Source organism: Bufo bufo, chromosome 6 (genome assembly GCF_905171765.1).
Source record: "Bufo bufo chromosome 6, aBufBuf1.1, whole genome shotgun sequence".
Lineage (NCBI taxonomy): Eukaryota > Metazoa > Chordata > Amphibia > Anura > Bufonidae > Bufo > Bufo bufo.
This window is the reverse complement of record NC_053394.1, coordinates 150184684-150328862: the sequence shown is the minus strand read 5'-3', so window position 1 is coordinate 150328862 and position 144179 is coordinate 150184684. Positions and strand designations below refer to the sequence as shown.

The 144179-nt window shown below is 45.0% G+C and overlaps 1 protein-coding gene across 2 annotated transcripts; it reads left to right on the top strand.

Annotated features, from left to right (window-relative positions):
* Positions 1-54830: 54830 nt before the first annotated feature.
* Positions 54831-142608, top strand: PTPN1 (protein tyrosine phosphatase non-receptor type 1). Of its 2 annotated transcripts, none has more exons than XM_040436060.1 (9): positions 54831-54966; positions 129603-129693; positions 131712-131812; positions 132181-132279; positions 133078-133218; positions 133550-133759; positions 136159-136320; positions 139293-139525; positions 141042-142608. In XM_040436060.1, exons 1-9 carry the CDS (start codon positions 54904-54906, stop codon positions 141241-141243), a joined length of 1302 nt encoding a protein of 433 aa, XP_040291994.1. In that variant the 5' UTR covers positions 54831-54903; the 3' UTR covers positions 141244-142608. The 2 variants fall into 2 exon arrangements, with proteins under 2 accessions (XP_040291994.1, XP_040291995.1); XM_040436061.1 differs by having other exon boundaries at positions 54906-55015.
* Positions 142609-144179: the final 1571 nt, after the last annotated feature.

Genomic DNA, 144179 nt, shown 5'->3' with positions numbered 1-144179 from the left:
ATTTAAATGTTTTGTCTTGAAATACATCACAATTTTTTAAATATTACATCTGTCATCTAATGGCACAAAAGAACGGTCTAAGATGTCATATTAAAAATAATATCAAATACGTGCACATTGGCTCAGAAATTAATTCATTCATTTGCAGTTAGACTCCAGTAATTAAGTGGTTAAATTAGCAGTCCAGGTTATTTTGGTTGTGTGGATACCTAATAAGTGTAATTTTTTGCTTTTACATAATGCATGTACAATAAAATGTATTTTATGTAATACACTGTATAGTCGCTTATTTTTGCAAGTTTTTTTTAAAGGGGTTCTGCAGTTTGTTTAAACTGATTATCTATCCTCTGGATAGATCATCAGCATCTGATCGGCGGGGGTCCGACACCCGGGACCCCCGCCGATCAGCTCCAGGAGCGCCGCGGTCTTCTCACTGTTTACCGCAGTCCCAGTGACGTTACAACTTGTATCAACTGGCCTGGGCGGGGCTAAGCTCCATTCAAGTGAACAGAGCTTAGCCGCGCACAAGCCAGTTGATACAAGTCGTGACGTCACTAGGCATGCGGTAAACAGTGCTGCCTTCTCAAACAGCTGATCGGCGGGGGTCCCGGGTGTCTGACCCCCGCCGATCAGATGCTGATGATCTATACAGAGGATAGATCATCAGTTTAAACTAACTGCAGAACCCCTTTAAATGTAATCTTCCTTAATAACTTTTCAACTTTTTTTAAATCTCATTAAGGAATCACTGTCTTACATAATGATTTTATGCTTAGAATGTATTAGCATACTGCTAAAAGCTAATACATTATACTCTGTGTCTTTATGCACAGGCTTTGGTTAAGGCAATACTAGTGTACCCTAACAGCAGGGTTACTGTATTTACAGTCCTGGGGTCCTTTCTAGGTCCCCAGGCCTAACTGTAGAGGGCTTACCCATCCTCCAGGACTCTCAGGATTACACAGCATTATAAATCATAATAATGCTGTGGGATCCTATCGGGGAGGCAGTACGGTACTTCTCACTGACACAAGCTGCGAGTTTATCCCATTCAACTCACTTGTGTTTGTCTGGCACTAGTTGTTTGTGGGTGGTCATTAAGGTGGTCATCGTGGTGCGGACCCTTTGAGTTCAATGGGTCTGCAATCTGCAAGATTTGGCCAAAGATAGAACATGTCTGTGTCTCCGCACCGCAAAAGATGGAACATGTCCTATCTTCGACTGCATCTTGCAGAACACGGACCCATTGAAGTTAATAGGTCTACAACACAATTCAGAGTGCAGACAGTGTCTGTGTTTTGTGGGTCCGCAGTTTACAGTCCACAAAATGGGCACGGCTGTGCCACGGTGGTGTGAATGCATCCTAACGTGGACCGATATATCAGGCAACTGATATATCACCTGAGGGGTTAACTGCCGCTGATTGCAGCTTCCTGTCATATAAGCTGGGCACCGCCTCCTGTATTTGTATTAGATGTTAATTATCATTGGTGGCGCAGTGTGCCCGCCCCTCCTCCTCCTGTCTCTCCTCATTGGCAGCGCGGCACAGGGGGAGGGACAGAGTGACTCCTTCTCCCCTATGCTGCTGAGGGAACATGAACGCGCTGACAGCAGCGCGCTCATGTTCTGTGATATCCCGCTGGATGCATTATCGGCATGGTTAGATGCCAATACCGATAACTTAAAAAATCATGAATATCGGCCGATAATATCGGTAACTCTGATAATCGGTCGATCCCTAGTCAATATATTTCATTTTTATTTATAAAATGTTTTATTTTATTTTTGTTACGGCGTTCAGACAATATGGATCATACAATATTTTTATAGAGCCGGTCGTTACGGACGCAGCAATACCCAATATGTCTGTTTTTATTTTTTTTTCTATTTTTATTTTTACAATTCTATATGTGTTTAATCATGGGAAAGGGGCTTTTTTTTTTTTTTTTTTACTTGACACAATTTTTATTTATTATGAAAAACACTTTTTTCACTTCTTTTTTTTTGTCCCACTCTGGGACTTCAACTTCTGGGGGTCTGATCCCCTCTGCAATGCATTACAATACACCCTGTATTTTAATGCATTGCATGTCAGCTGTCAGCACTGACAGCCTGCCTGTGAGACCCAGCCTAAGGGAATGGATCACACAGGCTTCCGTAGAAGGCAAGCTCTGATGCCTATGGAAGGCATCGAGCTGCCTTCTTAGCCATGAGGTCCCTGTCACTGCAGCGCAGGGGCCCGATGGGGACGTGGAGGGTACGGGTTAATATGCTGGCATCGGTGTTTTCATCGATGACGGCGTATGCAGCAGAGGACTGGCTGTCAGTGACTGCCAGTACGTGCCTCTAATCGGGCGAGTGCAGCTCCTGCACCCGTCCGATCAGCAAGCCGTAGCTGTGCGGCACTGGTCCTTAAGTTACAAATCCCAGTGCCGTACATGTACGGCGGGGGTCCTTTATGGGTTAAAGGCCTTTTTCAAACGGCATCATTGAAAAAGACGTCTATTTTTTCATCAAAGTTGTGTGAATATAGCCTTAGTGTGCCTTCACACATAAGCACTGAAATAAGCATGTGTGTATTATTAGGTTCATGTGGGCTGCACGGTGGCTCAGTGGTTAGCACTGGTGCGTTGCAGTGTTGGGGTGATAGATTTGAATCTGACCAAGGACCACATCTGCATGTAGTTTGTATGTTCTCCCAGTGTTTGTATTGTTTTCCTCCCACACTCTAAAATACTGATAGGGAACTTAAATTGTGAGCTCGATTGGAGACAGCAAGCAATGATAATGTCTATGAAGCACTGCGGATTATGTCAGCACTATAAAAGTAAGTAAAATAAATAAATTCTGGGGGGCATGGCCAGCAGCCAAGATGGCTAGACGTGTCTGAGTGGCCGGCACAGCACTGCGGGATAAATCCTGATCACTACCTGCATCTATCAAGGCAGAAGACCCCCTAAAAGTGCCCTGACACTAACGGACAGAGAGTGAGCCACAACGGAGACCGCCCGACTCACCCTGCAGAAAACCGGTAGGAGTGGTGCAAACACCGGCCACATATGTATGCGCCCGGATTGATCCCCGGCAAGAATCATATTTGGCGCTGTGTCACCGAGGCGGGCAGGGAGAGAAAGGAGCGCAGGCGATTAGGGCGCAGGAGATATAGTGCACCCGCCGATTTTCCCGCCGGGCAGCCATATTGCCAGTCACTGACCAGCACAAGGGAGAAGGAGGGAGTGCCTGAGCAGCGCAGCACCCAGGCACAGAGGAGACGCAGAATCCTGCGGGGTATAAAGTGAGAATACTGCCAGCACGTACCTTTGTAAGGACCCTGCAATCCTGAAAGAGGGACTAAAAGGCAGCCCAGAACAACCCCTGCACATCTCCCTGGCAGCTCATATTGCAACAAGAAGGCCTATAAAGAGGCAAAAGCGTGGGGAATAACTCCAATTCAAATACGTTAACCCACCAAATAACAGAATAATGAGGCCACAAAAGACACAAAGTGCTGCAGATAAGCTGAAAAAAATTGCCAGACATCCAGAAGAAACATCGCGGTCCCCTCTTCTGCAGCGTAATTTTTCACACTAGAGCTAGTTCCGCACCGGACAATGTATCCTCTGCCACGGTATCTGAAGAGGCTATAGAGGAACCCACCCTTAAACAAGTGACAGCACAGGTCCTGGAAGCCATCACTGCCTGCAAGACATTTCTAACGGGAAAACTAGATGAGGTAAAAATTGACCTAGGCCTCCTGCGGCAAGATATGCACAACCTGCGGGACAGAGTTCAACACACCGAAAAGCGTATATCCCGTATAGAGGATGCTACGGCCAATGTTCCCAGGTCCTTGTCTAAACTCAACACTAAGGCAGAACTCTGGAGACAAAAAGCGGACGATTTGGGAAACAGGTAAAGAATCAACATAAGAATTATCGGTTTACCCGAAAAAGCAGGGGGCTGTACACCAGACGAGTTCATAGAGAACTGGATTAAAGAGCTTTTACGGGTGCCAACTTCTCTGCGGCCTTCGCGGTGGAAAGAGCTCATAGAGTACCAGCAAGGCTGCCACCACCTGGAGCCTCACCTCGACCAATGCTCGCAAGGTTTCTCAATTACAAAGATAGAGATAAGATTTTGGCTCTATCCTGAAGACGCCAGGAAATCAAATACAACAACAAAGTCTCCATCTTCCCACTTTTTTCCATGGAACTGCAGAAACAGCGTGCCACCTTCATGGACATTAAGCGGCGGCTGAGAGAAGCCAACGTACCCTACTCCATGGGCTACCCAGCGAAACTAAGAATAAAAGACGGGAATTGAGCAGTCTTCTTTACCTCTCCTGGAGAAGTCAATGAGTGGCTAGCCCGACGGAGAAGATCACCAAGATGATGAAGTCCCTGAAACCATCTGCAGCGGACTGGCTAGGCTAAGTTGATATGCGTCAAACATTCTTATGTATAGCTTCTGGTCTAGGCCTATAGGTTTCATTTAAGGAGTTAGGGCCACATTCACTATAATTCTGTGCTTGGATAGAAAATTATAGCAGTTGTTGTAGCTGGCATGCCTCTGTCAAACTATCACCAAAGACAGAGGCATCCCGGTTTTACTGGCCCAGAGTCTGGAATGTGGGCAGCTACACCAGACACAACACCTAAATTACAAATATTACAATGTTAAGACAAAGTTTTCTTTGTCTAGTTGCTACTGTTAGCATGTTTATGGTTAACCAAACAAACTTGCTCAGAATTACTATAGCCATTGCAGTATGCTCAACTCCTGAGATTACCTACAGGCCCAAGATTCCATGGCTGAGTTGAAAATTCTTTCATGGAATGTCAGGGGATTAGGCACTCCACAAAAAAGGTCAATGGTGCATACTTTTATAAGAAATGCCAGCCCACATATATTGTGTCTTCAAGAGACACACCTCACACCTCTGGGGCTAAAGAAACCGTGGGCACAGTGGTCCGCACACTCCTATCACTCCTCCTCCTCCTCAAGGGGGGTGTTCCTATTAGTACATAAACAGCTAAGATGGGAAGCAAAAGAACTAGCAATTGATACGGAAGGCAGATATGTCTTTATACACGCTCTTATTGACAATGTACATTATGTGTTACTAGGCGTTTATAATCCTCCCCCTGGATCCATGCAGATTTTACATTTAGTGGTCACCTTTGCAGCTACGTATCCACACGCCAAAATAATATGCATGGTAGACTTAAATATGTTAGATTCCTCACTGGATCACCTTAATGATGTGGCAAGTCAACCCAATACAGGGAATCCCTCACAGCTCAGCAGATTCTTAAGAGTTTAGGTAGATCGATCTTTGGAGGTCTAGATACCCCAGGTCTACAGTATACTCATGTCACAGCAGCAGTCATAACTCCCTAACCAGGATAAACTATATACTAGGTGATGAATCAGCACTGTTACACTTGAGGTCCATAATATACTTGCCCCGGGGAATCTCAGATCACTCGCCAATACTTGGCACACTAATTCGCAGTGTCCCCTCAGTCATGTACAGAATGAACATACACCCATTCTGGCTGAGCCTCATGGGCTCATCAGATGGGATAGCATATCATATACAGGAGTTCCTTAAAACGCACAAAAGTGAATCCAATATTGGACTGGTGTGGGACACTCTAAAAGCATTTCTGCGTGGGGCAATGCATTCTAATGTTTCCTACATTAAAAGAGATACTAAAAGATCAGAGCTGGAGCTGGAGTCCCAGTGCACCACACTGGAACAACAATATATTGATCGCCCGACTGACGCCAACAGAAATTAATGGCTGCAGGCGGGACGACAATATCTAACAATACTTAAAGTTAAAGCGGACAGGAAACATGTTTTTTATGAAACAAGTAAATGTAAAAATACAAGAAAAAGAACTGGATCGCACATCCTCAATACTATGCTTTTATCTAACTGTTTCTCAGCATAATAAACATTGCTTCTCAGCGTAATTTATCATATACCTACCCCTATGCTGCATGCTGTACATGAGGCATTAGTATACAATTTGATCAAAAAGCATAGGCCCACTCAATGCGACAAGGTTGCCTCTTTGAATGGGACCCTATTCTAAATTTGGCGTAGCACTGCACGGCGACCGCCAACGCCGCAGCACCACCCCAGCAGGCAGCGGGACCCAGCAGTCAAACAGCGCTCCCGCTGTATGACAAAGCCACCATGGCACTGGGCCCCACCAACCCACCAGGACGGTACCAAATCAACAATGCAGTACTGCATATTGTGAACAGGTGTAGAACCGACCCCATCACATACTCTCACCATGTGAACAGGTATGGAACTCACCTTATCACATACTCTCAGGAACTCCAACTGAGAGGTAGGAATATGCAGTCTCCTGCTAATTAAATGCACCTGGGCCGAATAGGGAGGAGTGCTGATACCAGAAGGGAAAAGAGCATAGATTCTACAATACATGATTCTGTATCTGTCATCACCTGACTCGACTCTCAATAATGTGGTGAACCTGATAGATGAATTTGGGAATTACTCAGGCTTGAGAATTAATTGGGAGAAATCGGTGTACATGCCGCTGGGCAGGGCAGAATGGAGTGGACCCTCTCAACTTTCTCAGCTGAAAGTGGTAGACATTCCCGGGCACTGTCACTCAATAGACTTCCATTAATCCAACATATCTAGAATAAATTAAAAAACTGGAAACAGTTACCTATCTCTGTGGCAGGACGTAGTAACCTAGGGAAAATTACACTGCTCAAAAAAATAAAGGGAACACAAAAATAACACATCCTAGATCTGAATTAATTAAATATTCTTCTGAAATACTTTGTTCTTTACATAGTTGAATGTGCTGACAACAAAATCACACAAAAAAAAAATATGGAAATCAAATTTTTTAACCCATGGAGGTCTGGATTTGGAGTCACCCTCAAAATTAAAGTGGAAAAACACACTACAGGCTGATCCAACTTTGATGTAATGTCCTTAAAACAAGTCAAAATGAGGCTCAGTAGTGTGTGTGGCCTCCACGTGCCTGTATGACCTCCCTTCAACGCCTGTGCATGCTCCTGATGAGGTGGCGGACGGTCTCCTGAGGGATCTCCTCCCAGACCTGGACTAAAGCATCTGCCAACTCCTGGACAGTCTGTGGTGCAACGTGACGTTGGTGGATAGAGCGAGACGTGATGTCCCAGATGTGCTCAATTGGATTCAGGTCTGGGGAACGGGCGGGCCAGTCCATAGCATCAATGCCTTCGTCTTGCAGGAACTGCTGACACATGAGGTCTAGCATTGTCTTGCATTAGGAGGAACCCAGGGCCAACCGCACCAGCATATGGTCTCACAAGGGGTCTGAGGATCTCATCTCGGTACCTAATGCCAGTCAGGCTACCTCTGGCGAGCACATGGAGGGCTGTGCGGCCCTCCAAAGAAATGCCACCCCACACCATTACTGACCCAATGCCAAACCGGTCATGCTGGAGGATGTTGCAGGCAGCAGAATGTTCTCCACGGCGTCTCTAGACTCTGTCACGTCTGTCACATGTGCTCAGTGTGAACCTGCTTTCATCTGTGAAGAGCACAGGGCGTCAGTGGCGAATTTGCCAATCTTGGTGTTTTCTGGCAAATGCCAAACGTCCTGCACGGTGTTGGGCTGTAAGCCCAACCCCCACCTGTGGACGTCGGGCCCTCATATCACCCTCATGGAGTCTGTTTCTGACCGTTTGAGCAGACACATGCACATTTGTGGCCTGCTGGAGGTCATTTTGCAGGACTCTGGCAGTGCTCCTCCTGTTCCTCCTTGCACAAAGGCAGAGGTAGCGGTCCTGCTGCTGGGTTGTTGCCCTCCTACGGCCTCCTCCTCGTCTCCTGATGTACTGGCCTGTCTCCTGGTAGCGCCTCCATGCTCTGGACACTACGCTGATAGACACAGCAAACCTTCTTGCCACAGCTCGCATTGATGTGCCATCCTGGATAAGCTGCACTACCTGAGCCACTTGTGTGGGTTGTAGACTCCGTCTCATGCTACCACTAAAGTGAAAGCATCGGCAGCATTCGAAAGTGACCAAAACATCAGCCAGGAAGCATAGGAACTGAGAAGTGGTCAGGTCACCACCTGCAGAACCACTCCTTAATTGGGGGTGTCTTGCTAATTGCCTATAATTTCCACCTGTTGTCTATCCCATTTGCACAACAGCATGTGAAATTGATTGTCACTCAGTGTTACTTCCTAAGTGGACAGTTTGATTTCACAGAAGTGTGATTGACTTGGAGTTACATTGTGTTGTTTAAGTGTTCCCTTTATTTTTTTGAGCAGTGTATTATACTCCCAAAAGTACTTTATGCTGCTCAGCACTGAGATGCATATACCCAAATCAATTTTCAAAGAACTAGATGCCATAACTAGGATATTTATATGGGGTAGATCCCGAGCTAAACTCAGTCTAGATACGTTAAGGCATCTAAAAGTAGTGGGAGGTATGGCCTTACCAGATTATTTTATATATTACTTATCCGGCCAGATACGGCTCATTCATACCTGGTTCACAACAGAGCATCTTCCCATATCAGAATATTTCCTAAAAACCTACCTTAACCCCTTAAGGACTTAGGGCGTACCGGTACGCCCTATTTCCCGAATCCTTAAGGACTCAGGGCGTACCGGTACGTCCTAAGTTTAAATCGCAATTGCGGCACCGCGGGGATTAATCCGAACAGGATGCCGGCTGAAATCATTCATGTGACCCCCCCGTATTGGCGATTGCTGCAAACCGCAGGTCAATTCAGACCTGCGGTTTTCAGCTTTTACCTGCGGTGTCGGCGGTGCCATCGGGTCCCCATGAGGCTGTGGGGGGGACCCGATGGCATGGAAGGCAGCGCGATGTCTAAGGAAGGCATCGCGCTGCCTTCCGGTGACGAGCCTGTGAGATCCAGCCCCCTGGATCTCACAGGCAGGAAGCTGTATGAGTAATACACACAGTATTACTCATACAGCCAATGCATTCCAATACAGAAGTATTGGAATGCATTGTAAAGGAATATACCTCCAAAGTTCAAGTCCCAAAGTGGGACAAAAAAGAAAGTGAAAAAAAAAGTTGAAAAAATTAAGTTTTCCCCCCCAAAAAATTGTTTCAAGTAAAAATAAACAAACGTCATTTTCCCCAAATAAAGTTAAAAAAATTGGTAATAAATAGGGGGGGAAAAAAAGTATACATATTAGGTATCGCCGCGTCCGTATCGACCGGCTCTATAAATATATCACATGACCTAACCCCTCAGATGAACACGATAAAAAATAAAAACTGTGCTAAATAAACCATTTTTTTGTCACCTTACATCACAAAAAGTAAGTAAAAAAGTAACAGCAAGCGATCAAAAAGGCGTTTGCCCACCAAAATAGTACCAATCTAACCGTCACCTCATCCCACAAAAAATGAGCCCCTACCTGAGACAATTGCCCAAAAAATAAAAAAACTATGGCTCAGAATATGGAGACACTAAAACATCATTTTTCTTTGTTTGAAAAAAGCTGTTATAGTGTAAAACTTACATAAATAAAAAAAAGTATACATATTTGGTATCGCTACGTTCGTATCGACCGGCTCTATAAAAATATCACATGACCTAACCTCTCAGATGAACACCGTAAAAATTTTTAAATAAAAACTGTGCTAAATAAACAATTTTTTGTCACCTTACATCACAAAAAGTGTAATAGCAAGCGATCAAAAAGTCACAAGCACCCCAAAATAGTGCCAATAAAACCGTCATCTCATCCTGCAAAAATCATACCCTACCCAAGGTAATCGCCCAAAAACTGAAAAAATTATGGCTCTCAGACTGTGGAAACACTAAAACATGATTTTTTTTGCTTCAAAAATGAAATCATTGTGTAAAACTTACATAAATAAAAAAAAGTATATATAGATATCGCCGCGTCCGTATCGACCGTCTCTATAAAAATATCACATGACCTAACCCCTCAGATGAATGTTGTAAATAACAAAAAATAAAAACGGTGCCAAAACAGCTATTTCTTGTTATCTTGCCTCACAAAAAGTGTAATATAGAGCAACCAAAAATCATATGTACCCTAAACTAGTACCAACAATACTGCCACCCTATCCCGTAGTTTCTAAAATGGGGCCACTTTTTTGGAGTGTCTACTCTAGGGGTGCATCAGGGGGGCTTCAAATGGGACATGGTGTCAAAAAAAACTGTCCAGCAAAATCTGCCTTCCAAAAACCGTATGGCATTCCTTTCCTTCTGCGCCCTGCCGTGTGCCCGTACAGCGGTTTACGACCACATATGGGGTGTTTCTGTAAACTACAGAATCAGGGCCATAAATATTGAGTTTGGTTTGGCTGTTAACCCTTGCTTTGTAACTGGAAAAAAAATATTAAAATGGAAAATCTGCCAAAAAAGTGAAATTTTGAAATTGTATCTCTATTTTCCATTAATTCTTGTGGAACACCTAAAGGGTTAATGACGTTTGTAAAATCAGTTTTGAATACCTTGAAGGGTGTAGTTTCTTAGATGGGGTCACTTTTATGGAGTTTCTACTCTAGGGGTGCATCAGGGGGCTTCAAATGGGACATGGGTGTCCAAAAAAACAGTCCAGCAAAACCTGCCTTCCAAAAACCGTATGGCATTCCTTTCCTTCTGCGCCCTGCCGTGTGCCCGTACAGAGGTTTACGACCACATATGGGGTGTTTCTGTAAACTACAGAATCAGGGCCATAAATATTGAGTTTGGTTTGGCTGTTAACCCTTGCTTTGTAACCGGGAAAAAATTATTAAAATGGAAAATCTGCCAAAAAAGTGAAATTTTGAAATTGTATCTCTATTTTCCATTAATTCTTGTGGAACACCTAAAGGGTTAACAAAGTTTGTAAAATCAGTTTTGAATACCTTGAGGGGTGTAGTTGATAGAATGGGGTCATTTTTGGGTGGTTTCTATTATGTAAGCCTCGCAAAGTGACTTCAGACCTGAACTGGTCCCAAAAAATGGGGTTTTTGAAAATTTCTGAAAAATTTCAAGATTTGCTTCTAAACTTCTATGCCTTGTAACATCCCCAAAAAATAAATTATCATTCCCAAAATGATCCAAACATGAAGTAGACATATAGGGAATGTAAAGTAATAACTATTTTTGGAGGTATTACTATGTATTATAGAAGTAGAGGAATTCAAACGTGGAAATTTGCTATTTTTTTAAATTTGGTAAATTTTGTATTTTTTTTATAAATAAAAATGTTTTGTTTTTTTACTTCATTTTACCAGTGTCATGAAGTACAATATGTGAAGAAAAAACTATCTCAGAATGGCCTGGATAAGTCAAAGCGTTTTAAAGTTATCAGCACTTAAAGTGACACTGGTCAGATTTGCAAAAAATGGCCAAGTCCTTAAGGTGAAAGAGTCCTTAAGGGGTTAAATGTAATACCCTATGGGCAATATTAGAGGGGTCAATTCCAAAAGCCAATGCTGCCACTACACAGATTACCTCAGAAGGTTTGGAAAGAGGCTAAATCTCTAGCCAAATTTACTGAAGCAGTCTCGGACATACCTTTGTGGGATAACCAAGTCATACCAACTAATAAGGGAGTAATGGGAGTAAATGGAAATCGGCGGGAGCTAGGACCCTGGGCGATATCTGCGATCAAGGAATCATGATGACATTTGAGGCCCTGACTATAAAATATAATATACCACGTACTCACTTCTTCTCATACCTACAATATAGGGCTGCAGTACAGAGCAAATTTTCACACAACAGCACCAGAGTATCCAAATATCCACTCATAGGAGTCGTCAAAACCCAGGGCCCCAAAGGATTAGTATCACCAATTTATTTGCATTTAGTTCAAGCAAAGATCAGTGCAGAACCCCTTCCAGTAATTGACAAATGGAAAAAAAAGATACCCACACTTACAAATAAAAATATAACGGATTTATTAGAATCGCATTTACAAGCATCACCCGCAATAAATAATAAAATAATTCAACTTTATATCATTCATTAATCATATCTAACACCAACCAGGATGTACAGAATGGGTAGGGTGGCATCTACACCATGTCCGAGGTGTGGGGAACAGGAGGCTGACTTCTGGCACATGATCTGGAGCTGCAACCCGATTCTGGAGGGAGGTAACGGACCTTCTCTCCTCACTACTCCCAGTCGGGTACCTTATACTCCCGAGGCCTGCCTGTTAGGTATAATGTGTGATGATAATTGGGATCACCAATCAAGTGTATAGTGCTGAGATAGTACAGCCCCAACACACCGATCCTGACCATGTGGAAATTACAAATAAATCAGCTCTTACCCTACATAGTACTAATATATAAGCATCGCAACAAACCACAAAAATGGAGCAGCACAGACTATGTATTCGACCTCGAGGTTTCGACAAGCCATATCAACATCTCGAGGAGGCATGGCTTAATGGATATAGTGAGAAACCTGCAAACATCAAATCATTATATTTTATGGTTCAATCTTTGTTTATTGAAACAATTGTATAATAAAGTTTTACAACATATCTTGAAAAGTTTCACATTTTATCGTTGCTAATCAGTGAGATGAAGGATTGATGATGTAAAATCTTGACAATCAACAGGTTGGTGGACGTACACAGGAGACAAGACAGACACACTAGGTTTGTTTGGGGATGATGGGGAATGAAGGGGTATAAGAGTAGTGAAGGCATGGTAAGCCCAACTGAGGACCAAATGACTTGACCGATAGATTATAAAATCATGTGACCACTCCATTGGATAACCAATCTGAGAAATTAGAGGATGTGCGGAAGCTCCGCCAAGACTCCCAAATCATTATATTTAAAATGCCGAAATAAAGAATGGGTAGCATTGCATTGGCTGGTTAGAGGCATTGTTAAAACAGTTACTGTATTATTAATACTTTGTTTCCTGTACCATGTAATTTGGACCATAAAGGTCTTGGACCTTCCATGCATACTTTGAATTTGACAACATAAGGGTATGATGATGTTGTATTCCTATTTTTGTTAATAAAGACAGTTTAAAAAAATAAATAAATTCTGACGTGCACAGATTTTTAGAGTAGAAAAATTTAAACTCCATAGGAATATATGATGAATTATTTATGATGCATATTTTCACGCAAATGCATTCTGCTACATGTGAAGGCACCTTTCCAGGGAGCGGTATAGTAATAGTAGAACAGAGTAGGGAATATGGATTTCTTTAAAGCTTGGCTGACCTTTTGACTGAAAGAAGGTCTCATAGGTCTTGTAATGTAACTACTCCATACACCCATCTACAATGTCACTACAAATCTAATCACATTTTTGACACAATGATTTGTAGTTCTCATATGCAGCCACCAGGGGTAGACAAAAGACTTAAAATCCATCTGTCATTGGCTAGTCTACTTCAGTCACTGGCACACAATTAGGGTCCATTCACATGTCCGTATGAATGGTCCGGATCCGTTCCGCAATTATGTGGAACGGGTGCGGACCCATTCATTTTCAATGGGGCTGGAAAAGATGCAGACAGCTCACAGTGTGCTGTCCGCATCCGCATTTCCGGTCTGTGGCACCGAACTTCCAGTCCGCGGCTCCACAAAAAAAAATAGAGCAATCCTCTATACAGGGAGTGCAGAATTATTAGGCAAGTTGTATTTTTGAGGATTAATTTTATTATTGAACAACAACCATGTTCTCAATGAACCCAAAAAACTCATTAATATCAAAGCTGAATATTTTTGGAAGTAGTTTTTAGTTTTAGCTATTTTAGGGGGATATCTGTGTGTGCAGGTGACTATTACTGTGCATAATTATTAGGCAACTTAACAAAAAACAAATATATACCCATTTCAATTATTTATTTTTACCAGTGAAACCAATATAACATCTCAACATTCACAAATATACATTTCTGACATTCAAAAACAAAACAAAAACAAATCAGTGACCAATATAGCCACCTTTCTTTGCAAGGACACTCAAAAGCCTGCCATCCATGGATTCTGTCAGTGTTTTGATCTGTTCACCATCAACATTGCGTGCAGCAGCAACCACAGCCTCCCAGACACTGTTCAGAGAGGTGTACTGTTTTCCCTCCTTGTAAATCTCACATTTGATGATGGACCACAGGTTCTCAATGGGGTTCAGATCAGGTGAACAAGGAGGCCATGTCATTAGATTTTCTTCTTTTATACCCTTTCTTGCCAGCCACGCTGTGGAGTACTTGGACGCGTGTGATGGAGCATTGTCCTGCATGAAAATCATGTTTTTCTTGAAGGATGCAGACTTCTTCCTGTACCACTGCTTGAAGAAGGTGTCTTCCAGAAACTGGCAGTAGGACTGGGAGTTGAGCTTGACTCCATCCTCAACCCGAAAAGGTCCCACAAGCTCATCTTTGATTATACCAGCCCAAACCAGTACTCCACCTCCACCTTGCTGGCGTCTGAGTCGGACTGGAGCTCTCTGCCCTTTACCAATCCAGCCACGGGCCCATCCATCTGGCCCATCAAGACTCACTCTCATTTCATCAGTCCATAAAACCTTAGAAAAATCAGTCTTGAGATATTTCTTGGCCCAGTCTTGACGTTTCAGCTTGTGTGTCTTGTTCAGTGGTGGTCGTCTTTTTAGCCTTTCTTACCTTGGCCATGTCTCTGAGTATTGCACACCTTGTGCTTTTGGGCACTCCAGTGATGTTGCAGCTCTGAAATATGGCCAAACTGGTGGCAAGTGGCATCTTGGCAGCTGCACGCTTGACTTTTCTCAGTTCATGGGCAGTTATTTTGCGCCTTGGTTTTTCCACACGCTTCTTGCGACCCTGTTGACTATTTTTAATGAAACGCTTGATTGTTCGATGATCACGCTTCAGAAGCTTTGCAATTTTAAGAGTGCTGCATCCCTCTTCAAGATATCTCACTATTTTTGACTTTTCTGAGCCTGTCAAGTCCTTCTTTGGACCCATTTTGCCAAAGGAAAGGAAGTTGCCTAATAATTATGCACACCTAATATAGGGTGTTGATGTCATTAGACCACACCCCTTCTCATTACAGAGATGCACATCACCTAATATGCTTAATTGGTAGTAGGCTTTCGAGCCTATACAGCTTGGAGTAAGACAACATGCATAAAGAGGATGATGTGGTCAAAATACTCATTTGCCTAATAATTCTGCACGCAGTGTATAGTGCCGGCCATGTGCAGTGACAGTGTTTTGCCGTCTGCAATTTGTGGACCGCAAAACACTACGGACGTCTGAATGGACCCTTACTAAGGCCTGCTTCATATTTGCAGTAAACAATTCCGGACGGAAACAGCCTGCAGGATCCGTGAATACCGGGCGGTGTCGAGATTCCGCCCGGCACTACTCACTATAATGGGGACCGGAGGAGATCCGGCTGCAACCCAGCAAATAAGCCGAGAAGCAACCGGACGAAAGCTGCAGCGCACAGCTGTATTTGTCGAGCTGCTCCTCTGCATATTTGCTGGGTTGCGGCCAGATCTCTGTCTGTCCCCATTATAGTGAATAGGTCCGGACGGTGGGTAGCGCCCGCTATTCATAGATCCGGCAGTCTGTTCCCGGCCAGAACAGCCTGCTGGATTTGTTTACCACAAATGTGAAACAGGCCTTACTTAATTATACCTAGATCTTGTGATAAAATTTACTCAATTTGGTTTAGAAAAATCCATTGTACCTGGCTCACCAAAAATGCGTGGCTTAGCAACAAAATCTAGCACAAAATTCTATCACAAGTAAGCCCAAAAATAGGTGGTATAAAAATAGACAAAATGGTCTATTTATACACTAAATTTACCATCCAGCCTGAGCAACTGTGATCAGTTTGGCTCATCTGTAGACTGACTAAGTTTACACTATATCTACAGGATTAGTAAATCTATCCCATTTTTTAGTTCATAACAGAAAGTGAACCAGGCTTCATAATATGATTTTTAAAGGGGTGATCCATGAATTAACACTATCCTCTGGATAGGTCAATATCAGATCAGTGGTGGTCCGACTCCGACGATCAGATGTTAGAAGAGGCCCAGCGCTCCGTGAGCACCACAGCCTCCCCCTAGACCATGTGATGTCACCATACATCGGTCACGTGGCCTAGTTGGAGCTCAGCTCCATTGAAGTAAATGGGGCTGAACTGCAATACCAAGCACAGCCGCTATACTATGTACAGCGGTCGCTTTGATGATGATGGTATTGTGCTTCCTCTGCCGGCCTCTGATAGGTTTCAGGCCTAGTACCTGTGGTTTATGAGAGTGAACGGCAGGGCAGGGAGACATCAGCAGCATTCAACTGTATTGTTGTCCTGAGGACAGCAGTACAGATACATTTTGAGAGGTCCTAGCAATTAGCAAGGTAACAATGCTGGATGCTACAGCAGTCCAGCGTACCCTCTCACCCTTGGGGTATGCGTGCTGCAGGTTGAGAAGCACTGTCCTAATGGACACATTATTGCCAGATATCAGTCCTGGAGGGCATCTTTGGTTTGTAGTGGAACAAAAGGTAGGCAGCATAAAAGCCAGAGAATAATTAAATATTAACTTCTATAGAAGAATGTTGTGTGCAACAAATATAACCAAATGCTCCTGTGGTAGGAGCACAGCTGTCAATCAAAATTGATATATGGTGTTAAAGTCGTTGTCCAGTGTCCTCAGGATAGGTCATTGTAACGGACCGTTTCAGCAGACAAGGGGTTAAAATCAGTTTAGGCGATATGCCCCTTTCTGAGAGACAGGCCCAGCTACTGCAGAAACACCAAACCCCCGAACTGGATACAAAGTAGCACTCCAAACTGGAACCTCACGAATAGCTGCTAGCAGACGAACAGGAATCAGCTTACACTCCTGGCAATCAGTCTCCAACAGCATACAGCGGATCCCCCCAATAACGAGACAAGGCTCCGTGTTGAGGGTCAAGCAGTGGTCTGAGGTGCTGGCACACCCAGCCTGGTTTTTATTACAGTTGTTGCAAATACAGGTCCGCCCACAGGGGTTTGAAATACAGCCAATCAATATGTTACAACACATACAATTTAAGTACACGCCCCTAGGGGACCAGAAGGAAGACTTGTGACATAGGACAGATATGCAGCACTGTAGGATACACAGAGACAATACCTCCCCACAATGCATCATGGTTTCCTCCTCTCTGCCCTGGAGACACCCGAGGCGTAATCCAATTATCTCTCAAGGCAAAGAGAAGTCACCAATACACATGTGCAGACAATAGGACAGACATCACCCTTTAAACACACAATGGGACAATGGCACAATAGAAACACACCCAGCATTTTCCTCCCAAGCTGACAAGTTACACTTATTATAAATTGTTACAACTTTGTGAGTTTACATTGGCCATACATATAACTTACATCAATTTAAACAGTATAACTTGGGGACAAACCTATCCAAAATTCACTTGAATAGGTTCAGGGGTTTAAAAGTTAGTATATGGCCCATAATCCTGGGGCAAGAGGCCAGCAGCCAGGCCTCTCCAAAACCCAGTGGCGAGGTTGGTTTCGCCACACATCTCCCCCCCCCCCAGGGAAGACTAACCAGATACCTGACCTCACGCCGGTCGGTACCTGAGTTAGTCTGGCAGCCCACCCACAACCCAATACTGGACCTGTTGCATTTGGTAGCCTGTCTCTGTCCAGTGAGTCCACCAAGGTTATGTTGGAAGCTGGTACTCCCGGTCTCTGTGTTGCTCCCTGGCTTAGAGTCTGGTTGTTGGAGGGGGAGACCGACTGTCTCTACCCCCTGTGCTGTAGGTGCAGAGACCACGGTCCCATCTGCACTGTTGTGGGGGTTACTGTCTCCCCCTGGTGCATTAAGCTGCCGCTGGGGAGAGGGGGTAACGAGCTCCTCTCCCATACATACTTCCAGCCGCTGGGGAGGGCGACCGACCGTCTCCGCTCCCAATACAGTGTCCTGCTGCTGGGGAAAGGAGACTGGGCTCTCTATTCCCTGCTGGACACTCTGCCGCTGGGGAATGGAGACTGGGCTCCCAATTCCCAAAAAATCACTCTGCTGCTGGGGGGCAGGAACAACTACCTCTGCCCCCTGTAACTCAGCCTGCCGCTGGGGAATGGAGACTGGGCTCCCAATTCCCAAAGAATCACTCTGCTGCTGGGGGGCAGGAACAACTACCTCTGCCCCCTGTAACTCAGCCTTCCGCTGGGGAGGGAGGACGCTGCTCTCCTCTCCCTGCATTTCACACTGCCGCTGGGGAATGGAGACTGGGCTCCCAATTCCCTGCAATTCACACTGCCGCTGGGGAATGGAGACTGGGCTCCCGATTCTCTGCTGGACACTCTGCCGCTGGGGAGGGGAGACTGAGCTCTCTCTGTCCCGCAACTGTAACTTCCGGTGGAGGTCCACCCAACGTGGCAGCTGACCGTCACCTTCTGCCCGGTATAGTAGGGTCTTGAACACTAGACTCCTCACGAACTTCACGTATTTCTCAGCTGGATTTTGTCCAAAGAAGTTCAGCCGCAACCACATCATACGGTCAAATTCCTCCACAGAGTATCTGTACTCCACTGCTGGTTCCATCCTGGTGCTTTTAGGGTCGCTGTACTGAGACATGCGTTGCCCTTAAGTTGTAAAATCCAAAGAAATGGTGTCTCCTGTAGCTGTCCTTCTGGCTGTAGGAACAATCCCGCTGCTTGCCACCAATGTAATGGACCGTTTCAGCAGACAAGGGGTTAAAATCCGTTTAAGCGATATGCCCCTTTCTGAGAGACAGGCCCAGCTACCAAAACACCAATGTCCCGAACTGGATACAAAGTAGCACTCCAAACTGGAACCTCACGAATAGCTGCTAGCAGACGAACAGGAATCAGCTTACACTCCTGGCAATCAGTCTCCAACAGCATACAGCGGATCCCCCCAATAACGAGACAAGGCTCCGTGTTGAGGGTCAAGCAGTGGTCTGAGGTGCTGGCACACCCAGCCTGGTTTTTATTACAGTTGTTGCAAATACAGGTCCGCCCACAGGGGTTTGAAATACAGCCAATCAATATGTTACAACACATACAATGTAAGTACACGCCCCTAGGGGACCAGAAGGAAGACTTGTGACATAGGACAGATATGCAGCACTGTAGGATACACAGAGACAATACCTCCCCACAATGCATCTATCACGGTCGGCGTGACTATCACATACGTGACACAGAGGGAGGGAACAAGGAAGGCCCTGCCCAAGTGAGAGGGAAGGTGGTGACCCCTGACTCACCTAGCGGCTGGCACCTGGCTGCCCTGACGTCCCTAGACGGGTTCCTCACCCGTACGCCGATCACGTGCCTAAAGCCCTGGCTTTCCCTAAGCTGAGCCCTAGATAGTGAACAGGGCGGTGGGAACACTAGTCCGCACCACTAGCTCTAAAGGAAAACACCAAGGGAAGGACAGACAATAAAAACTCAACATATAATCCCAGGTGGGCGACAACCGGAGACAACAAGAAGCCCAACAGGGATCCGGAGGGTAGCACTCTGGAACGACAACCAGGATTCACAACTCCAGTGGGTCAGTATAGATGTCCAGGCAGGAAGCTCTATAACTGGCAACTAGAGAAGAGTGAGGGGAGAATATAAGGAGGTTGGGAGTGGCAGACAAGAAACAGCTGAGGAGGAGAAGCTACGGATCCCTGATTGAGACAAAAAGGATAGCAAGGCAAACACAGAAAACAATCACTAAGAAACAACGTGATCTTTAGATATAGAGCGCGCAGCCACCCGCTGCGACCTCCTGACCCCGGGTATAACAGGGTCAGACGTGGCTCTTGATACCCTCGTGACAGTACCCCCCCTTTCACGAGGGGCCTCCGGACACTCAGGACCAGGTCTCTCCGGATGAGAGGCATGGAAAGCCTGAATTAACCTGTTGGCGTAACCCCTCCAATGCACCAGATACTGAAGAGAGCGGCGGACCCGACGAGAATCAACAATTCTGGCTATTTGAAACTCCAGATTACCATCCACAATAACAGGAGGAGGTGGCAGCGGTGATGGTTCTAGAGGTGGAACATACTTCTTGAGTAACGATTTATGGAAGACGTTATGGATCTTAAAAGTCTGAGGTAGCTCCAGGCAAAAAGCCACAGGGTTAATGACGGCTACTATTTTATAAGGACCAATGAACCTAGGGCCCAGTTTCCAAGAGGGAACCTTCAACTTAATATTCCTAGTAGACAACCACACATAGTCATTCACCCCTAGGTCCGGACCTGGCGACCGTTTCTTATCGGCCATGCATTTATATTTACCACTCATCTTTTTCAAGTTAACTTGCACCTTCTGCCATACCGAAGAAAGAGATGAAGAAAACCTTTCCTCTTCTGGAACCCCAGAAGACCCCCCCTCTTTGAAAGTACAAAATTGGGGATGAAAACCGTATGCACCAAGGAATGGTGACTTGCCAGTGGACTCCTGATAATGATTATTTATGGCAAACTCAGCTAACGGTAAATATGATGACCACAACTCTTGGTTTTCAGACACAAAACACCTTAAATATGTTTCTAGGTTTTGGTTGGTACGCTCAGTCTGTCCATTCGACTGAGGATGGAAAGCTGAGGAAAAGGACAAGTGTACCCCCAAACGGGAACAAAAAGCTTTCCAAAACTTAGAAATAAACTGGGTTCCCCGATCCGAAACCACATCGGAAGGGACCCCGTGAAGCTTCACGATTTCACTGATAAACACCTGAGCAAGAGTTTTAGCATTAGGAAGTGCGGGTAGCGCAATAAAGTGTACCATTTTGCTAAACCTGTCTACTACTACCAAAATAACTGTTTTACCCGCAGACAACGGTAAGTCAGTGATGAAATCCATTGACAGATGTGTCCATGGCCTATTGGGGATAAAAAGAGGCAATAAAGACCCTGCTGGACGTGTATGAGAGACTTTCGCGCGTGCACAAGTAGAGCAAGTAGACACAAAATCCATTACATCCTGACGCAACCTTGGCCACCAAAAACGACAAGATAATAGCTCCAAGGTTGCTTTACTACCCGGGTGCCCAGCAAGTGCCGAATTATGATGTTCTTTTAATAATTCAAGACGCAGGTTTAACGGTACAAACAATTTCTCTGAGGGGCAAGAGGCCGGGGCGTCCCCCTGGGCCTCTAACACCTTTCCCTCTAGAACAGAGTGTACAGCAGAGACAACCACTCCTCTTTGTAAAATAGGTACCGGATCACTAGCATTACCCTCTCCAGGGAAACTACGAGATAACGCGTCTGCCTTGGTATTTTTTGCCCCAGGACGATAGGTGATTACAAAGTTAAATCTGGTAAAGAATAGCGACCACCTAGCTTGTCTAGGGGTGAGACGCTTAGCCGATTCTAGGTACAGAAGGTTTTTGTGATCCGTAATCACCGTGACGGGGTGGATTGCTCCCTCTAAGAAGTGATGCCACTCTTCAAGCGCCAGCTTAATCGCCAACAGTTCCCTATTTCCAACATCATAGTTCTTCTCTGCAGAAGATAATTTTTTGGAAAAGAAAGCGCAAGGGCGCCATTTGTCAGGAGACGGACCCTGAGACAATACAGCCCCCACTCCCACCTCTGACGCATCTACCTCAACAATAAAAGGCTGGGAGACATCAGGTTGAATTAGAACAGGTGCCTAGGTAAACCTCTCTTTTAGAGAGGAAAATGCATTTTTAGCGGCGTCAGACCATTTAGAAAAATCAGTCCCCTTCCTAGTCATGTCGGTAAGGGGTTTAACGATCACTGAATAATTTTTAATGAACTTTCTATAGAAATTTGCGAACCCAAAAACCGTTGTAGGGCTTTAAGGTTCTCAGGAAGATCCCAATCTAAAATTGCCTGGACCTTCCCAGGATCCATACGGAAACCTGAAGCAGATAATAGATATCCCAGGAACTGTATTTCCTGAACGGCGAAGACACATTTTTCAATTTTCGCATATAATTTATTCGTCCGTAGGACCTGCAGTACTTGCCTGACATGCACCTCATCTGTTTTCAGATCAGCCGAATAAATTAAGATATCATCTAGGTATATGACTACAAACCTGCCGATGAGATGACTAAAAATATCATTAACGAAATGTTGGAAGACAGCGGGGGCATTGGTCAGACCGAAAGGCATAACTAGATTTTCATAATGCCCCTCAGGGGTGTTAAAAGCTGTCTTCCACTCATCCCCTTCCCTGATACGAATCAGATTGTAGGCCCCCCTAAGATCAAGTTTGGAGAACCACCTAGCACCCGCAATCTGATTAAAAAGGTCAGGAATGAGAGGAAGAGGGTATGGGTCTCGGATGGTTATCTGGTTTAGCTCACGGAAATCTAGGCAAGGACGCAGGCCCCCATCTTTCTTTTTAACAAAGAAAAACCCTGCAGCCACGGGTGAAGAAGAGGGTCTGATGTGTCCCTTAGCCAGACTCTCGGAGATATAATCTTTCATGGCTTGTCTCTCGGGACCCGAAAGATTATACAACCTGGACTTGGGTAATTTTGCACCGGGAATCAGGTTAACCGGGCAATCATAAGGACGATGAGGTGGTAGCTTCTGACAACCCTTTTCAGAAAAAACGTCCTCAAAGTCCGAAATAAATGTAGGAAGGGAAGCTATGGAGGCGATTAAGCAATTGTTATTTAAGCAATTCTCTCTGCAATGCTCACTCCACTCCAATATCTCCCTGGCCTGCCAATCCACCACTGGATTGTGCGCTACCAACCAGGGAAGACCCAATACCACAGGAGAGGGAAGGCCCTCCAGAACGTAACATGAAAGACACTCATTATGGTGGTCCCCTACCCGAAGGTGTAAATTATGAACAACGTGGGTGAGGTTTCTCTGAGACAGAGGAGCCGAATCTATAGCGAATACGGGAATAGGTCTCTGCAGCGTACAGAGAGACAAACCCATAGTGCGGGCAAAATGGGCATCTATCAAATTTACCCCTGCTCCACTGTCTAGAAAAAAAGAAATAGACTCCGTCTTAACACCAAAAACAATAACCGCTGGTAACACAAATTGAGATGTTCGTATGGAGGAAACGTATACCCCCCGGCTGACATCCTCCGCACAGCCTGGGGTTAGTAGTTTTCCGACGGTCTTTTGTTTTTGAGAAAGGAGGGACAGAGATTAATGAAATGACCCTTCCCCCCACAGAAAAAACAAGCCCCCCCCCCTACGGCGAACCTCAGGAGGACGGACCTGACGAGAAGTTCCGCCTAGCTGCATAGGCTCATCTAAGTCAGTACAGACTAATTGTTGCTTGGGAGAGGTAACCAATTGCTCAGGAATTTTCGATCTCTCCCTAAGACGCCTATCTATTCTGATAGAGAGGGACATAACAGCATCAAGGGAAAGGGGGGTCTCATACAGCGCCAGTGCATCCTTAACCCTTTCAGATAACCCAGAGCAGAACTGACTCCTGAGAGCCGGGTCGTTCCACTGAGTATCCGTAGCCCACCTACGGAACTCTGAGCAATATTCCTCTGCTGACCGATCTCCCTGTAGGAGTCTCCGTAACTTCGACTCAGCCAGGGCGACTCAGTCAGGGTCATCATATATGAGACCCAAAGCCCCAAAAAATCCCTCCACTGACCGGAGAGCCTGGGAACCAGGGGGTAACGAGAACGCCCAGGATTGTGGGTCCCCCTGAAGCAGGGAAATGACAATCCCAACCCGCTGTTCTTCATTACCTGAGGAGTAAGGGCGCAACTTAAAGTATAATTTGCAGACCTCACGGAACGTCGCAAATTTGTCCCTTCCCCCAGAAAATCTGTCAGGAAGAACAACCTTGGGTTCTGTAACAACCTGGTTACCCATAGCAACCGCTGGGGGTGCGGTCTGCTGCATTTGCTGCTGTTGTTGGAGGACAGACGCCTTCAATCCTGCCACCTCCAAAGTCAGGCCTTGAAGCTGTTTTGCCAAGGCAGCAATAGGATCCATATTGGATTCTAAGTAGAGAAAAAAAAACAACAAAAAGAAATTTTTTATTTTTTTTTTCTCAAAAAGTAATGGCCAGTTATAATATCACGGTCGGCGTGACTATCACATACGTGACACAGAGGGAGGGAACAAGGAAGGCCCTGCCCAAGTGAGAGGGAAGGTGGTGACCCCTGACTCACCTAGCGGCTGGCACCTGGCTGCCCTGACGTCCCTAGACGGGTTCCTCACCCGTACGCCGATCACGTGCCTAAAGCCCTGGCTTTCCCTAAGCTGAGCCCTAGATAGTGAACAGGGCGGTGGGAACACTAGTCCGCACCACTAGCTCTAAAGGAAAACACCAAGGGAAGGACAGACAATAAAAACTCAACATATAATCCCAGGTGGGCGACAACCGGAGACAACAAGAAGCCCAACAGGGATCCGGAGGGTAGCACTCTGGAACGACAACCAGGATTCACAACTCCAGTGGGTCAGTATAGATGTCCAGGCAGGAAGCTCTATAACTGGCAACTAGAGAAGAGTGAGGGGAGAATATAAGGAGGTTGGGAGTGGCAGACAAGAAACAGCTGAGGAGGAGAAGCTACGGATCCCTGATTGAGACAAAAAGGATAGCAAGGCAAACACAGAAAACAATAACTAAGAAACAACGTGATCTTTAGATATAGAGCGCGCAGCCACCCGCTGCGACCTCCTGACCCCGGGTATAACGGAGTCAGACGTGGCTCTTGATACCCTCGTGACAGCATCATGGTTTCCGCCTCTCTGCCCTGGAGACACCCGAGGCGTAATCCAATTATCTCTCAAGGCAAAGAGAAGTCACCAATACACATGTGCAGACAATAGGACAGACATCACCCTTTAAACACACAATGGGACAATGGCACAATAGAAACACACCCAAGCTGACAAGTTACACTTATTATAAATTGTTACAACTTTGTGAGTTTACATTGGCCATACATATAACTTACATCAATTTAAACAGTATAACTTGGGGACAAACCTATCCAAAATTCACTTGAATGGGTTCAGGGGTTTAAAAATTAGTATATGGCCCATAATCCTGGGGCAAGAGGCCAGCAGCCAGGCCTCTCCAAAACCCAGTGGCGAGGTTGGTTTCGCCAGAGTCATCAATATCAGATGGGTGGGGGTCTGACACCCGGAACCCTGACGATCAGCTGTTAGAACAGCCCAGTGTGTTATGAGCGCCTCTTCCTAGGCCATGTGACATCACTGTACATCAGTCACATGGCCTAGTTGCAGCTCAGCCCCATTGAAGTTAATACCAAGCACAACCGCCATACTATGTACGGCACTGTGCTTGGAAAGCTGCCGTGCTGTGCTCACCAGACGACTGCAGTATCTCACTCAAAACAACTGATTGGCGTGGGTACCGGGAATCGAACCCCCGCCGATATTGATGACCTATCCTGTTCCTGTCCGCATCTGATCCACATTTTTTGTGGATCGGATGCTGACCCATTCATTTCAAAGGGGTCGCAAAGGATGTGCACAGCACACCGTGTGCTGTCTGCATCTGCACGTCTGTTCCGTGGCACCGCCCCAATTTTTTTTTGAACATGTCCTATTCTTGCAGACAAGGATAGGCAATTTCTACAGAAGTTAAAAAATAAATGGTAGCATGCACTCAGCTGGGATCTGTGATTTGCGTATCTGCAATTTGCGGACCGGAAAACACTTATGGCCATGTGCATGAGCCCTAAGGCTGGGGCAACACGGCGACATATGTCAAGCAGCATCAAATCTCAAAAGTTGAGCCACCAGAAACATTTATGTAACTTGTCTGCAATTTGCTGTTGGGCAACTATTTCAGAGCTGTGATTGGCTTAAGCCTCTTTCACACTTGCGTTGTTAATTCGGGTATTGACATCTGGCCGTGGATCTCAATACCGAAGTTAAACAGATCTGTTTTGATTTTGCACATCAGGATGCATCCGTTCTGTTAGGATGCAGTGGTGTGAAATCAAAACGGATCCGTCACTAAATACATTGAAAGTCAATGGGTGGCGGGTCTGTTTTTTTAGGCTCCTAAAAAAACGGATCTGTAACCATTGACTTACATTGTTTTTAGTGACAGATCCGTTTTTATGACCGGATACAAAACTGCAGCTTGCAGCGGTTTTGTGTCCGGTCACAAAACAGAATGTTGACGACATCCTCATGCATCCTGAAAGGATCTCTTCTGTCGGATCTCAATACCAGAAAATAACAATGCAAGTGTGAAAGTAGCCTTAAAGAAACAACCGAGTTGCAAAAAAGTCACAGGCAAGCTCCATAAGTTGCATGTTGCACTTGATTAGCATTGTGGTCTATGATGGCAAAGTCACATGTGACCTGCGACAGAAAATCTAACAATGTTGGACTTTCTGCTTTTGTTGTGTTGCAGTTCCGGCATGTTGCACTGCCACACCGTTGACAATATTAACAATCGTTAGATACAATTTCGTGCAACGTATGTTGCCGTGTAGTCCCAGCCTAAATCTGGACAGGACTCCTAGAAGAGACAGTGAGAGTCCTGCTTGCTCCACCCACTCAGGTTTCCTTATGAAAACTGCAGAAAAAACGCAGTATAGCTGCAATATGTAAATATACCAGATAGACGGTCATACACACAAAATAAAAGTCAGCTAAAAAGGCAGATTTGTACCAATTAAACTGTCGATTTACTATAATATGTGAGCTATCGTTCGTGACGGCCAATCACTTGTCACTTTCTGCAAGTGCCTTACACTTAACAAAAAAAGTATTTATTGCCCATCCTTGCTCCAATCATTTGTATGGGATTAACAGCACTATCTATGTCAGTCCCACAGAAATGAATAGAATGTTACCTGTGCACTACTGCTCCATGTAGAGAGGGAACTTGGGACCCTCCGTTCTCGGGATCCTGTGGATAGGTGATAAATATTTTTCATAGGATAACCCACTTTAAGTGCATCTCTACCACTATGTGTGAACATACTCTTAGTGTACAATGCATTCGTAAAGTTGTCAAAACCTTTCACTTTTTTCACATTTTGTTCTGTGGGTGCCTTGTGCTAAAATAAAATAAAAAAATCAGGTTTTCTCCATCATTCTGCACTCAACACCTCATAATGAGAAACTGAAAACAGACACACTACTGTCTATATAAGGCTTAACAGCTAACAATGCATATCAGAGCAACAACCAAGCCATGAGAAGGAAAGAACTGCCTGTACAGCTCAGATACAGGATTGTGTGGAGGCACAGATCTAGAGAAGGATACAAAAATTTCTGCTGCACTGAAGGCTCCCAAGAGCACAGTGGCCTCCATAAATCTTACATGGAAGCTGTTTGGAACAACCAGGACTCTTACTACAGCTGACTGACCCACTATACTAAGTAACCAGGGAGATGGGCCTTGGTAAGAGAGGGGACCAAGAACCTATTGGTCACACTGGCTGAGCTCCAAAGATCCTGTGTGCAGATGGGAGAAACTGAGAAGGTCACCCATCGCTGTAGCACTCTACTAATCTGGGCTTTATAACAGAGAGACCAGAAAGACGCATATTCTCAGTAAAAGACACATGAAAGCCTATCTGGAGTTTACAAAAAAAAAACACCTAAAGGACACCCAGACTGAGAGAAATAAGATTCTCTGGTCTGATAAAACCAATATTGAAAAGACTAAGCTTTTTGGCCACAATTCTAAATGTTATGTCTGGAGGAAACCAAGAACTGCTCATCACCTGCTCAATGCCATCCCCACAGTGAAGTATGGTGGTGGCAGCATCATACTCTTAGGGGTTTTTCAGCAGCTGGGACAGGGAGACTGGTCAGGTTAGAGGGAAAGTTGAATGGAGCAAAGTACAGAGATATTCTTAAATGCATTGTACACACAAAACAACAGAACAATATGCAGCCCTTCTTAGACCAAAATAGCAGATAACAGGGAACAGTAATATTCATCTCTTTGCATCCCAGCAGAGGCAAGAATGAAAACCTCAACTATGTTAATGTAGACATAAGAATGACAATATGGATGTGTACAAAACCACACTGGAAAAAACAAGGCAGGAATAAATGTACATGTGGCTTTTTTCCCAAAACAATGGCCATGGAGCTGCTTCTCTGTTTTCTGACTCTTAAGAAAGAGGAACAAGGGAATGTTCCTTAAATTACTTCTGTTTAAAACCACACTGTATTTAAACTCACAGAACGGCATGCTTCATCGCATATTTTATCTTTTCCATGAGAGAATATGGTGCCTCTTTGGTGGAACAATATAGAAAATACTGGGTGCTTAGGCTATGTTCACTTCTGTACTGGAGGTCTCATTAGTAGCCTCCATCGCATAGTCATATTTGACTCAAAAAATGGTACTGCATGCAGCACTATATTTGCAAGTCATAGTGACAGATCTCTCTGTGGATACCATTATATGTCAATGGGGTCTGTCATGTAACAAAACCTGTAGCGCATTGTGGACTTTTTATAAATGGAGTCGTATCAACAGCCTAAGGCCTCATGCACACGACCGCTGTGTGCATCTGTAGCCATTGTGCCGTTTTCCGTTTTTTTTTGCGGACCAATTGACTTTCAATGGGTCTGTGGAAAAATCGGAAAATGCACCGTTTTGCAGCCGCATCCGTGATCCGTGTTTCCTGTTCGTCAAAAAAATATGACCTGTCCTATTTTTTTGATGGACAACGGTTCACGAACCCATTCAAGTCAATGGGTCCGTGAAAGAACACGGATGCACACAAGATTGGCCTCCGCGTCTGTGATCCGTGGCCGTAGGTTACTTTCATACAGACAGATCCGAAGATCCGTCTGCATAAAAACTTTTTCAGAGCTTCGTGAAAACTCATATCCGACAGTATATTCTAACACAGAGGCGTTCCCATGGTGATGGGGACACTTCTAGTTAGAATATACTATGAACTGTGTACATGACTGCCCCCTGCTGCCATGCTGTCTGTGACCGGCCGGGAGCTCCTCCTACTGGTAAGTGACAGATCATCAAGCAATGCGCCGCACAGACCTGTCACTTACCAGTAGAAGGAGCTCCCGGCCGGTCACAGACAGCGCAGCAGGCAAGTATGATGCTTCTAATATTGCTAAGTAACCATGGCAACCAGGACTGCAGTAGCGTCCTGGTTGCCATGGTTACCGATCGGAGCCCCAGCGATTAAACTGGGACTCCGATCGGAACTCTCCGCTGCCACCAATGATCGGGGGGGGGGGGGGAGAGGGGAGGCCGCACACTGTGCCACCAATGAAAATAATACAATAGAGGGAATGAGGGGGGGTCGGGGGGGGGGGGCCGCACACTGTGCCACCAATGAAAATAATACAATAGAGGGAGGGAGGGGGGGCCGGCACCTGAGGGGTTAATTGTGCGGATCACAGCCCCCTGTAAGAGATTGGGGGCAGTCATGTACACAGTTCTTAGTATATTCTAACTTGAAGCGTCCCCATCACCATGGGAACGCCTCTGTGTTAGAATATACTGTCGGATCTGAGTTTCACGATCTAACTCCTATCCGACAGTATATTCTAACATAGAGGCGTTCCCATGGTGATGGGGACGCTTCAAGTTAAAATATACCATCGGATTGGAGAAAACTCTGATCCGATGGTATAATAGGGACTCCTGACTTTACATTGAAAGTCAATGGGGGACGGATCCGTTTGCAATTGCACCATATTGTGTCAACGTCAAACGGATCCGTCCCCATTGACTTGCATTGTAAGTCAGGACGGATCCGTTTGGGTCTGCACGGCCAGGCGGACACCAAAACGACTTTTTTTTCATGTCCGTGGATCCTCCAAAAATCAAGGAAGACCCATGGACGAAAAAACAGTCACAGATCACGGACCTACGGACCCCGTTTTTGCGGACCTTAAAAAAAAACGGTCGTGTGCATGAGGCCTAACAAAGTGAAGGATTTTTTCACTCTCCTTACAGAAGTAGAGGACAGGACCAGAAATTTCTGAAAGAATTCTATTGCATGCTTTGCACATGTTGCATAAATAAGACTAGCACTAGCCATGGTGTACCATTTCAGCACCATGTCTATGGTAGTTTTTATTAAAATGGTTGTCTACTCCTTTACTATTAATGGTCTATCTTCAGGATAGGCCATCAATAGGTGATCAGCAGGGGTCCGATAGTCCACACCCCTGCTGATTAGCTGTTTCAGAGTAGCTCCGGTGCTGGAACTACATAGCTCCGTCCCTTGCGCAGCGGATGGAGTTTGTAAATGCATTGCTGCTCCCAATCACTTCAATGGGAGCAGCACTGCATAACCAGATATGTCCACAACACAATAGAAGGAGCTATGTTGTTCCGGAGCTGACTTACGACACAAGAACTACTTTAGTTGAGCAGGGTACAAGGTGTTAGACCCCTGACGATCAGCTATTGATGGCCTATCCTGTAAAGGAGTGGACAACCCTTTTAATGTACTCCAAATTATGCAACAGTGATATGAGTGTAATATGTGATAAAGGGATCATGCACATGGCCACATTATAGCTCCAAAGAATATACAAATTATATGGAGCTGTAATACAACACCAATATAGGTATATTGGCCTCAATGTCCCTACATATGCCCCTGATTTTATACAAAGGATTATTGTATGAAGGATTTTGTATGAATCCAATACAAAAAAAAAAATCTGAACATAATACTTCATATAGATAAATCTAAATAGGCACACCTCCTACTGGAATGATATGTCAGAATACTTTATGCGATATCAAAACATCTACACAATTTATTATATACAAATTACAATAAAATAATGTATAAAAGTAGAACAAAAATAAAGATAAAAAAATATATAAAAATGTATAAAATTATGATCTTGAACAGATAGATAGCGATGGTAATTTACATGACACAATAATAATTCATCCTTATCCATTTTATTCCTAAAAAAAAATCTTCTCATATAAAAGTCCAGTGATGCCGCCAAAAAAACCACACTAGATGTTAAATTCCTAAGATATAATGTTTCCTGGTACTCAGACCTCATGATTCATACAAAAACTGATATCAATTGAGTTCATAATAAATAATCTGAATGCATGATTTGCTGGGTTAGAGATTGTTTGTAACAATGTTTCAAATGGATTAAAAAAAGCTAAGTGTCCGATCCATATATTTTAGGTGGTTAAAATTAAGTGGCAGTCTGTCACAGGAATAGAGCTTCAATATTTGTCAGGTATGTTTGTAACTGTTTGAAAGTAGCGATTATATTGAATGGCTGCGCAACACAGCGCTTACCTCAATAGTTGCTTGAAGGCAGAAGCACTCATAGCTGTGAAGTTTCGTGACAGAGCGCTTACGCTACTTTCACACTTGCGGCAGAGGAATCCGGCAAAACGTATGCCACCTGATTGCATTTTAAGACTGATCAGGATCCTGATCCGTCTTAAAAATGCATTGCAAGAATGGATCCGTCTGTCCGTTTGTCATACAGACAAATGGATCAGTTTCACATTTTAAACGTGCTGCGCATGCGCAGACCGGAAGGACGGATCCGTCCTTCCGGTATTTTGAATACGGTATTCAGGCAAGTCTTCAGTTTTTTTGGCCGGAGATAAAACCGTAGCAAGCCACTATATTAATATTAATTTTAAAGGGATTCTGTCACCAGTTTTTTACCCCCCCATTTAAAAATATGGTTATGTTCATGGAGCACTAGTGATTCCTAATGTGGTCTTATAACCGAAATCTGTAGGCTCATTTTGTCTTCTCTAACATCCCGCGTGCGCACAGGCCTCTGACAGGCTGGCGCCAGTGTTCAGGTCATCGGGAGGTTGAGCGAAGTGCCGGCGCATGCGCACTTCGCTCCATGAAGCCGAACTGAGAAGTCCGCACGTGCGCATCAGGCACAGGCCTGTGCGCACGCGCGGGATGTTAGAGAAGAAGGAGGGGGGAGTGAGGGAGAGCCGGAGGCGTAGCAAAGGATTCTGAGGCGGCGCTGATGACAGCAAAGGAGGAGCTGGGCACGAACGGCGGCGGGTGCGGGCGGCATCTGGAAGACATGAGCATCCCCTTGGGCACCTTTGTGAGATGAATGACAGGTTAGTTATAACGTTTTTTAGACAAAATGAGCCTACAGATTTCGGTTATAAGACCACATTAGGAATCGCTAGTGCTCCATGAACATAACCATATTTTTAAATGGGGGGGTAAAAAACTGGTGACAGAATCCCTTTAACCACCTAACATACATGGATCGGACACTTTTTTTGAATCCCTTTGAAACATTGTTACAAACAATCTCTAACCCTGCATTCATGCATTCAGATTAATTATTATGAACTCAATTGATATCAGTTTTTGTATGAATCATGGGTACCAGGAACTTTGAAACATCAATTATATCCTAGGAATTTAACATCTATTGTTTTTTTTGCGGCATCATTGGACTTTTAATTGAGTTTTTTTTAAGGAATGAAATGGATTACCATCGCTATCTATCTAAATTACCATCGCTATCTATCTGTTCAAGATCATTATTTTATACATTTTTTATATATTTTTGTTCTACTTTTATACATTATTTTATTGTGATTTGTATATAATAAATTGGGTAGATAATTTAATATCGCATAAAGTATTCTGACATATCATTCCAGTAGGAGGTGTGCCTATTTACATTTATCTATACTTTATTCCTTTGATGGTTTGGGTTCCCAAACAGATAGTGCACCTGCCATATCTCCTTTGTGTATAGTGTGAGCCACGCCAGTTGATTCCAATTCATAATACATCATATGCCATATGTACACAGGTATACTTCTAGCAGAGAATACCTGCCTTCATATAGCACCTGATGCAGTTTATACAGCAACACGTGATTCTGCAGTGATCATAAGGCCTAAAGACAACTAAAATCCACCTAAAGCCAAAGTCTGAGCTCTCCAGGCTGAACATCAGTAGCACTCCTCACAAGTGTGGAAGGTTATATCCATCTGCGCAGATCCTGGCATACACCGCAACCCTGCAGGAAAAAAATTGGTATTAGGCCACTTTTACACATCAGTAAATCACAGATGTGCTCTGCACGGACAGCAGATGCATTTATTGGTTTCAACCCCCTAATAGCTTTGCCTGAGCTCTGAGAAAAGGATCTAACAGTTGAGCCTAAGCAGAGCTCAGGCAGGAGGGGGAAAGAAAGAGCTGCTTTAACCCTTCATATCTCAGGCTCTGTAGGAGCTAGAGATATGGACCTGATTGATAGAAGAGAGGGAGATAGGTAACATAGTTAGAAATCCACGTTACCTTCCCCCTAGAGTCATGAGAGAGATTGCTTTTTCTCTGCTACTGCAGGTTGTCAGCTCCCCCAAGGCCCCCTCACCTCCCACAGGCTGGCTAAGATCAAAGCCAGCAGTAGAGGGAAAGACGCTTCATGTCTCGTGCTCTGTAGGTCTTGCTTGTATGCTGACAGTCTAAGCTTCAACCCATTACCAGAGCCATGTTTTTTTTATTTTTCCGTTCACATATTATGTCTTTTTTTACACCATTTTTATTTTTTATTTTTACGTTGTTCATCTGAGGGGTTAGATCATGTGATATTTTTATAGAGCAGGTTCTTACGGACACGGCAATACCTAATATGGGTACCTTTTTTTTTATTTATTAAGGTTTTACAAAATAATAGCATTTTTTAAACCAAAAAAACTTGTTTTAGTGTCTCCATAGTCTGAGAGCCATATTTTTTTTTATTTTTTGGGCCATTGTCTCATGTAGGGGCTCATTTTTTGCGGGATGAGACGACGGTTTGAATAATACTATTTTGGCGTACATGCAAATTTTTTGATCACTTTTATTACCTTTTTTTGGAAGTAAGGTGAGCAAAATTTGCGTTGTTTTTTGCGTTGTATATTCTAATAGCACCATTTACTTTTTGATAGAATGTAGTAGGAAGCTGGAAGAAAGTTCCAAATGGTGTAAAATTTGAAAAATAAACACAATTCCATCATGGTTTTATGTTTTTTTTTTATGGGACCTGTGACCTTTATTCTCTGGGTCAATGTGATTTCAGCAATATTACATTTGGAAAAAATGTACTTTTTCTTTTCATCGTCATATTCTGACCCCCATAACTTTTTTATAGTTTAGTTACGAAGCTGTGTGGGGACTCATTTTTGCAGGCCTATCTGTAATATTTATTTATAGCATTTTGGGGTGTGTATGACTTTTTCATTTATTATTTTCTACGGCTGTTTTAGGTGTAGAAAATGGTCTATATCTATGCCAGCAAGGGAACTGCCATAGATTTAGACAGGCGGTAGATACGCCAAAGTTATGTAGAGGCCAGATATTATTTTCCCTTATGACCATGTTATAAGGGAAAATAATACAGTGAATAGACTTTCATCCTAGCAACCATGCGTGAAAATCTCACCCCATCCACACTTGCTTGCGGATGCTTGCGATTTTCACGCAGCCCCATTCACTTCTATGGGGCCTGCGTTGCGTGAAAAACGCACAATATAGAGCATGCTGCGATTTTCACGCAACGCACAAGTGATGCGTGAAAATCACCACTCATGTGCACAGCACCATAGAAATGAATGGATCCGGATTCAGTGTGGGTGCAATGCGTTCAAACATTGCACCCACGTGGAAAACTCGCCCATGTGAAAGGGGCCTTAACCCCTTAAGTACTTAGGACGTACCGGTACACCCTGTTTCCCGAGTCCTTAAGGACCCAGGACGTACCAGTACGTCTCGTGTAGTTTTGATCACTGCCGCACGGCCGGCAGTGATCGGAACAGGGTGCATGTTGAAATCATTCAGCAGGCACCCTGTGACAATGCCTAGGGGGGTCCTGTGACCCCCCCTCCCCCGCATTGCCGATCGCTACAAACCGCAGGTCAATTCAGACCTGCGGTTTTTAGCGCTTATGCAAGTTTCTGATCGGACCGCAGGGATCAGAAACCTCAAAGTGCCCATATTTTTGAAAGTTACCCCCCCCCTGCAGCCCTCTGTGTTTTTGTGCCTGCGGGCGCAGCGGGGGGGAGGATTGCGGGCGGTGCGGGAGGCGTGCGGCAGTGTGGGGGGCGGTTGCGCGATCTTCCGCCCGCAACCCATTTATTTTCAGGATGGCCAAGCGGTTGAGTCAGAGTGTCAGCTCATTGCTGACACTCCGATTCAAATGGCTGACATCTGTGCAGATGTCCGCCGTTTTAACCCCTTCCATGCCGCGGTCCGTAGGGACCGCTGTATGGGAGAGGTGAAGAGGGAGGGAGCTCCCTCCCTCTCCCATCGGGAGCTGCTGTGCCTTTGCAGCCCCCGAACAGGATGGGGTGACAGAGGGAGGGAGCCCTCCTCTTCCACGTCTGCTCAGTTCTGGCAGACGGGGAAGGTTCCCATGGCAACAGGAAACCTTCTCAGGCATCCTGCTGTCCATGGTGCTGAACAGATCTGTGCTAAAGGCAGAGATCTGTTCAAAGTGTGAGTGAAATACAGTGCAGTACACTATATAGTGTACTGTACTGTATTATACAGACATCAGACCCACTGGAATTTCAAGAATCAAGTAGGTCTGGGTAAAAAAAATTGTTAAAAAAGTAAAAAAAAAGTAAAAATAAAAAAACACATTTATCCCTGATTAAAAAAATAATAATAATAATTCCCTACACATGTTATATATCACCGCATCCGTAACGACCCGATCTATAAAACGGTCATGTTACATTCCCCGCACGGTGAACACCATAAAAAATAAAAACTATGATGAAATTGAAATTTTGCTCACCTTACTTCCAAAAAAAGGTAATAAAAGTGATAAAAAAAGTCGTATGTACGCCAAAATAGTACCATTCAAACCGTCGTCTCATCCCGCAAAAAATTTGCCCCTACATGAGACAATGGCCCAAAAAATAAAAAAACTCTCAGACTATGGAGACACTAAAACAATTTTTTTTGGTTTAGAAAATGATATTATTGTGTAAAACCTTAATAAATAAAAAAAGGTACACATATTAGGTATTGCCGTGTCCGTAAGAACCTGCTCTATAAAAATATCACATGATCTAACCCCTCAGGTGAACAACGTAAAAAATAAAAATAGTGTAAAAAAAGCCATAATTTTGTCACCTTACTTCCAAAAAAAGGTAATAAAAGTGATCAAAAAAGTCGTATGTACCCCAAAATCATACCATTAAAACAGTCATCTCATCCTGCAAAAAATGAGACCCTAACTAAGACAATCGTCCAAAAAATAAAAAAAACTATGGCTCTCAGACTATGGAGACACTAAAATGATTTTCTTTGTTTCAAAAATGATATTATTGTGTAAAACTTTAATAAATTTAAAAAAGTAAACATATTAGGTATCCCTGCGTCCGTAACAACCTGCTCTATAAAAATAGTACATGATCTAATCTGTCAGATGAACGTTGTAAATAATAAAAAATAAAAACAGTGGCAAAACAGGTATTTTTTGGCAAATTTTTCATTTTAATCCATTTTTTCCCATAACAAAGCAAGGGTTAACAGCCAAAACAAAACTCAATATTTATTGCCCTGATTCTTTCGTTTACAGAAACACCCCATATGTGTTCGTAAACCTCTGTACGGGCACACAGCAGGGTGCAGAAGGAAAGGAATGCCATATGGATTTTGGAAGGCAGTTTTTGCTGGACTTGTTTTTTTACACCATGTCCCATTTGAAGCCCCCCTGATGCACCCCTAGAGTATAAACTCAAAAAAGTGACCCCATTTAAGAAACTACACCTCTCAAGGTATTCAAAACTGATTTTACAAACTTTGTTAACCCTTTAAGTGTTCCACAAGAGTCAATGGCAAATGGAGATGAAATTTCAGAATTTCTATTTTTTGTTACTTTGCTTCACAAAAAGTGTAATATAGAGCAACCAAAAATCATATGTACCCTAAAATAGTACCAATAAAAATGCCACCTTATCCCGTAGTTTCCAAAATGGGGTCACGTTTTTGGAGTTTCTACTCTAGGGGTGCATCAGGGGGCTTCAAATGGGACATGGTGTAAATAAACCAGTCCAGCGAAATCTGCCTTCCAAAAACCACACGGCGTTCCTTTCCCTCTACGCCCTGACGTGGGGCCGTAGAGTGGTGTACGACCACATATCGGGTGTTTCTGTAAACCGCAGAGTCAGGGCAATAAATATAGAGTTTTGTTTGGCTGTTAACCCTTGCTTTGTTAGTGGAAAAAATGGATTAAAATGGAAAATTTGGCAGAAAATTGTAATTCAGAAATTTTATCTCCATTTGCCATCAACTCTTGGGGAACACCTAAAGGGTTAATAATGTTTGTAAAATCAGTTTTGAATACCTTGAGGGGTGTAGTTTATAGAATGGGGTCACTTTTGGGTGGTTTCTATTATGTAAGCCTCACAAAGTGACTTCAGACCTGAACTGGTCCCTAAAAAGTGGGTTTTTGCATCTAAACTTCTAAGCCTTGTAACGTCCCCAAAAAATAAAATGGCATTCCCAAAATTATCCAAACATGAAGTAGACATATGGGGAATGTAAACTAATAGCTATTTTTGAAGGTATTACTATGTATTATAGAAGTAGAGAAATTGAGACTTGGAAATTTGCTAATTTTTCCAAAATTTTGGTAAATTTTGTATTTTTTTATAAATAAAAATGAATTTTTTTTACTCCATTTTACCAGTGTTATGAAGTACAATATGTGACAAAAAAAAACAATCTCAGAATAGCCTGGATAAGTAAAAGTGTTTTAAAGTTATCACCACATAAAGTGACACTGGTCAGATTTGCAAGAAATGGCCAAGTCCTTAAAGGGTTTCTATCACTTGGTATGACATAATTAGCTGTCAGACACTAGCGATCTGCTAGTGTCTGCTCTGGCCAACCATCCTACTATAATCACTTGTGGGGCAGCGGTTTTGCTAAAAAACTAACTTTTATAAATATGCTAATGAGCCTCTAGGTGCTATGTGGGCGTCATTAGCACCTAGAGGCTCCGTCTACCTTCATACACAGCCGCCGCCCAGCGCGTCCCTCCAGCCCGCCCATGTCCTCCTCCGTGTGACGCAGCGGCCGAATTCTCGCGCATGCGCCGTGCGCGGCTGTATTCGGCGCATTTGAGATGTCTGAGCTCGGAGCGGTCAGACATTCAATGCGCATGCGCGGATGTATTCGGCGCATGCGCATTGAATGTCTGACCGCTCCGAGCTCACATCTCAAATGCGCCGAATACAGCCGCGCACGGCGCATGCGCGAGAATTCGGCCGCTGCGTCACACGGAGGAGGACATGGGCGGGCTGGAGGGACGCGCTGGGCGGCGGCTGTGTATGAAGGTAGACGGAGCCTCTAGGTGCTAATGACGCCCACATAGCACCTAGAGGCTCATTAGCATATTTATAAAAGTTAGTTTTTTAGCAAAACCGCTGCCCCACAAGTGATTATAGTAGGATGGTTGGCCAGAGCAGACACTAGCAGATCGCTAGTGTCTGACAGCTAATTATGTCATGCCAAGTGATAGAAACCCTTTAAGGTGAAATAGGGCTGAGTCCTTAAAGGGAACCTGTCACCTGGATTTTGGGTATAGAGCTGAGGACATGGGTTGCTAGATGGCCGCTAGCACATCCGCAATACCCAGTCCCCATAGCTCTGTGTGCTTTTATTGTGTAAAAAAACCCCAATTTGATACATATGCAAATTAACATAAAAGAGTCATATCTTACTTGTGTGACCAGAGAAGAGTCATATTTTCTGGTTAATTTGCATATGTATCAAATAGTTTTTTTTACAAAATAAAAGCACACAGAGCTATGGGGACTGGGTATTGCGAATGTGCTAGCGGCCATCTAGCAACCCATGTCCTCAGCTCTATACCCAAAATCCTGGTGACAGGTTCCCTTTAAGGGGTTAAGGGGACATGATGCTGTGGAGGTCACTGTTAAAAGGGGGGGCGCTGTGGAGGTCTCTGTTAAAGAGGGAAGGAACGGTGGAGGTCACAATTAAGGGGACAGTCCGCTATGGAGTTCAGTGTTAATGGGCGGGGTGCTGTAGAGGTTACTGTTAAGGGGGCGGGGTGTTGTGGAAGTCAAATTTTAAGGAAACAGAGCTCTGTGGAGGTCACTGTTAAGGGGGAGGGTTATTGTGTAAATCACTGTTAAGGAGTCGGGGTACAGTAAAGGTCACTAATAAAGGGGCGGCTGCTGTGGAGGTCACTGTTAAAGCGGAGGGCGCTGTGAATGTTACTGTTAAGGAGGCAGGATGCTGTGGAGGTCAATTTTAAAGGGGCGGGCAATGTGGAGGTCACTGTTAAGGGAGGAGAATACTGGGGAGGCCACTATTAAAGGAGCAGCGGGGTACTGTGAGGTCACTGTTAAGGCAGCGGGGTACTGTGAGGTCACTGTTAAGGGAGCGGGGTACTGTGTCAGTCACTGTTAAAAGGGCAGTCGCTGTGGAGGTCTCTGTTAAGGGGGCCAGGAATGATGGAGGTCACAGTTAAGGGGACTGCAACCTATGGTCAGTGTAAGGCCTCTTTCACACAGGCGTCGCGTGTGAGGGCCGGGCACGATGCGGGTGCAAAGCGTTTTAATGCGTTTTGCACGCGCGTGAGCAAGATCGGCATGTTTGGTACCAACACCTGAATCCGGACTTCTTCACAGAAGATAGGTTAGGTGTTCTGTAGATTTTATTATTTTTCCCTTATAACATGGTTATAAGGGAAAATAATAGCATTCTAAATACAGAATGTTTAGTAAAATGTCCATTGAGGGGTTAAAAATAATAAACAAATTTAACTCACCCCATTCACTTGGTCGCGTAGCAGCGGATCTCCTCTTTTTTCTACTTTCTTCAGGACCTGGCTAAAGGACCTTTGATGACACTGCGCTCATCACATAGTTCAGGTGTCTCCTGGCAATGCCCTAGAAAAGGTGGACCTGGTGGAGCGCTACGAGGCTACGAAGACTGTTACAGGGGGTTATTTTGGGAGGGGGGCAGTCAAACCCCGTAAATCTCCATCCCAGACCTGGCGACTTGTACCAACCAAACCCACCCGGGGTGTGCCCTCTACAGACCTGGTTCCGATAGTCTGCTGGCTGTGTCAGGAGCCGGGCTATGTAAGAGCTGACTGTCCCCATCAGGTGGAACCCATGAATACTAACTATGGCTACCGTCAGTCGCTATGTGCCAAGAAGCTGTGTGCAGCAGGTACCCTAAAAACTCTAAACCACCTGTGCCAGGTGGAGGTAGGAGACACTTCATTGGAGGCTCTGCTGGACTCAGGGAGTCTGGTGTCCCTAGTAAGGGCTCCCCTGGTACGGTCAACAGAGTATACTGGCTGGAAAGTCGGGGTCATGTGCATCCATGGAGACTTAAAAGACTATCCCACCACCCTGGTGTCTCTAACCACAGGGGCTGGCAGATGGACTCACAAAGTGGCAGTTGTCCCAAATCTACACTACAAACTTATAATAGGGAGAGACTTCCCGGCACTGTGGCCTGCTATGAGAGTGACTGCTACCGATGAGATAGGGGTAACCCTAGCAGAGTGGCCCGGCTCAGAGGGAAGACCAGAACCCTGGGAACCTGATATCGAAGGGCCAGCGGTAGGGGTGACCGCCACTTCGGTGGAAGAGGGGAAGACAACCCCGCTAAGTGTGATGGTGGGAGAAGTGGAGGACTTGCAGCCGGGTCCTGAATTGGCAAACCTCAATGTCTACGGGGATAATTTTGGTACCGCAGAACGTCTGTACTTTTTTGAAGGGAAATGACATAGGCGTCTCCCAAAAGATAATAAGACAATGTACAAGAGGCATTATTGTGGAAAAAAAACATATCTCAGCTTTTATTTACATTTGAGCAAAAAATACAAGATGTTCCGCACTGTGGAAAATCTCAGAGGACGTGGTCGGAAGCCAAAAGTGACACCTGTCAGCGCATTGATAGTGACAGTGAGTACAGAGGCTGGCCATGTTATCAATAGGAGAGAGATTGTTTCACACACTAGTAAAATACTTTACACACAAAGCCAGTTATGTGCGCAGTTTAGGACACATGAGGGGACACATAGGGCCATGAGGGGAACCAGCATAAGATGCTATATATCTTATGCTGGCCCCCCTCATGGCCCTATGTGTCATAGCACACATCCCCTATAACAGCGTCCTCCACGGATCCACCCCATAACAGTGCCATCCACAGGTCCCCATAAGTGTCCTCCACAGATCCCCCATAACACTGTCCTCCACAGATCCCCCACATAACAGCGTCCTCCACAGATACCCCATAACAGCGTCCTCCACAGATCCCCCCATAACAGCGTCCTCCACAGATCCCCCCATAACATCGTCCTCCACAGATCCCCCATAACAGCGTCCTCCACAGATCCCCCATAACAGCGTCCTCCACAGATCCCCCATAACAGCGTCCTCCACAGATCCCCCATAACAGCGTCCTCCACAGATCCACCACATAACAGCGTCATACACAGATCCCCCACATAACAGCGTCATCCACAGACGCTGTTATGTGGGGGATCTGTGGATGATGCTGTTATGTGGGGGATCTGTGGAGGACGCTGTTTTATGGGGAATCTGTGGAGGACGCTGTCATGGGGGATCTGTGGAGGACACTGTTATGGGGGATCTGTGGAGGACACTGTTATGGGGGATCTGTAGAGGACACTGTTATGGGGGATCTGTGGAGGACACTGTTATGGGGGATCTGTGGAGGACACTGTTATGGGGGATCTGTGGAGGATACGGCTATGGGGGATCTGTGGAGGATACTGTTATGGGGGATCTGTGGAGAACACTGTTATGGGGGATCTGTGGAGGACACTGTTATGGTGGATCTGTGGAGGACACTTATGGGGGACCTGTGGAGGTCGCTGTTATGGGGTGGATCTGTGGATGGCACTGTTATAGGGGATGTGTGCTATGACACATAGGGCCATGAGGGGGGCCAGCATAAGACACACATATAGCATCTGATGCTGGTCCCCCTCATGGCCCTATGTGTCCCCTCATGTGTCCTAAACTGCGCACATAACTGGCTTTGTGTGTAAAGTATTTTACTACTGTCTGAAACAATCGCTTTCCTATTGATAAAATGGCCAGCCTCTGTACTCACTTTCACTATGAATGCACGGTAGCGAGCGGGCCGGCCGGCGCGTGACTGACGTCACTTAGTCACGCTCCTCTCACTTAATTCAGGAAGCAGGAGCGTGACTAAGTGTCACGAGGGTGTCAAGAGCCACGTCTGACTCCGTTATACCCAGGGTCAGGAAGTTGCAGCGGGTGGCTGCGCGCTCTATGTCTAAAGATAGTGCTGTTTCTTAATGGTAGCTTTCTGGGTTTGCCTTGCAATCCTTTTTGGCTCACTCAGGGATCCGTAGCTTCTTCTCCTCAGCTGTATCTTGTCCAGCAATCCCAACCTCCTTATATTCCCCTCTCCCACTTCTCTGGTTGCCAGATATAGAGCTTCTGCCTGGACTTCTATACTGACCCACTAGAGCTGAGTAGCTGTGATTCCTGGTTGTCGTTCTAGAGCGTTACCCTCCGGATCCCTGTTGGGCTTTTGTTGTCCGCTGTTGTCGCCCACCTGGGATTATATGTTTTGTCTGTCCTCTCCTTGGTGTTTTCCTTTAGTGTTAGTGGTGCGGACTAGTGTTCCCACCGCCCTATTCACCACGTAGGGCTCATGCCAGGGTTTAGGCACGTGATCGGCGTACGGGTGAGGAACCCGTCTAGGGACGTCAGGTGCCAGCCTCAAGGTGAGTTAGGGGTCACCACCTTTCCCTCTCCCTTGGACAGGGCCTTCCCATTTCCCTCCCTTTGTGTCACGTATGTGATCGGCACGCCGGTCATGACCCTAAGTGACGTCAGTCACGCGCCGGCCGGCCCGCTCGCTGCAGTGCATTCATAGTGAAAGTGAGTACAGAGGCTGGCCATTTTATCAATAGGAGAGAGCTTGTTTCAGACAGTAGTAAAATACTTTACACACAAATAGGCAGTTATGTGCGCGGGGCCCCTTCATATATAATCGCCGCATTTTCGGGTCAGCCAAATCGCCATATCGCATTTGGCGATTATCGAGATTCGATTAGTTTTTCGATATATCGTGCAGCTCTTACTTGAATCCAATTGAAAATCTGTGGAGGGAGCTAAAGTGTCACGGGGTTCCGAAGGTGCACTCGGTCCCCCATTGCCCGCAGAACTGTTGCTTAGCTTTTGGAATGAGGTTCTGTGTTTGACCTCATTCCCAGGGCGGCTTTACTAGCTGGGTGGCTCCCTGCTCCTAGTCTGCCTTGAGCGCCGAGCTGATCACTCGGTGCTCGACTGGTTGGTCTGTCGGTCATGTGACGCTGGCCACGTCACATGACCCTCACTCCCCACTATAAATACAGGCGGCCTGCTGGCTACAGGTTGCCTGTTAATTTCTAGGTTCCTGGCTATTTGTTGGACTACTGAATATTTACCTGATCCTGTTCCCTGACGATCCTCTGCCTGCTCCTCCTGTACTGCGCATACATCCTGGTATTGTGACCTCGGCTCCCACCTGACTACTCTCTTAGGACTCCTCTTGTACTTCGCTACTCTCCTGGTATTTGACCCCGGCTTCTCCTGACCATTCTTTGCTTAATCCGTTGTACTGCGTAGCTCTCTTGGTTCTGACCCGGTCCGTTCATGTTCCGTATTTTGTCTTGTCTGTCTTCCCTGCACATATCCTAAGTTAGGGACTGCCGTCCAGTTGTCCCCTGTCATCAGGACTCGTGAGGCAAGTAGGCAGGGCCAGGGGTGAGGGTGGAGCGCAGTGGTCACTACCCTTCCCCTGTGTGTGTGTGGACGTGACCGTTACATAAAGATCAGGGTGATGGCAAGAAGACCCTCCAACCTGAAAGATTTGGAGCTCATTGCTAAAGATGAATGGGCAAAAATACCTGTGGAGACATGCAAAAAGCTGGTCTGCAATTATAGGAAGCGTTTGATTGCTGTAATAGCCAATAAAGGCTTTTCTATTGACTATTGAGAAGGATATAAATAATTTTGGATTGGACACTTTTTGCTCAAATGTAAATAAAAGCTGAGAAATGTTTTTTTCCACAATAATGCCTCTTGTACATTGTCTTATTATCTTTTGGGAGACACCTATGTCATTTCCCATCAAGAAATTACTTGCTGGTTGAATAAAAGTAACTTAAAGTCAAAATTTGCCAGGGGTATGAATAGTTATGGGCAGCACTGTATGTGTGAGGTACAATCTCCTCAGTATATATACAGTACAGACCAAAAGTTTGGACACCCCTTCTCATTCAAAGAGTTTTCTTTATTTTCATGACTATGAAAATTGTAGATTCACACTGAAGGCATCAAAACTATGAATTAACACATGTGGAATTATATACATAACAAACAAGTGTGAAACAACTGAAAATATGTCATATTCTAGGTTCTTCAAAGTAGCCACCTTTTGCTTTGATTACTGCTTTGCACACTCTTGGCATTCTCTTGATGAGCTTCAAGAGGTAGTCCCCTGAAATGGTTTTCACTTCACAGGTGTGCCTTGTCAGGTTTAATAAGTGGGATTTCTTGCCTTATAAATGGGGTTGGGACCATCAGTTGCGTTGAGGAGAAGTCAGGTGGATACACAGCTGATAGTCCTACTGAATAGACTGTTAGAATTTGTATTATGGCAAGAAAAAAGCAGCTAAGTAAAGAAAAACGAGTGGCCATCATTACTTTAAGAAATGAAGGTCAGTCAGTCAGCCGAAAAATTGGGAAAACTTTAAAAGTAAGGGCTATTTGACCATGAAGGAGAGTGATGGGGTGCTGCGCCAGATGACCTGGCCTCCACAGTCACCGGACCTGAACCCAATCGAGATGGTTTGGGGTGAGCTGGACCGCAGAGTGAAGGCAAAAGGGCCAACAAGTGCTAAGCATCTCTGGGAACTCCTTCAAAACTGTTGGAAGACCATTTCAGGGGACTACCTCTTAAAGCTCATCAAGAGAATGCCAAAAGTGTGCGAAGCAGTAATCAAAGCAAAAGGTGGCTACTTTGAAGAACCTAGAATATGACATATTTTCAGTTGTTTCACACTTGTTTGTTATGTATATAATTCCACATGTGTTAATTTATAGTTTTGATGCCTTCATAGTCATGAAAATAAAGAAAACTCTTTGAATGAGAAGGTGTGTCCAAACTTTTGCTCTGTACTGTATGTGTGAGGTACAATCTCCTTAGAATATATACATATATGTGTGTGGTACAATCTCCTCTGTATATATACATATATGTGTGAGGTACATTCTCCTCTGGTATATATACATATATGTGTGTGAGGTACATTCTCCTCAGTATATATACATGTATGTGTGAGGTACAATCTCCTCAGAATATATACATATATGTGTGTGGTACAATCTCCTCTGTATACACTACGTGCAGAATTATTAGACAAATGAGTATTTTGACCACATCATCCTCTTTATGCATGTTGTCTTACTCCAAGTCTTACTGAAGCGTGATCATCGAACAATCAAGCGTTTCATTAAAAATAGTCAACAGGGTCGCAAGAAGCGTGTGGAAAAACCAAGGCGCAAAATAACTGCCCATGAACTGAGAAAAGTCAAGCGTGCAGCTGCCAAGATGCCACTTGCCACCAGTTTGGCCATATTTCAGAGCTGCAACATCACTGGAGTGCCCAAAAGCACAAGGTGTGCAATACTCAGAGACATGGCCAAGGTAAGAAAGGCTGAAAGACGACCACCACTGAACAAGACACACAAGCTGAAACGTCAAGACTGGGCCAAGAAATATCTCAAGACTGATTTTTCTAAGGTTTTATGGACTGATGAAATGAGAGTGAGTCTTGATGGGCCAGATGGATGGGCCCGTGGCTGGATTGGTAAAGGGCAGAGAGCTCCAGTCCGACTCAGACGCCAGCAAGGTGGAGGTGGAGTACTGGTTTGGGCTGGTATCATCAAAGATGAGATTGTGGGACCTTTTCGGGTTGAGGATGGAGTCAAGCTCAACTCCCAGTCCTACTGCCAGTTTCTGGAAGACACCTTCTTCATACAGTGGTACAGGAAGAAGTCTGCATCCTTCAAGAAAAACATGATTTTCATGCAGGACAATGCTCCATCACACGCGTCCAAGTACTCCACAGCGTGGCTGGCAAGAAAGGGTATAAAAGAAGAAAATCTAATGACATGGCCTCCTTGTTCACCTGATCTGAACCCCATTGAGAACCTGTGGTCCATCATCAAATGTGAGATTTACAAGGAGGGAAAACAGTACACCTCTCTGAACAGTGTCTGGGAGGCTGTGGTTGCTGCTGCACGCAATGTTGATGGTGAACAGATCAAAACACTGACAGAATCCATGGATGGCAGGCTTTTGAGTGTCCTTGCAAAGATAGGTGGCTATATTGGTCACTGATTTGTTTTTGTTTTGTTTTTGAATGTCAGAAATGTATATTTGTGAAAGTTGAGATGTTATATTGGTTTCACTGGTAAAAATAAATAATTGAAATGGGTATATATTTGTTTTTTGTTAAGTTGCCTAATAATTATGCACAGTAATAGTCACCTGCACACACAGATATCCCCCTAAAATAGCTAAAACTAAAAACAAACTAAAAACTACTTCCAAAAATATTCAGCTTTGATATTAATGAGTTTTTTGGGTTCATTGAGAACATGGTTGTTGTTCAATAATAAAATTAATCCTCAAAAATACAACTTGCCTAATAATTCTGCACTCCCTGTATATACATATATGTGTGTGAGGTACATTCTCCTCAGTATATATACATATATGTGTGAGGTACATTCTCCTCTGTACATATACATATATGTGTGAGGTACATTCTCCTCAGTATATATACATATATGTGTGAGGTACATTCTCCTCTGTACATATGCATATATGTGTGAGGTACAATCTCCTCTGTATATATACATATATGTGTGAGGTACAGTCTCCTCAGTATATATACATATATGTGTGAGGTACATTCTCCTCAGTATATATACATATACAGTACAGACCAAAAGTTTGGACACACCTTCTCATTCAAAGAGTTTTCTTTATTTTCATGACTATGAAGGCATCAAAACTATGAATTAACACATGTGGAATTATATACATAACAAACAAGTGTGAAACAACTGAAAATATGTCATATTCTAGGTTCTTCAAAGTAGCCACCTTTTGCTTTGATTACTGCTTTGCACACTCTTGGCATTCTCTTGGTGAGCTTCAAGAGGTAGTCCCCTGAAATGGTCTTCCAACAGTCTTGAAGGAGTTCCCAGAGATGCTTAGCACTTGTTGGCCCTTTTGCCTTCACTCTGCGGTCCAGCTCACCCCAAACCATCTCGACTGGGTTCAGGTCCGGTGACTGTGGAGGCCAGGTCATCTGGCACAGCACCCCATCACTCTCCTTCATGGTCAAATAGCCCTTACTTTCAAAGTTTTCCCAATTTTTCGGCTGACTGACTGACCTTCATTTCTTAAAGTAATGATGGCCACTCGTTTTTCTTTACTTAGCTGCTTTTTTCTTGCCATAATACAAATTCTAACAGTCTATTCAGTAGGACTATCAGCTGTGTATCCACCTGACTTCTCCTCAACGCAACTGATGGTCCCAACCCCATTTATAAGGCAAGAAATCACACTTATTAAACCTGACAGGGCACACCTGTGAAGTGAAAACCATTTTATGGGTCTACCTCTTGAAGCTCATCAAGAGAATGCCAAGAGTGTGCAAAGCAGTAATCAAAGCAAAAGGTGGCTACTTTGAAGAACCTAGAATATGACATATTTTCAGTTGTTTCACACTTGTTTGATATGTATATAATTCCACATGTGTTAATTCATAGTTTTGATGCCTTCAGTGTGAATCTACAATTTGCATAGTCATGAAAATAAAGAAAACTCTTTGAATGAGAAGGTGTGTCCAAACTTTTGGTCTGTACTGTATGTGTGAGGTACAATCTCCTCTGTATGTATACATATATGTGTGAGGTACAATCTCCTCAGTATATATACATATATGTGTGAGGTACATTCTCCTCTGGTATATATACATATATGTGTGTGAGGTACATTCTCCTCAGTATATATACATATATGTGTGAGGTACAGTCTCCTCAGAATATATACATATATGTGTGAGGTACAGTCTCCTCAGTATATATACATATATGTGGGAGGTACAGTCTCCTCAGTATATATACATATATGTGTGAGGTACAGTCTCCTCATTATATATACATATATGTGTGAGGTACATTCTCCTCAGTATATATACATATATGTGTGAGGTACATTCTCCTCTGTATGTATACATATATGTGTGAGGTACAATCTCCTCAGTATATATACATATATGTGTGAGGTAGGGTTGAGCGATATACCGGTATCACGATATACCGCGGTATTAAAAAAACGGCGATATGGCGATATCGCCGTTTCGTAAATACCGCAGTATTTCGTGACGTCATAGAAGCGGTCATGTACGCTGACCGCTTCTAAATCTGCGGCCGCCCGCCCCAGCATGAACCGATACGGGACATTTGCAGAGTACTTCTACTCGTGCAAATGCCCCCGATACCTGCTGGCCGCTTGCGGTGGCTCTCTCAGCAGTTCGGCCGGCGTGGGGGAGGGAAGGAATTCTGTGACTCGCATTTCCTGCACCCGACCTCTGATAGGACGCTGTGATCCGCGCAATTAACCCCTCAGGTGATCACAGCGTCCTCTCAGAGGTCGGGTGATGGGAATGTGGGCAGTGCCCCCCTCCTCCCTAGTATTAATCATTGGAGGCCACAGGGTCGTCGTCCTCCTCCTCCCCCCATCATTGGTGGCAGTTTGCAGTTCCGATCGGAGTCCCAGCAGTGTAATGCTGGGGCTCCGATCGGTTACCATGGTAGCCAGGACGCTACTGGAGCCCTGGCTGCCATGGTATGTTAGTGAGCAGCATTATACTCACGTGCGTCGTGGCTGCCAGGCGCTCCTTCTTCTGTCTGTGCGGCGCATTGCTAATGCTATAAGCCTTAGCAATGCGCCGCACAGACAGAAGAAGGAGCGCCTGGCAGCCACGACGCACGTGAGTATAATGCTGCTCACTAACATACCATGGCAGCCAGGGCTCCAGTAGCGTCCTGGCTACCATGGTAACCGATCGGAGCCCCAGCATTACACTGCTGGGACTCCGATCGGAACTGCAAACTGCCACCAATGATGGGGGGAGGAGGAGGACAACGACCCTGTGGCCTCCAATGATTAATACTGGGGAGGGAGAGAGGAGGGGGGGCCCACTGCCACCAATGATGGGGGGACGACCCTGTGGCCTCCAATGATTAATACTGGGGAGGGAGGGAGGAGGGGGGGCCCACTGCCACCAATGATGGGGGGACGACCCTGTGGCCTCCAATGATTAATACTGGGGAGGGAGGAGGGGGTGCCCACTGCCACCAATGATGGGGGGACGACCCTGTGGCTTCCAATGATTAATACTGGGGAACGAGGGGGGGCCCACTGCCACCAATGATGGGGGGGATGACCCTGTGGCCTCCAATGATTAATACTGGGGAGGGGGGGCGCACTGCCCACTGCCACCAATGATTAATACTGGGGGGGGGGGGGCGCACTGCCCACTGCCACCAATGATGGGGGGGGGGAGACCCAGTGGCGACTGCCAGCAATGATTAATACTGGGGGGAAGGGGCACTGACACCAATGATGGGGAGGGGGACCCTGTGGCCACTGCCACCAATGATTAATACTAGGGGGGGGGGGGGGGGTTACCAGAGGGGGCTGATAAGAGGGAGAGGCTGGGGGGGCTGATCAGAGGCTGGGGAACTGCCCGGTCTGCCCCCATACAGTGTAATGTCTCCTTGTGGCTGCCCCCATACAGTGTAACGTCTCCTTGTGGCTGCCCCCATACAGTGTAACGTCTCCTTGTGGCCCCAAGTGTTTTTTTCTTCTAAATGGGCATTTATCGCGATATATATCGTTATCGCGATAAATTTCTTAATATCGTTATCGTGGGAATATTTTTGATATCGTCCATCCCTAGTGTGAGGTACATTCTCCTCAGTATATATACATATGTGTGAGGTACAATCTCCTCTGTATGTATACATATATGTGTGAGGTACATTCTCCTCAGTATATATACATATATGTGTGAGGTACATTCTCCTCAGTATATATACATATATGTGTGAGGTACATTCTCCTCAGTATATATACATATATGTGTGAGGTACATTCTCCTCAGTATATATACATATATGTGTGAGGTACAGTCTCCTCAGTATATATACATATATGTGTGAGGTACAATCTCCTCAGTATATATACATATATGTGTGAGGTACAGTCTCCTCAGTATATATACATATATGTGTGAGGTACAGTCTCCTCAGTATATATACATATATGTGTGAGGTACAGTCTCCTCAGTATATATACACTGCTCAAAAGAATAAAGGGAACACAAAAATAACACATCCTAGATCTGAATTAATTAAATATTCTTCTGAAATACTTTGTTCTTTACATAGTTGAATGTGCTGACAACAAAATCACACAAAAATTAAAGAATGGAAATCAAATTTTTCAACCCATGGAGGTCTGGATTTGGAGTCACACTCAAAATTAAAGTGGAAAAACACACTACAGGCTGATCCAACTTTGATGTAATGTCCTTAAAACAAGTCAAAATGAGGCTCAGTAGTGTGTGTGGCCTCCACGTGCCTGTAGGACCTCCCTACAACGCCTGTGCATGCTCCTGATGAGGTGGCGGACGGTCTCCTGAGGGATCTCCTCCCAGACCTGGACTAAAGCATCTGCCAACTCCTGGACAGTCTGTGGTGCAACGTGACGTTGCTGGATAGAGCGAGACATGATGTCCCAGATGTGCTCAATTGGATTCAGGTCTGGGGAACGGGCGGGCCAGTCCATAGCATCAATGCCTTCGTCTTGCAGGAACTGCTGACACACTCCAGCCACATGAGGTCTAGCATTGTCTTGCATTAGGAGGTACCCAGGGCCAACCGCACCAGCATATGGTCTCACAAGGGGTCTGAGGATCTCATCTCGGTACCTAATGGCAGTCAGGCTACCTCTGGCGAGCACATGGAGGGCTGTGCGGCCCTCCAAAGAAATGCCACCCCACACCATTACTGACCCAATGCCAAACCGGTCATGCTGGAGGATGTTGCAGGCAGCAGAACGTTCTCCACGGCGTCTCCAGACTCTGTCACATGTGCTCAGTGTGAACCTGCTTTCATCTGTGAAGAGCACAGGGCGCCAATGGCGAATTTGCCAATCTTGGTGTTCTCTGGCAAATGCCAAACGTCCTGCACGGTGTTGGGCTGTAAGCACAACCCCCACCTGTGGACGTCGGGCCCTCATATCACCATCATGGAGTCTGTTTCTGACCGTTTGAGCAGACACATGCACATTTGTGGCCTGCTGGAGGTCATTTTGCAGGGCTCTGGCAGTGCTCCTCCTTGCACAAAGGCGGAGGTAGCGGTCCTGCTGCTGGGTTATTGCCCTCCTACGGCCTCCTCCACGTCTCCTGATGTACTGGCCTGTCTCCTGGTAGCGCCTCCATGCTCTGGACACTACGCTGACAGACACAGCAAACCTTCTTGCCACAGCTCGCATTGATGTGCCATCCTGGATAAGCTGCACTACCTGAGCCACTTGTGTGGGTTGTAGACTCCGTCTCCTGCTACCACTAGAGTGAAAGCACCGCCAGCATTCAAAAGTGACCAAAACATCAGCCAGGAAGCATAGGAACTGAGAAGTGGTCTGTGGTCACCACCTGCAGAACCACTCCTTTATTGGGGGTGTCTTGCTAATTGCCTATAATTTCCACCTGTTGTCTATCCCATTTGCACAACAGCATGTGAAATTGATTGTCACTCAGTGTTGCTTCCTAAGTGGACAGTTTGATTTCACAGAAGTGTGATTGACTTGGAGTTACATTGTGTGAGGTACAATCTCCTAAGTATATATACATATATGTGTGAGGTACAATCTCCTAAGTATATATACATATATGTGTGAGGTACATTCTCCTCAGTATATATACATATATGTGTGAGGTACAGTCTCCTCTGTACATATACATATATGTCTCAGGTACTCTTTTCTCAGAATACATATGTATATGAAGTAATTTTTCCTTAGTATATATACATATATGTGTGAGGTACATTCTCCTCAGTATATATACATATATGTGTGAGGTACAGTCTCCTCTGTACATATACATATATGTCTCAGGTACTCTTTTCTCAGAATACATATGTATATGAAGTAATTTTTCCTTAGTATATATACATATATGTGTGAGGTACATTCTCCTCAGTATATATACATATATGTGTGAGGTACATTCTCCTCAGTATATATACATATATGTGTGAGGTACATTCTCCTCAGTATATATACATATATGTGTGAGGTACATTCTCCTCAGTATATATACATATATGTGTGAGGTACAGTCTCCTCAGTATATATACATATATGTGTGAGGTACAATCTCCTCAGTATATATACATATATGTGTGAGGTACAGTCTCCTCAGTATATATACATATATGTGTGAGGTACAGTCTCCTCAGTATATATACACTGCTCAAAAGAATAAAGGGAACACAAAAATAACACATCCTAGATCTGAATTAATTAAATATTCTTCTGAAATACTTTGTTCTTTACATAGTTGAATGTGCTGACAACAAAATCACACAAAAATTAAAGAATGGAAATCAAATTTTTCAACCCATGGAGGTCTGGATTTGGAGTCACACTCAAAATTAAAGTGGAAAAACACACTACAGGCTGATCCAACTTTGATGTAATGTCCTTAAAACAAGTCAAAATGAGGCTCAGTAGTGTGTGTGGCCTCCACGTGCCTGTAGGACCTCCCTACAACGCCTGTGCATGCTCCTGATGAGGTGGCGGACGGTCTCCTGAGGGATCTCCTCCCAGACCTGGACTAAAGCATCTGCCAACTCCTGGACAGTCTGTGGTGCAACGTGACGTTGCTGGATAGAGCGAGACATGATGTCCCAGATGTGCTCAATTGGATTCAGGTCTGGGGAACGGGCGGGCCAGTCCATAGCATCAATGCCTTCGTCTTGCAGGAACTGCTGACACACTCCAGCCACATGAGGTCTAGCATTGTCTTGCATTAGGAGGTACCCAGGGCCAACCGCACCAGCATATGGTCTCACAAGGGGTCTGAGGATCTCATCTCGGTACCTAATGGCAGTCAGGCTACCTCTGGCGAGCACATGGAGGGCTGTGCGGCCCTCCAAAGAAATGCCACCCCACACCATTACTGACCCAATGCCAAACCGGTCATGCTGGAGGATGTTGCAGGCAGCAGAACGTTCTCCACGGCGTCTCCAGACTCTGTCACGTCTGTCACATGTGCTCAGTGTGAACCTGCTTTCATCTGTGAAGAGCACAGGGCGCCAGTGGCGAATTTGCCAATCTTGGTGTTCTCTGGCAAATGCCAAACGTCCTGCACGGTGTTGGGCTGTAAGCACAACCCCCACCTGTGGACGTCGGGCCCTCATATCACCATCATGGAGTCTGTTTCTGACCGTTTGAGCAGACACATGCACATTTGTGGCCTGCTGGAGGTCATTTTGCAGGGCTCTGGCAGTGCTCCTCCTTGCACAAAGGCGGAGGTAGCGGTCCTGCTGCTGGGTTATTGCCCTCCTACGGCCTCCTCCACGTCTCCTGATGTACTGGCCTGTCTCCTGGTAGCGCCTCCATGCTCTGGACACTACGCTGACAGACACAGCAAACCTTCTTGCCACAGCTCGCATTGATGTGCCATCCTGGATAAGCTGCACTACCTGAGCCACTTGTGTGGGTTGTAGACTCCGTCTCCTGCTACCACTAGAGTGAAAGCACCGCCAGCATTCAAAAGTGACCAAAACATCAGCCAGGAAGCATAGGAACTGAGAAGTGGTCTGTGGTCACCACCTGCAGAACCACTCCTTTATTGGGGGTGTCTTGCTAATTGCCTATAATTTCCACCTGTTGTCTATCCCATTTGCACAACAGCATGTGAAATTGATTGTCACTCAGTGTTGCTTCCTAAGTGGACAGTTTGATTTCACAGAAGTGTGATTGACTTGGAGTTACATTGTGTGAGGTACAATCTCCTAAGTATATATACATATATGTGTGAGGTACATTCTCCTCAGTATATATACATATATGTGTGAGGTACAGTCTCCTCTGTACATATACATATATGTCTCAGGTACTCTTTTCTCAGAATACATATGTATATGAAGTAATTTTTCCTTAGTATATATACATATATGTGTGAGGTACATTCTCCTCAGTATATATACATATATGTGTAAGGTACAGTCTCCTCTGTACATATACATATATGTCTCAGGTACTCTTTTCTCAGAATACATATGTATATGAAGTAATTTTTCCTTAGTATATATACATATATGTGTGAGGTACATTCTCCTCAGTATATATACATATGTGTGAGGTACAGTCTCCTCAGTATATATACATATATGTGTGAGGTACAGTCTCCTCAGTATATATACATATGTCTCAGGTACTCTTTTCTCAGTATACGTATGTATATGAAGTAATTTTTCCTTAGTATATATACATGTTTGTGTAGAGGTGTTGCTTTACTACTACAGTACACAGACATCTCGTGGTCGCCACGGTTCCATAGACGGTTGAGCAGTTACCGGGCAGATCAGTCACCACAGCTCCCGTCAGGCCGCCGCCACATCCGGGTACGTAACTCCCCCCGCGCCCTGCTCAGATTGGTTGTGGCACGGGCGGAAGTGATGTTGTGGTGACCGGGGAGGTGGGAGTGCGCGCTTCCGGCTGCGTGCAGTGGTGTCAGGCGGCGGCCGGATCGGACCCATAGCGGCCAGAAATGGACATAGAGCGGGAGTTCCAGGAGGCGGACAGGAACAACAGCTGGAACTCCGTCTACCAGGTGAGGAGGCCTGGGGCCTGGCAGTCACATGACGTTCTCACTGCACTTGGTATGTTACACATTCCTCCACTGACAAGAAGGGGTTAATGACTGACAGCTGTCAATCACCCTGCAGCTAGATGATGCCCACGTCCAATCCCCACATGTCACACATCGGTACCCCCTGTAGTTATGTAGTATTCACACAGCACACACTGTACCGAAATCTCACCGACTGCAGGAACTGTAATAAGTGTTACACCATGACAGTGACCTGTGATAACAGTTATAATGTCACTGTTATTGCACTGTATTAATGGTACAATATCACACACTGGAAACGTAGTAACAGTGTAATAGGACGAAGTGGAAATGTACTGTGATGGTATAATGTTACACACTGGAGATGTATAGGTAGCATATCACACTGGAGGTGTACTGTAATAACTGCACACTGACTGTACTATAATAATGGTATAGTATCACACATGGACATTTATTGTAATGTAACACTGGAGATGTATTATAATAGTAATGTCACATACTGGAAATATACTGTAACAACCGTGTATAGTTACAGACTGAGTGTGCTGTAATAATGGTATAATATCACACCCTGGATATGTAATGATGGTATACTAACAAACTAGAAATGTAATGTAATATAACACTTATAGCGCCCTGTAATAATGGCGTAATGACACAAATATAAATTTAATGTAATCATGTTATTACATGACACATATTACCAATATATACTGCATTAAGTGTAATATTACTTGCTGACAGTGTACTGTAATAGTGGTATAATATCACACCCTGACAATTTACTGTAATAACGGTATAAGGTCACACATTGGGGTGCACGGTGGTATAATGAGAAACTGGAAATGTTCTGTAATAGCGTCTTACAACACGCTGGAAATGTACTGTAATGGTATCATATCATACACTGGTCTCATTACACCATAGTAACAGTATAGTTTTACATGGTCCTTATACCACATGTATATAACGCACTAAGATAATTCTATTACACACTGCTGTTATAACGTCATTTCAAGCCCACACTTAATGCAGCGTAATAACACACAGCATGCTGAGAACGTACTGACATAACCGTATTTATACTACACACTGATGTTCTGGGAAAATGTTACCGGTATATCACAGGCTGATGGGCTAGTTTAATAATGGTATTATATTACACTGTTATACTGTAATAACAATCTCTCGTACTTTTGGTGAACTGCAATGTTGATTATGTGCCATAATAACGCTGTTTTTATAACACACATCATTTTGTTATTACAGCATTCTCCATATTCGTGGTGTACTGTAAAAACTTTATCACATGCTGATAGTGTAATGTTATGTAAGGCACAGTTACTGTAATAACGTTCTCACACACTGCTACTGTTCTCCTTATTATACTGTAACAGTGTTTTTATGGCACACATTGTTATAGTATCCACTGATATAGCGGGAGTGTTATTATAGTAGCATTCAGTAGCGGGATCTGGTAGGTGGCAGATTATTAAATGTGCTTGATTAAGGCCCCATTCACACGTCCGCAATTTCTTTGCGGAACGGAATTGCGGACCCATTCATTTCTATGGGGCTGCACCATGTGCTGCCCGGATACGGAATTGCGGACTGGCACTTCCTGGTCCGCAGTTCCGTTCCCGAAAAAAATAGAACATGTCCTATTCTTGTCCGCAATTGCGGACAAGAATTAGCATATTCTATTAGTGCCGGCGATGTGCGGTCCGCAAAATGCGGAACGCACATTGCCGGTGTCCGTGTTTTGTGGATCCGCAAAACACGCTCCGGACGTGTGAATGGACCCTAACAGTGATAGTGCAGTTTTAAACCTCCAGTTGTAAGGAGAAATTATTGTATATTGCAACACCAAGAAGGAAAGGTTGTGAAGTCACATGATCCATAGTTAATGATATGCAAGTGCTAAAAAATTGAAACAAAAATAATCAAAGCATCTTGATTTGTTCAGTACAGAATATTAGTGTGACATACAGAAATACAGGCATTTGCACACCTACACCTGGCATGCTATTATTGAGGTTTTTAATGGTTGTCTGAGGAATGATATGCCACTCTGAATGCAGTTGGGCACGCTAATCATAAAGATCTGCTGCTGGCAGCTCCCTTTGCAATTGATGACAAATGACGACGTCCCAGATGTGATGGATGGGAAACAAGTTAGGAGACCCTGCAGGCCATGGTAGCATGTTTAGGCCGCAAAGGCTGCTCACAGTAGCACAATCAACATGCTGCCTGGCGTTGTCCTGCTGAAAATGGCTCCTAGGCTGGCACACTTTAGAGAAATGACCGTACCACTGGTTCCATGACCAAATCATTGTAACACTAGCTGTTAGTGTACCTGAAATCAAGACTGGAGGGGTCAGGCTACGCCTTAATCCTGGGAGTAGGGCAGGTGAGACGTTCCCTTGTGAAGGCCTCTTCAGGGTGTTGTGCGCAAGGTCTCCAGACCAGCTATCATTGCATCCGAGACAAAAATGGGACCATCGCTGAAGAGGACAGACCTCCATTCCAGCCCCCATTGCTGTTTTGTCAGCCTTTTGCTGTCTTGTCTGGCTCATAGTCTAGTGTTAGGCATTATGCCTTCTGGTGGTTTGTTTAGACAATGTTTGCTTCCCTAGGCCTAGGATGTGACGTCCAATTTCACTTGCAGCACAGAATGGATCACTAAGCGCCATTCTTCTAATCAGATGATCCATCGCAGAGGTTTTCCTCTGTGCACCTTCTTGCTGTCAGTGGGTCTTGCAAATTTAAACAGTGCTGACATCTCGGCCTAGGTACATAGCATTCTGCCATAGTGATAAACAAAGGTCTCTTAGTTCAAGGTTTCTGTCACTCTCGGTCTGTGACAAGTGGCGATAACTGGCGCGTCAAGAAACAGGAGGCATCGCACAGTCATCCCACATGACCTGATCTAAATATTGAGGTTTCATGTGCCTAAAAAACTTTGCTTTCGATCTGCTTTTTATGCCCCTCGCACATGATGCAGATTGGAGCTAGGTGCTTGAAAATTTGATCAGATTTGCATAACCTTACGGCTTGACCTTCTTGGTGTTGACTAGTGTATAATTGATCACTAGAGGTTACAGTCTCCTCATGATCAGTCCGAACAGTGATGTCTTGGTGGCATCATCCCGATGAATATCTGTGTGTAGACGTCGGTATAGTTAGGGATTTGGTTCTACATAAGGTCTTCACTACAGCACCTGGTATAATAATGCTATTGTCCCACACCGCCCTAAATATATAATAATGTTATGATGTCACACACTGTGAATTATATAATATTACGTTACACACTATCCAAAATTTTATTACGTCACACACTGTCTGAAATATATCATTATATTAAGTCACATGTTTAAATATATAATATTGTTACATCACACACTGTCCTTCATGTGTAATAATGTTATTATGAGTGTATAATAATGTTATGTCACACTCCATTCTCAGTGTCTAATCACGTTATTGCGTTATATACTGTACAATAATGTTGTGATGTCTCCCAGTCCTGAGAATGCTACTTTATTATGTCGCATACCGCCCTGAGTATATAATGGTGTTATTACGTTACATACCATCCTGTGCACATGGTATTTTGTCACACGTGCCATCCTAAGCTTATAATAATGTTACGTCACACACTGTCCTGAGTGTATGTTATTTGCTGGGCTGAGCGTATAATTGCCATATTACATCACACACTATTCCGAGTGTAGAATAATGTTACTACCTCACATCTCCGGAGCATATAATCATTCTTCCAACATGTTTCTGAGTGTTGATATTGTACATGTTTTTCTCATTGTCATTGTTATTTAGAGGGGTTTATGTTGTAACAGCTGACATCTTTGCTCTGTGTTTGTCTTTGGCCGTGTACTGGTGTAGACCGAATTTTCCTACAATCCAGTATATTACTGGGAGCGAGTGAGGTCAGTGGCGGTGTTGGTCCGTCGCCCAGTGTGGAGTCCGGTATTGTTTCTTGTGTTTTGTCATCAGATACTTTGTCATCTCCATTCATCATCTCCCCTGAAGGTCTGTGCACGTCGGGATCCCTTTGCCTCTTTTGTTGAGGCATCCGGCCGACTCTACCACACATCAAGTAATCTCAGGTGACCGGCTGGTTAACCCTTCACATGTTAGCAGCGACGTCGGCAGGTCACAGCCTATGCAAAATTCAGCAATAGGCAACAAGGACATGCACAAGTAGTAGTGTCACTGGGCACCCACAGTTTGGAGACCCCTCCTATAGGTTAGTGAGTTGTCAGTATGTCCCCTGCTCCTGACCAGGCTGCATTCACGTAAATGTATTTTATTTCGGTGTCCTCTCAGTTTTTCTTTTTTCCGGATTGGATGAGAACCCATTCATTTCAATGGGTCCACAAAAAATGCGGACAGCTCGCTGTGTGCTATCCGCATCTGTATGTCCATTCCGTAGCCCCGCAAAAAATATAGAGCATCTCCTATTCTTGTCCATTTTGCTGACAAGGATAGGCATTGTCACAATGCATCTGCAAAAAAAAAAAACGGATGCAACACAGATGTCACATGGACGTCATCCGTATTTTTTGTGAACTGCAAAATACATACGGTCGTGTGAATGTAGCCTAATATTGTGTTGTGCAGCCAGTATTTCACTAAGGCTTCATGTAGGGCTGCCACGAGTACTCGATTAAATCGAGTAATTCGACACAAGAAAATCGGATTAGTTTGTGTCATGGGACCACAGAGCGGGATTGAAGCGATTGCAGCCGTCACTCTCCATACCAGTATGACAATCCCTCAGGCAGCTGCTCCCAGCCAATCCCAGTGCTTCTCTCATATATACCTCATGTGAGAGCAGACATAACAGGCCCACTGATTGGTTAGTGGTAAGACAAATGCTGATTGGCTATAAATGGATTGGGGGCAGGGCTTAGCACAGCCAGTTAGTGTAGTGGTTTCAGGTTAGTGTGGCTTGCTGTACATTAGTGGGCCCTAGCTGCTGTCATGGGGTTGTCACTGTTACTGCCTGAGGTAGGTGATGCTTTGTGTTTGCATCATACAATAAGCTAATGTTAAAGAAGCAACCTGTGGTCTTAAGTGCACTACAAAGCCCAGCAAGCGCTCAGCTATTTATGCCACGCAGACACTGAACAGATATTGTATGGGGGGGGGGGGGGGTTGTTGACCCTTGCAGTATAATGTCACCATTTGGCCCGCCCCATGCAGTATAATGTCTCCTTGGCCTCGGCCACCCCATGCAGTATAATCCTCCCCATATAGTATAGTGTCACCTTGTCCCCAGCCGCCTCATACACTATGTCACTCTTGTGGCTCCATGCGGTATAATGTCATCTTGATGGCACTGGGGGAGTGGAGCTGAAGGCACTGGGGGGGGGGGGGGAGGGCTAATGGCACAGGGGGATAGTGGAGCTGATCGCACAGGGGGGAACGAAGGGTGTTGGGGACTGATGGCAGGGGGTCTGATGTGTTTTTATAAAAGAAAACAGTCTATTAATTCATTTTTTCTTATGAGAGTACTTGATTAATCGTAAAAATAATTGGTAGAATACTCTATTACTGAAATAATCGTTTACTGCAGCCCTAGCCTCATGCATACGAACATATTTTGTTTCCGTGTCCGTTCCGCTTTTGTTTTTTTTTCCGGATAGGATGTGTATCCATTCATTTCAATGGGTCCGTCTGGTGTCCACATCCATATGTCCGTTCCATAGCCCCTCAAAAAAGATAGAACTTGTCCGTTTTTCAGACACAGTTAGGCGTTGTTACAATGGATCCGCAAAAAAACAGATGCAATACAGATTCCCAATGGACGTTATCTTTTTTTTTTTTCGGATCCATGTTTCGCAGACCGCAAAACACGTACGTCATGTTAATGTAGCCTAAGGGGTAAAACTTTATGCAACCTTCACAAAAATTCCAACACCGTCACAGTTCTTGAAAGCCTACAGCTTTTACACCCCTAGGGAATCAATGAGGTCACATGACAGCTATTTCGCTGCACTGTCTCTAGTCCATACTGAGGGCAGGTCACATGACACTGAAGCCTCTTCAGTCTGACCCTTCAAGGGGTATTTAGAGGGCCGACTCGGTTTTGTTGTCGATGATATCTGCCCATTGTATAAGATCATGGAGTACACGCCTCAGATGTGTTATGTGTGTTGGACCATTTTTACATAGTTTTGCGCCTCTTGTTGGGTGGGCTTAGTTTTTACATCTCGGTTATTGACTATCTTTTCATTGATTTGCACTCGTCCTGCGCTTGCGCTGTGACATTGATTTTCTTTAATGGATTTTACTCAGCACGACTGTGACAGTGATTCCGGTCGGTTGAGGTACGGCCTCTTCCATTGAGGTCTCCTCTCAGTGCTACTTGGGATGTTCAGCTGAGATATGGCCCGGTCTATTAATGGCTGGTATTGACTGTGTGTCCCAGGTGGAGCTCTGCTGCTCCAGTACGGGAACATTGTCCGCAGCTGCTCATTATTTGTGTATTTGGCACATGGTATCTTATTTATGCAGTTTGGTTCTCCTAGGGTGATTAGCTGGTTTGTGCCAAGTTTATCAGTGGTTGAAGGTCCAGACCTCCTGTGAGAAGAGCTTTGGTGCCTATACTTCTATAACATCACTTTCTGCTCCAGAGTCCATATTAAGTATTTTCATGGGGTACAAAGGCGCAAGATTTCACCCTCTGATCACTCATAAGTAATACTTTAAAGCTACTCGCACATGATGCAGATTACGCATGTTTTTGGACAAATCTCACGTACAAGTTGCTTTTCTTTTGTGTGCGGAAAGTGACCTACTGTGTGGACTTTGAAATCCGTGGTATGTCAGTTTTTGAGCAATTTTTGGTGCTGATTTCACCCTTATCAATGGAAGGGTGAGATCTGCGGCAAAACTGCGCCAAATCCGCAAACAACACATGTGGATCTGGTGCAGAAACACACAGGAATACACAGAAATTTGTGTGCAGGTAGCATAAAAACTATTTCCTTCAGTCAGTTAATAGTTCAGGCTGTGTTCACATTTCCATTTTGGAGATCCGGCTGCCTGATCCGGTGCAAATGCCGGCTGTTGTCCCGCTGAAACCTGACATTTATGGCAGAAGGCAGCCGGATCACCGCCGGACCTTATTGCAGTCAATGGGGATCCGACTGTGAAATAGAGGATACGGCAGGCTGCTCTTTGCCAAAACAGCTTGCCAGATCTCCTAACGGAGATGGGAACGAAGCCTCATTCGGCTGTTTGAATATTATCTCTGTGATAACCAATAATGACTGTGATTATGGTGCCCATAAGGACCGCCACCCAGCTTTCCGCAGAGCCTGAATGACCTTTTCAATCTGTGCTGTACTGCACATTAGTTCAGGATTTTTATTTATGAACTAGGGGGCTCAGGATGAACATTTATTAGCTCCATCCAGTGCAGTGGAATTGTATATGGAATAGGGGAAGATCACAGAAGAAAGAACATATGATATAAAATGAAGCTTACATTTACTGGGGATTTTGATGTTTGGCAATCACATGACTATTTGACACGATGCACATGCCAATATCCTGCCACTGAGCATTGCACAGTTATGACTGTACCTTGAACATGACCAGGAGACTTCCCCTTCTACAGGGGATCCGTTGTTGCCATCCTCGTGTTGTCACACACCGGATACTGGTGATGACCCTTGACGCTGCTATTACGTAGTAATGTTGTAGTCAGTGGTGTTCCACATTGTCGACATTGCTGATGATGCAACGTTCCTCATGGTATCGTACAGGAAATTGGATCTCTATGATTGCACTGCTACATGATAAAGGGTGGGGGCATGAAAGCGGACACAGTGGCCATGCTTGCACACTATAGGAAAAGGCACCAACCTATGTGAGCTCCCCAGGGCCTCAGCCACCAGAGAGGCCGGCACTTTTTCGTATAGGGTACAAGCGTGGCCTCCGCTGATGCTCGTAACTGTGGAAATGAGCAGTGTATAATGTGATAGAAAAATTAATCCAGCCAGCAAAGGAGGCAATATGGATAATAACAATACATTAGTAAGTGCCTTGTATTAACTTTCTCTGTATAATAAATGCCATTTGCTGAAGTGACACAACCTCTTTAAAGGAGACAAAACTAATACAGGTCAAACTCGTGCAAAACTTCATTCATTTCAGTAATGCAACTTAAAATTAGAATTTTGTGAAAAGGTTGAATATTCTATTCTCAAAGTGTCACACTCTAGTCAGCTAATTAATCCATACCCTCTGAGCAAAGGGTACTGGAGATTGTGACTTTGGGGGTTTCATAGGCTATAAACCATAATCATCTAAATTATAACAAATAAACGCTTCAAATATCTCGCTTTGCATGTAATCAGTCTATCTCATATATTAGTTTCACCTTTAAGTTGTATTACTGAAATAAATGCACGATATTCTAATTTTTCGAGTTTCACCTGTATTAGCTTTACTATAATCTGTTTAAGGGGGTTGTCCAGGGTGAAACAATTTTGGCAATGGGCTCAGGGTGGGTTAAAAACTGAATGGATACTCTCCTCATTCACTCCCATCGCTGCCGTTCTGATGCTACATGGGTCTGCACTGCATCCAGTGATTGTCTGAGGGGGGGATATCCAAGCATTGGAAATGGAGGTAGAGAGCAACGTGAACTCTGGCAACGGAAGGGATCAGTGAGCCAGCTACCACAATTTATTTTTTTGCTGGAAAACCAAGGGTGCATTCACACAACCGTATGTATTTTGCAGTCCGCAAAACATGGATCTACAAAATACGGATAATATCCATGTAATTTTTGCATTCATATGTCTGTTCTGCAAAAGATAGAACATGCCCTAGTCTTGGCTGCAAATGCAAACCATGGACCCATTTGAAGTCAATGGGTCTGCAAAAAAAAAAAAGATGCTACGTGGACGTCATCTGTATTTTTGTGTGAATGTACCCTTATTTCGCTTTGAGCTGAAGACCTGAGTTATCTGAAGCCCATCATACACTATTATTGGCTTCCATGTGCTTCTGGGTCCGTTTGGTCGTGACGCAAACGATGGAGCACCATGCAGCCTGCACCTTGATGCGGTGTGTACACAGCTGCCGTATGATATGCGATCCACAAAACAGACACGGTCGGGTGTTTGGGGAGTCTCCCGATTTGATGTCAGGACAGATGATCGGGTGCTTTGAATTTTAACACCCGATTGCTTTGTTCTCCCAGGAGAAGAGCAGCCACCAGAGGTGTATGGCAGCGGTTTTCTCCTCTCTCTATTGAAAGCGTATACACACTCGGCCAGACCAAGTAATTGTGTATGGCAGGAGAGTCAGGGGAGAGTGCATGGATTCCTAATGATTGCTACAGTGTATGCTCAGCAACCAGACCTCATCTCAGGCTGCATTGTCAATGCATTTTTTTTTTTTTTGCAGTAACTTAGGGTAAGGGCTCATGCACACGACCGTATGCCCTCCAAGACATACGGTCCGAGAGCGTGCCATATGTCCTAGAGTGACATACAGTTGCAAGAAAAAGTATGTGAACCCTTTGGAATGATATGGATTTCTTTCTGCACAAATTGGTCATTAAATGTGATCTGATCTTCATCTAAGTCACAACAATAGACAATCACAGTCTGCTTAAACTAATCACACACAAAGAATTAAATGTTACCATGTTTTTATTGAACACACCATGTAAACATTCACAGTGCAGGTGGAAAAAGTATGTGAACCCTTGGATTTAATAACTGGTTGAACCTCCTTTGGCAGCAATAACTTCAACCAAACGTTTCCTGTAGTTGCAGATCAGACGTGCTCAACGGTCAGGAGTAATTCTTGACCATTCCTCTTTACAGAACTGTTTAAGTTCAGCAATATTCTTGGGATGTCTGGTGTGAATCGCTTTCTTGAGGTCATGCCACAGCATCTCAATCGGGTTGAGGTCAGGACTCTGACTAGGCCACTCCAGAAGGCGTATTTTCTTCTGTTTAAGGCCTCCTGCACACGACCGTTGTGTGCACCCGTGGCCGTTGTGCCGTTTTCCGTTTTTTTTCGCGGACCCATTGACTTTCAATGGCTCCGTGGAAAAATCGGAAAATGCACCGTTTTGCAGCCGCATCCGTGATCCGTGTTTTCCTGGCCGTGAAAAAAATATGACCTGTCCTATTTTTTTCACGGCCAACGGTTCACGGACTCATTCAAGTCAATGGGTCCGTGAAAGAACACGGATGCACACAAGATTGGCATCCGTGTCCGTAGGCTACTTTGATACAGACGGATCCGAAGATCCGTCTGCATAAAAGCTTTTTCATAGCTGAGTTTTCACTTCGTGAAAACTCAGAACCGACAGTATATTCTAACACAGAGGCGTTCCCATGGTCATGGGGACGCTTCAGGTTAGAATATACTAAAAGAACTGTGTACATGACTGCCCCCTGCTGCCTGGCAGGTGCTGCCAGGCAGCAGGGGGCAGCCCCCCCCCCCCCTGTAGTTTATACATTGGTGGCCAGTGTGGCCGGCCCCCCCCCCCTCCCTCCCTTGTAGTTAACTCATTGGTGGCCAGTGCGGCAGGCCCCCCCCTCCCCTGTAGTTAACTCATTGGTGGCCAGTGGGCCCCCCCCCTCCCCTGTAGTTAACTCATTGGTGGCCAGTGGGTCCCCCCCTCCCCTGTAGTTAACTCATTGGTGGCCAGTGGGTCCCCCCCACCCCTGTAGTTAACTCATTGGTGGCCAGTGGGTCCCCCCCACCCCTGTAGTTAACTCATTGGTGGCCAGTGGGCCCCCCCTCCCCTGTAGTTAACTCGTTGGTGGCCAGTGGGCCTTCTCCCCTCCCTCCCCCTCCTAATTAAAATCTCCCCCTATCATTGGTGGCAGCGGAGTGTACCGATCGGAGTCCCAGTTTAATCGCTGGGGCTCCAATCGGTAACCATGGCAACCAGGACGCTACTGCAGTCCCGGTTGCCATGGTTACTTAGCAATTTGTAGAACCATTATACTTACCTGCGAGCTGCGATCTCTGCGTCCGGCCGGGAGCTCCTCCTACTGGTAAGTGACAGGTCCGGCGGGAGCTCCTCCTACTGGTAAGTGTCAGGTCATGTCACTTACCGGTAGGAGGAGCTCCCGGCCGGACCTGTCACTTACCAGTAGGAGGAGCTCCCGGCCGGACGCAAACATCGCAGCTCGCAGGTAAGTATAATGGTTCTACAAATTACTAAGTAACCATGGCAACCGGGACTGCAGTAGCGTCCTGGTTGCCATGGTTACCGATCGGAGCCCCAGCGATTAAACTGGGACTCCGATCGGTACACTCCGCTGCCACCAATGATAGGGGGGAGATTTTAATTAGGAGGGGGAGGGAGGGGAGAAGGCCCACTGGCCACCAACGAGTTAACTACAGGGGAGGGGGGGCCCATTGGCCACCAATGAGTTAACTACAGGGGAGGGGGGGGGCTGGCCACCAATGAGTTAACTACAGGGGAGGGGGGCCGGCCGCACTGGCCACCAAAGAGTTAACTACAGGGGAGGGGGGGCCCACTGGCCACCAATGAGTTAACTACAGGGGAGGGGGGGGGGCTGGCCACCAATGAGTTAACTACAGGGGAGGGGGGGGCGGCCACACTGGCCACCAATGTGTTAACTACAGGGGGGGGGGCTGCTGCCTGGCAGCACCTGCCAGGCAGCAGGGGGCAGTCATGTACACAGTTCTTTTAGTATATTCTAACCTGAAGCGTCCCCATCACCATGGAAACGCCTCTGTTAGAATATACCGTCGGATTTGAGTTTCACGATGTAACTCAAATCCGACGGTATATTCTAACATAGAGGCGTTCCCATGGTGATGGGGAAGCTTCAAGTTAAAATATACCATCGGATTGGAGAAAACTCCGATCCGATGGTATATTAACTCCTGACTTTACATTGAAAGTCAGTGGGGGACGGATCCGTTTGAAATTGCACCATATTGTGTCAACGTCAAACGGATCCGTCCCCATTGACTTGCATTGTAATTCAGGACGGATCCGTTTGGCTCCGCACGGCCAGGCGGACACCAAAACGACTTTTTTTTCATGTCCGTGGATCCTCCAAAAATCAAGGAAGACCCACGGACGAAAAAATGGTCACGGATCACGGCAAAACGGAACCCGTTTTTGCGGACCGCAAAAAAATACGATCGTGTGCATGAGGCCTAAGCCATTCTGTTGTTGATTTACTTCTATGCTTTGGGTCGTTGTCCTGTTGCAACACCCATCTTCTGTTGAGCTTCAGCTGGTGGACAGATGGCCTTAACTTCTCCTGCAAAATGTATTGATAAACTTGGGAATAAATTTTTCCTTCGATGATGGCAATCCGTCCAGGCCCTGACGCAGCAAAGCAGCCCCAAACCATGATGCCCCCACCACCATACTTCACAATTGGAATGAGGTTTTGATGTTGGTGTGCTGTGCCTCTTTTTCCGTCACACATAGTGCTGTGTGTTTCTTCCAACTCAACTTTGGTTTCATGTGTCCACAGAATATTTTGCCAGTACTGCTGTGGATCCAGGTGTTCTTGTGCAAACTGTAAATGTGCAGCAATGTTTTTTTTGGACAGCAGTGGCTTCCTCTGTGGTATCCTCCCATGAAATCCATTCTTGTTTAGTGTTTTACGTGTCGTATATTCGCTAACAGGGATGTTAGCATATGCCAGAGACTTTTGTAAGTCTTTAGCTGACACACTAGGATTCTTCTTCACCTCATTGAGCAGTCTGCGCTGTGCTTTTGCAGTCATCTTTACAGGACGGCCACTCCTAGGGAGAGTAGCAGCAGTGCTGGAATTTCTCCATTTATAGACAATTTGTCTTAGCGTGGACTGATGAACAGCAAGGCTTTTCGAGATACTTTTATAACCCTTTCCAGCTTTATGCAAGTCAACAATTCTTAATCGTAGGTCTTCTGAGAGCTCTTTTGTGTGAGGCATCATTCACATCAGGCAATGCTTCTTGTGAAAAGCAAACCCAGAACTGGTGTGTGTTTTTTATAGGGCAGGGCAACTGTAACCAACACCTCCAATCTCATCTCATTGATTGGACTCCAGTTGGCTGACACCTCACTCCAATTAGCTCTTGGAGATGTCATTAGTCTAGGGGTTCACATACTTTTTCCACATGCACTGTGAATGTTTACATGGTGTGTTCAATAAAAACATGGTAACATTTAATTCTTTGTGTTTTTTAGTTTAAGCAGACTGTGATTGTCTATTGTTGTGACTTAGATGAAGATCAGATCACAATTTATGACCAATTTGTGCAGAAATCCATATTATTCCAAAGGGTTCACATACTTCTTCTTGCAACTGTATATGGAGCGCACAGCATCATATGTTACTATGATACTGTGCGCATCGGGCCGCCCGCGAGGTTATTGTCCTGCACTCATAAGATCTTATGAGTCGTGTGCATGAGCCCTAACAGTCATCCCACAACAGCACGGGTCGCACACTGTAAAGGGGGAATATTAATTACCAATATTTATGTAAATATCAATAATCATAAATAAGGAGTCCTCTACCGATGACTCCGCCTATTTATACCTTTTATTAAAGATAACACTTTCACTATGCCTTACGCTAATCACTAAACTAGCTGCAAGCGCCTAACTGAGCTAGCCCACCCACCTGGACTAAAAACTATCCCTATGAACGAAGGGTTTACGGTGGCGCTGCAAGGGTAAATGCAGGCCACAGACACGGTTGCAGAGGTTAACACAGAATAGTGAGCAGATGCTCCTATAGGGTTAGGGTAGGGTGTTGGTGAAGGGTAGTGGTACAGCAGGCAGGGGAATAGTAGGGGTTAATGGTAGGAACAGGGGTACAGGTGGAACAGGAGTAGGGGTATATAAGGGTTAAGATAGGACAGGGGATTTTGGTGGTTCAGGGGGGATGTGGGATAGAATATGGGCAGGTAGTGGGTAGAGGTAGGGGTGATCGTTGATGGGATAGTGGTATGGAGAATAGGATAAAATAAGGGTTAATCGTTGGTGGGATAGTGGTCTGGGGAATAGGATCGTTAGTGGGATAGTGGTACTCAGCCCTCCAGGTATGCTCGTTGTCCAGGGGGGATCCTCTTCAGGGGGGCGGCTCGGCTCTTCCTTCTCCCACTGCAGGGGCCGCCGGATATTTATGTCCGGCGGCCCGCACCGCCCACACGGTGGCGCGCGGACGCACGCCACCATCAGGGACACGTGGCCCAGCCCGCGCGTCCCAGCACGAGCGTGTCGGGGCTGCGCCACTTCCTGACCGGCGGTAGAAGCCTTTGATCTCCCGCCTGTAACACTTTGCATTCCAGGCAGTGCGATACGAATCGCGCTGCCGGAATGCACATAATAGAAGGAGGGGAGGTTTCTCCCTTCCTTCTATCATGCATAATTATCTCCAGCAGCGCTAGAGATAATTACTACAAAGGACCCCGATTCTATTGAATCAGAGTTCTTTGAAGCATGCAGGTTGACCGGACTCTTGTCCGGTTATTCTGATGCAATTAACCAGATGGCATCAGTGTGAATGCTTGGGGCACATTCACACTGATACCTCTGGTTTCAGGTCAATCAGGGGATATCATAAGGGGACTCTAATTTATAAGGGGGCACATGTATTCCCCACAGGGGCCACAATGAGCCCCTGTGGAATCTTAAGGACAGATGTGTGCAGATGTTGGGCACATCTGCACACATCATCCTATAATGTGCCTATCTATGAATGCGTATATAATATATATATGTGTGTGTGTGTCTCAACCCTTCCTCAACACCCACCAAAGGAATAATCATTGCAGCGTCCACCATCTGTCATAGCGGAATTCTTAGATAACCCCAACTTGAAACACAAGTTTGCTCATCCCTATAAAGCAGCAGCAAAAATCTCTTCACTGTCCTTATTGTTGGATGCATTGTGCTACTGCAGGTGAAATACATTATTCACAGACAGCAAGCGGAGCTCTTGAAAAGTTGTAGTTTTATCATATGATGAAGCTTTATTTATATAAAAGCAGAAAACGTTTACTGTAGATTACAGAAGAGGAATTCCATCTGATAATAATTATCTGATATACCATAGCTGCATGTCACGTGGTATCATGCGTGACCGGCCTGTGAGACAATGGGGGAGATTTATCAAAATTGTTGCAAAGGAAAATTGGCTTAGTTGCCCATAGCAACAAATCGGATTGATCCTTTCAATTTCCAAAGGAGCTTTGAAAAATAAAAAGGTAGAATCTGATTGGCTACTATGGGCAGCTAAGCCAGTTTTCTTTTGCACCAGTTTTGATAAATCCCCCCTCATTGTCCCCATGGCGTTGGCTTTGGGCTTGCGTTGTCTTGGACTGAGGTCAGGAGCCTCTAATATGGGAATGAAACAGCCTGTGCATGCACCGATGTGAGATGATTGTCAGATCCCATAATTACCACACATAGATTCCTTGTAAGATTTCTTGCGGATTCGTTGTAAAGCTACTTTCACACTAGCGTTTTCAATTCCGCTTTTGAGATCCATCATAGGATCTCAATAGCGGAAGAAAATGCTTTCGTTTTGTCCCCATTCATTGTCAATGGGGACAAAACTGAACTGAACGAAATGGAATGCACTAAAATGCATTCCGTTCTGTTTGGTTGCGTCCCCATCGCGGACAGAATAATGCTGCAAGCAGCGTTTTTCTGTCCGCAATGTGGTATCTCCGTCTTTTTTTTATTTCTGAATGGTATTTATACCTATGTGTCAGTAGAACACAGCAATAGGTCCGCCACTAATATACAGAGCAGAAGGTCTATTAGGCTGGGTTCACACGCGCTGTAAAATGCTCAACACATGAAAACCAATGCTTCCCTATGGCCCTGGTTCTCACTTGAGCGTTTTACAGCGCTGAAAAACGCGCTGTAAAACGCCCTACGCTCAAACAAGTACTTGAGCTTCTTTGGGGCGTTTTGACGCGCGTTTGTGGCCATAGGACATTGCAGTCAATCACACAAACGCGCGTCAAACGCGCGTTTACTATTGCAAAAAACGCGCGTTAAACGCGCATATCAAAGACGCTCAGGTCTGAACCCAGCCTTAGGTGATCACTTACAGATGGTGAATGGGACCTAGTTTGGGATGCTGAAGGCGTGTACACGCTGATCGGTTTGTAGGGACATGCCCTTCTGTTCTGCATCGAGCTTAATAACCTTTAAAGGTGAGTGCAGCGCCTCATTCCCTGGGTTTGGCCTCTTTTGAAGTCTTGCAGTTGGTGTGGAGCGGCGTATGTCGGCTTTTATTATGACTCCTCTGTGCTGGTAATTGAGTCTGAACTTTCAGGAGGCACAGATGTGGGGTCATCAGGATGCTGAGACATTGCCGCCTGTCATCACCTGTAGCTCTGTGCCAGTAATGCTGGTGATGGCACTTCCCATGTGTCACCTCTCCTGCTTCCTCTACACGCAGGGGGCGTCTTGTAGTAGATATTGTGCCGCCATGATCGCTTATTATAAACCTAGATCTAAAGTGTAATCTATATACAATAAGAAGCTCCACTATATCCATTGCTTTAAAGGGAACCTGTCACCTCCTAAAAACATCCCAAGCTGGCAGCAGTACCTGAGAGTAGCCAGCAGCAGGTTTGTAACGATCCTTTTCTTCCTGCAGGTAGTTCAGCAGAAGCTGTAAAAACGATCTTTAATCCCCTGCCGGCGCACTTCTCTAGTCAGGCTTGGTCACGGTAACCACGCCCCCTTCCCTGCCCCTTCGCTGTGACTCACAGCCGGCAGTTCGGCCAGCCGAACTGTCTTGCATAAGCGCTGTCAATCACAGCGAAGGGGCAGGGAAGGGGGCGTGGTTACCGTGACCAAGCCTGACTAGAGAAGTGCGCCGGCAGGGGATTAAAGATCGTTTTTACAGCTTCTGCTGAACTACCTGCAGGAAGAAAAGGATCGTTACAAACCTGCTGCTGGCTACTCTCAGGTACTGCTGCCAGCTTGGGATGTTTTTTAGGAGGTGACAGGTTGACAGGTTCCCTTTAAAGTGCGCTTGTATAGATTTAACGTGTGCACCTCAGCTGTGCGGGTCACTGTACTTTGTGAATCTGCATTACTCCCTTCTTGCTGATGGTTTCACAAGTGTGTAATGTTATTGACACCTGTATGATCGTCTCATACCCACATCTGAGAATCTAATCTGCCTTGTGTTATATCCCTGAGCCGTACCCCAGAAATCCCCCTACCTCATGTAATGCTCCTGAACTATATACCAAAATCCTCTCTGCCACATGTAAACATCCCCGACCAACATCCCAGAATCCCTCTGCCTCATGTAATGTCCCTGACCAAAAACCCAGAATCCTCTCTGCCCGATGTAACGTGCTTGACAAGCATCCCAGAATCATCTCTGCTCCATGTATCATCCCTGACGCACATCTTAGAATCCTCTGTACCTCATGTATCGTTCTTAGCCCATACCCCACAATCCTCTCTGCTTGTGTCAGTGTTTTACACCCTGCATGAGGTTATTTGTGCACAGACGCTCCCTAAAAAATCTTTTATCCTCCATGAATCATTGTGAGGGGCCTGTGTCAGAACCTGCTCATACATCAACGCTCCTCACACACAGCAAGTCCAGACCCATCAGAGCAGTCCCTATCCTGAGGGCAATCTCCTATCGACAAGACCAGTGTGTGTATGTATATTATTTATATATTATATATATATATATATATATATCTGTCCAAAGATCCCACACTACTTTCTATCCTGAATGGTATTGAAAATCTTTTTGGAATTCCCATCCTGTTCCCTCTCATCTCGCCTTCTCTCTCTGTGTCAGGTTTAACTGTAGGTTTGCATTTAGTTTATGAACCCGGAGGTTCTGGGTGCACAGAGCTATTGTTCCTTCCCAGAGGGGGTTATGGATCGTGTGTAATAGCCATGACCATCTTACTTGAAGACATGGGTAGTTGTTACCTTCAAGCAGTGGGTTGTCCTGGGATATTGTGGAATGATTACATTATGATCTGTTCTGTTATCACCCAAATATGAGAGTAATTCATCTTGAGGCCATTTATTCTCTCTCAGGTGATCTAAATTTAAAGGGATTGTGTCACTTCAGCAAGTGGTATTTGTCATGTAGAGAAAGTTAATACAAGGCACTTACTCATGTATTGTTACTATTAGGGATGAGCGAATCGACTTCGGATGAAACATCCAAAGTCTATTCGCATAAAACTGTTAGAATACTGTACGGTGCAGGAGCGCCGTACAGCATTAGAATGTATTGGCTCCGATGAGTCAAAGTTATTACTTCGCGAAGTCTTGATAACTTCAAAATTTCATTTCTACAGTAAAAAACCTTTCACCGAACTCTGGTTCGGTTCCAAGGTACCACTTTGTACTGATCCAGAGTTCGGTAAAGGGTTTTTTACAGTAGAAATAATTTTTTTTTTAATAGAATTGGCTGGTCACACCTATGGTTATTCGCAGATAGATCTATAAGTAAATAATGGATGAGTGTAAGGGCTGTATTACATCGATAGATTTTCTGGCCAATTACACACACACATCTTTTGTTCTACACACTATTGGTCTGATTGGACAGAAATTGGTCAGATGATCTGTTGGTGTAATACACCCCTAATGTAGTGAGTGTTGGTGGGTAGCTATGAGTGTAGATGTTATTTTAGTTATAGTATGGTGCACTGAAGATTCCTCTTGGTATACTTTGAGGCAGTAAGACTTACTTAAAGGGGTTCTCCCACTAAAAATATTCTACAGTTTTCAAACCAGCACCTGGATCTGAATACTTTTGTAACATGTTATTAAAAATGTAGCATAGCCACTGAGTTATTCAATAAAATGTATCTGTATAGTGCCACCTACTGTTTGTATTTTTTATTTTCCTTATTTCTTTGTCTGGCTCAGTGAGAAGGCCGCACATGCTCAGTTTCATGCCTCCTGAGCTGTGATAGGGAGACCATGGACACGCCTCCTGAGCTCCAGCAGAAGAGACACTCCCCTTGAGCTTTCAGCTTGATATAAATCTAGCAGAGAAAAGAATGTGGAGATCTCTGGATCTATGTGAGGTACAGGGCTGGGTCTAGCTTTGTTAGGCTACTTTCATACTAGCGCTTTGGCTTTCCGTTTGTGAGATCAGTCATGGGCTCTCACAAGCGGTCCCAAACGGATCAGTTTTTCCCTAATGCATTCTGAATGGAAAAGGATCCGCTCCGAATGCATCAGTTTGCCTCTGATCAGTCTCCATTCCGCTCTGGAGGCGGACACCAAAACGCTGCCTTCAGCGTTTTTCTGTCCGTCCTGGGATGCGGAGCTAGGGTTGGGCAATAAACCGGTATTAACGACAAACTTCCTGTTTGACACTGCTGCGGCCGATCGCTGGTTGCAGCAGTGACCCACTCCACTTGCATCACGTGACCACTGGCAGATCCGTGGTTTTTGCAGACCACAAAATGGATACAGCCATGTGTATGAGGCCTTATAGGGAGAGCTAATGCAGAAGCTGCTGATGTGCCCAGTTCTTACATAAAAGGGTTATTTCCATGGTCCTGGGATGAAGAGATTCTTTCCTCCATCCCAGTACCAGCTCCTTACCCCCTGGCAGCGCAGTCATCCTCCGGTGGCAGAAGCTTGTCCTTCCCTTCTGTTTTCCCTTGGGTTAATATTTGACTTGAGCACATTTGAATTTCTGCAAAACCCATCGAGTTTGACCGTGTGAAGCGGCTAGATCCGGAAATTAGGGGAAGAGGTTGCACATCTGCTGTGTGTGGGAGAGAGGATGTTCTGCCGCACACTTCAGAGAAGTCTCTGACCTTTGCTGGCACAAAGGTCACCAGTAAAGTTGGAAGGAAGCTGCCAGGTACTTGCACTTTCACTGCAGAGAGGCTGGTAGTGGAGTTTGTGAGTGAAAACGAGATCACCGGTCATCTGCAAATGTGCAGCAGTCACTGGACCTGTAGCTACAAGAGTTCGTAGTCCTTAGGGGATACTCAGTAAAGTTATGTGAACATTGCAAAGAATAACAGATAAACATTTAAAGGGGACCCGTCGGTTGGCTTACACCCCCTAAACCACCACCCCTGTGTTTTGTGCCCTTTAATGGATTTAGCATCATGTCTAATATTGCATTGTATAAAAACAGGCAAAATCATCTCCGTGCTGTATGCATATTGCCTGCTACTTGTAATGTGGTGTCATACTGGGAAGTAGCCATGACTAGTGGGCAAGCGCAGTGCACTTCTCTTGGCCTCACCTGTGCATTCGCTGAATCTCCATCTCTCAGCCTTGCGATACCTGGCACATGCGCAGTGTGCAGATGAAGCCAAGACGAGTACATCTCGCTTCACTGCTCATGCCTAGGAGATACAGCTTCATCCTGGACTGTGTGACTTTATGGCACCACCCAGATGACTTGACGCATGTACTTTGCATATGGCACATGGATGATTCCAACATATTATTTTTTTTGCTTGTGATATCATACAGCTGATGTAAAAGCATGATGCTAAAGCTATAAAAGAGTACAGCAACATAGTCAAGGTGGTGGATTAGGGGGTGTGCACCTACTGAGAGGTTCCCTCCTGTTACCACAGCGGATAAGTATGCAGAGTATTGGGTTCAACTATAGCAATCTCGTCATGTAGTGAATTGAGCATTGATCACAAAGAAGTATCATCATGGGCTCCCATTTTCATGATCGGGGGGGGTCCCAGCGATGAGATTCCACATATAAATACATATAATTATACTGTATATTGCATGCAGCCTGCAATACACCGCATATTGCACGCAGCCTGCAATACACGGTATATATTGCACGCAGCCTGCGATACACGGTATATATTGCACGCAGCCTGCGATACACGGTATATATTGCACGCAGCCTGCGATACACGGTATATATTGCACGCAGCCTGCGATACACGGTATATATTGCACGCAGCCTGCGATACACGGTATATATTGCACGCAGCCTGCGATACACGGTATATATTGCACGCAGCCTGCGATACACGGTATATATTGCACGCAGCCTGCGATACACGGTATATATTGCACGCAGCCTGCGATACACGGTATATATTGCACGCAGCCTGCGATACGCGGTATATATTGCACGCAGCCTGCGATACGCGGTATATATTGCACGCAGCCTGCGATACGCGGTATATATTGCACGCAGCCTGCGATACGCGGTATATATTGCACGCAGCCTGCGATACGCGGTATATATTGCACGCAGCCTGCGATACGCGGTATATATTGCACGCAGCCTGCGATACGCGGTATATATTGCACGCAGCCTGCGATACGCGGTATATATTGCACGCAGCCTGCGATACACGGTATATATTGCACGCAGCCTGCGATACACGGTATATATTGCACGCAGCCTGCGATACACGGTATATATTGCACGCAGCCTGCGATACACGGTATATATTGCACGCAGCCTGCGATACACGGTATATATTGCACGCAGCCTGCGATACACGGTATATATTGCACGCAGCCGGCGATACACCGTATATATTGCACGCAGCCGGCGATACACCGTATATATTGCACGCAGCCGGCGATACACCGTATATATTGCATGCAGCCGGCGATACACCGTATATATTACGCGCGGCGTACCCCCAGCACAACACCTACCCGCCCATCCCGCACCAGTCCTGGGAACACACAGCTACAGCAGCAGGACACAGGCGATGCTGTCACACGGCCAACTAGGGGTTAACCACGACCGGTCAAGGTCACATGACTAATACACGCCCCCTTTCACAGTCAGTGTCACGGCCTCTTAAAGAGGCCAGACTCGGCTCGTGCTGATGATACTGCAGCACATCTAGAGGAGCCCCGCACCGGCGATCATTGCTGCAGAGCGGCTACTGATGTGAACGATCCGGTCTCCCATGATTAAACTGCAGTGTTGCAGCGGTGGGTCTAGTAGTCGTAAATGGCAACAAGACTAAAAAGTCCTGTCGCCATTTGTAAATTCTAAGTCGCATTGGTGACCATTTTGGTCCCCATCTGGAGCACTGTGCAGGTTGTTTATTGGCCAACCCCTCTAACGAACCCGTTGATGATGTTATTATTGTATTGGCTACAGACTTTGTGGTCAGACTGCTGCCCACCAGCCTTGCCCTGACACTAGGGCTGCTGTAAACTATTATTTCAGTAATCAAGTATTCTATTGATTATTTTTTATGATTAATCGAGTAATCTAATAAGAAAAAGTGAATTAATAGACTGTTTTCCTTTATAAAAACTCATCAGACCCCCTGCCATCAGTCCCCAACACCCTTCGTTCCCCCTGTGTGATCAGCCCAAGTGCTACAGTTCCGCCCAGTACCATCGGCTCCACTATCCCCCAGTGCCATCAGCTCCGTTCTCCAGTGCCTTCAGCTGTCCCCCACCCCAGTGCCTCCAGCTGCACTGCCCCAGTGCCATCAGATCAGCCCGGCCATGTCCCCCCAGTGCCATCAGATCAGCCCGGCCATGTCCCCCCAGTGCCATCAGATCAGCCCGGCCATGTCCCCCCAGTGCCATCAGATCAGCCCGGCCATGTCCCCCCAGTGCCATCAGATCAGCCCGGCCATGTCCCCCCAGTGCCATCAGATCAGCCCGGCCATGCCATCCATTGCCAGCTGTCCCCCTTCAGTGCCATGTCCCCAGCGCCAGTGAAATAAAATACCTTTCCTGTAGGGGCGCCGCTCCACAGCTCCTTCCTCTTCTCCGCACACTGCACTGGATCCTGACGTAACACAGCGTCGGGTCATAGTGCGCTCTTACGTGCACTTTGACCTAACGATGTGTCAGGATCCAGTGCAGCGCGGTACGGGCCGGCGGGTGACCGCGGAGTGGTAAGTAATAGCAAGCGCTTCACTCCCGCTCCAATGTCACATGACACAAATGAATCCTCGATGCAAAAAATTTGCATCAATTATTTTTGTGTGTCGAATTACTCGATTCAATCAAGTATTGTTTTAGCCCTACATGACACATCTTATTCCACCCTCAAATAATAAAATCCCATAAGATCCAAGAACATAAGACCGGCTGTGATGTACTGTTCATGCCACTGTGACTGCTGAGACATGTGATTAGCTGCAGTGGTCACAGGACCAAGTTGCTTCCTAGTCCTGTGGGGACTGGAAGTGGCTGTGAATGGAGCAGCAATGGGACTGTGGACAGGGGAGTGCTTTTTAATATTCAGAGGACAGCGGAGGACCCCAGGGATTCTCGGCCCTAAGACCGGACAATACCTATAAAGCCTAACATTGTGGCTGCCTGTAGCAGCCACTAGAGGGAACTAGGGAGCTTACTGCATACCGTGTCATTACTGAGTGCAGTGTAAGGCCGAATGTAACGAGTGTATTACTGTAGTGCAGGGGCGGCATGAAGCCAATGGCGTCGGAGCAACCAATGACGCCGTGCGCTCCTGCTGTCAGCAGGATGCCAGGCCGGGATACCACGGACTGCTCGCGGCCGTGCATTCGGCCTAAAATAGTATATAGTAGGCTCCTATGCTAGAGACGACTGCAAGTTGTCAGACCATAGAGCACGCCGTTTTCTGGCTTTTAGGGAAAACGGGTGTGGCTTAAGATGCACTAAACATTTTCATGCTAAATTTTGGAGCAGAGTAAGCCAGCCGACAGGACAAAAGTATGTAAATCAGCATGAGCCACTGTGGTAAATTTGGAGCATCTTTACCCTGCCTGGTTTACATTGTCTACGTCTTAGGCTTCATGCACACACATGCATGAAGACGTGGATGTGTTTGTGCTGTAGCTTACATGTTTAGTGTAAATGGGCCCTAGTTGCCATAGTATTGGGCCTCTGTACATTCCCATCATCTAACTACAAGGCACAATGTAAGGCCTAATTCAGACCGGTGCTCTGATTTCCATCCACAAAACGCTTACATATTTTCATGTCCGTATGGCATCCTTTTTTCCAAATCAATTTTTTCAATAAACAAGTCTCCTTTGGAAAATGACAATAATGGTGCATGCTGCAATTTCCTTTGCATGGACTCACCGTGCTGATTAACTGAAGTGTGAATGGTAGCATTTACTTTATGGGTCTGTGTGCTATGCAGGTACAGTCTAGATAGCAAACAGATGGAAATTCCCATTGTCTGAATTGGGTTTAAAGGGTTTCCGTCAGCAGATTTGTACCTATGAAACTGGCTGACCTGTTACATGTGCGCTTGGCATCTGATGGCATCTGTGTTGGTCCCTTGTACACATGTGCCCGCATTGCTGAGAAAAATGATATTTTAATGTATGCAAAGAGTGAAAATAAAAGAGTCCAATTGCCCCCCGAAACAATGCCAGAACAGGTCAGAAGCACAGAGGTTAAGAAATGATAAGCTCAGAGTCCTGTCTACAAATGCTCGCAGTTTAGGTAAAAAAATCAATGAACTTGGGTCAATAATGGCATCTGAGAATGTAGATTTAGTGGCTGTTACGGAGACATGGTTTAATGAAAGAAATGACTGGGACATAACCATACCAGGGTACTCTTTATACAGAAGAGACAGAGAAGGCAAGAAAGGAGGAGGAGTGGCCCTGTATGTGAAAGATAGCATTAAATCTAACCTAATACAAGTTGGTGAGGCCAACATAGAGTCAGTTTGGGTTACGTTGCAGTTTGCTAACCATGCAGTAACTCGTGTAGGTGTGATATATAGACCACCTGGTCAAGTTAAAGAACTAGATGATCTACTAGTTGAAGAAATAGCTAAAAGGACAATGAAAGGAGAAGTTATCATTATGGGAGATTTCAATCTTCCAGATATAAACTGGAAAACCAAAATAGCAAGTTCTACCAGGAGTACAGATATTCTAAATTCCCTACTGGGGTTATCTCTACAACAAGTGGTTGAGGAGCCAACCCGGAGGGAGGCCATTTTGGATTTGGTATTCACAAACGGGGATTCGGTATATGATGTCATTGTAGGCGAATCCTTGGGATCTAGTGATCACCAGTCAGTGTGGTTTAATATAAGAACTGTGAAAGAGTCCCACCACACAAAAACAAAAGTTTTAGATTTTAGAAAAACAGACTTTTCAAAAATGAAATTAGTCATAAATGAGTCCTTATCAGACTGGAACGGATTACATGGAGTCCAGGAGAAATGGGACTACTTAAAAGGTGCATTATTGAAGGCAACAGAAAATTGCATTAGACTTGTCAGTAAAAGCAAAAAAAGGAGGAGACCAATGTGGTACTCAGCAGAAGTGGCCCAAATCATTAAAAATAAAAAGCTAGCATTTTGTAATTATAAAAAAACCCAGAGCAATGAAGATAAGGAAATCTACAAGATTAGGCAGAGAGAGGCCAAGCAAGTTATAAGAACTTCTAAAGCGCAGGCAGAAGAAAAACTAGCTCAGTCTTTGAAAAAAGGGGATAAGACATTCTTCAGATATATAAATGAAAAAAGGAAATTAAAACAAGGAATAACTAAATTAAAAACAAAGGACGGAAGGTATGTAGAAGAGAATAAAGGGCTAGTCGACTGCCTTAATGAATACTTCTGTTCAGTTTTTACAAAAGAAAAAGGAGAAGGACCTCCACTAGAAAGGATGACTATTAAATCGTTTGATGCATGTATCTTTACAGAGGAAGATGTTCTAAGTTTGCTGTCTAAGGTGAAGACAAATAAGTCACAGGGGCCTGATGAGATACACCCAAAATTATTAAAAGAGCTTAGTGGTGAGCTGGCAAAACCGTTAACAGATTTATTTAACCAATCATTAGTAACAGGAGTCGTCCCGGAAGATTGGAAATTGGCAAATGTCGTGCCCATTCACAAGAAAGGTAGTAGGGAGGAATCGAGCAACTATAGACCAGTGAGTCTGACATCAATAGTAGGCAAATTAATGGAAACCCTATTAAAGGATAGGATTGTGGAACATCTAAAATCCCATGGATTGCAAGATGAAAAACAACATGGGTTTACTTCAGGGAGATCATGTCAAACAAATCTTATAGATTTTTTTGACTGGGTGAATAAAATAATAGACGGTGGAGGTGCAGTAGACATCGCATATCTAGATTTTAGTAAGGCTTTTGACACTGTCCCACATAGAAGACTTATCAATAAACTGCAGTCATTGAGCATGGACTCCCATATTGTTGAGTGGATTAGGCAGTGGCTGAGTGACAGACAACAGAGGGTTGTAGTCAATGGAGAACATTCAAAACAAGGTAATGTTACCAGTGGGGTTCCACAGGGATCTGTACTGGGACCAATTTTGTTTAATATCTTCATAAGTGATATTGCAAAAGGCCTCGCTGGTAAGGTTTGTCTTTTTGCTGATGACACAATGATATGTAACAGGGTTGATGTTCCTGGAGGGAAACGCCAAATGGAAAAGGATTTAGGAAAACTAGAAGAATGGTCAGAACTCTGGAAACTGAAATTTAATGTGGATAAGTGCAAGATAATGCACCTGGGGCGTAAAAACCCAAGGGCAGAATATAGAATATTTGACACAGTCCTGACCTCAGTATCTGAGGAAAGGGATTTAGGAGTAATTATTTCAGAAGACTTAAAGGTGGGAAGACAATGTAATAGAGCAGCACGAAATGCCAGCAGAATGCTTGGATGTATAGGGAGAGGTATAAGCAGTAGAAAGAGTGAAGTGCTTATGCCGCTGTACAGAACACTGGTGAGACCTCACTTGGAGTATTGTGCGCAGTACTGGAGGCCATATCTCCAGAAGGATATAGATACTCTAGAGAGTTCAGAGAAGAGCTACTAAACTAGTACATGGATTGCAGGATAAAACTTACCAGGAAAGGTTAAAGGACCTTAATATGTATAGCTTGGAAGAAATAAGAGACAGAGGGGATATGATAGAAACTTTTAAATACATAAAGGGAATCAACTCGGTAAAGGAAGAGAGCATATTTAAAAGAAGAAAAACTACCACAAGAGGACACAGTTTTAAATTAGAGGGGCAAAGGTTTAAAAGTAATATCAGGAAGTATTACTTTACTGAGAGAGTAGTGGATGCATGGAATAGCCTTCCTGCAGAAGTGGTAGCTGCAAATACAGTGAAGGGGTTTAAGCATGCATGGGATAGGCATAAGGCCATCCTTTATATAAGATAGGGCCGGGGGCTATCCATAGTATTCAGTATATTGGGCAGACTAGATGGGCCAAATGGTTCTTATCTGCCGACACATTCTATGTTTCTATGTTTCTAAATGAGCCTCTAGGAGCAGCGAAGGCGTTGCCATTACACCTAAAGGCTCTGCTCTCTGCAACGGCTGTGCCCTCTGCACTTTGATAGGGCCAGACAGTGAAAATGTCATCGCCACTGGCCCTGTCAATTAAAGTGGAGAGGGTGCAGCAGTTGTAGAGAGAGCAGAGCCTTTAGTTGTAATAACAATGCCCCTGTTGCTCCTAAGGCTCATTTGCATATATTAAAACTTCATTTTTCTCAGCAGTGCGGGCACAAATGAACATGGGACCAACACAGATGCCAAGTGCACATGTAACAGGTCAGCCAGTTTCATAGGTACAAATCTGCTGACATATGCCCTTTAACCTCTTCAGGGCGTACAGGTACGCCCTGATGTCCTGGTACTTAAGGACACAGGGTGTACCTGTACGCCCTGTGTATTTCTGATCACCGCCGCACGGCGGGCATCGGAAGCCGGTGCCTGCTCAAATCATTGAGCAGGTACCTCGGCTAAATGCGTAGTTCGTTCCCTGTACTGATGCCAGTACAGGGAATGAACATGATGCCGACGCTGCGCATGCGCTAGCTCGCGCATCGCGAGATTTCGGCGCTCCAGCTCTGTGACGTCAGCCAGCAAGGAGGAGATTCGGAGGACGCGGGGCGGTGCTGGGCTCCTTTCCGCTTGACTCATCTCCGGACACAGGACTCATATCAGGTCATTTGCATATGGATCAAAACAGTTTTTTAATACAATAAAAGCGCAGAGAGCTGTGGGGACTGGGTATTGCAGATGTGCTAGTGGCCATCTAGCAGCCCATGTCCTCAGCTCTATGCACAAAATCCTGGTGACAGGTTCTCTTTAAAGTTATCACCACTTAAAGTGACACTGGTCAGATTTGCAAAAAATGGCCTGGTCCTTAAGGTGAAATAAGGCTGTGTCCTTAAGGAGTTAAGTCAGGAAAGCATCTAGACATTTCTGTGTTGGACCGCGCTGCTGTTTCTTCACTGAAAAAAAACCTTCCTTCCAGCATAAAACCATTCACATCCCTGGACATAAGGGAATACACCAAATTTCCACGTGTAAGCTCCTCTTATTCAACACACTCCTGTGGAATCTCAAGAGGGCGCACCGATGGTGAAGTACTGATAACTCGGGTCTACTAAAAGTGGTTTATTGTACTCACAAACAAATTCTTTGTAAAAGCATATCAAAGTTGTTAAGACACTAATCGTCCTCCTGCCCGACCCGGGTTTTGCTTTCGCTTTTCATCAGGGGCAGGTATCTAACCCCTTACCGGGATGTCTTAAATTCGGTAAAAGTGTCCAACCCTTTTTTACCCTCCACCAATAAAAGTTTATACACTCTTTATGTTTCAATAGTATTTATTGGATTTTTTTTTTCAATAATAAGGTGTACAGTAAAATGTACTTAATACAGGGGACTTGGAGTCCAGTTATTTGTACATTCCAAACATATAAAATAAAATAAGAAATAAATAGAACAAAAAGACATACATAAAATAAGATTTAAATAAAAGGGAAGCGTCAGGAAATCAGGGGTATTAGACTTATACTTACAAGGTACATAGGTCTGGTGTCAGGAGGCGATCAAGAGTAGAAAGGTTCATAACTGCATAACCCCCCTTCAGTGTGCAGTACATCCATGACAAATTATCAGAGCCCCCTGTAAAGGGAGAGGTCAATAGAGTGTGAAGAGGACGACCAGGGCTCCCAGACTCTTTCAAACAAAGCAAATGTATCTGAGCGGATTGCCGACATCCTTTCAGATTGGTATATCTTGTTGACTCTATCAATTACTGCTTGATAGCTTAGTGACAAGGAACGCCACTGGGAGGCAATGTAGATTCTAGCCGCAAGCAGGATAAATTGGGTCAATTTGAATTTGGCATTTGTTAATTTCGACGGCTTGTCGCCAAGTAGCAAGACCGAGGGTGTGGGGAGGAGGACGTACCCCAGCAGAGAAGAGAGCAGGTCACAGATGCGACCCCATAGCCTGGCCACCACTGGGCAAGTCCACCAGGTATGGAGCATCGTGCCCTCCTCATCACATCCTCGAAAGCAAGTAGAGGGAACCTCTGGGTAAAAGCGATGTAATTTGGCTGGTACTAAATACGTCCGGTGGAGTATTTTAATAGAGGTCTCAGCCAAGGTAGTTTGCCATGACCCTTTGGTTAATGTCTGGGAGCGCTGGTGCCACCTAGATACGCTTGATTCTTCCGACAGATCCGCCTCCCACTCCAACATATAGTGGAGTTTGGTGTCCTCTGGAGGTGCAGTGAGGATGGAGTATATCCGGGATAATAGACCCTGTTTATATAGAGAGAAGGACATTGTTCTTTCAAAAGGTGTATATTCAACTTTATGGAGGCTAGTCTTCAGGGAGTGAAGGAAGGAGAATACTCTCCGGACATTGAATTGTTCACAAGCTGGGGGGGAGTATTTCTCAATAAAGGCTGACATAGTCAGTAGTTTACCCCGCTCTAGGAAGTCCCGGAGGGAGCACAATTTTTTCCCAACCCACCATGAGAAGGTCCTAGATTGAAGTCCAGGGGGGAAGGCAGGATTGCCCCACATGTATTCTAAGGGGGATGGTTTGGATTGGAGAATACATTTGAATCTGATGGATCTCCATAGGAGTAAAGCATAGTATGAGAGTTGGGATTTGGAGCGGAGAGACGAGGGCAGGGTGGATGTGGTCCAAATGAGGGCTCTCCAGGAGAACGGGCCAAACAGCGACTGCTCAAGGGTGACCCATATAGGTTGAGCTTGCTCGGATAGATGTGTCAGGAACAGTTGCGCTAATCTGGCTGCCTTGTAGTATTGAGCTAAATTTGGTACTGAAAGGCCTCCGTGAGCCTTGTGACGGCACATTACCAGTTTTGAAATACGGGCACGTTTATGGGCCCAAATAAATTTAAGGATGTCCGCCTGAAGAGCCCTCAGATCAGACGCTGGGATTGATACAGGGAGGGCACGGAACATGTATAAAAGTCGAGGGAGGACTACCATTCGTACTATGTGTATCTTACCCACCCAGGACACTGGAAGGGATTCCCATGACTGTAGGTCTTTCCGTATCCGAGCAAACATGGGGAGATAGTTGTGCTTATATAGGGTGTCGAGCGTTTTGGTCAGTGATATACCTAAGTATGAGAGGAGATGTGGATTGTGTTGAAATGGGAATCCTCTTTGGAGAATTTCGGAATCTCTAGTGGGGACATTACTTAACAAAAGTTCAGATTTGGACTGGTTAACTAGTAGGCCAGATGTGGTCGAGAAGGACTTGAGAGCTGATAAAAGGCAGGGGAATGAAATGACAGGGTTGGTGAGTGTCAACAAAAAGTCGTCAGCAAAAAGGCTTAGTTTATATTCCACACCCCCAACCGAGATCCCTTTTATATCCGGATGAGATCTGATCTTAATTGCTAGCGGTTCCATGGCTAAGGCGAAGAGGGCTGGGGATAGGGGGCATCCTTGACGTGTTCCCCTAAAGATTGGGATAGATGACGAATGTGATGAGGGTAATTTGAGGCAAGCCTGTGGTGAAGAGTATAAAGTTTGGATGGCAGAAAGGAAGGGACCTTTAATGTTAAAATGGAAAAGAGTCTGCCAGAGGTAGGTCCAAGACACCGTATCAAATGCCTTCTCTATATCCAAAGCTAATAGAGCAATTGGGGTTACGGTTCTGTTTGCCTCTTGGACAAGACCCAACACTTTTCTTATATTATCTGGAGCCTCCCTGCCCGGGATAAAACCAACCTGGTCTTTGTGAATCAGATCAGGGAGAAGTCTATTTAGTCTACGCGCCAGGATGGAAGTAAATAGTTTGTTATCTATATTCAGGAGTGAGATGGGCCTATAGTTAGAAGGGAGAAGAGGATCTTTGTGTGGTTTGGGAATTACTGTGATTTTGGCCTCTAGGAACTCGGCTGGGGGTGTGGAGCCCTGCAGCAAATGGTTACAATATTTAGTAATGAAAGGGATTAATTGGTCTGAGAATTTTTTAAAATAAAGTGCTGTGTAGCCGTCTGGGCCTGGGGCTTTTCCCAGTTTTAGGGCTTTGATTGAATAGGTCACTTCTTCCATTGTAATGGGGTTATTAAGTTCTACTAGTGCAGTAGGAGAGACCTTAGGGAGAGGAATGGATGAAAGGAAGTTATCAGTCCTATTGCTGGGGCTATTGTTGTGGTCTGAGTATAGCTGTTTATAGTAGGATTGGAAAGTGTCATAAATGATGTCCGGGTGAGTAGTAGTTCTACCAGATCGTGTACGGATCTGGTAGACTAGATTTACTTTCTGCTTAGCCTTAAGTTGGCGAGCTAACATTTTATCTGGTTTGTTGGCATACCTATAGTAATAGGAGGAGGTCCAGCGGAGTGCTTTTTCTGTATTGTTAGAAAGTATGGTATTCAGTTGTGACTTAGCGTCCCTTATTTCCTTCAGTAAATATAGGGATGGGGTTTGTTGATGAGCTCTTACTAGTTTAGCCAATTTAGACTCCAGGGTAGTCTGAGCTGAAGACCTGTCCTTTTTAAGCCGCGATGCCACCTGAATGAGCTTACCCCGCATGACAGCCTTGTGAGTCAACCACAGGTTCATAGGGTCAGTATCTGGCGTGTCATTCAGCAAAAAGAACTGTTTAAGTTCATCTAATAGTGAATCAAACACAGCCGGACGGGTCAGTAATGACTCATTCAGGCGCCAGGCAGGGGGAGTACTAGGGTTATTGTTGAATGCAAAGTCTGCTAAAACCATATCATGGTCCGATAGAGAGGACACAATATGTCTGGAGTGGGTTAGTGACGGGAGACATGAAGAGGAAGCTAGGATTAAATCAATCCGGGAGTAGAGTTGATGAGAAGGAGAATAGTAGGTGTATCCCCTTTGTGGGCCATTGTGCTCCCTCCAGGAATCCGCCAAGGACAGAGATTCCATCCCCTCTTTTATTTTGACATTATGGGATAATGGGCGCGATTGGGCCGGGAAGGCGGATCTGTCGAGAACCGGGTTGGGTACAAAATTGAAGTCACCACACCATAGTACCTTGTGGAAGGTGAGGGGTTCAATAATAGAATGCATAGTAGCAAAAAACTGAATAGGGTCTTCAGTGGGTGCATATACATTCACTATACATAGGATTTCCTCCCTATAGGTGCCTAGAAGAATGACATATCTTCCATTGGGGTCAGCCATAGAACTCTGCAATGTAAAAGGGAAGGAATTACGCAATAGTATTATAGCCCCCCTACTCTTAGAAACATAAGTAGATGAATAGAAACGTGAATATTGTAGATGGAAATATTTGGGATGGGAGGTGGGCGTGAAGTGGGATTCCTGCAGGCAGATCACATCAGGTGTATGTTTAACATAGGTGGAAAAGGCTGACTTACGTTTTCTGGGGGAGTTAAATCCCCTCACATTATGTGAAAGTAACTTACACATGTCAGTATAACCAGAAGGGTATGGAATTAGCCCATGCGATCCGCCACAGGAATGCCACCTCAGGTCGCCTCCTGAACACCAATGCAGCATATTCAATTCCCCTGACACATATAATGATAAAGACAAAAAGGGTAAAAGAAGTGAAAATAACAAAAAATTTCAAACACATTAAACAAAATGAAATAAAGCCTAAATAGGCTTGAGAAGAGTAGGTGGGTGCTGTAGGGTGGGGAGAGGACAAAGTCACCCAACCCAACCCAAAGAACCCAAACATGGGGTCTAACATGACAGTCCTTCACGCCGATTCCCTGTTAAAAGACAATGATGTGAAAATATCAGCCAGTAGTGAAGGGGCCATAAAGGTAGAGAAGTGTTCTGCAACATTAGGGACAGAGTAATTAGTATGGAGCAAAGTTGTTGGGGGAATAACAACAGGTTGGGCCTTATAGCAGGCCTGAAGATCAGGAACATAAGTCCCAAATCTAAACAGATGGTGGTGAGGCCGGTTTCCGCGAGGATGAAGGTACCTTCGTCCAGATCCTGGCCGGACGCTGCGGCTCCGGGACGGCTTCTGGGGCAGGATCATGGTCGCATGGAATTCCCGCTTTCCGGAGGATCTCAAATCCTTCTTTTGGTGAGTGGATTGTATGATCCCGCGAATTCAATCGGAATGAGAGGGAAAAAGGGAACCCCCATTTATATCGCACCTGCGCATTTTGTAAAGCCGAAGTCACCGGTTTCATGTCCCTGCGTCTGCGGAGAGTGGAGGGGGCCAGGTCGGCATATAGGTGAACTGATGAGGGTACACCAGGGAGTTCAGTAAGGTTGCGGGCGGCCGCCAAAATTAAGTCCCGAGTACCTGGGTGGTGGAATTTTAGTATAACGTCCCTCGGTAAGGCATCAGAACGAGGTCTCCCTAGGGCTCTGTGAACCCTATCCATCAGGAGTTTTGCTGGTTCTATTTGCGGCAGTAGGGCCTGGAACAGATCCATCAAAGTGACCTGGAGATCAGTGAAAATTTCAGGTAGGCCCTTGACCCGGAGATTGCCCCTCCTGGTTCTATTTTCCAGATCCTCTAATTTGAGTTCCAGAGCTGTAATCTGGGCAGCTTGCGCTGAGATATCCGCCTTGTCAGCATGTAGGGCGTCCGCCAAATCATCGGTGCGTGTCTCCAAGTCTGAGACCCGTGCGCCCAGGTCGTTAATCTGGCGGGAAAACTCGTCCACAGCTTGGGACAGTTCTGAGCGGAACAGGGATGCAATGTTCTTATACAGCTCAGCCTGACCTGGATCATGTATCTCCGGCGGCTGTGAGGCAGTGCTGACCTCTGAGGACGCTGGACTTCTGGGTGTGGGAGCAGAGTCCGCCATATTGCTTCGGCCGGAGTTTCTGAATAGTTCCGGCAAGGTTTGGGAAAGCATGGGTGTTCCCATCGATTTTGTCCTCCCTTTGTTGCGGGTCTTCATAGGGGTCCCTTTCATGTAGAATCAGGCCCGTGGAGCTGACGAATCAGCGCTAAATGTGGGAAAAGTTCGGCGCTAGGAGCGGAGCTCAGGGGAACACGTCCGCCATGCGAGCCTCGCGCATGCGCCCTCTTTATACACTCTTTAAACACATACACATAAAATTATATTTATACAAAATACCAGTATACCATCATTTAATAAATAATTTGAACTAAGACAAAATAATCCCTATAATAATAATTCTGTCTAATACCCAGCCTAAACCAAAAAAATACCTGGCAAGGGACTATCTTCCTATACTTCACTAGTTTCATTCATAAGAACTCTACAGCATCATCCACCACGTGATCTGATCACGCCAGGGGTTCTGCCCTATCAATAACTACACATCTCCCATTCATTAAAAGATCCACGCTTTTAACTCCAAAGTAAATAATCCCGGCATTGTGTAGCCCTCGGCGGTGCATTCAAACTAAGCAGGGTCTTCTTAGATATACAGTCGTGGCCAAAAGTTTTGAGAATTACACAAATATTAGTTTTCACACAGTTTGCTGCTAAACTGCTTTTAGATCTTTGTTTCAGTTGTTTCTGTGATGTAGTGAAATATAATTACACGCACTTCATACGTTTCAAAGGCTTTTCTCGACAACTACATGACATTTATGCAAAGAGTCAGTATTTGCAGTGTTGGCCCTTCTTTTTCAGGACCTCTGCAATTCGACTGGGCATGCTCTCAATCAACTTCTGGGCCAATTCCTGACTGATAGCAACCCATTCTTTCATAATCACTTCTTGGAGTTTGTCAGAATTAGTGGGTTTTTGTTTGTCCACCCGCCTCTTGAGGATTGACCACAAGTTCTCAATGGAATTAAGATCTGGGGAGTTTCCAGGCCATGGACCCAAAATGTCAACGTTTTGGCCCCCGAGCCACTTAGTTATCACTTTTGCCTTATGGCACGGTGCTCCATCGTGCTGGAAAATGCATTGTTCTTCACCAAACTGTTGTTGGATTGTTGGAAGAAGTTGCTGTTGGAGGGTGTTTTGGTACCATTCTTTATTCATGGCTGTGTTTTTGGGCAAAATTGTGAGTGAGCCCACTCCCTTGGATGAGAAGCAACCCCACACATGAATGGTCTCAGGATGCTTTACTGTTGGCATGACATAGGACTGATGGTAGCGCTCACCTTTTCTTCTCCGGACAAGCCTTTTTCCAGATGCCCCAAACAATCAGAAAGAGGCTTCATTGGAGAATATGACTTTGCCCCAGTCCTCAGCAGTCCATTCACCATATTTTCTGCAGAAGATCAATCTGTCCCTGATGTTTTTTTTTGAGAGAAGTGGCTTCTTTGCTGGCCTTCTTGACACCAGGCCATCTTCCAAAAGTCTTCGCCTCACTGTGCGTGCAGATGCGCTCACACCTGCCTGCTGCAATTCCTGAGCAAGCTCTGCACTGGTGGCACTCCGATCCCGCAGCTGAATCCTCTTTAGGAGATGATCCTGGCGCTTGCTGGACTTTCTTGGACGCCCTGAAGCCTTCTTAACAAGAATTGAACCTCTTTACTTGAAGTTCTTGATGATCCTATAAATTGTTGATTGAGGGGCAATCTTAGTAGCCACAATATCCTTGCCTGTGAAGCCATTTTTATGCAACGCAATGATGGCTGCACGCGTTTCTTTGCAGGTCACCATGGTTAACAATGGAAGAACAATGATTTCAAGCATCACCCTCCTTTTAACATGTCAAGTCTGCCATTTTAACCCAATCAGCCTGACATAATGATCTCCAGCCTTGTGCTCGTCAACATTCTCACCTGAGTTAACAAGACGATTACTGAAATTATCTCAGCAAGTCCTTTTAATGACAGCAATGAAATGCAGTGGAAAGTTTTTTTGGGGATTAAGTTAATTTTCATGGCAAAGAAGGACTATGCAATTCATCTGATCACTCTTCATAACATTCTGGAGTATATGCAAATTGCTATTATAAAAACTTAAGCAGCAACTTTTTCAATTTCCAATATTTATGTAATTCTCAAAACTTTTAGCCACGACTGTACATAAGAAGTATATTTTGAAATTAAACATTGCCAAGTACCATATTAATAAGCAGGCACCTCCCCTCAAAAATTCAGGGAGCTTGAATGGAATCATTCACACTCAGCTGCGTGATAAATCAAGATTTTTTTTTTTCCCCAAAAATTGGGACAATGACTGTATCGAGGCTTTCAAAAGGGGAATGTTAGGAGAATTGGAGAATTTAGATACGAGATGAAGACAACATAATTTGACTAGTGAAGAAAAAATGGCATTGAAAAAAACACTAATATTGTGATAAAACCTGTGGATAAAGGAGAGGGAGTGGTAATAATGGAGATGCAGAGATTAATATTGGATGAAAAGACATATCGAATCCTGAGAAATAATCCCCTAATTGAGTTTAAAGGGAAGATGTATAAGCTTCTTCAGGAAGGTTATAAAAAGGAAGTCATAAATAAAATAAAATAACTTGATTATCTGGCGATTAAACACCCCAGTGATTTATGAGCTTCCTAAAATTCATAAGATTGCAAATCTCCCCCCCCCCCCCCCCCCCAGAGACCCATCATTGCGGCGATTAATTCTTTAACATGCAGACTGAGTACGTTGATTTATTTATATTTTTTTTCTGCAGATATATGTAACGCAGGTTACATCATATTTAAAAGATTCTGGAAGTGTGATAGAACTGGTTGATAATTTAGGGATTAGTAGTGCTGATATGTCGTTGGCTACAGCAGACGTCACCTGCCTCTATACGATTATTCCAAAAACTCGGAGTGGAGGAAGCATTGAATGGGGATCCCCTTATGAACAACCTGCAAAAGAAATGTATTTTAGATTGCCTACATTTTTGTCTTTCTCATAACTATTTTATTTTTTAAAACACTTATTATTTGCAGTGCCCCAAGCTTCCCCAATTTATTCATGGCCCTCTGGGAAAAAGAGAAAATCAGTCCTGTTTTGAATAAAAAAAAAAAACACAAAAAGGTGAGTTGATATCGTGGCGACGCTATATATCGACGATTGCCTGTTAATATGGAAAGGGGAGAGGCAAGGTCTGGAGGAATTTATTTCAGAACTGAACATGAATGATTCACCATGAATATCAGCGCTACTTCGGTAGATTAATATATATATATATTTTTTTAAAGACCCGACGATTTTTATTGAAAATAACAGTTTTAAAACTGAAACATTTTTTAAAGCTACGGATGTCAATGCATATATAGACGTTACTAGCTGTCATTATGCACCTTGGATAAAGAACATAAAAGAATATACCATAATTGCACAGAAAATAGAGATTTTAGAGATCAGAGTCAGGTTATTAAGGAGCGCTTTTTGGAAAAGAGATCTGATGAAGAAGTTTTAGATAGATACAGTAATGATATAGAAAGGGGTGTAAAATTAAAAGAACAAAGGGCTACAAAGAAAAGTAAGGATTTTAGGTTCGCCTTTCTCACTCAGTACAACACTAATAGGTTTACTTAAAAACGCCATTCGGACAAACTGGGGTATCTTGAAAAATGGCCCTATTTTGGGAAAAAGTTCAATTTATTAATTAAATGATGGTATACTGGTATTTTGTATAAATATAATTTTATGTGTTTAAAGAGTGTATAAGCTTTTATTGGTGGAGGGTAAAAACGGGTGGGACACTTTTACCGAATTTAAGACATCCCCGTAAGGGGTTGGATACCCGCCCCTGATGAAACGCGAAAGCGAAAACCCGGGTCGGGCAGGAGGACGATTAGTGTCTTAACAACTTTGATATGCTTTTACAAAGAATTTGTTTGTGAGTACAATAAACCACTTTTAGTAGACCTGAGTTATCAGTACTTCACCATCGGTGCGCCCTCTTGAGATTCCACAGGAGTGTGTTGAATAAGAGGAGCTTACACGTGGAAATTTGGTGTTTTTCCCCTATGTCCAGGGATGTGAATGGTTTTTGCTGGAAGGAAGGTTTTTTTTTCAGTGAAGAAACAGCAGCGCGGTCCAACACAGAAACGCACGGATTGACTTTTGTGAACTTGACCCACTTCACATTTGGACCTACAGGCAACGTATTGGAGGGAAACTTTTATTATAAGGAAAATTTTATATTTCCAGCGAAGTGTATTTTCGGATTCCTCATTTCTCAGTTTTTTTTTTTTTTATATTCTGGAAAATAAGAACATTCACTTCCCCCAAAGTTGGGGAGAGCTTCTGTGTTTATTGCCCAAATCATCACTGTACATTGTTTATAAAGAGCCTAATGGAAAAATAACATCCAGCTTCTTAACCCCTTCAGGACCCTGCCATTTTTCACCTTAAGGACCAAGCAATTTTTTAGCGAATCTGACCAGTGTCACTTTATGTGGTGATAACTTTAAAACGCTTTTACTTATCCAAGCCATTCTGAGATTGTTTTCTCATCACATATTATACTTCATGACAGGGGTAAATATGAGTCAAATTTATTTATTAAAAAAATACATAATTTACAAAAAAAAATGGGGAAATTAGCATATTTCTATTTCTTTACTTTTAAAATAGATACTAATACCTCCAAAAATAGTTATTACTTTACATTCCCCATCTATCTACTTCATGTTTGGATCATTTTGGGAATGTCATTTTATTTTTTGGGGACGTTAGAAGGCTTAGAAGTGTAGAAGTAAATCTTAAAATTTTTAAGAATTTCCAAAACCCAATTTTTTTATTATTAAAGGGGTATTCCCATCCCAATGATCACTGTTAAATCTGTTAATGATTTGACAGTGATAATTTTTGTAAATACATTTAATTACCCAATTCCCGCCCTTTTAGAGAAAATAAGTCCCCTCTTACCTGATCGTTGTCTTTGGTCTCCCCTGGTTACGGCCACCTCTCCTGTCGAATCCCGCCGGGTCTCGCTTGCACAGAAGATTGAAGATTTTCTCCCGGCCGGGCAATGTCCTGAACGCGCACGCCGCCGCGCATGCGCCATGATGACTTCTTCCTTGCCAGTATAGTACAGAGCCGCAAACGCGCACGCCGACTCTGTACTATACAGGCCAGGAATAAGTCACCATAGCGCATGCGCGGCGGCGTGCACGTTCAGGACATTGCCCGGCCGGGAGAAAATCTTCAGTCTTCTGCGCAAGCCGGGAGAAGAATCCAGGAAGTGAACGTTGCGCTCAAGGAAGGTAAGTATGAAAAGGGAAGATGGGAATACCCCTTTTAAGTCACTTTGTGGGGCTTGCATATTAGAAACCACCCATAAATCACCCCATTTGAAAAACTACACCCCTCAAGCTATTCAAAACTGATTTTACTAAGGCCTCTTTCACACTACCGTTTTTTTCTTCCGTTTTGCGGTCCGTTTTTTGCGGTCCGTATACGGTCCGTATACGGAACCATTCATTTCAATGGGTCCGCAAAAAAACGGAATGTGTTCCGTATGCATTCCGTTTCCGTATTTCCGTTTTTCCGTGCCGTGAAAAGATAGAACATGTCCTATGTTTGTCCGCAAATCACAGTCCGTGGCTCAATGCAAGTCAATGGGTCCGCCAAAAAAACTGAACACATACAGAAATGCATCCGTATGTCTTCCGTTTCCGTTCCGTTTTTTGCTGAACCATCTATTGAAAATGTTATGCCCCGCCCAATTTTCTCTATGTAATTACTGTATACTGTATATGGCATACGGAAAAACGGAACGGAAAAACGGAACAGAAACGGAGACACAACGGAACCCAAAAACGGGACAACGGATCCGTGAAAAACGGAACGCAAAACACTGAAATGGACATACTGTAGTGTGAAAGAGGCCTAACTTTGTTAACCCTTTAGGTGTTCCACGAGAATTAAAGGAAAATGGGAATAAAATTTTAGATTTGAAATTTTAATCTATTTTTTTCTGTAACACATCAAGGGTTAACAGCCAAACAAAACTCAAAATCTATTACCCTGATTCTGGAGTTTACAGAAACACCCAATATGGGCTAAAAAAAAAAATGACGTATGGGCTCACAGCAGGCTTAAGAGTGGAAGGAGCACCATATGGCGTTCTGAGGTCCCCAGAAATTAAAAACCCCAAGAAGTGACCCCATTTTGGAAAGAGCACCCATGTACGAACATTTTAAGTGGTGGAAAGGGTACAGTTGTCTCACAGAAGGCAGAAACGCTTGTTAAAGGATTTCAAAGCACACATTTGTGAAAATGAAAAAATTACTAGCAGACCCCAATTTTTCACTTTCACAAGGGGTTAAAGGGAACCTGTCACCTCAAAATCGCATATAAAACCGCCAGCATTACTTTATAGTAGCCCCCAGTCTGTTATTAATGATGTGTTTGATCCGGTAATCTGATGCTCCATACATGACAAAAACAATGTTTTAATCGCCATCAGCGCTATCTCGCCGGTCAGTCTGAAGTCAAGGTGGGAAGGAGCCTTCTTGCCTCAAGTCAAGATAAGCACGCCCCCTAACCATCCCCTCTTCTGTGTGATTGACATCCTGCAGTGCGGCCTGAGATCGCTTTAGTCTCACGCATGCGCGGTGCGCTCCTTGTTACTGCGCGATCCCGGCTCCCGCAGTTAGCTGGGTTTCATGAACACATCGCGCATGCGCGAGACTAACGCGATCCCAGGCCGCACTGCAGGATGTCAATCACACAAAATAGGGGACGGTTAGGGGCAGTGCTTATCTTAGAAGCAAGGAGGCCGCTGCCCCCTTGACTTCAGACTGACCAGCGAGATAGCGCTGATTGAGATTTAAACATTGTTTTTGTCTTGTATGTAGCATCAGTTTGCCAGATCAAACACATCATTAATAACAGACTGGGGGCTACTATAAGTTAATGCTGGCGGATTTATATGCGATTTTGAGGTGACAGGTTCCCTTTAAAGGAGAAAATGTACCCCAGTATATGTTCCCCATTTTCTTCCCATTCAGGAAACACCTCATATGTGCTTGTAGCCTGCTGTATGGGCGCACAACAGGCAAACAGCAAAATATGGATTTTGCTGGCAGGCCTGAATTGGCAGACATGGATTTTAGGTGCCATGTCGCATTTAAAAAATTCCTGAGGTCCCCAAGAAGTTAACCCATTTTGGAAAGAGCACCCCCGTACGAACATTTTAAGGGGTTGAAAGGGCACTTTTGACCTAACAGGTGTTTCACAGAAATGAATATGTAATGGTTGGTGACAAGTGAATCTGTAAGCTATGCGGACTAAATCAGAGATATAAGGTGGTAAAACTACAGGGTACTTCATGGATGAGTGGTAGATTTTAAAAAACTCCTGCATGCACAGGCCAGGTTTTTCAGGGCAGGTTTCACATTGGTAAATGGTGTCTTTCCTTATCCTCCTTTTGAAACACACCCTGCTGTCTGGGGGACTTGACTTAGAAAATGTTGCTTTGGTACAACACGGGCATCATGACTTTCTGAAGTACTGGGACCCTCCCCTGCCTGGCTTTGAAAAATTAGGGCCTTGATAACCACCTCTTGGAACTGAAGGAAAGTTCCTCTGTGGCCTGAAGATTTAAATAGATTGTACGCATTGCACATTGCCATCTGTACAATGTGTACGGCCAGCTTTTTGTACCACACATTAGTTTTTCGTGTGGCACTGTAGGGCTTCTGAAGTTGATCTGAAAGATTAACCCCTCTCATGTTCCTGTTGTAGTCCAGGATACAAACTGGTTTGGGGGTAGTGGTTGTGGTACCTTGTACAGGAGCAGGGGAGCTGGTGTTAGTGTGAATGGTGGTCAGTACAAGGATGTCCCTCTTGTCCTTGTACTTAACCACCAGCATGTTCTCATTGCCGAGAGCCCTACTTTAACCCATTCTCATTGGTTGCCCTGCAAGGGATCTAGGGAGGCCTTTCTGATTTTGCGCACTGTGCCGCAAGCCACAGTACCTCTGACATTTGGGGACGTGAATAGGGGTATGCTGGTATAATAGTTATCCAAATAGAGGTGGTAACCCTTATTCAGCAGTGGGTGCAGCAAGTCCCACACAATCTTCCCACTAACTCTGAGGATTGGGGGCATTCTGGGGTTCTATCTGGGAATCTTTCCCTTAGTAAATGCTGAACTTGTGGGTGTACCCAGAGCTACTCTCACAAAGTTTGTACATCTTTTGCCCGTTTGCTAGGCAGGTACTGGCGGAATCTAATCCTCCCTTTGAAGAGTAATAGGGACTCATCTACACAGTCATTTTTTATCAGGGTTGTACACCTCAGCAAACTTGGTGTTAAAGTGGTCAATGACAGGCCTAGCGTTGAACAGACGGTCAAATGTTGGGTCATTTTGGGGTGGGCACTGTGAAGTGTCATTGTAGTGTAGGAATTTCCTAATTGACTCAAATCGCTTCCGGGTCACGGTCTTACAGTAAATTGGAGTCTGGTAGAAAATATATGAACTCCAATATTGTCTAACGTTTGGCTTCTTTATAATGTCCATATGCAGCAGGAGTCCCTAAAACTTCATCTCTGTTGCACTTACTGGGGTCCAACCTAGGGGTCTAGCGTATGCTTATGTAGGGTTCTGATCAATGAATTGTTGGGTGTATAAATTGGTTTGGGCCACCATTACATTTACAAAATCTTCCGAGAAGAAGATCTAAAAAAAATTTAGTTCACTGAAGCCCGCACTGTCTATCTGTATTCCAGAGCTGCCCTTAAAATCTGTAATTTGGGGCCGATAATAGTCAGGGGGTGGAGTCCATATGGGCTCACTCTGGGGGGCTGCCTCAGCTGTTGTTCTGGGGCGCCTTCTAGAGGGTCCCTCATCAGATGATGATGATGATGATGATGATGATGTAGATGATGTAGATGATGATGATGATGTAGATGATGTAGTAGAGGAGTAGAGGAATGTGGCATCCTCTTCTCCCTCACTGGCAGACTCCGTATCGGAGGCAAGCATGGAGGATGCCTCTTCGGCGGAGTATACTCCTTGTGATGGATGGGCCATTTTTGATTTGGTGTGACGTGTGAAATGTGTAAACCTTTATTTAGTATGAGGGGTGTACTGTATATGTTCTGTTTTCACATGTGAAGGGGCTTGTAATAAATTTGAAATGTAGAGAAAAAAAAGTTTGAAGTGTTTCTGTCATCACAAAATTCGTTATGTAGCTGGCTGACATTAGCGATGTGCTAATGTCAGCAGTACATAACTGTGTAACTTTATCTGCCTACATGCCTCCATTCGCCCATAAAACTAACTTTTAAAATATGCAAAAGAGCCTCTAGGTGCTATTGGGGTGTTGCTGCAGCACCTAGAGGCTCCGTCTCCTCATCGTTCGGCACGCCCATTTTTGGCGCAGGTGCAGTGAGTTAAGGACACTCGCCTGCTGCCTTCACTTCCGGGGAGCCCTGTGACGTATTCGACGCAGCAGGCAAGCGTCCTTCACTCACTGCACCTGCGCCGAATAGTAAACGGGACGGCGCAGGCACTGGATTTTACTTTCAAAGCGTAGAGCTGTCCATGAAACCAAAATGGGCGTGCCGAACAGTGAGGAGACGGAGCCTCTAGGTGCTGCAGCAATGCCCCAATAGCACCTAGAGGCTCATTTGCATATTTTAAAAGTTAGTTTTCTGGGTGAACGGCGGCGTGTAGGCAGATAACTGTGTAACTTATGTACTGCTGACATTAGCACATCGCTTTATTCACCCCCCGCCCCCCCAATGTGCCAGTAACACTATTGTAAAAAAGCAAAACAAACTTATACTTACCTCAGTGTCAGCGATGCGATGCAGGCCTCTTCCAGCCTGTGTCCCGCGCTGTATGGCTCGGGCAGCGCGATGACGTCATCGCGCCGCCTACGCCGGCCTCGTGCCTGCAGCCTATAAGGGGAAGGGACACGCCTCTCCCTCCCCTGCACCGCCACAGCACAGGCAGATTACTATGGAGATGAGCGCAATGGAAGCGCTCCTCTCCCTGTGCCCGGCGGCGGCTCACTTTGGGGGGGGGGGGGCATTTTAGTTGGGGGGGCACAGCGTGATGTAGCTAACATTAGCTAAGCAGCGGGCCGGCTGGGCCCAGTAACTGAAGGGGGCAGGGGAAAATAGGTGGCAAAACGCCATTCCGTGGCGTTCCGCCAGAAAAAAAGCCCTGGATATATATATTAGAGATCGACCGATATTGATTTTTTTTTTAGAGCTGATACCAATAATCTGTGAACTTTTAGGCCGATGGCCGATAATTTATACAGATATTTTATATCTTATAATATATATTATATTAGTTGGTAGTCACTGAGGTGGTGGAAATTTGCATTTGGCACTAGTATATTATAAATGTAAATTAATAAAGCCCTTAGTTGGTAGTCAGTTTATAATTTCATTTATAATATACTAGTGCCAAATGCCAATCAAAGAAGACCAGGGAGGGCGAGTATAAGAAACGCTTTCTGCACTTCTTCCCAGCTCCTGGCACCCGATGCATACTAGTGTGCTCTTCCATAATGGAAGCGCTCACTAGTATTCGCTTTATACGCATTATCGGTATATCGGCAAGGTTAGATGCTGATACCGATAATGTACAAAATCCTAAATATCGGCCGATAATATATGTACTTTCGATAATCGATCCCTAATCAATAAATAAATATATTATTTATATATATATATATATATATATATATATATATAATGAGATATAATTAACTACACAAAAAATAAAAATAAATCTGCACAGTAAACTGAGCAGACCAGTCAGAAAATTTGATGTTTCTGATCAGCGCTCAGCAGGTGCAGCACGCACGCACACAGATACTATGTGGGTGCAAAAATCTACACTGGCACTACCTAAAATTTATTTCAATTTTGCACTAAATGTATTTTTTACACACACACAAAAAAAAAAAGAAAACTGAGCACAAAAGCGACCAGTAAAAAAAAAAAAGGTACTTATTGGTGCTCAGGGCTGCAGAGCTGACGTTTGGTGCGTCCGTGCAGACACTGCAGTATAAAAATTTACTGCAGATACAAAAAAAAAAAAAAACGAATTAAAAAATATATAATATATATATTAGTGGGGATTCGCTCTGGTAGTTAGAACTAGCGGATGCAGTATAGAGGCAAAGTACACAGTTCTTGAATCAAACAGCAGTGTTTATTCACACATTGGTGTATAACAAAATGCAGATAAGGTGAATCACAAAACACAGCTGGCTTGGTGTTTGTTCACACACAAGGAAAGTCCATAAACAATAAGTCACCTTTTCTGCTGGGTGTTAATTCACAACCTGTTAGCAGTTCAGCCTCAAGTCCATAGGCGGCCTCTTCGCCTTTAGAGGGGCCTGAGTCCTCCAGCCCGGCTCAAACCTCAAATCCCATCCCAGCACAGCCCTCAGTTCACAGCACACAGACTCCTGAGCTCCACTGTCAGAGGGAGGTAAATCCACCCCACCTGGCAGTGCTGGCTGTTTTTTATGCCTGGCGAAACCCGGCCTGGAACATGGGGAGTAGTCACTCACCCGGCACTTTCACTACTCCCAGTAAGAGCTATCCTGGATCAGCTATGACAGCCATGCTAAATCTCACGGTGTCAATTAGCAAAAGCTGCTGCTGACACACAAAATACCGGCTCTTAAATCACCGAGGCCAGGAACCTTGGTGACACATACCTACCATCCACGATGATTATAGAAAAATAGCAGCACCGACTGACAAAAGAGGGTGTAGAGCCCAATGGGACTATGCTTACCCAATATTCAGGAAGCAAAAAACGGGCAGCACTCCAATTCATGGAACAGTGAACTCGAGCTTTATTCACCCATGTGATAAGGCAACGTTTCGGCTCCATACCAGAGCCTTTCTCGAGAGAAAGGCTCTGGTATTGAGCCGAAATGTTGCCTTACCACATGGGTGAATAAACACACAATAGCAAAAGTAAGGCAGCACCAACCTATAAACAATACTGCGGGTGCAGGCTCAAAAGGGCAAGCTTACCCAAAAAACAGAGCAGCACTCCAGGATAATGTGGAAAATAGTGGTTTATTCACCCATTGGTGACGCAACGTTTCGGCTCCAACATGAAGCCTTTCTCAAGGCTAAGGGGGTCACTGGAAATGCGAAATTGCTACATGATGATGTGTTTCCCTCTTTATGCACTGAAACTGGCACGTTCCCTGAGTTTTTCCAGCAAGATGGTGCACCACCACATTATGGGTGTCAGGTCCGAGCATTCCTAGATGAACAGTTTCCTGAAAAGTGGATTGGTCGTCGTGGGCCAGTTGAATGGCCCCCAAGGTCTCCCGATCTGACCCCCTTAGACTTTTATCTTTGGGGTCATCTGAAGGCAATTGTCTATGCTGTGAAGATACGAGATGTGCAGCACCTGAAACTACAGATACTGGAAGCCTGTGCTAGCATTTCTCCTGCAGTGTTGCTATCAGTGTGTGAAGAGTGGGAGAAGAGGGTTGCATTGACAATCCAACACAATGGGCAGCACATTGAACACATTTTATAAGTGGTCAGAAACTTGTAAATAACTCATGAAAGAATAAAGGTACGTTAAAACCAAGCACACCATTGTTTTTCTTGTGAAATTCCCAATAAGTTTGATGTGTCTCATGACCCTCTTCCTATTGAAAAAACAAAAGTTGGATTCAAAATGGCCGACTTCGAAATGGCCGCCATGGTCACCACCCATCTTGAAAAGTTTCCCCCCCTCACATATACTAATGTGCCACAAACAGGAAGTTAATATCACCAACCATTCCCATTTTATTAGGGTGTATCCATATAAATGGCCCACCCTGTGTATATATATATATATAGAAGAAAATGGCGGCACTGGCAATAGACAGAAAAATTGGGTGCACGTTCCTGGGGAATCGACTTCTTACCCCACCAATAAATCCAGAAAATGGATGGCACTCCAGTCAGATGAAAAAAAATAGTGATTCCTTTATTCAACCATCCGGTGCAATGTTTCGGCTCTGGAATGAGCCTTTTTCAAGCAGGAAATTGGACATTCTTTTGTACCCTTCTCCTGACTGATACCTTTTAACAATGAGATCCCTCTGATGCTTTGGAGGCTCTCTGTGGACCATGGCTTTTGCTGTGGGATGCGATAAGAAAATTTCAGGAAAGACCAACTAGAGCAGCTGAACTTTATTTGGGGTTAATCAGAGGCACTTTAAATGATGGCAGGTGTATGCTGACTCCTATTTAACAGGATTTTGAATGTGATTGCTTAATATTATATATATATTTACTATTACTTAAAGAAAAAAAGCACAGATGGGAAAGAAAATATCTGCACCAAAAAAATGATGCAGAGCAGGAAAGAAAAAAGCCAGATAAGTGACAAAAAAGTCACAATTTGTTTGCTGTAGACAAGTGGGTGGGGGGGACAGGGATTAGGGTTGGGAAGGGGGTTGGATTAGGGATCTGGAACTGCTGCAAAAAAAACAAACAGATGTTCCAGATGTTCTTCTTTTCACAGGTACTAGTAAGCAGTGGTGGTGCACTACAAGTCCCTGTGCGTCCCTGTCCCCTGCCAGCGTTGCTCCAGCCAATCGCAGTGCTGGCAGGGGACGCCAAACACTGGAGTCCCCTGCCTGACCTTGGAGGAGACCGGTGCTGACTAGTTTCACAGCTTCCTTTTGCTTCCGGCGCTGCGATGTGCCGGTCTTCATTGACTGGCCAATCGTAGCGCTTGAAGCTGCAGGGTGACGGATAGACACCTTGCTGGGTGCTGCCCTTACCCGGCACGGATGCCTGCCGGTAAGAGCAGTCATGGTGCCCCGATTCCCCTGCAATCTTGCCCCAGCACCCGGCGGACCTTGTGCCATACATGTACGTACATGTCGGCATGGGTCCTTAAGGGATTAAAGGAGCCCTAAACATGAAGTCAAGACAGGCACCCAACATCAGCCTCATCCATGGATGTAAATATCCCTGCATATTCTCAACTCAGCAGTTTTCTTCAATGGTATGGGACTCCAATCGGTCTCCCCCTAGCTTGAACTAGCTGATAACTGAGAACAATATACTCTGTGCTGTTAGCTGTTTTTGACTAGGACTGACTGTACGACAGGTGAGTGTAGTCTATAGTTTCCAGTTATCAGCCGTTTCACAATAGGGCGGGGGGATGACTGTAGGTCTGCTGAGTGCAGTCTATTGCCCCCTACTTTCAGCCATTTCAGGCTGTGGAGAGGCTGACTGTAAGGTCTACATTGGGATGAATTACACAAAGTGTAGACACTTTCTACTGCCCCACAATCACTAGTTGTTGAGGTCAGTTAGCCAGTGCTGAGAACTTTCTTTTCTTTTTTTTTTTTTTTTAATACTGCACTTCATGGTTAGTGGCCCTTTAAATCCTGCGGCGGGGTTGTGTCATTCCCACACTGTGTGCATGGGTTTACATTTGATAGGAGCAGATGCTTTAATGCCAGGAACGCCGGATAATCCCAGACTGGATAGGAGCCGAATAGAATTTCTAAGAAAGCGATTGCCCCCATTGTGCTATAATTGCTGATGATTTCCTTGCAGTAGTGAGAATCTATATATTCTAGGGAAGATTATTGATTTCTTTTGAGCAGCTGAAGGTTAAAGCCACAGCCTCGAAGAATCTCAATAAACCTTGGTGTCTCAAGGACTCAGGAGATTAAGTGTTACTGAATCATGTTGTCCCCTCATCCACTTACATGTCACAGGCAGCTTCTTTTGGGGGAAGGCATGCCACAGTGTGTAATGAGATATATTGGGGAGATTTCCTGGAAATGCTGGTCTGTCTATGATACGACAGTGATGTCAGTCTGTGTAGCAGATTAGTCTGTGATTAATTGGACTGTGATGTCACAGGTTGAGTGCAGTGATGTCACAGAATCTGTGTAGCAGATTAGTCTGTGATTGATTGGACTGTGTTGTCCAGGTTGAGGGTATTGAGGTCACACAGTCCATGGAGAAGGTTTGTCTGGAATTAAACGTTGATCTTAAAGATCATATCCTTACCAGTTGTGTCACACCCACCCATCCATAGAGATACATTAGGAGCTACATTGCACTGTCGCAACCCGTGTGATTACACTATTTCTGCTGGAAAACTATTTATGCTGTTTTTATTGTCCTGTTCCCCAGGACTGGCCGCCCGCCTAATGTATGAAGCTTTATTGATTGCAGTGAGTGCGGGGTGATGGCCGCAGCTCCTCTGTCACCTGACTCTTTTTATGTACAGATACTGTATTTTTATCATTTTCTTTCCTTGTGAATCAGATTTCTCCGACATCGTCAGTTTCCCAGACGTTCCTCCCTTCCTCCTTGGTACCATTCACCTCCACCCATTTCCTCGGGATATATTGATGACCTTCCATATCCAGGTCTTCTGTGCAGTGTCTCTGTGGCTGCACCCATGTCACTGTTTAGTTTGTTTTTTTTTGGGTAGGAGGGGAGCATAAATGCTGCAGCCAGATGATATATATTGAGCATTAGGAAATTATTAAACTTCACAGCTTTATTATTATTACATTTTTTTTTTTTAAGATCGTTTCCTGGCCTTTTTTCTTTTTGGCCCTTTTGGCATTTTTTTCATGTGAAAACATGCTCTGGGTGTGGTGTTTTTTCAGCTGTTTTTCCATAGTCTTCTCTACGGGGGAAAAAGCCTGAAAAAAATGCACCATAAAACCCATACATTTAAATTTGTCGAAGCTAGTCATGTATCTCTTGAGACAATTTTGTGTAACCTTAGCCATACTCATAAGTCTAAAGTTGATCAAGCGATTTCAACCAAAATAAGTGTTTGTTGGGTGAAATTTTATATCAGATAATCATGTTAGCTGACCGAGCATAGTCTGAAAACTACTTTCACATATCCATGAACAGATCCGGTTGTATTATATTTGAAATAGCCACAACGGATCCGCCACTAAAACCATTGTAAGTCAATGGGTGCCGGATCTGTTTTCTTTTGTGTCCGAGGATCTGGCACTATTGACTTACATTGTATTTCATGCCGGATCCGTCTTGCTCCGCACCCCATGACGCACTCAAGAACACTGCTTGCAGCGGTTTACTATCCGGCACAGGAACGCAACCAAACTGAACAGAATGGATTCTGGTGCTTTCCATTCAGTTTTGTCCTCATTGACAATGAATAGGGACAAAACTGAAGCGTTTTCTTACGGTATTGAGATCCTACGACGGATCTCAATACTGGAAAGTAAAAGTGCAGATGTGAAAGTTGCCTTAGTTGTGCTTGAAATTTTCATCCAATAGCTGGACAACAGATCTTTTGTTCAAAGACAGATTAGTCTAAAGTTGATCAAAATGGGTGATTTCACCAAAAATGAACGTTTGTCAGTTGAAATTTAACTAATAATTGATTTAGCTGATGACAGACCATTATCGTTTGAAAATAAGTCAGCTGTGTTTTAATATTTTGTATGTGATAGTCGGACAAAAGATCTTTCTTTGAAAGAACGTTCCCAGAAAGATCTTTCATCCATCCGTTTCATTGCAGGTATATGGGCAGTTTAAACAATAGTAATGGCCAATATGGATTAAAACGTAAATGGCCGTGTCTGTGAAAGGAAGGTTCATAGGAATATGTTTGCCAGAATTTGTTTAAAGACTAACTGAACTTTTATATAAATTTTTGTTAACCTGTTGTCACATTGTAGGGGGAGGGGAGGTACATAAAATGACAACAGAAGGAGAATGACCAGAAACTAGGCCTTATGGCTAGGGAAAGGGTCACCACCTAGGAAACCCTAAACCTAGCCCTGTCTCCTGTCAGTATGAATAGACCCTGAAGGTGGGAATATTCATACACCGTAAACCTGAATAGCCCTGGGAGTAGTGACAGTGTCTGAGACAACTGGTTCCTTCCCAGTTGAACGAACCAGCGTCTCCCTGAGGCCTAGTAAACAACGAGCAAATGGTAACAACAAAATTCAAAGGGAAGTACACTTATCTTCAATAGAAAATGGATGAGCAGGAACTCAGATGAGGACCACACACCAGCTGTTCCAACTCCAGGCAGATAATATCAACTGCATCGTATGAAGTGTGAGTCCAGACTAAATAGAGGAGCAGTAATGACCACAAGCTACACCTGAGACAAGAGGTGTGGTCATTACCAACAGCAACACTGCAACAAGTGAAAACAGATTGGCTGAACGTTAGGCTGTCAGAACCTGTCTCTCAGATCTTCTAACCTCTGTCACTGGAGGGACCGTGACACCTGTCCCTAATGCCCTAATAATAGTTTTTGTAATATAGTTTATTAATGTTTTTTGTATTTTTAACCTGTTCCGGGGACATAGGGCGTACCGGTACGCCCTGATTTCCCGATCCTTAAAGGATAACTGTCGCATTGAGACCCTAATTTCAATTTTCATATATGTAGTTACTAATTGATATTCCAGAATCAGTTACTATTAGACTGACTTACCCCATATTTAATAAGATTCAGCCCTTAGCAACCAGTCTGCATAAAACTGCAATTTCACTATTCAGTTAAGATGGCCGCCACTGCCCTCACCCTGAGGCTAATCCCGCCTGCTCTCACTAGCCAGTAACAATAGCCCCCCAAAAGTGCCAGTAACCAGAGCCCTCCCCCCTAAAGGGTTAATCTCCTGCAGCACAAAGGGGTCCTCTTACCACATGTTGCTTTCATTTATGCACTGAGCAGATGGCAGATCTCCCTTCCCTGGTCTGCGCTGCACCAACTCTGCATTGTCCAGCTCTGCTGAGTGAGGGAGCATCTGCCAAGCGCAGGGACAGGGAGAAGTGCACACAACCCAGGCACTGTTATCAGCTGCTGGGGAGGACCTGACTTTAATCATTTACTTACAGTCCCTGGCTGTCATTAATGTGACCTTGCATGCAGCCTGCTTCTATGTCCTCCATCCTTCAACAGGACCATGCCTAGCAACCCTATTTTAAGCACAGGTAAAAGTAGGCAGTACAGGGAACAAAAATGTGGAATTAAGGGGTAATTGAATACACAGTGAAAAGTTGAAATAGGGCCACCAAGGTGATATTAATCACCACAATCCAATACTCCAAAAAATATATATATGATAGTTATCCTTTATGGACACAGGGCGTACCGGTACGTCCTATGTATTTCCGATCACCGGCCTATCAGGAATCCAGATTTCCACAGTGGGCTTCACTGAATACGACTTTTTTAGTCTTTTTTTCAGTGACCACTTTGTAAATCTGATGGTGGAGCAAACGAACCTGTACGCCCAACAGTTTTGTTGCTCAACACACGGGCTCCTTTTTGGCTAGGCCCGGTGGCTGGACTCCGTTCAGTGCAGCCGAGATGAGGAAATTTTGGGACCTCGTGCTGCATATGGGCCTAGTCAAGAAACCTAGTTTCAGGCATTACTGGAGTGGGGACGTCCTCTACCAGGCCCCACTTTACAGTACGGCCATGACACGCTCCCGGTTTGAGGCCATCCGGAAATGCCTGCATTATTCAGATAATGCAGCATGTCCCCCTCAAGGTGATCCTGCCTATGACCGCCTGTACAAAATCAGGCCGGTCATCTATCACTTTGGGGCCAAATTTGTACAGGCCTATGTACCTGGAAGGGAGGTCGCGGTTGATGAGTCTCTCATTGCGTTCAAGGGGAGACTCCGCCAGTATGTTCCCTCTAACCGGGCGAGGTATGGCGTGAAGCTGTACAAACTTTGTGAGAGTACCTCAGGGTACACTTACAAGTTTCGTGTGTACGAGGGGCGAGATTCCCGTATTCAACCCCCAGAATGTCCCCCCACTCTGGGTGTTAGCGGGAAACTTGTGTGGGACCTTATGCACCCACTTCTAGATAAGGGTTACCACCTGTACGTGGATAACTTTTATTCCCCTTGTTCCAGTCCCTCGCCGCCAGATCCACGTCCGCTTGTGGGACCGTGCAGAAAAATCAACGCGGCCTCCCTACCTACCCCCTCCAGGTACCTATCCCCAGGGGTGAGACCCATGCCCTTACCACTGGAAACCTGTTGCTGGTCAGATATAAGGACAAGAGGGATGTCCTTGTACTTTCCACAATTCATGGTAACGGCATCGCCCCTGTCCCTGTGCGAGGTACCGCGGCAACGGTCCTCAAGCCCGGTTGTATCGTCGACTACAATCGGTATATGGGAGGAGTTGATCTCTCTGATCAAGTCCTCAAGCCATATAACGCCTTGCGCAAAACCCGGGCATGGTACAAAAAAGTTGCGGTCTACTTGGTACAGGTTGCCTTGTACAACTCTTTTGTGCTGTCCCGGAGCGCTGGCAACACAGGGACATTCCTTCAGTTCTATGAGGCAGTCCTCAAGGCACTGATCTTTTCTGACCGGGAAAGAGCAGGCCGGAGTACCTCGGGAACTGTAGGCGCCCAGATCGTCCCTGGCCAACACTTTCCAGGTGTGGTCCCCCATACTGGAAAGAAGGGACGGACCCCAAAAAAGTGCAGAGTGTGTCGCAGGAGGGGGATGCGAAAGGACACCACTACTCAGTGTGACACGTGCCCCGATCATCCGGACCTCTGCATTATTGGTTGCTTCAGGGAGTACCACACTTCCATGGAGTACTAAATTTATATCCCAATTTAGCCACCGACAATCGGATAAAAAACTGGTTCTCAGACATGAGACACTAAAACAAAAAAACTAAAATTTCAAAAATATTATTTAGGAAAACAAAAATAAATAAATAAAAAGTTGACATATTAGGTATCGCCGCGTCCGTAAGAATCTGCTCTATAAAAATACCCCCCCCCCAACCCCTCAGATGAACACGGTAAAAAAAAAAACGGTAAAAAAAAGGTCTTTTTTTTTGTCACCTTACATCACAAAAATTGTAATAGCAAGTGATCAAAAAGTCATATGCCCCCTAAAATAGTGCCAATAAAACCGTCCTCTCATCCCGCAAAAAATGAGCCCCTACCTAAGATAATCGGCTAAAAACTTTTAAAAAATGACTCTTAGACTTATGGAGATACCCCAAAAAATTTTGGGGTTTATAAAAAGATAATATAGTGTAAAACATAAATTGAAAAAAGTAGACATATTGGATATCGCCGCGTTCCCCCCCCCCCCCAACCCCTCAGATGAACACGGTAAAAAAAAAGCGGTGCCAAAAAAGCAATTTTTTGGCAAATTTTCAATTTTAATCCGTTTTTTTCTAATAAAGTAAAGGTTAACAGCCAAACAAAACTTAATACTTATTACCCTCATACTGCAGTTTACAGAAACAACCCATATGTGGTCGTAAACTGCTGTATGACCAAACGGCAAGGCGCAGAAGGAAAGGAACCCCGTATGGTTTCTGGAAGGCAGATTTTCATGGCCTTTTTTTTTTGGCACCATGTCCCATTTGAAGCCCCCCTGATGCACCCCTAGAGTAAAAACTCCATAAAAGCGACCACATCTAAGAAACTACACCCCTCAAGGTATCCAAAACTGATTTTACAAACACTGTTAACCCTTTTAGGTGTTCCACAAGAGTTATTGGCAAATAGAAATTCTGAAATTTCATCTCAATTTCTGGTAACCCTGCCACACAAAAATGTAATATAGATAAACCAAAAATCATATGTACCCTAAAAATAGTCCCAACAAAACTCCCACCTTATCCCGTAGTTTCCAAACTGGGGTCACTTTTATGGAGTTTCTACTCTAGGGGTGCATCAGGGGGGCTTCAAATGGGACATGGTGTAAATAAACCAGTCCAGCAAAATCTGCCTTCCAAAAACCATACGGCGCACCTTTCCCTCTACGCCCTACTATGTGCCTGTACAGTAGTTTACGGCCACATATGGGGTGTTTCTGCAAACTACAGAATCGGGGCAATAAATCTAGCATTTTGTTTGGCTGTTAACCCTTTCTTTGTTACTGGAAAAAAATGATTAAAATGGAAAATTTGCCCAAAAATCTAAAATTCTGAAATTTTATCTCCATTTGCCATTAACTCTTGTGGAACACCTAAAGGGTTAATGACGTTTATAAAATCAGTTTTTAATACCTTGAGGGGTGTAGTTTCTATAATGGGGTCATTTTTGGGTGGTTTCTATAATGTAAGCCTCACAAAGTGACTTCAGCCCTGAACCGATCCCTAAAAATTGGGTTTTTGAAAATTTCTGAAAAATTTCAAGATTTGCTTCTAAACTTCTAACCCTTGTAACGTCCCCAAAAACTAAAATGTCATTCCCAAAATGATCCAAACATGAAGTAGACATATGGGAATGTAAAGTAATAACTATTTTTGGAGGTATTACTATGTATTATAGAAGTAGAGAAATTGAAACTTGGAAATTTGCAGTTTTTTTACAAATTTTTGGTAAATTTGGTATTTTTTATAAATAAAAATAATTTTTTTTTACAAATTTTACCACTGTCATTTAGTACAATATGTGACGAAAAAGCTATCTCAGAATGGCCTAGATAAGTAAAAGCGTTTTAAAGTTATCACCACTTAAAGTGACACTGGGCAGATTTGCAAAAAATTGCCTGGTCCTTAAGGTGAAATAAGGCTGTGTCCTTAATTAAGAAGTTAATACACTTTACCCCCCCTAAAGCACACGTTTCACTTTGCGCTTAAAATCTACTTCTCTGTACTCCGCTGACTGCTCATCGATGTATAGACTCATCGGTGTATAGAGTTGACATTTTTATCAGTAGGGCCGCAGTGCAGGAGGTACGGGCAGGAGCGCATATTGCTTCTTCTGCCCGTGCACCCCAGAGGCTTACTAAATCCTGGCATAGCACATGGGTACCCTGTAACTATGTGCTATGCCGGGATTAGCTGAGCGGAGTGGACTCCTGCCTGTGCCTGCTTCGCTAAGCTAAGAGAACTGTATGTTAGCTTTTAGCTTAGCGAAGCAGGCACAGGCAGGAGCCCACTCCGCTCAGCTAATCCTGGCATAGTACATGATGCATCCGAAGTCACTTTGTTAAAAAATTCCTTATAATACTGTATGGAAGTCGCGCAAGACCTCGTTGAATAACTTCGGTAATTGATTATTACAGTGAAAAACCTTGGAACCGAAGCAGAGTTCGGTTCCAAGTTTTGAAGTGGTTTTTCACTGTAATAATCAATTATCAAAGTTATTCAACAAAGTCTTGCACGACTTCATGAATAACTTACTTCGGTTCATCGGAGCCCATACATTCTAATATTGTACGTAGACAAATCTTCGTGCAGTATTATTATTAGAATGTGTCGGCAGATAAGAACCATTTGGCCCATCTAGTCTGCCCAATAATTATAACGAATTTCTTAGTGAAGCTCATCTCTAGTTACAAGGTACCCATGTGCTATGCCAGGATTTAGTAAACCTCCTGCCCGTACTCCCTGCGATGTGGCCCCATTCATAAAATGTGTTTTCCGTACATCGATGAGCAGTCAGCGGTGTAAAGAGAAGTAGAGTTTAAACGCACAGCGAAAGTGCGCTTTAGGGGGGGTAACGTGTATTAAAAATACATAGAAAACAGTAATAAACTATATCACAAAAGCTGTCATTACGGCAAAAATTTATACTAAAGTTTAGTTACTCTTTAACTGCTCATCAACCAAGTGACCTGAAGCTGCTGCACGCAGTCAGGTGACAGTGCAGCGTGGGCCAGAGAGGACAGGGGAGCTCGACTTCTGCAAAAACCGCCGAACGTGGAGAGGAGTCGCGGTGCAGGAAAGGTAAGAGGAGTTTATTTTAATCTGATCTGAGGTCTGATGGTGTTCTAGCAAGGAACTTTGATTGGGGGTGGGGGCTGATTTGAGGTCTGATGGGGGTCTGAGATTAGAGGCTGGTCTGAGGTCTGATGAAGGGTCTGAAATAAAGGGCTGATATAAGGTCTGACACTGAGGGCAGTTCTGAGGTCATTTCGGGGTCTGACATGGAGATCTGATGGGGTTCTGACATGGAGGGATGATCTAAGGTCTGTTGTGATGTCCTGATATTTATGGGAGTCTGAAATGATATGAGGTCTGATGAAAAATATTTTATTCTTATTTTCATCCTTTAAAACTTGGGGTGTCTCTTATAAAGCGAAACTACGCTACTGTAAAGCATCCAGCTCCAGTGTAAGGTTCAGTTAATATATTGCTGCCCTATTGTAGGGGTCACCTGCTTGCTGACGGTGTTGTATGCTATCACTAGACACATTCTTGTGCAAGTTCTTGCCTGGGTGATGGTGAGGTTCCTGCTCCATGCGCTGTTCATTTGTACAAACCCTGGAAGAAGTCCAAGATCTCCTCCTGCGATAATGAAGCAAGTCTTGACCTGTGCATCATTCCTGCTGCGCTTCTCTCCGTGTGTGGAATGCACCGCACGCATTACCGAGGCTCAGTACATAGCAGGAGGAGAAGCTGGCCCATCCAGAAGGCAGGACAAGCTGTCACCCACCTGTTCAGCTATTTGTTAGCAATATCACCCAGCTTTCCTGAATAGCAATACATAAACATGTTGTGACCCATACATTGTATCGCTGTGTAACCCGGCATATCGGCCACTCAGTATTCTTGGAAAGCTGGTGTGACCGCCATAGTGCCTTTCACCCAACTTTTTCAGTCACAGAGATGGCTCAAGACAGTTTGTCAGTGTACATAGCATCTTCCTGTTGCTTGCCAACCTTGCCCTCTCCTTCTTTATGCCTCGTAACTGTAGTGGCACCGACTTCCCTGGTTACTATTTTATCAGTGTCCGTCCTTGATCACACAGGAGGGGCTGTCACTGCTCTTATATCTCATGTTATAGATGGGGTCTGTACTGTCTAGTCTTTTGTAAGTTCTGCAATTTAGAAATTAAAACAAAAAACTAAGCTCAACTAAAGGAAGGAAGATGCCAGAAAATCCTGAGTAAACTATAGCTAAAAAAAAAAAGTCCAGCGTGCATCTATAAACGGAGCCAGCTTTATTAAAGGGACAGGCAACTTATGACCAATGTGTTTGTATGATGGCTATATGACACTTACGAATATAGGGGGGAGATTTATCAAACTGGTGTAAAGTAGAACTGGCTTACTTGCCCATAGCAAGCAATCAGATTCTACCTTTCATTTTCCAAAGGAAAGGTGGAATTTGATTGCTGTGGGCAACTAAGCCTGTTCTACTTTACACCGGGGGGGTTAAAAAAAAAATACACCCATGGCATCAGTGGGGGCCGCCCTACATGGTAATACCATAATTAGCCTATGTCAAAACTGATGAAAGGTCCTCTTTAAGTTAGATAAAAGTTAAGTTCAGACATCAAGGAAAGTGACACCACTCTGACGCATTTCGTCTCTTCACCGAGTCTTAAAGGGTTTCTGTCATAAGAAAAATCATTATGTAGCTGGCTAAGGCCTCCTGCACACGACCGTTGTGTGCACCCGTGGCCGTTGTGCCGTTTTCCGTTTTTTTTCGCGGACCCATTGACTTTCAATGGGTCCGTGGAAAAAACGGAAAATGCACCGTTTTGCAGCCGCATCCGTGATCCGTGTTTCATGGCCGTGAAAAAAATATGACCTGTCCTATTTTTTTCACGGCCAACGGTTCACGGACCCATTCAAGTCAATGGGTCCGTGAAAGAACACGGATGCACACAAGATTGGCATCCGTGTCCGTGATCCGTGGCCGTAGGTTACTTTTTATACAGACTGATCCGAAGATCCGTCTGCATAAAGCTTTTTCAAAGCTGAGTTTTCACTTCGTGAAAACTCAGAACCGACAGTATATTCTAACACAGAAGCGTTCCCATGGTGATGGGGACGCTTCTAGTTAGAATACACTACAAACTGTGTACAAGACTGCCCCCTGCTGCCTGGCAGCACCCGATCTCTTACAGGGGGCCGTGATCAGCACAATTAACCCCTTCAGGTGCGGCACCTGAAAGGGTTAATTGTACTATCATATCCCCCTGTAAGAGATCAGGGCTGCCAGGCAGCAGGGGGCAGACCCCCCCCCCCCCCTCCCCAGTTTGAATATCATTGATGGCCAGTGCGGCCCCCTCCCCTCTATTGTAATTATTCGTTGGTGGCACAGTGTGCGCCCCCCCCCCCTCCCTCCCTCTATTGTAATAATTCGTTGGTGGCACAGTGTGCGCCCCCCATCGGCCCCCCCCTCCCTCTATAGCATTAACAACATTGGTGGCCAGTGTGCGGCCTCGCATCTCTCCCCCCCCCCCCCCCCCCCCCATCATCATTGGTGGCAGCGGAGTTCCGATCGGAGTCCCAGTTTAATCGCTGGGGCTCCGATCGGTAACCATGGCAACCAGGACGCTACTACAGTCCTGGTTGCCATGGTTACATAGCAATAGTACAGTAGTAGAAGATTCATACTTACCGGCTGCTGCGATGTTCGTGTCCGGCCGGGAGCTCCACCTACTGGTAAGTGACAGCCTCAGGTCTGTGCGGCGCATTGCTAAATGAACTGTCACTTACCAGTAGGAGGAGCTCCCGGCCGGACACGAACATCGCAGCTCCCAGGTAAGTATGAATCTTTGCTAGTGACCCGCTGCCACCAATGATCGGGGGGGGGGGGGAGATGGGAGGCCGCACACTGGCCACCAATGTTGTTAATTATTCAAACTGGGGAGGGGGGGGGGGTCTGCCCCCTGCTGCCTGGCAGCCCTGATCTCTTACAGGGGGATATGATAGTACAATTAACCCCTTCAGGTGCGGCACCTGAGGGGTTAATTGTGCTGATCACGACGGCCCCCTGTAAGAGATCGGATGCTGCTAGGCAGCAGGGGGCAGTCATGTACACAGTTTGTAGTATATTCTAACTAGAAGCGTCCCCATCACCATGGGAACGCCTCTGTGTTAGAATATACTGTCGGAAATGAGGTTTCACGATCTAACTCATATCCGACAGTATATTCTAACATGGGGGCGTTCCCATGGTGATGGGGACGCTTCAAGTTAAAATATACCATCGGATTGGAGAAAACTCCGATCCGATGGTATAAAAGGGACTCCAGACTTTACATTGAAAGTCAATAGGGACGGATCCGTTTGAAATGGCACCATATTGTGTCAACGTCAAACGGATCCGTCCCCATTGACTTGCATTGTAATTCAGGACGGATCCGTTTGGCTCCGCACGGCCAGGCGGACACCAAAACGACTTTTTTTTCATGTCCGTGGATCCTCCAAAAATCAAGGAAGACCCACGGACGAAAAAACGGTCACGGATCACGGAAAAACGGGACCCGTTTTTGCGGACCGCAAAAAAATACGTTCGTGTGCAGGAGGCCTAATATTGGCGATGTGCTAATGTCAGCAGAACATAACTGTATGACTTGTATCTCCCTGCCTGCCACCGTTTGCACTAAATAATGACTTTTATAATATGCAAATGAGCCTCTAGGTGTTAGTGGGTTGTTGCTGCAGCACCTAGAGGTTCCATCCTCTCACTGATGCCGCCCATGTTCCTTCTGCAATTTGCAGAACGGAACAGGAGGCCCATTATAGAAATGCCTATTCTTGTTTGCAAAATGGACAAGAATAGGACATGCCTCATAATTTTTGCGGGGCCACGGAACGGAGCAACGGATGCGGACAGAGCACAGAGTGCTGTCCGCATCTTTTGCGGACCCATTGAAATTAATGGTTCTGTATAACGACCGCCAAATACGGCCCGTATACGGAATCCAAAAAACGTTCGTGTGAACGAGCCTTAAAGGTGATTGACGTCCTCGGTCTCCTCCGTGCCCCGCAAATCCCGCGCGGTCCATTTTAGTATTAGGCGCAGTGAATGAAGGGCGGCAGCAGGCGAGCGTCCTTCACTTACTGCGCCTGTGCCTAATACTAAAATGGACGGCGCAGGATTTGCGGGGCACGGAGGAGACAGAGGATGTCAATCACCTTTACAAGGGCGTGCCAAACGGTGAGAGGACGGAGCCTCTAGGTGCTGCAGCAACGCCCCACTAGCACCTAGAGACTCATTTGCATATTATAAAAGTCATTATTTAGCATGAACGGTAGCAGGCAGGGAGATATAAGTCATACAGTTATGTACTGCTGACATTAGCACATCGCTAATGTCAGCCAACTACATAGCGATTTTTCTGATGACAGAAACCCTTTAACCTCTTCAGGACACAGGGCGTAGAGGTACGCCCTTATGTCCTGGTACTTAAGGCGGGCGCTGATCGGAAGCCGGTGCCTGCTCAAATCATTGAGCAGGCACCTCGGCTAAATGCGCGGTTATTGTGCAGGCGGTGATGCCATCGGGTGCCCATGGGGCTGTGGGGGGGACCCGATGGCATGGAAGGCAGCGCGATTCCTTCCTGAGGCATCTGCGCTGCCTTCTGGTGACGAGCCTGTGAGATCCAGCCCCCTGGATCTCACAGGCCGGAAGCTGTATGAGTAATACTCGCTGTATTACTCATACAGCCAATGCATTCCAATACAGAAGTATTGGAATGCATTGTAAAGGATCAGACCCCCAAAAGTTAAAGTCCCAAAGTTTCAAGTAAAAATAAACAAAAACGTCATTCCCCAAAAAAAATTAAAAAAAATTGGTAAAAAATAGGGGAGGGGGGGGGGATAGGCATATTGGGTATCGCCTCGTGCGTATCGACCGGCTCTATAAACATATCACATGACCTAACCCCTCAGATGAACACCGTAAAAAATAAAAACTGTGCTAAATAAACCATTTTTTTGTCACCTTACATCACAAAAAGTACAACAGCAAGCAATCAAAAAGGCGTACGCCCACCAAAATAGTGCCAATCAAACCGTCATCTCATCCCGCAAAAAATGAGACCCTACCTAAGATAATCGCCCAAAAACTGAAAAAACTATGGCTCTCAGACTATGGAGACCCTAAAACATGTTTTTTTTTTGCTAGTGTACGGGCCGTTTTTTTGTGTTCCGTATACGGAACCATTCATTTCAATGGTTCCGCATTAAAAACGGAATGTGTTCCGTAAGCATCCCGTTTCCGTTTTTCCGTTCCGTTGAAAGATAGAACATGTCCTATTGCCCGCAAATCACGTTCCATGGATCCATTCAAGTCAATGGGTCCGCAAAAAAAAAGGAACACATACGGAAATGCATCCGTATGTCTTCCGGCACTGTTCCGTTTTTGCGGAACCATCTATTGAAAATGTTATGCCCAGCCCAATTTTTTTTATGTAATTACTGTATACTGTATATGCCATACGGAAAAACAACGGAACTCAAAAACGGAACAACTGATCCGTGAAAAACAGACTGCAAAAAACTATAAAAGCCATACGTTCGTGTGGACTAGGCCTAAGCCTTGTAACGTCCCCCAAAAATAAAATGTCATTCCAAAAATAATCCTAACATGAAGTAGACATATGGGGAATGTAAAGTAATAACTATTTTTGTAGGTATTACTATGTATTATAGAAGTAGTGAAATTGTAACTTGGAAATTTGCTAATTTTTCTTTTTTTTTTTTACTCCATTTTACCACTGTCATGAAGTACAATATGTGACGAAAAAACAATCTCAGAATGGCCTGGATAAGTCAAAGCGTTTTAAAGTTATCACCACTTAAAGTGACACTGGTCAGATTTGCAAAAAATGGCCTGGTCCTTATGGTGAAATAAGGCTGTGTCCTTAAGGGGTTAAGGGTGTGGCAGTTTCAGAGAGAGCAGAGCCTCTAGGAGTAACAAACTCCATTTTCATATATTAAAACATTTTTCTCAGCAATGTGGACATATATGAACATGGGACCAACACAGATGCCTTCAGCTGCCAAGCACACAAGTGACAGGTCAGCCGGTCTCATAGGTACAAATCTGCTGACAGATGTCCTTTAAAAATGACAATACAAGAATAAGTCATGCATAGGCTCCCTGACTCCATTCAAGATATACAAAATATCCAAATATTCCAGCTAATGAGTGTAATATAATGAAGGTACAGAGTGTATACAACAAATATGATTCGCAGAGACCAGAAGGGAGGGGACTATGCCCCACGGGTCCCCTGAGGAAGGCACAGTTGCTGGTGATACATGTGGGGTGTAGTCCCCTCCCTCCATGTCTGCTAGATGGTAGTACTCTGCTAGTGCCACCCTCTGTCTGTACTGCATGTCAAATTGTATTTACACTGGGAGTATTGGCGTGTAGCTGTACTGACTAGGGATGAGCGAATCATAGCAACCAATGACGCCGTGCGCTCTTGCTGTCAGAAGGAATCCCGGCCAGGTTACCACGGACCGCTCTCGGCCGCGGAACATGGCTGTGTGCATGAGGCCTTAATCAGATAAAAGGACACATTTTTAACTCCAAAATTGCTCAAATTCAGAATGTCTCCCGCTGGAGCTGACTCAGCTTGAAACTGTGACAATGCGAATGGAGACACTTGTTCCTGAAAGTAAAAATCAGTCTGGTTATTAATAATGGTTGTAGAGGTATCCTCCATATTCAGATTCATATCTACATTACCGGTAGAACAGAAACATTAGACAAAACATATTTTTTTAACAGTTAATTTTCATAAAAACCTCTTAAGATCAAGAAGTGTCTTATATAAGGTGAAATGATTAGTTGAAGTAAAATTGTGCCCCTTGGATAAAACAGCCATTTGCTCCTCAGAGGGTACGACCACCCGACTCAGTCATGTGGTGCTTGTGACGCGGCCACGAGGCTGTAGGGGTGCAACTGGTTCTAATTAAAGGAGTTATCCAGGAATTTAATATTGATATGGCCTATCCTCTGGATATGTCATCAGTATCAGATGAGCAGGGGTCTGACTACCGGCACCCCTGCCCATCAGCTGTTTGAAGAGGCCGCTGAGCTCACCAGCGCTCTGGTGATCACTGCCGTCGTCTCTTCACATCTTACCAAGCACAGCGCTGTACATCGTATAGTGGCTGTGCTTGGTATTGCAGCTCAGCCCTATTGACTTGAATGGGACTGAGCTGCACTGTGACATGTGACAGACGTCACTGGCCTAGGAAGAGGCCTAAGTGCTCAAGGAGTGCCGTAGCTTCTTCACACAGCCGATTGTGGGGATCCCGGGAGTCAGACCCCGCCGATCTAATATTGATGATCTAACCTGAGGATGGGCCCTCAATATCAAATTCCCGTATAACCCCTTTAAACTAATCAAGACACGCTGTGTAGTCGGTCTGCATTGTTAACGGGTGAGCGGTATTGGAGGTTCCGGCCATAAACAGGACAGACTGACTAAACAGTGCAGTCTTATAAGTTTAAAGGGTAACTGTCATGTTTTCATATGTTACTGTTGCAGCAGCATTATGCATAAAGCAATCGTTAGTTTCTTCACACACCACTGTTTTCCTTGAGTTTTTCCCTTAGTTACGGCTGTTTAAACATTTACAATATGAGGACCTTCTCAAGATGGCTCCTCTGCCAGTTCTCTGAGGCCAAAACTTCTTTCCCATACACACTTGCTGTAGCCAGCAGCTCCCTGCCAGCCAATCAGATTGGATAGCTGAGACACTCCTCCTCACTCTGAAGCCTAAGGCAGGCATGCAGTGTGAAGGACCGCCCCTACGTCTTCCTGTATTCTTAGCCAGAGACAGACAAGCCATAGCAACGGTCTTTTAAGTGAGCAGTGGAAAGGGACAGAGGACATTAATGAAAGCTGTTATTATAAGGTAATTACAGATCTTTTGACAATCATTGACAGACTAACTCGGGTATACATGCCTAGCTCTAATAAACTAGCAAATAAAATAAAAAATATGACAGTTACCCTTTAATCTCAGTGGGCGGTAATGCAGAGCCGCCTCGTCCGCACCATGTGGTGGTACCCTGATAATTTGGCAGACAGGTTAACACTTTTACCTCTTCTTATGCTGACATTTGTATCTGCGGCCTTCTCCAGCATTTCCTTCCTGCTTGTCGTCTTTTTATATCCTTTGACATTTTAGAGGAGGAATCGCATCAGTTGACTAGGACCCTTCAGATGCAGTGTCAGATGTATGTAATTCAGTGGAGCTGAAGTTGATGAGTTATGTGGTTCCTGGAGGTTTTGTTTTGTTTTCTTATGGATTTTGTTGGTCGATTTAGGCCACGAATATACTGTGTTCCTCTTAGGCCTCATGCACACGACCGTTGTGTGCATCCGCGGCCGTTGTTCCGTTTTCCGTTTTTTTTCGCGGACCTATTGACTTTCAATGGGTCCGTGGAAAAGTCGGAAAATGCACCGTTTTGCAGCCGCATCCGTGATCCGTTTTTTCCTGTCCGTCAAAAAAATAGGACCTGTCCAATTTTTGGACGGACAACGGTTCACGGACCCATTCAAGTCTATGGGTCCGTGAAAAAACACGGATGCACACAAGATTGGCATCCGCGTCCGTGGCCGTAGGCTACTTTCACACAGACGGATCCGCAGATCCGTCTGTATAAAAGCTTTTTCAGAGCTGAGTTTTCACTTGTGAAAACTCAGATCCGACAGTATATTCTAACACAGAGGCGTTCCCATAGTGATGGGGACGCTTCTAGTTAGAATATACTTTGAACTGTGTACATGACTGCCCCCTGCTGCCTGACAGCACCCGATCTCTTACAGGGGGCTGTGATCCGCACAATTAACCCCTCAGGTGCTGCACCTGAGGGGTTAATTGTGCGTATCATAGCCCCCTGTAAGAGATCATGTGCTGCCAGGCAGGAGGGGGCACACCTCCCTCCCTCCCCAGTTTTAAATTCATTGGTGGCCAGTGCGGCCCCCCCTCCCTCCCCTGTAGTACTGTAGATTCATTGGTGGCCAGTGCGGCCCCCCCTCCCTCCCCTGTAGTACTGTAGATTCATTGGTGGCCAGTGCGGCCCCCCCCTCCCTCCCCTGTAGTACTGTAGATTCATTGGTGGCCAGTGCGGCCCCCCCCCCCCCCCCCCTCCTAATTAAAATCTCCCCCCCTATCATTGGTGGCAGCGGAGAGTTCCGATCGGAGTCCCAGTTTAATCGCTGGGGCTCCGATCGGTAACCATGGCAACCAGGATGCTACTGCAGTACTGGTTGCCATGGTTACTTAGCAATTTTTAGAAGCATTATACTTACCTGCGATGTCTGTGTCCGTCCGGGCGCTCCTCCTACTGGTAAGTGACAGGTCTGTGCTATAAGCAATGCTTGGCTCCGCACGGCCAGGCGGACACCAAAACGACTTTTTTTTCATGTCATGGATCCTCCAAAAATCAAGGAAGACCCACGGACGAAAAAACGGTCACTGATCACGGACCCTGTTTTTGCGGACCTTAAAAAAAACGGTTGTGTGCATGAGCCCTTATAGTCCTCTAAATCCCATAGATATTCAGTTGGTTGAACCTCTATAACAGTAGTTTCCAAGTTAGCAATTCATAATTTAAATTACTTAGGGTACTTTCACACTTGCGGCAGGACGGATCCGACAGGCTGTTCACCCTGTCGGATTCGTCCTTCCGCTATTTCGCCGTGCCGCCGCTCCGTCCCCATTGACTATAATAGGGACGGGGCGGAGCTTCGGCACAGTACGGCAGTTCGCGGTGAGAGGCAGCCAGTTTGATGTTTTCCTGCTTACAAAGCCGCCATTTGCTTTAATATCGCATAAGAAAAGTTAGCTTACCCCAATGATAGACGGGATTGGCCAACTGTCTCAGTTATGGAGTACTGCAGATTGCCCATCAAAGGAATGATGTCGGGGATAAAAGGATCGGACGTGTTAAATTGCTCAGGACAGAAGGAGGATTCCATTTCATTGACGGCAAGCCGGCATTTCGAAAGTAAACCCCCGGAATACTGATTTAGGCCCCATGCACACAACCGTATTTTCAGTCCGCCTCTACGCGTATTTCATACATGTGCCGTCTGTTTTTGTGGGATGTTGCTTGACGCTTTTTTAATTTTTTGACGGACATGAAAAACAGATGACATACACATGAAATAAACAGAAAAACGAAGGCGATACTAATCGCATTCCTCTAGTGAATGTCAAGCTACCTCCATAGAAAGTAGATTCTTGAGGAACCTTGAAACCTTCAGGATCCGTCACTGACTCATTTCTGGTGCAGTCATGGGAAGTACATCCTTTTATACCCCTGAGTTCCGCCCTAGGGTTATTTTTTTTATGACCTGGATAATCAACAATATGGCTGCTATTTTTTGTGGTTGTGACCCATCTTTCCTAGACTGTTGTATGGACTATCGGTCGAGTTATTCAGCATTATGGAGGAAGGAGATGTATCCTGTACATTTTTCAGCATTTACATCACCATTTCCAAAATCTCTGCTGTCAGTGAATAAAAACATTCTTGTTCACTTTCAGAATCAGAAAGCCTGTCCTTAGGCTTCATTCACATCTCCAGCAGCAGAACCGGCAGGCTTTTCCAGTATTGCCAGATTCTATGGTTCACAGCCGGATCCCCATTGATTGTAATGAGTTTCTGGGTGATCCGGACGCTTTCTGGCATAAGTGCTGGGTCTCAGCTAGACAAAAAACACTGCTGACAGCCGACATTTGTAGCGAATCGGCTTGCCGCAGATGCGAACGCGGCCTAACCTAATCCTGCTCACACCGTAGCAGGCTGGTGGAAATGATAGCTTTGAGATCTCCTAATAAGACCTTGTTCAGATTTCCATGTCTGTGGAAAATACATACGTGTTTTATCTGTGAAGTTGTCCGCGAAGGATCCGTGTGTTCGTTTTTGCCCATCTATATTCCACGGACACTGATTACTGAAATTACATTTCCAGAGCATCTCCTAGTGGAAAAAAAAAAAAAAAGGACCAAACACAGATGCCATCCGTGTTGTGTCCGTGGTTTTTCACAGACCCATAGACTTTAATGGGCTTGTTGGCTCTGCATCACCTACCACAATAGTGCATGTTTCTGTCATTTTTCTTTTTTTTCACTGACCCACGATCACCCAAAAATGTACTGATGTGTGAACAGACATTAAAGTCAATGGGTACATGTGCATGGAAAATGCATACCGCGCACGTCAAGGGAAAAAAAGGGAATGTGAACGAGGCCTCATCAGGACAGAAGAGAGATTTATGCTGCTGCTGTGTTTAGCTCGCAGAGTATTAACTAGGCTGCATAAAAGTGAGAAAAATTTTGTCAGCATGTTTTTTTTGTTCAGCCTCTTTATGTGTATGTCTCTTTTTCAACTGGCCACCATGCATGACATAACAGGACACATTCGCAGCATTTTCTGCGGATGGCGCTATTTTGTAGTGTCAGTTTATGGTGCCGTTCACATGGAGATCACATTCACATTTTCTTGTCCCGCAGCGGCTGCTGCATTTTTAGTCTAGTGATCCGGGAGCTCTGCAGCCGTATCTGGTACACAGCCTGGGTGCTGTCATGAGACCGCTCTAATAGATGATAATCTCATTGACCAGGATAATCTACTTTCCAGGAATAGAATGCGATCATCTTTGTTTTACTGAGAAGTCGACGTATTGTGGTTTACAGCAAGTTCCAGTAATGTCGCTGCTTAAAAGTTTTAAAGGGAAACCAACCTCCATTCTTAAGATGCTGCTTTTACTTTCATTCTTTTAAAGAGCCGGTAACACCCCTAGTTCGGCGCTATTAACAGTGCCAGCACATTATAAGAGGAGCTGCTGATACCAGTCCCACCGTACCGGAGACATGAGATATCAAGTAGAGATCAACCCGAGAGATTCCTCAGAAAACCTCACAAGAGTCTTCAGGACATTGTGAAAAGGTGAAAATCGCAACAAAAACCATATTAGAAAGCCATGTTCATTTTTACCATGATTGCCGCAGTTTTGCGAAGTGGTAATTCCCCAACTGGTTTTTACATTTATTTCAAATGTTTCACCTGCAAAATAAAAAAAATAAAAAGTACATTCCAAAGACATGACTGTCACAGTATAAGTGCATATTTAGTTTTTTTTTTTGTGGTTTTCTTAACGTAAAACCAGCCTTAGGCTTCATGCACACAACTGTATTTGGGATCTACATTCCTTGCGGGTTGGAAGCTCTTTCCATTAATTTCTATGGGGTCGGCAAAAAAATGGACAGCACACGGATGTCATCTGTTTGTTGTCTGCATCCGTGTGTCAGTACTGTAAGGCTATTTTCACATCTGTGTTTTTCTTTCCGTTTTTGAGATCCTAAGAAACGCTTCAGTTTTGTCCCCATTCATTGTCAATGGGGACGAAACTGATCTGAATGCAATGGATTGCACCAAAATGTGTTCCGTTCTTTTGCCTTCTCGTGACGCACACAAAAATGCTGCAAGCAGCGTTTTTGAGTGCGTCCTGGGATGCAGAGCAAGAAGGATCTGTCATGAAACACCATGTAAGTCAATGGTGTCGGATCCATTTTCTCGGACACAAAAGAAAACGGATACGGCACCCATTGACTTACAATGGTTTTAGTGCCGGATCCGTCTTGGTCATTTACCGTCTTGGTTTATAACAGATGCAACCGATTGTATTATCCTAACGGAAGCGTTTTTGCTGATCCATGACGGATCCAGCACAAACGTTGATTTGAAAGTAGCCTTATTTATAGAGCTTGTCCTACGTTTTGCTGACAAGAATAATAATCTCTATTGATGTGAGTTAGAAAATTGCGAAGTGCACACGGACGGTATCCATATTGTGTGTATCTGTGGTTTGCAGACCGCAAAATGGATATGGTTGTGTGGTGCAGGAGGCCTTATACAGAGGATTTCCCCAGTAAATAGATGTTGGTGTCACCCAGCTTTCCCAGACTCCTGCACCGCGTCTCCCATACTGCTGGGCAGACAGGTCTTACCCAGACATGGCTTTGTAGAATTAGGAAGAGCTGCACACTAGAAATCCATGGGTGCTCTGCAGAGCGCAGGATTATGTAGGGACATAACCCCTGCTCCCATACAGCGTTGAATGGTAAGTCCTATGTGAGGTATATTCTTGCCCATATTGATTGCCCAGCTAGGGTGTGTGGCAGGGTAATAGTAAAAAAATAATTCCACCCCTTGTTTATTAGTACATTACTACAAAGTCTCTCCCTCAGAAATGGTCTTTTCCAGGAACTCCCATCATGCCTCAGGATAGAGCATTATGTTCTTACTCCGTGTCACCCACTATAATGCACTTTATATGACAACACATAGAGTAGAGCCATGCCCTAAATTTCTGCAGAATTTTGTAGTAACTATCCCCCCCCGGTCCTCCTGTGCATGCTGGTAAGTGACGGACTGCAGCATGTCAGCACAGGATTACACTGAGTCCTGCTGTTCATTCACACAAACCTAGCTTCTCCTCCTCACCTTATTTTATATCTCTGATCCAAAATTACAGCCTGTGTTGTACTCCAGAGCTGCATTCACTATACTGCTGGAGAAGTCACTGTGTCCACACATTACTTTTCCTGCACTGATCCTGAGTTACATTCTGTATTATACTCTGGAGCTGCACTCACTAATCTGCAGGTGGAGTCACTGTGTACATACATTACTTATCCTGCACTGATCCTGAATTACATCCTGTATTATACTCCAGAGCTGCACTCACTATTCTGCTGGAGAAGTCACTGTGTCCACACATTACTTTTCCTGCACAGATCCTGAGTTACATTCTGTATTATACTCCAGAGCTCCAATCACTATTCTGCTGCTGAAATCACTATGTACATGCTTTACATATTCTCGATAAATCCCAGGTCGCCATGGCGATCAGGAATTTTGTCCTGGCGTCTGGGTATTTGCTCCCCCCCCCCATATTAAAATCATTGGTGGCACAGTGCGCCCGCCCCTCTCAACCCCCCAGTATTAAAATCATTAGTGGCAGTGGCCACAGGGTCCCATCCGCTCCTCCTTATTGGTGGTAGTGGCAGCTTCTGATCGGAGCCCCAGCGGTGTAAGCCTGGGGCTCCGATCGGTTACCATGGCAGCCAGGACGCTACTGAAGCCCTGGCTGCAATAGTCGGCTCCCTGCTGCCCTGTGCACAAAGCACAGGGCAGCAGGGACAGTGTGAGCTCCTATTCACCCTGATAGAGCTCTATTAGGGTGATTAGGACAAGGGATTAAAAGATCCCAGGTTCTGACCCCTAAGGAGGGAAATGGTTATTAAATAAAAAGTGTAAAAAAAAAACCGCCAAAATATTAAGTAGAAATCACCCAATTTCCCATATAGAATATATAAACAATAAATAAATAAACATATCACATATTGCCACGTCAGAAAAGTCCAAACTATTAAAATATTTAAAAATCAATGTGGCGAACGCTAGAACAGAAAAAAAAGTAATAAAACTGCGCGATTCGCCATTATTTTTAAATGCGGCATGCACGTGGCTTTTTTTGTTTATTTTTTCGCATGGTATCGAATGGTATCGAGTATCGCAATACTTTTTTATGGTATTGAAATCGAATAAAAAATTTGGTATCGCAACAACTCTGTTCTATACACTGCCACTGTATATGTGTGTGCAGTTCTGTACACTGCCACTGTATATGTGTGTGCAGTTCTGTACACTGCCACTGTATATGTGTGTGCAGTTCTGTACACTGCCACTGTATATGTGTGTGCAGTTCTGTACACTGCCACTGTATATGTGTGTGCAGTTCTGTTCACTGCCACTGTATATGTGTGTGCAGTTCTGTTCACTGCCACTGTATATGTGTGTGCAGTTCTGTACACTGCCACTGTATATGTGTGTGCAGTTCTGTACACTGCCACTGTATATGTGTGTGCAGTTCTGTACACTGCCGCTGTATATGTGTGTGCAGTTCTGTTCACTGCCACTGTATATGTGTGTGCAGTTCTGTACACTGCCACTGTATATGTGTGTGCAGTTCTGTACACTGCCACTGTATATGTTGTTAATGCCCATGTTGTTTTTGTCGCTGAAAATAAGGCTTTATAAGGTGTAAAAAAAAACGGCTCCTAACTTTTTTTAGCTGGCTCCTAGATTCCAAGGAAATTTGTCAAGCCCTGACATATTGTATCCTGTACTAATCTTCAGTTGCATCCTGTATTGCACACCAGAGCTGTACTCACTATTTTACTAATGGTTACTGTGTACATATGACTTTACTTAACTTGTACGTATTATGGATTACAGTCTGTATTATATTCCAGAGCCGCACTCACTATTCTGCTGTCACTTAGGCAGATATACAAACTGGTGCCAGTCTTAACAAGTCTCTTAATAGATTTGTCGACTTTCCAGGCAGTCCATGCGTCAGAAATTAAAATGGTCTAATGCGGAGAGAGAATTGAAAAGTTGCAAATATGGCGTGCACCATATATTACTGCCCTTTTTTTTTTTTTTTTTTATACACAAGTGGCTTAAAACATTTGATAATGTCCCTAAAACCTCATGCACACGACCGTGCCGTTTTTTTTCGGTCCGCAAATCGCGGATCCACAAAAAACAGAAGCCGCCTGTGTGCCTTCCGCATTTTGCGGAACGGAACGGGCGGCCCATTGTAGAAATGCCTATTCTTGTCCGCAAAGCGGACAAGAATAGGACATGTTCTATTTTTTTTTTTATTTTTTTTGCGGGGCCACGGAACGGAGCAACGGATGCGGACAGCACACGGAGTGCTGTCCGCATCTTTTGCGTCTGCATTGAAGTGAATGGGTCGGCATCCGAGCCACCAAAACGGCGGCTCAGATGTGGATCCAAACAACGGCCGTGTGCGAGGCCTAACTGTGTGTGTATAAAGTTCATTACAGCTGCAGTAATAATTTTGCAGCTTCAGAGCTGAAATCGCCAGCTCTTCTAGTAGAGATTGGCATTCTGGGAAAGTGTCATCAGTAGACTCTTTGTAGTCCTCTAATATAGGGACCACTATCCCCCTCCTGCATTATTGGAGCTCATCTTCAACCTGTATCTGGTGTGTATTTTGAGGCGGGGTGCAGGGTCCCATCTGTTGTGTGTTATGTAGATCTGCAGCAGCGCTCCATGGTTGGAATGTTGGTATTTTTCAGAACTGTTGCAGGAAGTTGTATTCGGCTTTGCAGAACGAGCCCCGCTTGCTCAGCCTTCCTGCTCCACGTCCATCTATCACTGTGAGGTTTCCAGTTGTCATTTGCATAAGTGACGCATTTAGTGCCCCAGAGGAGGAAGATCGCACTGCACTTACCGAAAACTTCCTCTGTATAAATCCTCTTAATTAACTCATTGTGAAACCGAGCGCACACAGGGCAGCAGCTTCCATAGAGCGCCAGGCGTCCTTTATAGCTGTCGTGCTATCCTACTGATTGTATGTGAGGAGATAAAAAAGGGACAGTGGCTGCGGAATCCGATTACAGATGGTTGGTTTGTAGTCTAAGACCTCCTTACACATTGGGGCACAAGACCAGCATTTTAGACGGCTAGAGGCCTCTTCATGACTTCGTCGGATCCTCCGCCAGCTCTAAATGTAAGACCGCTTCGGAGCTGCCAACTTTTTTTTAGACCTGGCGTGAGTAGGGAGAAGTCGCAGATTTTAGCACAATGGTTAGATGCAATCATGCATCTGAAATACGCCAATTTAGGCATATTTCACTATGATAAATGACCCCCATTATCTTCTGCCAAACCTGCCGGTTTAAGTGGGGTTCACGACTGTCTAATGATTAATGTAAGAAAGGCAAATCGGGCAACATATAGCACATGACAGTCTCTTCCTAACCAAGCTAGACCCAGCTCTGTACCTCGCATGGAGCCAGAGATCTCCACATTCATTGCTCCAATTGCTCTGCTAGATTTACTAAAGACTTGCATCGGGGGGGTCCTTTCTGCTGCAGCTCTCTCCTCATAACGGTCACAGCTTCTAACAGAAGATATGGCTGATGGAACAGAGCATGTGCTTCCACCTCAGATAGGTAGACAGGGATGAGGAAAATAACAAACAGCAGGTGGCGCTATACAGATACATTTTATTGAGTAACTCAGTCTGTGCTACATTTTTTATTACATGCAGTTATAAAAGTATTCGGATCCAGGGGCTGGTTTGAAAAATGTAGAATATTCGTGGGGCAACCACTTCAGCTTCCAAGAGTAGATTTCTCCTCCCTTGCAAATAAAAATACATAATGTTTGGCTGAACAGAGCGTGCATGTGTATGAGGAAGTCGGGAGAACCAGTCGGTGAAGGTGTAACCTTCACATTGGCGATGCATTGGTGTGCCTAGGAGCTGTAAGGGCAAAGGGGAAGATTTGTAGTGAAAAACACCCTCTTCTAATGAGCCCTGCAGCACTGTGAGCAAGATATGATTAATATTATGTTTATGGTTGTATCTGGTATTCATTCATTCTCTAGGGCCGTGGACGCCAACTTGGGCTCTCCAGCCATTGGAAAACTACAACTCCCACCATGCCTTGTCACCCTTTGGCTGTCCGTGTAATTGCCCAACATCTGTAGAGTCACAGATTGGAGACCACTGCCCTAGGGTATAATGTGTAGACCATTAGAAGAACATATGACCTCAGAGCTGCAAGCACCCCTCACCTTGAGGATGCAGTTACTTACTGGAACGTTATATGTCTGTATGTGGGTCAGTGATCTATTACCATTTTATCTGAAATTTGATTGTTTTTAACTCTGTATATTCACTGCTAACCTGAAACGCTTTCTGTTCTCTCTTCCAGGAAATCAGACATGAAGCCAGCGACTTTCCATGTAAAGTGGCCCGACTGCCCGAGAACAAGAGCCGCAACCGCTATAGAGACGTCAGCCCATGTAAGTGTCCGCACTGACTGCAGCTCATGTCTCCTTCCAGCGTGAGAGCGCTTAAGGACATAAATCACTATGGGCATCTGTCACCAAGACCAGGGCCATCTATGTGAATCCTATCCAAACCTAAGATGTTTGCAGATTCTCTGGGGTTATCCAAGCCTGGGTTCTGCACATAAGTGTCATCCTTAGATGGAGATGTCTTATGTCATCTTCTCCTCATCTGAAGATGGACAGATAAGTAACTTCACAGAAGCAGACACTGTACCACGGACCTTTCTCACACTGGAAATATTTCCAGGTTTGTTTAAAGGACTACATATTTGCTGTGTATGAGAAGTGCCACCACTTTTCTCATATTATTACTATTGTTTCAGTTATGACTAACTGCTGCTTGCTGTCTGGGAATGGAGACCAAATACCCAGTTTAACTTAATATTTCTCACAGCTGCTTGTTTGCTACAGTCGCCATCAGCCTAGACCAGCAGTCTTTAATCTGTGGCTCTACAGCTGTGAAACTACAACTCCCAGCATGCTCTGACAGAGTTGCAGAGCCACAGAATGGAGACCATTTTTCTATACAAAGTGAGCTATGCACATCCACAGCTCAACAAATTTCAGTAGTGTGGGATTAGCATATTTTTCGGACCATAACACGCATAATCAGAAGCATAAAAAAATTGAAAATACAATTTTTACTGTATATTTCTTGTGTGATATAAAGTGGATACGGTACAGACACAGTACATAAGTCAGTGTCCCATAACATTGCCAGCTACAGTGCCCCCTAACTATGACAGCAATAATGCCTCATCACATTGCCAGCTATAGCGACTCAGCACATTACTAGCTATAGTGCCCCCGACTATGCCATCCACAGAGCACTGTCGTTATTAGGAACAGTCTTGTTGCCTAAGGTTACCCAGTCAGAAGCAGTAGTAGGAGTCTGGAGATATTGGGATGGATCTGTAGAACATTTACTCTGCTGTATGTACCAATGGGTGAATTATCTGCACACTGACCAGTCACACTTTATAGATATCTGACAGTTCAGTGAGCAGATAACACTCAGAGTATGTACACGGAGCACAGTACCTGCCAGGACCTATCAGATAGTAACGGAGCTTAGAGTCTCTTCCTTCTAAAGGTGAATTTACAGGCACCGAGGAGCAGCCAATTGTCAGGAAGGAAGCGTTCCTTCCCGACAGTCGGCTGCTTGTTCAGTGGGGATGAATCTCTGTATTTACATTCAGCGATCACCTCCACAGTATGAGAATGAGTGATCACTGTTGCGATTCCTCATCCTCATACAGCTGCATTGTTTCTGGGCAGCAGATCGCTGTTTAGACCGCATGATCGACAGGATCACACGATGAAGGAGCGTTTCGTTCCCATCGCGGCCTGCTATTGACTGCCAACCCCCCCAGCGGGCATCAGAAGCGACGGGGAGCCAGGTAAGTATAAACTCTGTGTTAAGGGACCGGATGTATGGGGAGGCGATTTAGGGGTTGAGGCCAGCATCTAAATTACATGTAGGGACAACTGTAATAACTACCCCTGTATCTGCCAACAAATCCCTCCGCACGTACAGGCCAGTGGATCTGCTCAGATCATGTAAGACATTGCTTCAGTCACAGGAGGGATGTGATGACATTTACCAGTGGAGATTTCTGTGGAAATGCTGTAAACCACATTCTGCAAATTTCCTGACTTCACTTATCTGCAGAGAGGAAAACAACGATAAGGCTGAAAACTTTTAAAAGTCCTGACAAAAGTCATAAGAATAAAAATTATAAGACGTATTTAACTAAAAGGCCCAGGGGTTGGATACACGTATAAAGTATTCTTATGTATATGTTTCCAAGGTGTGTGTCTAAGTTTTCTGTCATGGAGTCTGGTAGATGTAGCAGAGCCAGTACTAGTTGCCCTAGTCTGCAGTTTATATATTGCAGCATGCAGCCTATATGTATTTACAGAGTCCGTATCTGCCGGAACCTCCCGACTCTTGTTGATTTCTCTTGTAGTTGACCACAGCCGGATAAAGCTGCATCGAGAGGACAATGATTATATTAATGCCAGTTTAATCAAGATGGACGAGGCTCAAAGGAGTTATATACTGACTCAGGTGAGAGCTGCTCATGGTGGCTTTACCTGCATCTTCCCCTGGTTTTCTCATGTTCTCGCTATGTATAATGGTGAAGAAGTCACAAATCAATGGTAGAAGTTGAAAAAAATAACCAGTCGTCTCAACTGAGAGAGGGGTGATAACAGGAAGTCTGAGTTGTGGTGGCTGCACTTAACCTCGAGGGATAGCCATTAGGTCCTTACTAAGTCTTGTTGCCATAAGTTCCTTTTGAGGTTCCTTTTGCACTCCCCCCTGCAGCATCCCACTATTGTTATAGTTTTGCCCCGTCTTCAGAACGGAGTGTGTTTTCTCTTCTCATCTCTCCTTTGCTAAATGCAGAAGATTAATGCCCTTTTGTTGCTGCACAGGGACCGCTACCCAACACTTGCGGACATTTTTGGGAGATGGTATGGGAACAGAAGAGCAGCGGGGTTGTCATGCTGAACAGAGTCGTTGAAAAGGGATCAGTAAGTATCACTCTTCACTTCTGCTGCTTGTCAGGACTTTTACTGGACTTTATGCCACTGGCCTGTTCTGCACGTGAAGCTCATATATGGGATGGTGCCATCACTAGGAACTGTGTCTGTGAAGGTTCTCATTTATCCGGGATATGGTGCATCAGTGGTAATAAGTCAGAGCAACTGGGCTTGTATTTTCTCATGAAGATGTTCCACAAGTTATCCGACAGTTTTTCTAAGTTAGAATAACTTGTACAAGAAATATCAGGCATTAAATACTGGTGGCTTATGTTGAGCTAGTCAAATGACTAGCAAAACATCTTTAAGAATACATTTTCAAGGAATGACAAGAAGTAGAGTAGATGTTACTCCAGCCGCAGCTCAGCCCTGTATATTCCCCTGTGTGGACTATACATGTATGAACGTCACATACTGACAATTAGAAATCCTGGAATCTTCTCTAATCACTTTATCTTCAGTCTGTGGGGAAAGTGGACAACAACCAATATGGCTGCCAGTACACCTCCTGCAGGGGCTGTCACTGAGCCACCCCAGACTCCTAAATAACGACCGACTCTGCTATAGGGACACTTCAAATGCCCATTTACTAGGGAATAATGGCACCAGTGGTAGCCTAGGGTCGTGTTACATGGAGGTAGCAGTCACCACCATGGTAATTTTCTAGACACAAGTTGTTGCCGTATGTCCATACCAGCTATCAGATGTTTGCCTTTAGGTGGAACCAGCTTGGGCGCACCTTTACTGCAGGTCTGAGGGCACCTGATTTATTTTTCCACCCTTCCACAGATAAAGTGTGCACAGTACTGGCCGAAGAAGGGGGAGGACTGCCCGATGGTATTTGAAGACACAAACTTGAAATTAACCCTACTTTCTGAAGACATCAAATCCTACTACACAATCCGAGTGCTGCAGCTGGAGAACCTCAGTGTAAGTGGGGAGGCAATACTGAGTAGAAGCCACAAACCCCACCCCCCATCCTTGCCTATCTCCCTCCTCCACATGAATGGATATATCTAAGCTTCCAGTTCTTTGTATTGTCAATTCAATGGAAAGAGGACTGCGGTCAAACATTTTGGAAGAACCTAGAACTGTAAGCTCATAAAACTCTGCATTTTACCTTATAAATACCACAGACTGCCAATTGCAACTAATCAGGGGCCTGCTTTCCTGAAAGATGAAATTTAGTTGGTTGCTCACCGGTGTCCTGCCCCTGGGCTCCTCTCCTGCCATTCTCACCTTCCACACATTTGTTTTTCAGACACAGGAGAGCAGGGAGATCCTGCACTTTCATTACACCACGTGGCCAGACTTCGGTGTGCCAGAGTCTCCAGCGTCATTCCTCAACTTCTTGTTTAAAGTGCGAGAGTCAGGATCTCTGAATCCTGAGCATGGGCCCATTGTGGTGCACTGCAGCGCTGGCATTGGACGCTCAGGCACCTTCTGTCTGGCAGACACCTGTTTATTGCTGGTGAGTAATGTGTAGAAGGAATTGTTGAAAAAATTGAACATATTTGATGTGACTGGGAGTCAATGTTTAAGAGGGTAACATGGGACCCATCTGATTCTGAAGACATGTCATAGTGTTTGGTACCTTTTAAAGGGTTTGTGCCTATATTAAAACCTATCATCCATCCACACAATAGGGGATAGCTAACTGATCGATTGGGTCCAACCAGTCGAAATCCCACCGATCCTAAGAACTTGGGTCCCGTTCTCCTTTTCATGATAGAGTAGCAGAAGAGCATGCTTCCTGCAGCTCCATTTGCTGGATTATTGGACCTCCCAATTGTTGGATCGCCACCACTCAGTTAGTTATTCCCATCCTGTTGATGGGAGATAACTTTTAAACATGGCACAATCCCTTTAACCCCTTCCTGACCACCCACCTTAAATTTACGGTGGATTTCGGGTCTTTAAACATGGTGGCCGCACAGGAGCTGAGTGGGCACCATAGCCGCGGGTGCCGGCTGTTTTTCAAGGCAAACACACAGACATTGTCCATCATTGTGAATAATGCCGATCATAGACTTTTAACCCTTCGGATGCCATGGTCAGTTGCTACCACGTCATCTTAGTGGTAAAACCTGCGGGGGTGCTGCACTCCTCATCGGGGGAGCCGTTCGTTTGCTGTGGCAGTCTCAGGCCCTCTGAAGGACCGGGGCCTGCCACAGCAGTGTTCCTGTCCATAGGAACATAATGAATCTTCCATAGGATGCAATGTTAAATCATTTCAGTCTATGGGAGAAAAGATCATATGATTGCATCCCTAGGGAGACTTAAAAAAAGAACGAAAAAAGTTTTTTTTTTTTTTTAAATATAACAATTAAAATTACCCCCTTTCTCTATAAAAAAATAAAGATTATTGGCATTGCATCATCCCAAAATTTCTGTACTATTGAAATATAAATGTATTTATCGCATACGGTGAGCATCATAACAGGAAAAAAAATCAAAGTGGTTGATTGTTTTTTTAGTTGCTTAACCATCCCAAAAAATGTAATAGAGTGATCAAAAAGTCATACACATGTCAAAATGGTATCAATAAAAAACGCAAATTGCCTGACGAAAAATGAGCCCTCGCAGAGCTCCGTAGAAGTAAATATAAAGAAGTTGTTGAGTCAAAATACTAGGCAATATTAAGATTTATTTATATTTTTTTAAGTATTAACCCCTTGAGTTCTGTAGGATTTTAAATTTTTGTATTTGCATTTTTGTTACCTGTTTTCCCAGAGCCATAACTTTTCTTTATTTTTTATTTTTTTGCGGGACAAGCTATACTTTCTAATGCCGTAGTTTAATATTGCCTATGAAGAAAGTGGGAAGCTGGAAGAAAATTCCAGGTGTGGTGAAAAAAAAAAAAAAATGCAATTCCGCCACAGTTTTATAGGTTTTGTCTCTACAGCATTCCCTATGCGGTAAAACTGACCTGTTACTTTCATCATTGGTCAGTGCGATTACAACGTAAAACAGTAGACCCAGCACATCAGAAGGCAGGGATGACTCTCCCGATGACCGCATGAGAGTGTCTTTCCTGACCTGAAAGTGTGTGCTTCTGGTTTTTTGTCATTTAGATGCCGTGGACCATGGCATCTAAAGGGTTAAATGTCTGTGATTGGCATTATCACCGATTGCAGACATTATCCCTGGGTCTTTGCTGTTTGAAATATCAGAGACCCAGTGGCCATGGTGCCCACTACAACATATTTAAAACCCCTTCTTTTGTGTACGTGGACTTAAGGGGTTAAAACACAAGGAAACTATATCAATGTAGTACTGCTGTGATCATACTGTCCCAGAGAACGAAGGTCACAGGTCAGTGGTACTGCATAGGGCATGCATCCATGGTGTGACCCCAGTCCCCTGGACTGTGGCAAATCATATACCTGTATGTATGAATACACAAATTAAAATCAATGTGCTGTCCATGGAGAACACAGACGGCACCCGTTGGTGATTCACTGACATCTGTATAAGGCCTAAGAGTAGTATATAGAATAGTATGCCATGTCATAACATATGAGTGGTGGGTCGTCATACCTCTAGTATCCCTGACAATTTACAGCATAAAGGGACCAGGTAGAATGGCGCTGTCATTTAATTCCTTCACAGTTTGTAACCAGTAGCATTGATGTGCAGACAAACACTATGAATAAACCACAATGCTTGGGTTAGTGCTTTAGTCCCGTCATTAAAAGGATAGTGGAGATCCTGGTAGCCCAACTCCTACAGATCAGTAATCCTATGAACCCCAGACATTAGCTAGACAAAGGTTATATCCATTGGTGACTGGTAACTTCCAAGGAAGTCCAGTCTGATGTCTCCTTCCTCTGACCACAAGGTATGAATTTTCTTCTCATTTACTCACAGATGGACAGGAGAAAAGATCCGTCCTCGGTGGACATTAAGCAGGTCTTATTGGAAATGAGAAAGTACAGAATGGGTCTCATCCAGACGGCGGATCAGCTGCGATTCTCCTACCTGGCAGTGATTGAGGGGGCCAAATTCATCATGGGGGATTCGTCAGTGCAGGTCTGAGTTCCCAAGTATACTGACCAGTGATAATAATTCTAATTACAATTCTAAGTCTGAATGCACACGGCCGTGGAATACGGACGTGAGCAGTCCGTGGTATGCCGGCCTGGATTCCTGTTGACAGCAAGAGCGCACAGCGTCATTGGTTGCTATGACGGCGTGTGCTTCATGCCGCCGCTGCTCTACAGTGATACACTCGTATGATCTACAACTAATGACTCCGTGCGCTCCTGCTGTCAGCAGGAATCCCGGCCGGGTTACCACGGACCGCTCTCGGACTTATTCTCTGTTGGGCTACTTTCACATCTGCAGTTTTAAATCCGGCAGGCTGTTACGGCAAACTAACAGCCTGCCAGAGTTCATGGTATCCTGTACCGCCAGATCCCTGTTGACTACAAATGGGATCTCATGGGGATCAAGGCAGTTGCGTGCATTGGTTTTTGTCCAGCCGACACCTGGTACTAAAGAGGTTAACTGCAGAATTTAGCTATACCGGATACGGTGAAATCTAGCAGGCCGTTCCTCTTCCGGATTTAAAAACACAAATGTGAAACTAGCATAGTCATTTACAACTTCTAAAATACGCTGTATTACTTACCTGTGGAGTCTGTATTATACTCCACAGCTACACTCACAATCCTGTGGGCTTCAAAGTTGCCTGTTCAGTGTCTGCACTGAGATTTGCATTTTGTAAAGTGTAATCTTTGTAAAGTTTTTAACACCAAATGAACACCCTACTCGCTGCATTAGAGGAGCCTAGCAAAACAGTGGGGGTCATTTACAAAGACCAACGATTTGTGCTGGTCTTTTGTTCCTCCCTGCGCTGGTGGAGAAGGCTCCTAATTTATGAAGAAGCACAGGCCTCCAGATAAATTATCAGGTTTTACTCCAGGCGCAAATACTTCTGGTGGTGCGCCTGGAGTAAAACCTGCTTTTTTTTCAGTCATAAAAAGTAAGTAAATTTGTCCTGGTCCCTGCCACTCCCAAGTGGCGAGGATGGCGTAAAAACGCCCATGAGACAGATGGGGGTCTTTCGACTTCTTCTTTTTATGTCTAAAACTGACATGGCGCACTTTGTAAACGACCCCCAGTGAGTGCACCTGTGGAGATTACTGCAGGATGTAATAGGATCACCATCATAATAATTATTGCAGCTCTGGAGTATAATACAGGATGTAATTAAGGATCACTCCTTTAATTAGTATAGTCCTTTAAGTACAGTTAGTGAGCATATATGTATCCACGAGTAGGGCTGCAGCTATCGATTATTTTAGTAATCAAGTATTCTATTGATTAATCCAACGATTAATCGAGTACTCTAATAAGAAAGAAAACTAATTAAAGGAACATTTTCCTCATCAGCCCCTTCCATGCCATCAGCTCCCCCCAGTGCCATCAGTCCTCTGTGCCATCAGCTCCCTCCAGTGCCATCAGTTCTCTGTGCCATCAGCTCCACCCAGTGCAATCAGTCCTCTGTGCCATCAGCTCCCTCCAGTGCCATCAGCCCCCCATGTCTTCAGTCCTCTGTGCCATCAGCTCCCCCCAGTCCCTTCAGTCCTCTGTGCCATCAGCTCCCCCCCAGTCCCTTCAGTCCTCTGTGCCATCAGCTCCCCCCAGTCCCTTCAGTCCTCTGTGCCATCAGCTCCCCCCAGTCCCATCAGTCCTCTGTGCCATCAGCTCCCTCCAGTGCCATCAGTCCTCTATGCCATCAGCCCATGTCTTCAGTCCTCTGTGCCATCATGTCCCCCAGTGCCAACAGCCCCTCCATGCCATGTCCCCCAGTGCCATCAGCCCCTCCGTGCTATGTCCCCCAGTGCCATCAGCCCCTCCGTGCTATGTCCCCCAGTGCCATCAGCCCCTCCGTGCCATGTCCCCCAGTGCCATCAGCCCCTCCGTGCCATGTCCCCCCAGTGCCATCACCCCTCCGTGCCATGTCCCCCAGTGCCATCAGCCCCTCCGTGCCATGTCCCCCAGTGCCATCAGCCCCTCCGTGCCATGTCCCCCAGTGCCATCAGCCCCTCTGTGCCATGTCCCCCAGTGCCATCAGCCCCTCCGTGCCGCCATGTCCCCCAGTGCCATCAGCCCCTCCGTGCCGCCATGTCCCCCAGTGCCATCCGCCCCTCCGTGCCGCCATGTCCCCCAGTGCCATCAGCCCCTCCGTGCCGCCATGTCCCCCAGTGCCATCAGCCCCTCCGTGCCGCCATGTCCCCCAGTGCCACCAGCCCCTCCGTGCCGCCATGTCCCCCAGTGCCATCAGCCCCTCCGTGCCGCCATGTCCCCCAGTGCCATCAGCCCCTCCGTGCCGCCATGTCCCCCAGTGCCATCAGCCCCTCCGTGCCATCATGTCCCCCAGTGCCATCAGCCCCTCCGTGCCATCATGTCCCCCAGTGCCATCAGCCCCTCAATGCCGCCATGTCCCCCAGTGCCATCAGCCCCTCCATGCCATCATGTCCCCCACTCCCCCAGTGCCATCAGCCCCTCCATGCCATCATGTCCCCCACTCCCCCAGTGCCATCAGACCCTTTATGCCATGTCCCCCAGTGCCATCAGCCCATCCATGTCCCCTCCCCCTGTAATACTTACCTTTCCTGGCAGGGTGCGCGGCTAGCCGATATGGAGTCCACAGGAGAAGGACCGCAGCGTATTCTTCCCAACATGCACTGGGACCTGACGTCACACAGCGTCAGGCAGCGCACGCGGACTATGCGTGCATGCCAGGCCCAAGACAGTGCAGCGCGGTGCCGATGGGAGACCACGGAGTGGTGAGTGATGGGCTTCACTTCACTCGCGCTCCGTGGTCACATGATCAAAACTAATCCTCGGTGCAGGAAAACTGCATCGAGGATTTTTTGTCGATTACATAACGTAATCGTTGCAGCCCTAATCACGGGGTTCAGGTGGACATGTGTATTATCTAGATGATGGTCGTATCATATTTTGACTGATGATCACTTCTCTTTCTACTGTAGGAGCAATGGAAAGAATTGTCTAATGAGGATATGGACCCTCCTCCAGAGCACACCCCACCTCCACCCAGACCACCCAAACGCACCTCTGAAATCCTGAATGGGCGGATGCATGACCAGCCAGAGTTTTTATCTCAGCAGGTGGTGGAAGAGGTTATAAGACTGGCGATCAACACGGTGGAGGAGAGCATTCCCGATGGCAAAGCTCACCTGACCTCTCAGCCCCCTGTAGATAGGTAGGAAATAGCAAAACAAATACACAATATGACAACTGTTCGCCTACTTATCAGTGCAGAGCCTCAGCTCAATGTTGCGGCTTGTCTCACTGCGGCATACAGTATCTGAGTTTTTAAATATTGAGCCAAATCACAAAAGTTTGTCTTATTTAGGCTGCAGATTGTTTTAAGGGCCAGTAACCCTTATATTGCAGCTGCATTATAAGAGGAGTGGCTGATGTCGGTGAAAAACGCCATAGTCATCCTGTTCCAAGCCTAAAATTGCTGATAACAGGGAGCAGTAGATTGAATTTAGCTGTGCAGCAAAGTTGTTGTTTAAGGCCTCATGCACACAAGCGTCCATAATAGAAATGCCTATTCTTGTCCGCAAAACGGGCAAGAATAGGACATGTATTTTTTTTTTTGCATCTTTTGCGGCCCCATTGAATTAAATGGGTCTAGGGCTGCGGTAAATGATTTTTTTAGAAATCGAGTATTCTATAGATAAATTTTTACAATTAATCGCGTAATCTAATAAGAAAAAAATGAATTAATAGACTGTTTTCCTTTAAAAACTCATCAGACCCTCTGCCATCAGTCCCCAACACCCTTCGTTCCCCCCTGTGCGATGAGCCTAAGTGCATCAGTGCCATCAGCACTTGTTCCCTCCAGTGCCATCAGCACTTGTTCCCTCCAGTGCCATCAGCACTTGTTCCCTCCAGTGCCATCAGCACTTGCTCCCTCCAGTGCCATCAGCACTTGCTCCCTCCAGTGCCATCAGCACTTGCTCCCCCCAGTGCCATCAGCACTTGCTCCCCCCAGTGCCATCAGCTCCGTTCCCCCCCCCCCCCCCCTATTGCAACTGACAATACTAGCTAATTCCTCAAGCCGATGTTAAAATGTTATCTTCCAGTCAGGAACATATCGGAGCCCCTCATGCACCACGTCACGGTGTCTCAGCACGCATGGGGTCCTACCACTCATCTGCCCGTGGTGTGTGAACAGGGTCCGAACCAACTCACAGCCAGACTCTCACATGCCTCCATAGTGGTATCACCAATGCACTGAGAGGTAGGATAAAGCTGTGAGACGCACCCACAACAGACCATGTGACACAGAAGCTGCCAGGTGCAAAAGAACGTTACCAACAAAATGAAGTTGGTACATTCATACACAAAGAAAAAAAAAAACACCACGGCAGTTGAGTGGTAGGACCAATGCGTGCTGAGACAACCGTGACGTGGTGCATGAGGGGCTCCGATATGTTCCTGACTGGAAGATACTTGAGGAATTAGCTACTATTGTCAGTTGTGTATCACTTTGGTGCATTTTTTGCAGTGATTAATGTCCAAAAGAGCTTAAAAAAATTAAGGTGGAATCTGATTGGTTGCTGTGATAAACTATCAAATTTAGTTTTGATAAATCTCCTCCAATATCTGCTTTAGATGAGTAAAGCCACTGGTTTATAAATGTACTTCTTATTGTATGGAGACTTTATCCCGCATTAATCCCGTTCACACTTCTGCTTCTCTTATAGCCTTCGTCATGACACTGAGCTGAGGAGGAGAAACTTGGGCGACCAGATCCCTTCTTCATCCGATCCCAAAGATACGACCAAACCGGATAGCGCAGAGGACAGAAACGACAGTCAGGAGTGGAAGTCATGGGCGCTAAATGTGTGCGTGTTCACAGTGCTAACTGTGGGGGCGATCCTCTGCTACAGGGTGTGGTACCATTAACGAACACTCTTCCCAGGCTGCATCCAACTTCATCACCCAGGTGCAAGTGAGACGTATTTGGAACCAAATGAGGAGGAGAAGCGGAGCGAAGCTTTTACAGCTGCAGTCGCAATGCACTAACGGTGTCTCCGAGCCCTGACGCCCCACGGAGAGGATTCCTCGCATCTCAGGGCATTTCTACATCTATTCAGGAGTAAACACAGATAATGCCAAATATATCTCTATATATATATTATATTTTTTTTCTTTTTGGAATAAAATCATCATGACAACACATTGTTGTTTCTTTTTGGCCCGGGTCTTTTTCGTTTTGTTTCCTCACCTGTTTTTAAGAGGATGTGAGAGTTTAAACGTTTTATTTACTACCGCTCTGTTTTACCAGAATCACAAGTGATTTGTATAAGGCATGTCTTCTTTTTTTTTTTTGGTCTTGTACAAGATTTTTTAATTTGATACCCCAAGAAGGCACCCCCTCTCCTGCCACCTGAAAAAAAAAAAGTGAACACGTCGGAAGAATGTATTTTTTTTATTTGCTTTCTGGGGGAGTCATTTGTAATAATATCAGTTTTGACTATTTCCGGAGGGGTGAAGCCGAGACGTATAGGTTATCTTCTCTCTCTCTCTTTTTTTTTTTTTTTTATTGTTGTGGGATGTGTCTGACGTATCCTCAATGTATCTGTTACAGAAGCTTCGTTGTCGTTTTTATGTTTTGTAGGAGAAGCAGCTATGATATTTTTAGTTTTTGCTCAGGGTAGGCCAAAATTATATATATATTATTTTTTTTCCTATTTTGTGTTACATGTTGGACTTCAGTTGGTCACATTCTCCTGTAGTTCTGACTGATCCACACTTTCCTGTTACAACATAATAGATCCACCAGCATTTCAGCCGTATGGTGCCTAAGAACTGGAGTTCTAGTCTATTCCTTTAAGCCCACGCATTTCACCGGCTGCCAATAAAGAATGTGTCTCCGCCAGCAGAGCCGACGTTTTGGTCATGACTGTTCTTTAGATCTCACCTTTGGTGCTCTGGGAGTAATAAACCACTTTGCTGGGACTGAGCCGGGTGCACGGGGCTTATCACCACAGTAGTGTCGGAAGGTCTGTGTCGGTCTGCTCTATGGCTGCTGTGTCAGATTCATTTGTATAAGCTTCTTCTTTTTTCCTTGCCTTTTACATTTATACACAGTACAATGTGTTGGGTTTTGAAACCAACACTGTAAAAAAGGGGAGAAGTTGGGGGATGGGGGTCGATGTTTAGTGAACTTTACAATACTGTTTAAACCTGACGCAATACAGAAATGCACTTGTGACACTTGAATGTGTTATGGATTTATGTGCTAATTCAATAAACGTATATCCCCCCCTTCCATCTGCACTTGCTGTGTGGTTTGTGGCCGATCTGTTGCAGTGTTTGTCCCCTGATGCTGATATAGGTGATGGAGCCAGGTAAAGTATTTAAAGGAGTTCTTCGCCTAGATCAGGGGTCAGTAAACGCCGGCACCTCCAGCTGTTGTGAAACTACAACTCCCAGCCTGCATACTTACTCAGAACTCCCATAGTAGTGAATGGAGCAGTCTGAGTTGTGGTTTCACAACAGTGGGGGGGAGGGGGAAGGGGTTGCTGACCCCTGATTATAGAATTTGTCCTAGTCAAGGCTGAGAATTGCAGCAAATGGAGGCTGATCTGCTGTCAGTACAGTCCTGTCTGACAGTCTGGTTGTTGGGGATACATTGTAACAACTAGAGTCTATATACTGCGGTTGTCAGGCAGCAGATCTCTATTAGAGGGGCTGGCCACTTTCCAATATTGATTACCTATCCTCAGGGGTCCAATTTCCAAAGGAGTATGGCTGCCCCTTCCCATTTGAAGTGAATAGGATGGAGAAGCTGCAGTTACAAGTGCTCGCCTCTGCGATATCGACAGCAAGCAGGTAAACGGAGAAGAGATTGCAGCACGAGCGGGAGCAGGACCCTCGCTGATCTGATATTGATGACCTATCCTGAGGATTGGTCATCAATATAGGAAACCGGACAACCCCTTTAATTGGTCTACTCCAGATGACCAGTGATCAGCTCAAGGCAGGATTCATTTTAGAATATATCTTTATAATTCTGACCACCTGCAGCTACCACTAGGAGGAATATACTGCAGACGGATGTATATGGCTTTTATTTAACTCATCAGAAGGCACCTAAGCTTCTCTCTAGTGGGGATTACAGGCTACAGGGATTTCATTTTAAGCGTCCTATATTATCCACTATATATTTGCTTGAGAAATGTGACGTGAACCTCTAATATATTTTTACTGTGATAGAATTGGGGATTACAGGCTGTCAGAAGGTTCTTATATAATTCTATGGCTGTGCAAAATGAAGCAACCCCTATAAAATATATATGTATTGAAAATAATCAGCGCAGAATGTTATAAAATGATATATACGGTTGTGACTTTAATCGCTAACATTCTTAAATCTTCCAATAGTGATCATGTCTATAATCAGAACTCCATTACTTTAGGGCGTTAACGCCCCCCCCCCCCTTCACATTCACAGTCCTGCTTTTTGTATTTGCTACATTACATGTTCTGTGGTTCATTAATGTTGCTCAGGCCTCGTGCACACGACCGTTCTGTTTTTTGCGGTCCACAAACCATGGATCCGCAAAAAGCGGAAGCCACCTGTGTGCCTTCCGCAATTTACGGAACTGGCGGCCCATTGTAGACATGCCTATTCTTGTCTGCAAAACGGACAAGAATAGGACATGCTATATTTTTTTTGCGGGCCCTCGGAACAGAGCAACGAATGCAGACAGCACACAGAGTGCTGTCCGCATCTTTTGCGGCCCCATTGAAGTTAATGGGTCCGCACCCGAGCCGCAAAAACAGCGGCTAAGATGCGGACTCGAAAAACGGTTGTGTGCATGAGGCCTTACTAA

Coding starts and splice junctions, on each gene's coding strand:
- PTPN1 (XM_040436060.1), top strand. CDS start 54,904: ATGGACATAGAGCGGGAGTTCCAGGAGGCGGACAGGAACAACAGCTGG. Junction 132,280..133,077: donor GAGTCGTTGAAAAGGGATCA/GTAAGTATCACT, acceptor ACCCTTCCACAG/ATAAAGTGTGCACAGTACTG. Junction 139,526..141,041: donor TCTCAGCCCCCTGTAGATAG/GTAGGAAATAGC, acceptor CTTCTCTTATAG/CCTTCGTCATGACACTGAGC.